The 134,717-nt window shown below is 39.6% G+C and overlaps 18 protein-coding genes and 1 long non-coding RNA gene across 20 annotated transcripts in view; 17 read left to right on the forward strand and 2 right to left on the reverse strand.

Moving 5' to 3' along the window:
* Positions 1–4,065: 4,065 nt before the first annotated feature.
* On the forward strand, positions 4,066–16,166 carry LOC144989197 (uncharacterized). The gene is made up of 33 exons (XM_078941397.1): positions 4,066–4,196; positions 4,325–4,431; positions 6,082–6,252; positions 6,330–6,532; positions 6,615–6,715; positions 6,849–6,967; positions 7,107–7,262; positions 7,512–7,726; positions 7,849–7,934; positions 8,052–8,179; positions 8,274–8,399; positions 8,502–8,692; positions 8,772–8,863; positions 9,019–9,149; positions 9,642–9,766; positions 9,887–10,013; positions 10,268–10,480; positions 10,615–10,785; positions 10,895–11,041; positions 11,182–11,231; positions 11,334–11,466; positions 11,600–11,682; positions 11,831–11,957; positions 12,069–12,259; positions 12,499–12,589; positions 12,682–12,802; positions 13,336–13,517; positions 13,673–13,828; positions 13,908–14,041; positions 14,125–14,261; positions 14,345–14,439; positions 14,756–15,017; positions 15,727–16,166. The coding sequence occupies exons 1-33, from the start codon at positions 4,115–4,117 to the stop codon at positions 15,840–15,842; spliced, it is 4,569 nt and encodes a 1,522-aa protein (XP_078797523.1). The 5' UTR covers positions 4,066–4,114; the 3' UTR covers positions 15,843–16,166.
* Positions 16,167–17,841: 1,675 nt separating this feature from the next.
* LOC144989069 (uncharacterized) lies at positions 17,842–21,658 on the reverse strand. Of its 2 annotated transcripts, XR_013653216.1 has the most exons (3): positions 20,689–20,967; positions 20,186–20,598; positions 17,842–18,586 (listed from the first exon to the last, which is right to left on the reverse strand). It is a non-coding gene; the product is annotated as an uncharacterized LOC144989069 (long non-coding RNA). The 2 variants fall into 2 exon arrangements; XR_013653215.1 differs by lacking the exon at positions 17,842–18,586 and having other exon boundaries at positions 20,072–20,598; positions 20,689–21,658.
* A 7,739-nt stretch (positions 21,659–29,397) lies between these two features.
* Positions 29,398–34,774, forward strand: LOC144989164 (uncharacterized). Its single transcript, XM_078941314.1, has 12 exons — positions 29,398–29,758; positions 29,854–29,882; positions 29,974–29,989; positions 30,087–30,114; positions 30,262–30,334; positions 30,488–30,619; positions 32,743–32,939; positions 33,364–33,467; positions 33,590–33,708; positions 33,802–33,978; positions 34,236–34,444; positions 34,540–34,774. Exons 1-12 carry the CDS (start codon positions 29,704–29,706, stop codon positions 34,679–34,681), a joined length of 1,281 nt encoding a protein of 426 aa, XP_078797440.1. The 5' UTR covers positions 29,398–29,703; the 3' UTR covers positions 34,682–34,774.
* A 936-nt stretch (positions 34,775–35,710) lies between these two features.
* Positions 35,711–38,855, forward strand: LOC144989180 (uncharacterized). Its single transcript, XM_078941358.1, has 12 exons — positions 35,711–35,743; positions 35,796–36,010; positions 36,110–36,213; positions 36,309–36,427; positions 36,519–36,686; positions 36,909–37,108; positions 37,209–37,321; positions 37,491–37,597; positions 37,724–37,900; positions 38,158–38,366; positions 38,462–38,556; positions 38,670–38,855. The coding sequence occupies exons 1-12, from the start codon at positions 35,711–35,713 to the stop codon at positions 38,717–38,719; spliced, it is 1,590 nt and encodes a 529-aa protein (XP_078797484.1). The 3' UTR covers positions 38,720–38,855.
* A 157-nt stretch (positions 38,856–39,012) lies between these two features.
* On the forward strand, positions 39,013–42,454 carry LOC144989165 (uncharacterized). Its single transcript, XM_078941315.1, has 13 exons — positions 39,013–39,144; positions 39,290–39,433; positions 39,516–39,730; positions 39,830–39,933; positions 40,029–40,147; positions 40,239–40,406; positions 40,629–40,828; positions 40,929–41,041; positions 41,211–41,317; positions 41,444–41,620; positions 41,878–42,086; positions 42,182–42,276; positions 42,390–42,454. Exons 1-13 carry the CDS (start codon positions 39,028–39,030, stop codon positions 42,437–42,439), a joined length of 1,818 nt encoding a protein of 605 aa, XP_078797441.1. The 5' UTR covers positions 39,013–39,027; the 3' UTR covers positions 42,440–42,454.
* Positions 42,455–43,178: 724 nt separating this feature from the next.
* On the forward strand, positions 43,179–46,295 carry LOC144989166 (uncharacterized). The gene is made up of 11 exons (XM_078941316.1): positions 43,179–43,450; positions 43,550–43,653; positions 43,749–43,867; positions 43,959–44,126; positions 44,349–44,548; positions 44,649–44,761; positions 44,931–45,037; positions 45,164–45,340; positions 45,598–45,806; positions 45,902–45,996; positions 46,110–46,295. The coding sequence occupies exons 2-11, from the start codon at positions 43,581–43,583 to the stop codon at positions 46,157–46,159; spliced, it is 1,311 nt and encodes a 436-aa protein (XP_078797442.1). The 5' UTR covers positions 43,179–43,450; positions 43,550–43,580; the 3' UTR covers positions 46,160–46,295.
* A 575-nt stretch (positions 46,296–46,870) lies between these two features.
* Positions 46,871–49,894, forward strand: LOC144989181 (uncharacterized). Its single transcript, XM_078941359.1, has 12 exons — positions 46,871–46,903; positions 46,956–47,170; positions 47,270–47,373; positions 47,469–47,587; positions 47,679–47,846; positions 48,069–48,268; positions 48,369–48,481; positions 48,651–48,757; positions 48,884–49,060; positions 49,318–49,526; positions 49,622–49,716; positions 49,830–49,894. The coding sequence occupies exons 1-12, from the start codon at positions 46,871–46,873 to the stop codon at positions 49,877–49,879; spliced, it is 1,590 nt and encodes a 529-aa protein (XP_078797485.1). The 3' UTR covers positions 49,880–49,894.
* Positions 49,895–50,158: 264 nt separating this feature from the next.
* LOC144989168 (uncharacterized) lies at positions 50,159–53,614 on the forward strand. Its single transcript, XM_078941317.1, has 13 exons — positions 50,159–50,304; positions 50,450–50,593; positions 50,676–50,890; positions 50,990–51,093; positions 51,189–51,307; positions 51,399–51,566; positions 51,789–51,988; positions 52,089–52,201; positions 52,371–52,477; positions 52,604–52,780; positions 53,038–53,246; positions 53,342–53,436; positions 53,550–53,614. Exons 1-13 carry the CDS (start codon positions 50,188–50,190, stop codon positions 53,597–53,599), a joined length of 1,818 nt encoding a protein of 605 aa, XP_078797443.1. The 5' UTR covers positions 50,159–50,187; the 3' UTR covers positions 53,600–53,614.
* Positions 53,615–54,310: 696 nt separating this feature from the next.
* On the forward strand, positions 54,311–57,334 carry LOC144989182 (uncharacterized). Its single transcript, XM_078941360.1, has 12 exons — positions 54,311–54,343; positions 54,396–54,610; positions 54,710–54,813; positions 54,909–55,027; positions 55,119–55,286; positions 55,509–55,708; positions 55,809–55,921; positions 56,091–56,197; positions 56,324–56,500; positions 56,758–56,966; positions 57,062–57,156; positions 57,270–57,334. Exons 1-12 carry the CDS (start codon positions 54,311–54,313, stop codon positions 57,317–57,319), a joined length of 1,590 nt encoding a protein of 529 aa, XP_078797486.1. The 3' UTR covers positions 57,320–57,334.
* Positions 57,335–58,030: 696 nt separating this feature from the next.
* On the forward strand, positions 58,031–64,889 carry LOC144989183 (uncharacterized). The gene is made up of 27 exons (XM_078941361.1): positions 58,031–58,063; positions 58,116–58,330; positions 58,430–58,533; positions 58,629–58,747; positions 58,839–59,006; positions 59,229–59,428; positions 59,529–59,641; positions 59,811–59,917; positions 60,044–60,220; positions 60,478–60,686; positions 60,782–60,876; positions 60,990–61,015; positions 61,130–61,151; positions 61,252–61,279; positions 61,380–61,464; positions 61,610–61,753; positions 61,836–62,050; positions 62,150–62,253; positions 62,349–62,467; positions 62,559–62,726; positions 62,949–63,148; positions 63,249–63,361; positions 63,531–63,637; positions 63,764–63,940; positions 64,198–64,406; positions 64,502–64,596; positions 64,710–64,889. The coding sequence occupies exons 1-27, from the start codon at positions 58,031–58,033 to the stop codon at positions 64,757–64,759; spliced, it is 3,402 nt and encodes a 1,133-aa protein (XP_078797487.1). The 3' UTR covers positions 64,760–64,889.
* Positions 64,890–65,038: 149 nt separating this feature from the next.
* LOC144989184 (uncharacterized) lies at positions 65,039–65,774 on the forward strand. Its single transcript, XM_078941362.1, has 3 exons — positions 65,039–65,184; positions 65,330–65,473; positions 65,556–65,774. The coding sequence occupies exons 1-3, from the start codon at positions 65,068–65,070 to the stop codon at positions 65,772–65,774; spliced, it is 480 nt and encodes a 159-aa protein (XP_078797488.1). The 5' UTR covers positions 65,039–65,067.
* A 69-nt stretch (positions 65,775–65,843) lies between these two features.
* Positions 65,844–68,629, forward strand: LOC144989185 (uncharacterized). Its single transcript, XM_078941363.1, has 11 exons — positions 65,844–65,973; positions 66,069–66,187; positions 66,279–66,446; positions 66,669–66,868; positions 66,969–67,081; positions 67,251–67,357; positions 67,484–67,660; positions 67,918–68,126; positions 68,222–68,316; positions 68,430–68,455; positions 68,570–68,629. The coding sequence occupies exons 1-11, from the start codon at positions 65,901–65,903 to the stop codon at positions 68,627–68,629; spliced, it is 1,347 nt and encodes a 448-aa protein (XP_078797489.1). The 5' UTR covers positions 65,844–65,900.
* LOC144989187 (uncharacterized) lies at positions 68,563–72,349 on the forward strand. Its single transcript, XM_078941364.1, has 14 exons — positions 68,563–68,904; positions 69,050–69,193; positions 69,276–69,490; positions 69,590–69,693; positions 69,789–69,907; positions 69,999–70,166; positions 70,389–70,588; positions 70,689–70,801; positions 70,971–71,077; positions 71,204–71,380; positions 71,638–71,846; positions 71,942–72,036; positions 72,150–72,175; positions 72,290–72,349. Exons 1-14 carry the CDS (start codon positions 68,677–68,679, stop codon positions 72,347–72,349), a joined length of 1,965 nt encoding a protein of 654 aa, XP_078797490.1. The 5' UTR covers positions 68,563–68,676.
* LOC144989169 (uncharacterized) lies at positions 72,281–76,055 on the forward strand. The gene is made up of 13 exons (XM_078941318.1): positions 72,281–72,624; positions 72,770–72,913; positions 72,996–73,210; positions 73,310–73,413; positions 73,509–73,627; positions 73,719–73,886; positions 74,109–74,308; positions 74,409–74,521; positions 74,691–74,797; positions 74,924–75,100; positions 75,358–75,566; positions 75,662–75,756; positions 75,870–76,055. Exons 1-13 carry the CDS (start codon positions 72,397–72,399, stop codon positions 75,917–75,919), a joined length of 1,929 nt encoding a protein of 642 aa, XP_078797444.1. The 5' UTR covers positions 72,281–72,396; the 3' UTR covers positions 75,920–76,055.
* A 172-nt stretch (positions 76,056–76,227) lies between these two features.
* On the forward strand, positions 76,228–83,498 carry LOC144989188 (uncharacterized). The gene is made up of 28 exons (XM_078941365.1): positions 76,228–76,344; positions 76,490–76,633; positions 76,716–76,930; positions 77,030–77,133; positions 77,229–77,347; positions 77,439–77,606; positions 77,829–78,028; positions 78,129–78,241; positions 78,411–78,517; positions 78,644–78,820; positions 79,078–79,286; positions 79,382–79,476; positions 79,590–79,615; positions 79,730–79,751; positions 79,852–79,879; positions 79,980–80,064; positions 80,210–80,353; positions 80,436–80,650; positions 80,750–80,853; positions 80,949–81,067; positions 81,159–81,326; positions 81,549–81,748; positions 81,849–81,961; positions 82,131–82,237; positions 82,364–82,540; positions 82,798–83,006; positions 83,102–83,196; positions 83,310–83,498. Exons 1-28 carry the CDS (start codon positions 76,228–76,230, stop codon positions 83,357–83,359), a joined length of 3,630 nt encoding a protein of 1,209 aa, XP_078797491.1. The 3' UTR covers positions 83,360–83,498.
* Positions 83,499–83,667: 169 nt separating this feature from the next.
* On the forward strand, positions 83,668–87,094 carry LOC144989189 (uncharacterized). Its single transcript, XM_078941366.1, has 13 exons — positions 83,668–83,784; positions 83,930–84,073; positions 84,156–84,370; positions 84,470–84,573; positions 84,669–84,787; positions 84,879–85,046; positions 85,269–85,468; positions 85,569–85,681; positions 85,851–85,957; positions 86,084–86,260; positions 86,518–86,726; positions 86,822–86,916; positions 87,030–87,094. Exons 1-13 carry the CDS (start codon positions 83,668–83,670, stop codon positions 87,077–87,079), a joined length of 1,818 nt encoding a protein of 605 aa, XP_078797492.1. The 3' UTR covers positions 87,080–87,094.
* A 273-nt stretch (positions 87,095–87,367) lies between these two features.
* Positions 87,368–106,680, forward strand: LOC101163544 (uncharacterized). Its single transcript, XM_023951775.2, has 55 exons — positions 87,368–87,504; positions 87,650–87,793; positions 87,876–88,090; positions 88,190–88,293; positions 88,389–88,507; positions 88,599–88,766; positions 88,989–89,188; positions 89,289–89,401; positions 89,571–89,677; positions 89,804–89,980; positions 90,238–90,446; positions 90,542–90,636; positions 90,750–90,775; positions 90,890–90,911; positions 91,012–91,039; positions 91,140–91,224; positions 91,370–91,513; positions 91,596–91,810; positions 91,910–92,013; positions 92,109–92,227; positions 92,319–92,486; positions 92,711–92,910; positions 93,010–93,122; positions 93,245–93,351; positions 93,473–93,643; positions 93,727–93,929; positions 94,029–94,129; positions 94,214–94,332; positions 94,593–94,748; positions 97,787–98,001; positions 98,158–98,243; positions 98,358–98,485; positions 98,582–98,707; positions 98,806–98,996; positions 99,077–99,168; positions 99,346–99,476; positions 99,588–99,712; positions 99,838–99,964; positions 100,187–100,399; positions 100,543–100,713; positions 100,852–100,998; positions 101,149–101,198; positions 101,311–101,443; positions 101,570–101,652; positions 101,757–101,883; positions 102,136–102,326; positions 102,528–102,618; positions 102,768–102,888; positions 103,132–103,313; positions 104,764–104,919; positions 105,011–105,144; positions 105,228–105,361; positions 105,450–105,544; positions 105,771–106,008; positions 106,322–106,680. Exons 1-55 carry the CDS (start codon positions 87,388–87,390, stop codon positions 106,423–106,425), a joined length of 7,440 nt encoding a protein of 2,479 aa, XP_023807543.2. The 5' UTR covers positions 87,368–87,387; the 3' UTR covers positions 106,426–106,680.
* Positions 106,681–106,840: 160 nt separating this feature from the next.
* On the reverse strand, positions 106,841–121,371 carry LOC101157105 (calpain-1 catalytic subunit). The gene is made up of 22 exons (XM_023951778.2): positions 121,232–121,371; positions 120,722–120,976; positions 119,370–119,439; positions 118,820–118,938; positions 118,233–118,366; positions 117,981–118,155; positions 114,718–114,792; positions 114,408–114,493; positions 113,784–113,858; positions 113,269–113,429; positions 112,971–113,137; positions 112,344–112,355; positions 112,018–112,226; positions 111,822–111,867; positions 110,595–110,663; positions 110,387–110,444; positions 110,240–110,301; positions 109,544–109,612; positions 108,579–108,657; positions 108,310–108,426; positions 107,858–107,910; positions 106,841–107,617 (listed from the first exon to the last, which is right to left on the reverse strand). The coding sequence occupies exons 2-22, from the start codon at positions 120,956–120,958 to the stop codon at positions 107,591–107,593; spliced, it is 2,100 nt and encodes a 699-aa protein (XP_023807546.1). The 5' UTR covers positions 120,959–120,976; positions 121,232–121,371; the 3' UTR covers positions 106,841–107,590.
* A 1,061-nt stretch (positions 121,372–122,432) lies between these two features.
* The window catches only part of LOC101156866 (calpain-2 catalytic subunit), a 14,150-nt gene continuing 1,865 nt past the window's right edge, over positions 122,433–134,717 (forward strand). Inside the window, exons 1-19 of the mRNA XM_011493089.3 lie at positions 122,433–122,568; positions 123,896–124,150; positions 124,399–124,468; positions 124,558–124,676; positions 126,070–126,203; positions 126,288–126,462; positions 128,286–128,360; positions 128,441–128,526; positions 128,599–128,673; positions 129,341–129,498; positions 130,536–130,693; positions 132,102–132,113; positions 132,196–132,404; positions 132,480–132,519; positions 132,603–132,671; positions 132,928–132,985; positions 133,075–133,136; positions 133,441–133,509; positions 133,633–133,711. Coding sequence (XP_011491391.1) covers positions 123,914–124,150; positions 124,399–124,468; positions 124,558–124,676; positions 126,070–126,203; positions 126,288–126,462; positions 128,286–128,360; positions 128,441–128,526; positions 128,599–128,673; positions 129,341–129,498; positions 130,536–130,693; positions 132,102–132,113; positions 132,196–132,404; positions 132,480–132,519; positions 132,603–132,671; positions 132,928–132,985; positions 133,075–133,136; positions 133,441–133,509; positions 133,633–133,711 — 1,885 coding nt within the window. The 5' untranslated portion in view covers positions 122,433–122,568; positions 123,896–123,913. The remainder of the gene's footprint in view (positions 122,569–123,895; positions 124,151–124,398; positions 124,469–124,557; positions 124,677–126,069; positions 126,204–126,287; positions 126,463–128,285; positions 128,361–128,440; positions 128,527–128,598; positions 128,674–129,340; positions 129,499–130,535; positions 130,694–132,101; positions 132,114–132,195; positions 132,405–132,479; positions 132,520–132,602; positions 132,672–132,927; positions 132,986–133,074; positions 133,137–133,440; positions 133,510–133,632; positions 133,712–134,717) is intronic.

A 134,717-nucleotide genomic window follows, 5' to 3' on the forward strand; every position in this document is an offset into this window, starting at 1 on the left:
CTGCAAAATGTGGACCAGTTCCTGACAAATCTAACGCTTACTGGAAAGGTAAGCCTTTGCTTTTTAAACTTTCAAGGTAGGATGGTGTCAGACATGTAACCAGAAGTGTACAAACTAACCTGGGCACGTTGGCCTCTTCATCAGTGCAGCATGTGTGAATTCTCCTGTTTCCTAATTTGACAGATCCCAGTATTCCAACCTGCTGTGAGAGATCGCATCATGAACAGGACCTTTATCATCATCAGTCAGCAACTGGCGCACTTTAGCACAGACGACTTTTATGTTTGGTTCAATGTCAAGCTGACTTTTATCCTCACAAGCTTCACCCCAGAAATGCTCAGGATTACAACTTCAAGCATCAATTGCATCAGCTACCGTGTGGTGTAAGTTGCCATTTGACAACGGCCACTCTTACATTAGAGCGCACTTGGCATAAGAAGCCGAGTATAAAGTTTCCTTTCCATCTTTGCAGGGTAAGCGGCCTAGCCAGTGTTTACACTGACGTGACTCGTGATAGACAGGCAGAAATTGCACAGATACTGCTGGACTACCTCAAAACATCCGCCGCCGTCATCAATACACCAGGTACGGGGACTCAACAACATAGTGTGCTGTTATCATTAAACGTGGAAACGTGCAGAAATGGGGAACAGGGAAAATTGACATGGCTGGCATTGTCACTAATTTGATAAGGTGGCTAAGTCTTGTGTGCAAATTCTAATGCCTCTCAACGTACTTCAGATTGCAGGGTGGGAATCCAAACGGATGGCGAATGGATTCAAAGAAACTTGGGTCCATTTAGTCAATACACAACGTACACTGACCTGAAAGTCTTCAACCTCTCCAGGGTATGTCAGAAGTTTCACTTTCAATCTTTCCCTCAAACATCAGCCTTGCATCCAGAATGTGTACGATACACAAGCATATAGTTGCGGACAAAGAGGAGAACTTCATCCAAACCCTTTTGCTTTGCATCACCAGGAGGCAGTTGCTACTGTTCTGTCAGCACAAGAGAAGGCTGGGCTGATCCTGGATTTAGCCAGTGCTCCTTCCGTCAATGTGACCCTCATAAAAGAGGTGCTCACTGACCTGAGCCAGTCCGGAGATGAGGGCCAGCTCAGTCAGTTCTTCCTGGCTTTGAAACAAGGCAACAACCAGGTAAAGGCTTTACACAAACTCTCCTCACGCTTCTGGACTAATGGACCAATGGGATCAGGACAGCCTTGCCATGCAGTGATGCGTCCCCAGCTTTGCTTGTAAATTCACGCGATTTCGGAACGATGACATGTCCTCTTTAACCACATCTTTGAATTCCTTGGTTTTCAGATGAACATCACCTTCATTAAAAACTCGGCTGTACGAGACACCATCTTGAACGTGACTTTGACAGCTCTTGCACCTAAATTTGCCAACTTTCAGCCTGGAAGCTTTAAGCTTTGGTTCCAAAACTACTTGGTTCCTGTAATAGCAAGCCTCAATCCAGTCAGCTTGTGGGTGATCCCCAGTAACATCAGCTGTGCATCCTATGAAGCTATGTAAGAGTCAATTTTCCAAGAGCAAAATATTTTTGGCCTTGATCACAGGAAGGAATGCATGCAACGAAACCCCTCTAATGCACTTTTTCCTCTTTTATTCTTCATTCAGACTCTCTGGTCTTCAGCAAAGTTTGAGATACCTGCCACTTGATCTTTCAATGAGCGTGAGATCGAGCATAGAGTCACTCCAGAAGACATTCACAGGTACGTGTCAGAAATACTTGCAAGATAAAGTCTTTTGTAGAAAGTCCTGCTACTGTCATAGCAAGACACATTGATTCCTATGACAAAATGTGTTTTTCCTCTCTGTAACAGCTTGCTCACTGCCAGATTCCTTTAAGGTAGGTGCCTAATAGACATGTGACTTAAAATGTACTCAAGATTCAAGCTATTCAAAGATAAAGCTGTGGCATGTCAATTGTCCAATGTTGGGTATATGAAGGTGTTGCACATTTGAGCATGCTAGATTACACTAACATATGTTGTTTAATGTTTTGCCCAGTGCAAGGAGAGCCCTGTTGACGGTAAGTCCGCCAAAGGTTACTCATTTAGACATGCTTGAAAAGTTGACACTGTCAAGCACGCGTGTGTGATGCACAACTATTGTCTGTTCACAGAGAAGCTCATCTGTGCTGGGACCTACGGGTAGGTAGTTTTGTCTTTCACCCTACGCACAGCTGGCAGGTTTGCCTTACGCCGCATGTGCAAGACAGCAATTGGTTTCTTTTTGCTTCTCTTAGACTCCCTCTTGACCAAACAGTGGACATTGGCAATTCATCTGCAGCCTTATGCAATTTCACCATCACTGAACATGCCTGTTCATCGGTAAGACTATTCTACAAAGGCAACCAACTACAAAAGGCACTAGACCCGTTTCTGACTGGTTGTCCTGAGTCGATGTTTTAATATGGCAAAGACAAAATAAATGATTTGCATATGTATTTTTCGTTTTCCCACTCCAAGGCTGAAGCTCTCACACCAAGAAATGTAGCCACACTTTTGGAGTGCTCTCTGGAAAGACAACAGACATACCCTGTAGAAGTCTGGAAGCTTTTCTTCCAAAGAATTTCTGATCTGGACCAAGCTCTGGACACGTTGTCCACCATGGTAAATCCAATAGAGCAAATTGTGTAAAGTATTTTGTATTTCTTTCCAATGGGATTTGCAAGTTCGCTCTAACCAGTAAGTTCTTGAATCGATTGTCAGAACCCCACCATCAAAAAGAGCAGCCCAACCTTGTCAAATGCTCTGGAAGCTTTGGGAGAGGTGAAAGTCAACAAGTTCAGTCAGGCAGAACTACTGAGTCAGGATTCCATCGCCAGCTGGTTCCAGAATAGGCTGCGCCTCTTCTTGGCCTCTCCCACAACAAACTTCCTCACCTGCCTGAGCTCCAACAACTTCAGCTGCGTAACGTACCAGATTGTGTAAGTCCATGGGTTTGCACGTCATCTATTGCTCTTCCTTGCAAAAATTCAACAAATGCCCCGGCATGTTTGGACAATGAAAAGCTTCTTTTGCGTTGTAGCATCAAGGCTTTTGGCACCCAAAAGGCCGTCATGGACAGTGGCAGTCAGCGAGCAGTCTTCACTCATTTCATCATACCATTCTTGTCGAGGAAAGATTCATCTGGTAAAAGAAGATATTCAGACACACTATGCCATTGCTTTGCTATCAGCTGGTGTCAACACAAAGCCAATAGCTTCGCCTACCTCATGTTTTGCAGATCCCGGCTGCATCTCCTCTGTGGGCAGTGGTGACAACTGGCTCCAGGCAAATGTGGGCGCTTTCTCTGAATTTGCAGAGCTAAAAGAATTGCTGGCAATCAATCCAAATTTCTCCAGCGTGAGTGTTTTGTCTTAGCTGTCTGCTTCAACTTTCAGAAACTGCCATATTCTAGCCAAGTCTTTGGCCATTGCTTCTCGTTGACTGGTAACTTACTCTCCCCCCCCCCCACAGCTCCAATACTTGTCCGAGCTGACTCCTTCTCAGGTGGCAACACTAGTCCTAAGGTTAGGCAGCTCAAACGACACAGACACGATTGATCAAGTCTTTGAGCGGCTTGACACTGGCAACGCCCTGCAAAATGTGGACCAGTTCCTGACAAATCTAACGCTTACTGGAAAGGTAAGCCTTTGCTTTTTAAACTTTCAAGGTAGGATGGTGTCAGACATTTAACCAGAAGTGTACAAACTAACCTGGGCACGTTGGCCTCTTCATCAGTGCAGCATGTGTGAATTCTCCTGTTTCCTAATTTGACAGATCCCAGTATTCCAACCTGCTGTGAGAGATCGCATCATGAACAGGACTTTTATCATCATCAGTCAGCAACTGGCGCACTTTAGCACAGACGACTTTTATGTTTGGTTCAATGTCAAGCTGACTTTTATCCTCACAAGCTTCACCCCAGAAATGCTCAGGATTACAACTTCAAGCATCAATTGCATCAGCTACCGTGTGGTGTAAGTTGCCATTTGACAACGGCCACTCTTACATTAGAGCGCACTTGGCATAAGAAGCCGAGTATAAAGTTTCCTTTCCATCTTTGCAGGGTAAGCGGCCTAGCCAGTGTTTACACTGACATGACTCGTGATAGACAGGCAGAAATCGCACAGATACTGCTGGACTACCTCAAAACATCCGCCGCCGTCATCAATACATCAGGTAACTTTTTCTTTAAATTCTTATTAGTTTCCCTCACTATACCTTTACATTTTTCTTCAGACACGGTATTTTAAATGCTTATAATTTATAATATTTTGCTAATTCAAATGTTTGAAAAACAATTATAGTTTGTAGACAAGGAATTCAAGGTGATTCTCAATGGATTGAAACAAACTTCGGACCATTTGCTCACCTCACAACATACTTGGATTTGAAATTCTTTAACATTTCTGAGGTAAGATATATTTTTTATATATTGGAAAATATTTAAATGATCATCTTGTAATGTTTTTTTTTAAGTTTTCCCTCTCAGAAATCTTGGAGGGTTCTAACTTTTTCATTACAGGTGCACGCACACTGTGAGAGACATAATCTAAAAAAAAATCTGGAATTGACAGTGCATGATTCTCTAAAATATTGAATTTGTGTGCTTCTGCTGCATCTTAGTATTTGCACACTTGTCCATCAGCTAGAAATCTCACCCTCAAAAACTTATTAGTCCACTTTTCAATAGTCCGCCTTTGCTCCACTTATTTTCCAAAATTAGAAGCACCTCTTTGATGTTGTTAGCTGCATAAAGACGCCTTTCCACCCCATCCAATCAGTAATACTTCAACTAGTAACATGGCCAAGACAAGAGAGCATTCCAAAGACACCCCAGACTAAATTGTAGACCTTGAAAGTTTAAAAAGGCAGCAGATTAGTGAAAAACGATCCACTGTTAGGAAATTTAAGAAAATGAACATGAATGTCAATTTCCCTTGGACTGGAGCTCCGTGCAAGATTTCACCTTGTAGGGCATCAATGATCCTAAGAAAGGTGAGGACTTAGCACAGAGGATCTAATCAATGACCTGAAAAAAGCTGGAATCCCCTTTTCCAAGGTATCTGTTGGTAATGCAATAAGCTATCATGGTCTGAAACCATACATGGCACAGAAGGTTCAATGCCTAAACCAGCTCATATCCAGGCCTGTATTAAGTTTGCCAATGACCATATGGATGATCCAGATGAGTCATGGGAGAAAGTATGTGGTTAAATGAGACCAAAGTAGAACTTTTTGATCTTAATTCCACTCGCAATGTTTAAAGGAAAAACGATGTGTACCATCCAGGAACACCATCCCTACAGCAAAGCATGGGGGTGGTAGCATCATGCTACAGAACAGTTGCACTGTATAAATCACAGGATGACCATGTATTGCTTGCAAGATTTTGGGGAACAACCTCTTTTTCTCAATTAGAGCATTGAAGATGGGTCATGGCTGTCCCAGCTGATAGGATAACCAGGAAGCGGCTCCATAAGAAGCATATCAAGATTCTGGAGTGGCCTTGCCAGTCTCCAAACCTTAATAGAAGTAGATAATCTTTGGAGATAGCTCAAATTCTGTATTTCTCATTGACAGCCCAAAAACCTTACTGATCTTTGTCTTTGTGGAAGAGTGGGCCTTTGTGGAGGAGTGGGCCTAAATCCTGCAGTGTGTGCAAACCTAGTGGGAAAACTATAGGAAACATTTGACCTGTGTAATTGCAAACAAAGCCTACTGTATCAAATAGTAACATTGATTTTCTTAGGTGTTGAAATACTCATTTGCAGCAGTGGCATACAAATAAACTTAAAAATCATACAGTCATTTCCAGATTCTTTTAAAATGATGTCTCTCACAGTTGGCATGCACCTAAAAGGTTAAATTCTTAAATTCTTCCATGATTTCAAAGTCATAGAACTTACAAAATCGCTTGATGTTCAAATATTTGTTTGCCTTACTGTAACCATATATTGTCACCAAACAAGAAAAACAGAACAAAAAAAAAAACACAGCAAATAAATCACCTTCTTTCCCTTTGACACTGCATTTGCATCTTTTTTTTTTATCACTCTTCAAGGTGGCCATATTGGACTTCATTTCCCCTGCTCAGATAGCTGTTTTACTTCTTGAACAAAAGAATCTGTCAAATGAAACTCTCGTCATACTTGCAATCACAAGACTCACCAAGTCATCTTCTGTAAACGACCTTGAGTCTTTCTTTGACAAATTTGTTAATGGCTCCACAAAAGTAAGTATTTAATTTTATTAATTTTTATCATACCTGAATAACCTGACACTAATTTCTATACATTTGTTTTGCTGCAGACTCTGGAAACACTCAGCCCCAGATTGCTTGACTTCATTCTGAACACAACATTAACATCTTTAGTTCCACAGCTGTCTGGTCTAAACGCTGAGGGCTTCAAGTTGTGGTTCCAGGTTTACTTAGCTCCTTTTCTGCCAGGTGCTAACAGTAGGACCTTTGAAATAATCTCAAGAAACATCAGTTGTAACTCCTATCGAGAAATGTAAGCAAAAATGATTCAAACCATTTAAATAATGTTATTGATTATTTTAAACAGTTTGGTAAATAAACACCTTTCCCCCTAGTGTTAAAGGGTTTGACAACATATTCCATCATCTTACTGAGGCTCAGTACCAAAGTGTTTTCAAGTTTATTTTAGAATATCTCAGAGGACAAACTTTATCAGGTGAGTTTTTCTCTTAACTTGTAATTCAGTCATTTAGACTTTTCAACATGCTGTTATATTTTAAGAATGCTGTGTTATAGCCTATTTCTTCAACAGATTTCCCTCAAAAATCATCATATTGTTTTCTTCTTAGGGTTATCATGCGTTACATCTGGAATGGATGACAGACAATGGCTAGATGATAACTTTGGACAGTTCAGATTCCTGGCCTCTTATCAAGATTTTATTTCCCTGAAAAAGAATTTCAATGCAGTGAGTAAATCTTTTAAATCCTTTAGTCACGTTTGATTTAGTCTATTTCCACTCCTTATATGGATGATGGCTTACCTAAGAATTTACAACTCAGTAAGTTGATGTTTACTTGCAATATGTTTTTCTTTTTAATTCTCAGGTTGAAGTTGCGGATCTTCTCACTGTCAGTCAGCTGGGGCAGCTTGCAGCAACACCCTCACAGCTAACAAGCAAGCAAGTTGTTGCAAAAATTATGACAGCCATCAGCCCTGCTGAATTTGACGTTTTCTTTGACATCGTTTCACCAGCTATTGAGGTAAACAGACTTCAACTTTTTTTTTTCCTAAACCAAGAACTGTCTGTTTTTTAGTCAAGTAAATACAACTAGGTAACATTAATGCACTACCAGATTGTTAGCACTCTTTTTCTGTTGGGGGGTTTCTGCCTTTCTCTTATCTTTATGGTCTTAAAACCATAAGAGTAATACACTTTTAAAACAATTCACATTTTAGAATGATCCATGGTCATTTATGATTTTACTGATACAGAGTACATTTCTTTTCAGGCACAGTCAGCCAGCTACTCTGTTGATGTGAAATCTGCCTTCATCCAAGCAGTTTTTGCCAGAGGAAATCTTTCCTCCTCAGCTGTTAATGATGAAGAGTTCCTGCACTGGCTCACAGTTAGATTAAGCCCTCTCTTTGTCAACCTGTCCTCAAACCTGGTGACCCCCTTATTCCAAATTGGAACAAGTAGAAACTGCAACGGGAGTCAAGAGTTGTGAGTATCGTTCTAGTAAAAATCTCCATGTTGGTAAACTCCATCATGGCCCCAGAAAAGTAATGTCTTAGAATTATTTAGTATTTTTTAAATACTTTTTTATTTGATTTATCTTAAATTAGGATTAAACTCCTGGACACACTAAAGATGACATTCACGACCAACACTGAAAAGGAGGTTTACAGAAACATCCTCCTGTTCCTTCAAGGTTTGGAGATAAGATAATGTGGAAATCTCATGTTCTGTGCTTTTGAATATGTAACATTACAATATTCTTTCTAGTAATTTGTTTGCATGCAAAATAATACATGTTTTTCTGTTAAAGTTCCAGTCCCCCTGAAATGTTACAAGAGTGGAAGTTTCTACACCTATTTGAAAAGTAGTTTTCTGAGCTTTGGATTTCCAAATGTGTCTACACTTGTGTCTCTTTTACCAACAACACGCAAGTCAGAGGTGAAAAATTAAACTGAAAGTTTATGTGCAAGTATTTTCTCAGATATGTGCTTACAATTAAAGAGATTGTTTTTTTTTTCAATTCCATTTTCAGCTCCTAAATACCATCAGTCCAGCAGAACTGAGTCACTTCCTTAGTCAATCCAATGTGATTGATGACCAGTTGAGTTTATGTGATGTCTTTAACAACTACAACAACTCTCCTGCTTTCCTGGAAACTGTATGTTGGACTTTTTATCTACTTATTTTTTTATTTTAATATTTTGGACTGGAATATTTTAAATCTATTTGCCTGAGTGTAATGAACTTTTTGTTTTTTTAGGAGAATGTTCCAGATGATGTGAAGACAAAGATTCTCCCCTGTTTTTGGCATACAGCCTTGGAAATTAACCAAAAAGTTGAAGTTGACTTGTGGTTGGAAGTACGGCTAAAGAACTATCTGAAATTCCTCACTAAAAATCTCATTAGTTTTACCGAAGTGAAGAACGCCTCGTGCTATGGCTTCCAAAAATTGTATGTTTTTGTCACAATGCTGCAGAGCTAACCTAATAAATAGCACAAAGTTGGATTCTCACAACTTTTCTTTCAACAGGGTGTATTACTTGGGAAACATTTTCATATATAGCAGCTCTGATTTTGGACGAGTGGATGTTTACGCGACCATCAGAAGTTACCTCAAAGCCAGTGAGCAAATTTGTAAATAATTAGTGGATCATTAACACGTGTTAAGACTTAATGGGTTATATAATTAGCCTTTTGATGGTTTTTATTAAATATAAAAAATCATTAATATTGGAGGTGTTGCTTTTTAAAGTTGACATTTTTTCATTTCTTACCAGCCTCTGGGACCAGATGTTACAATGCCAGTGACCCAAATTTAAATTCTACTGCCTGGTTTGCCAATTACATTGGCAATTTTGTCCCACTCATAACTCTGGAAGACTTTAAATCATTCGTCTCCACCTCTCAGGTATGTCAGTATTTCATGCATCCACTACACATTTAGGGGAGATTTTAAATAAAGACTGAATTGGATTAATACATCTTGGTTTTTTGTTTTGTTTTGGGTACAACTTAATAGTTCTGATAAGTGAAAGACTTCTCTATTTAAATGATAAAAAGAAATTTGGAAGAGCACAGTAAAACATAATCACATTGGTTCCAGTCTGGAACTCAAAATTGAAGCTAACTTGATTAAGACACCTCCTGATAGAATTGTCATAACAAATGTACTAGTCAGAATTTCTTAACTGAAGTGATCGCTCTGAATCACCAGTTTGCTGTGCAAATGTAGGATGTATCTCTAATGTCACCATATGCATTTGAAGGTCAGTTGGTCAGGCACAGAATTCCACAACTCATCATTAATACCTGTAATGTTGGAGGAGGACCTACCGTAAATGTAAACTAACGGTAATGCATTAAAGGACTTGTTAATGACGCCAACTGTTTTGTTTGTTAGATGAAAATGTTTTTGGGGGACAGCACCAATTTGAAGCTTTTTAGCAGCACACCAGTTTCACAAACTGTTACCAGCTACTACATCACAAAGCTGTTTGAGTTAGACCCAACCTTCAACCTACTAAAGTGAGTATTAATCTACTCAGTGAAACAACACTGTAGTTCTTCATTTTTAAGCCACGGTTGCTCTCTGTTGAGCACTTTGTTTTTAAGATATCGCAAAAAATATGTATTACTTTTTATAAGACTTCCAGACTTTTTCTTCTGCTCGTCCAACATCCCACTTTCGGCATACACTTCATTGAGTCAAGCTGAGGCCTTGGCCATCTTGGACAGATATCAGAAAGTCTGTAGTGGGACAGTTGACACTCAGGTAACAAACTGCATTTTTTACATGCAGAATTATTTTTTGTTCAATCTACTCAACAATTAATTGTGTTAGCAAACAATAGGGTTTACTTTGATTTTGCTAAACCAGGCCAGACACTTAAAGTTTTAATGAAAAAATTTAAATACTTGCTGAATTGTGTGGTTAAAAATGGACATTTACATGTTTATCATGATTAAGATTTGTCTTTATAATAAATATTACTACATAGACACAAAATGATCTGTTTTCTTACATAGGTTACAGTTGCTCTGGCATCAAACATCCAAACGGTGACTCAGCAGACGCTTGTGAATCTTGGCAATGCCTCTTCAGGATTGTCCATCAATCAGATCACCTCGATGTCATCTTCAGTGCTGATTTCCTCTTTGTCCACCCTGGGCAGTGTGACCACCTGGAGCACCACCCAGGTCACCACCATGATTCAAATCCTAACCACCTCAGATTTCAAGGTAAATACAACAAACTGCATAATTTCCTTGACAACTATGTGAAATATTTGATACTTTGATCACTTCAGTCGGTTTTGATGAGAAAAAAAATAACCTGTGGCAGATGTCTTACTAAATATGAAAATATTTTACAGTTTAACAGTTCAGCCTCCCTGCTGTCCCTTGGCACGCTTGTTGCTGGAGTTTCTTCAAGCACTATACAGAAAATTTCTGCCACTGTGCTTTTGCAAGCAACTACCAGCACCACCTTTGTCTCCAACATGTTGCTGGCTTCAACAGTTACCCAGAGGACATTCGTCCAACAGGTACACATTTATGTATTCTTGTAAAGTTCAGCCATAACCTTTTTAATCAATGAGAATAGTAATAAGTATATATATTGGAATAACAGTAACCTTCTTTTTTTTTTCTCAGATCATTTCTCTGAACACAAGTCCAGCCATGATAGTGGTAAATGTTCCTGATATCTTAGCAACAGTAATCCCACCAGCATTGCTGGTGTTTCCTCAGGGGACTGCAGACTTGAACGTGCTCAACAAAAAAATATGGACTCCTGAACAGGTCAGCTATTTGTTTCAGCTTTTCAGAACAGTACACACCAGCTAAATATTGATGGGTGTGGTATAATGTATTCATGTGTCTATGTAGTTCCTAGGAATGATGTCACAAATTATTGAAAAAGGTATACTCTTGTTTTTCAGTCGTCCTTGTTCTTTGGACTTCTTGCTAAAACAGCATTTGACATTGAGCAGTAAGTTAAAAAGTCCCCCCTTTCCCCTCTTTGTTATGACTTTTCATTTAGATGGCAAAAAGGATAACTGTCCTTGTGGTTTGTGTGTGTGTTTCAACACAGGCTATCTCCATATGTGCTGCAAGGCTTCACCTGCAGTGGAATTCAAAACATGAAAAAATCCATGATATTGCAGTTGATCCGTGCCTGCAGGCCAAGAAATAACAGACCTAAAGTTCTTCTGAAAGAATCCCAGGTAACATGTTTCATATCATTTCATGTCATATCTGACTTTTTTTCTTTTGATATGTGTAGATTACATACATCATAATGTTGTTTCCGTTGTATCAGCTGTATGTCAATTTTTATTATGACATTGTCATCTACAGCTGACTTGTATGTACAACCAATTACGTGGAAGCCTCTCCCAGAATTTCACAGAATACCCCCCAGACATGCTTCTCTACTTTGAGTAAGTTTGTTGGTTCAGCTGAAAAACTCTAGTTTGTATTTTTGGCCTAAAAACAGTAAATGGATCAATTTAATGTAATTGTTTTGTCAAAAAAAGCTTGCTTGCTGATCTTCTCTTTTCTTTTTTCTTTGCTCCTGATCCATTACAGAAGTCAAGATATCCAGAAAAACAACTGCAGGTCATACTTTTCTGAACTGGGAGCTGCAGACTTCTCTGTGGTCTCCAGTGTTCTGAACAAAGCTCCCCAACTGTTCCGTGAAGCCACAACCTGCTTGGTAAGCATCAATCATATGATATTGCTTAGTGTATGCAATTTCTAAAAATGTGTTAAATGATTTCCTTTGGTTTTTGTCTGAGTGTGTGACATTTTTTTCTGATCTGTTTAGGGTATAAACAGTAAAAGCCTGAGCAAAGAAAACGTGGAAGTTCTTGGGAACATGGTGTGCACTCTGGATGGATCATATATAGAGAACTCTGATCCTTACATTCTGGAAAAACTCAAAGCATGCAAGGACTTCTCTACCAGCCAAGTGGCTGCCATGGAGACTCTCCTGCTTTCAGGGAACACACCATATGGGTATGAACATTACATTTTAGTTCAGTATAAAAGTATAAACAAAAAGATTGGACTATAGTGTTTATACTTCTATTAAAAAAATGGGGACGTTACTAAAATCCACTTTTGAGTAATGCAGTCGACAAGAAGTTAAGACTGTTGGTTAAAAATAATTAACAACATGAAAAGCAATTTGTTTTACACGTTTACACAATTAATATTCTGTTCCTTGCCTGAAACTAATATGGTTTATTCCATAGAAACACGTTAACCTGGAACATACAAACACTAAAAGACCTTGGGATCCTGCCACTGTATTTAACAAGAAATTTTTGGAGCCAATTCACAAGTGTAAGTCTGTAAACAGATTCATCCCTTGAAATTGTGTTGCCAAAATTTTTTGAAAAAAATGAGTATCCGAACATGTTTTTCTACTTTTTCAGGATACTAAGAAACAATTCTTAAAGAGCTTTATGCAAAGTCTGAGAAAAGAAAATACGGAGAGGACTAAACTGAAGAGCCTGTTTAAACAGATAAGCTCTCTCCTGGTGAAACGAACCGCAAGTATGTGTAGTTTAAAATCATCAATTAAAATAAAGATAAAATAAATAAAAAGAGTAGTAGTTAAAAAATAGTTAGGTTGGAAAATTATGACTCATTTCTGATGTATCCAATGACTATGATGACAATTGTGGTTTAATACCCATATATTAAATTCTTCAGTGGAGCCAGTTTAGCTCGTGCTGGTTTGCGGCGCCTTCCGTCCGTGAAACCCGGGTTTGACTCCGGGCTGCTCCCTGTTCCCTTCTCTACCTCTGCCGGTTCCAAGCCCGGTTTGAGAAGGTTGCGTCTGGAAGGGCATCCGGCGTAAAACATTGCCAAATTTACCATGCGACTTGTTCGCTGTGTCGACCCCTGATGGGAGAAGCCGAAAGTGGAAGAAAAGATATTAAAGTCTTCAGTAGTTTTAACATGCTAAAATGAAACAACAAGAAAAGCATTATAACTCTTCAAAAGCTTTACATTAGAGACATTGTTTGCATATTTATATAGAATTGATAGAGAGCACTCTTAAAAGGTCACTTTATTTTTTTAAGGCTGCACGGTGGGCAAAATCACTCAAGTGACGATAAGTGACGAGTCCTTCCCATTTGGCTACGACTTGGAGCAGTTTGATTTCTGCTTGGATGTTCCCATTTTAAAGGATAACCTCGAATCTATCTGCCAAAAAGTTGATGATGAAAACTTCCAAGCTGTCATTCTGAAGAAGCTCAACCAGGTAATTTAGAAAAAGAGACTGTTTTTGATAAACTGAAATAAACGTCCATAAGGACATCATCAACAAAGTGGTTCGTTCTGTCTGTGCCCATGTAGATTTTGCGTTATTGTAACAAATCACATCATGAGATTAATGAACATACTTTGTTTTTTCAGGCATTCCCCTCAGGAATTCCTGATCAGGATGTCCAGATGCTTGGTCCAGTGTCCCGTGCTGCATCACTTGACGACATCTCTAAGTGGAACATCAGCACTATTGACACCTTGGGAGCACTCATGAAACCTGAAGATGGAACTTGGACCACAGGACAGGTAACACAAGATTGATTTAAAGTTTTAAAAACAAAAATTACAAAAATATTAACATACTTTTTTTTTTTTTTTTACTTAGAGCAAAACAATCATCACTAAGTATCTGAGCATACCCGGCAACTCCCTGGGAACCACCGAATTGAACATGATTAACTCCTACTTGTGCTCGCTAGATATAGACAAACTGAAGACCATCAATACAGAAAGTATCAGGTTGGTGTCAGCAAGTTGACTAAATGCAGACATTCATTGTGTGTATATGTAACACTGGGCTTAACTTTTGTCTTCCCTTTCAGAAATGCAAAGATACTCAATGTGACGGATTGTTCACGTGAGCAAAAGAGAGTTCTTTATGAGATCACTAACACTTCCTTCAGAACATACCGTAAAAGCTCAGCAGGCAACTTCTACGATTTAATCAAGGGCTACTTGGGTCAGAATCACATTTTGATTTAGAGGTTTATTTGCCATCAATGAGATGTACTGTCATTTACTTTTTGCTTTTACCTTTGAAAGGTGGAGCGCCTCTGGCTGATGTCAAAATACTCTCAACACAAAACATCAGCATGGATATTGACATTTTTAGGAGTCTCCAGCTTGATGTAATCAAAGTAAGGATTATAAAAAACAAAAAAAAAAGCAAAGCGGTCCTTTTTTTATTCTGTTTTTCTGAGTTTCTCTGTGTCACTGCAGCTAATGAATTTTCCTCTTTAAGTGTCAGGTTTTTTTTTAAAGTAACTATATGACCAAAATTTTTCTTAATTACCCCATCTTATCATAAAAATAATTATACATCACAATCTGTTACAAGAGTCAACAATCTACAGCAAAAATCTTACAAGTTGTTTTTATCTGCATTGATTCATTCAGTTTGAAATTTAAGAATTTCTTAACAGTTCTTTTCATTGTTCCACTTTTGAAACACAGGCTTTGACTGTGGACAATGTGCAAGGCCTCATGGGTAACAGCCTAAGTGATCTAAAGTTGTTTGAAAATGACCCCATCATTCAGACCTGGGTCAATTTACAACTACAGTCAGACCTGAACAGGCTGGGTCTGGGCCTTATCAGCAACAGGACGGAAACCACCACTGCGTCACCCAGCTCAAACGGAAATACTGCATCTAGCAATGGGCCATTAGGTACTACCACTAGTGGTAGCAGAACCAGCACTAGAACTAGCACTGAAGGTAAGACTTACTTTGTTATACTAGCATTTGAACTCGAATGACATTTCACCTTTTTGTCACACATTTCTCAGAGCATAAGAGGAGGTAGAAATTTGCTTCTTAAAAAAATTGACATTCATTCTCATTGAATTCTGTTCTCCATCTCCTTGTGGGATAAGAGAAGTTGAGCTTAAGTTATTACGTTTGTTTCTAAATATTTGTGAAAGGCAAAATACTCTTTTAAATTAATTATAAAAGTTGCCATTTACCTTTCAGGAAACTGATTTTACAGAGTTCAGAAAACTACTGTTTTTTTTCAACAGTAGTTCAAGGAAACAACATAAATACATACAAGAAACAACATAAAAATGAACTATGTCATACAAATAATGTGCATACAAAAGCGATGAACAACAATACATTTTGAAAACAATAAACATTGAGTTTTTATTGGCTGCATTTGTATACATCACTACTTCTGCATTTATTCATAAATATAACATGATATATAATGAAATGGATAGACCAGCCTGTTGACAGCAAAACTCTGAAGATTTTCTTCCTAAAAAAGGTCAAAATTGTGACAGAAGCATTTTTTTCCCTCCAGTGAGTCCGTGCTAAGGATAACAAGACAGTGTATAAACAACCACTGATAAAAAATAAAATAAGTCACTTGTGAGGTCAGAGGTCAGGTGAAATGAGTTTAAATTTAAAACTTTCTTTTTTCCAGGTCCATGCATATTTAATGGAGTCAAGCACATGAAATCATCACCATCCTTGTTCCTGGCTGCTCTGCTGATGGCTTTACAACAAATACTCCTGCAACCAGCTGAAGTCAACCCATGATCACTGAGAGCTAACAATGCTGGTTTTTCTTCTTAATGTTTTTTTCTTCTGCTTGCATCTTAAAATTTCTTTAAAGTGCATTTGTAATGTACTTTGATAACATTTAACTTTGATAATTCATTTAATCATTTTTTCTGAAACTATACTTTATTTTTATTTTTACACTACTTATTTTGAGATACTGAAAAATCTTTAAAATCATACAAAAATGACAATCTACAAAGATTCTAACAAATGAGAAAAAAATTAATTCCTCCATTTTTATGTAATTTTCTTCTAAACTGTATTTTCCCACAAATTTAATAAAAGCTCATGCAAATCCAATGTGGTTGTATTTAAAATTGTGTACATTGAAATTCAACACTTTATGTTGTGTTATAGAGCAGCTTACGTGCTAGAAGTCTTATTAAAGATTTTATCTATGTTTAAATTTTTTTGCATTCTGCAACATATTTGTTTTTATGTATATAAACATAAATATACAACAACAGCCTAAAAGAAATGGTTGAGTATTTTATAAAATTACCCATATTTTCACGTGCATGGGTGCACCGGGTTGTAATGCTAGGTCTCAGTTATGGGGGATTTCAGTGTTTGAAACATACAAAAGGCGCACCGGGTGTTAAGGCGCAGGCTTACCAGTCTCATTTTCACTGGAGGCCACATCCGCTTAGTGGTTGTCCTCAAAGGACCAGATATAATTTATACATGTAACTAAATTTAATGAAAAGTAAATGTAACCACTCCTTAATGTTAAATAACTCATTATTTATTTACAACTTTTTAAAGTGACAATTACAGTTGCATAGAAAACATATATTTGCTTGTTACTCTAGCATAAATTCTTTTACATTTGATTCTGTCAGGTTAGATTATATGGACAGTGTTTAAGTCCTAATGTATAGTTGCCCAATCCGATATTTCAAGTCAGATTCCCCCTTGATATGAACAAATACATACCAATTTTTATTTTTTATTTTAAGAAATTAAAAACTTTTATGCTCTCGTTGGCCACATAAAATGACATGCCGGGCCACATTTGGCCCGCAGACCTTGAGTTTGACACGTGTTTTAGAGCAAACATTTTTTTTTTTTATTGTTCTCCCTAACTGCTCCCGTAACTGCTGCAGGAAAAAATCTGAGTTAGTTTTGATTTATTTTTTCAGTCATAATACAGCATCTAAAAATCCATCAATCCGTGTAGCTGATAGCTGCAGTTTAAACAGGGCTAAAAAAAAAAAAAGTTTAAACAGGGCTTCAGCCATTTTGTGAACAATGTTGTGTGGGGACCTGAGGCCATGGCAACTAAGACTCATTGGAAGTGTTGATTCCCACACCATGAGTTAGGGAGCTGTGAAGAGAAGTGACTCTCATGGTGTTACAGTTATGATAACCTTGTAATGCAGCCGATAAAATGTCAGCTTCACTCTCACCATGGCGCTAAGAATTGCGCTCCAGCTGGCACATACTTTTCTCTCCCTTTCTCACGCCGTCTTCTTCTACGCCCCACAACTACACATAGGCGCACCTCCTCATAAGGTGCCCCCGACAGTTTGGAGAAAATTTAAGACTTGTAAGTGCGCCTTATAGTCGTGAAAATACGGTATGCTGAAAGATATTAACCTGGAAAGTGACTTCACAGAACTAAATCCCATCAATCTCTGAATCTGCTTTTAAAATTTTTAAGAAATGTAAAGTTTGACATTACTGGTTAAAGTAAAACTTCACTCACAATCTCTGTAGAAAGAACAGCACAGTGGGACCCAAACTTAAGCCCCCCTGTGGCTACATAGCTATGCAGTAGCACAAAAGGTCTTGCCCAAGGAGCTACATGGAGTAGTGTCTGTGTATATCTCATTTAAAAGGCATGTAAGACACGGATGATGTTTAGACATCGGGTTTATTTAAGAGCGATACAAAAACATCTGTAATCACATCTCTACATCTGGGTCCATGAGATCATTTACAGACTTTTCCAGTATGATGAGCTTAACTCCTGCGGCGGGAGCTGCATCTGAATAACGGCTGCTTTCCTGCAGTGCTTCCCTCTCTCTGTAACCCAGTTTGACAACTTGCTGTCCGGCATTAGTCCAAGATGGGGAAAAAATAAAAGAAAATAATCAGAGGGTCTTTTTTTTTTGTACAAACATGTCACAAAGTTCATCACCCCCGAGCAGCTACGGCCTACCCCATGTCGCAGCTGCTCTCCATTCTTTACCGCCAGCTGTACTCCCGGGGGCCGGCTTAGCAGGCTCGCTCACTCCAGCCCCATGGGCCCTGCTACAGACCGACGCCCTGTACAGGGTGTACCCGATCTTCGCCCAGCAGTAGCTGGGATACAGTGTCATGTTTACAGAGAACGAGAACAGACCAAGATGCTGGAACTCGGAGAGATCACGGAGACTAGTTTGGATAACAGTCACAGTTTATTGTCCTGGGGGAAACTGGTATTCAGAAGTTTGTATTCTGTGGCTGAAAGAGGAATCAGTGATGACGTCTGTGGAAGTCGGGAGAGAGCGGGTCCAAGTGAGTTCAGGTTGCAGTCCAACACGGTGAGTGGTGTAATCCACGTTTTGTTGTGATGCAAAGTCCACACGTGGAGCCAACCGGTGGTGCCTGTCCTGTGGTATGATGGTAGCGGCTTTGCATTGTGAAGTCGTGGCGTGGCTGGAGGGAGAGTCCTCGGGAAAAAATAGACAGGGTGTTGGTATGTGGACTCAGCTTGGCACAAATGGTGGTAGTTCCTGCAGACAAGGAGGTGGTCGTGAACATAAAAAAAGGAGGACGAAGATCTAGGCATAACTACATGAAATACTAGAATTACAAGAGACCAAGTACTGCACCATAGAGGGCAAACAAACTGGTGATGAATACTGGAGCAGGTACATCCTAAAACCCTTGTGCTATCCTATGGGGTCCAGATGACCCGATCCTTACATTGATGTGTTCTCCCTAGCATGACACAGGTGTATAAAGGTGGAAAGATTTCATGTAACCCATGAACTCCAGTGAAGATCACAAATCATTGAAGAGAAAAGGTTTAGTGCAGGTCCAGATGACCCCACTCCCAATGTTAAAGTGCCTAGGATAGCACAAGGGTTAGATGGGGGTCAGAGCGGTAGTGCTGATGAAGTGAGTGCCGACAGCTGAGTCCAATTAAGAATGGGGAAACCCATGGCTGGATTCTACCCGAAGAGGAAAAGAAGAGAAGGGAGGCGGGGGAAAGGAGTAGATCTTCCAAGGCAGTGTTTTTTCCTAAAAGATGAAATAAAAGTTAAGTTAGAAAATTTAGAAACTGTTTGATGTTTGTTCGTTGTGGTTTCAAGACGTTTAACAAGGACGACTCATTGTGCGCTGAGACACTGTCCCTTTAAGCCAATGCATCATGGCGTATGGCGTATACTTGTATAGCGCCTTTCTTCCTACAAGGACAAAGCGCTTTACAGTCACGGACCCATTCACCCAGTCACACACACATTCACTCACACATTCACACACTGGTGGCCGCTCCGCTGACAAACACAGGCGTCCGCCTACCACCAGAGGCAAGGTGGGGTTCAGTGTCTTGCCCAAGGACACTTCGACTCATGGGTGTGCAAGGCGGGAATTGAACCTGCAATCTTACGATCATGGTTCGACCGTCCTACCGCTGCACCACGGCCGCCCCCAAATGGGAGATGTAGTGTGAAAACTGCCGCAAAAGGGCAGAAAGACTCACGTCTCTGAGCTTCATTGTTTTGTTCACTTGTTCCACGGTCTGACACCGGATTCTGATTGGTCAGACTGATGACATGTGATTAAGCGTTCAAGAATGATTGGCAGAGACAGTTAAAGGGGCGGGACTTTTCCTAACACAGTTATAGCTGCAGCTAAATCGTGGTACCGGCATTCTTACCAAAATGTGTTTGTAAACACAAAGAAATAATAATTTTACGATCTTTTATATTCTTAACTACTCAGTGTTTTATCAGGGCCTGTTTGGATGAACACAGAGCTGATTTCCTGGAGATGGGAATTGTTAAATCAGTTAATGAGGCCAATCTCCCACGGCACACTAGTGTGCCGCGGCACACTGTTTGAAAAACACTGCTCTAAGGCACCATGACATACAGTGTGTGGCAACACGAGAAAACGGGTTGACAACGCCACCTGGGGCTGCTGAGCCCCAGGAAAATATTTTGAAGTAAGGCAGGTGCAGGTCCTGCTCTAAACCAAGGCAGAGGCTGTGGTTTTGTTTTAAAATATAATTTATTAGGATTCAGTTAAAAACAATGTTAAGAAACCTTTTAATAAAACAATCCTTGATAAAAGTCAGTTAAAAATGTTCTGGAGGAGGAGCTTACCGAGGTGGCTAAAAACAGCGTAAAGACAATGCAAACACCCTTTTGTAAACCACTGCACACGTGAGGGAAACCACACAGCACACTGGGACCCACCACCAGACACAGCAGTCCACCACCTCGGCCTCCTACCTCCTGAAACAAGAATAAAATTGGCAATATCAATAAAAGACACACAATTAAAAATAAAGATTAAAAAGATGATTAGTGTTCCGGGGCGCTGGTAAGCCGCCCAACCACCGCCGATCAGCTGGTGGGAGCCGTCCACAGTCCGGTGAGATGCCGCAGCAACGAGGTCTCCGTGAGCTGGGCGTTCGCTCCAACCGGTTCCGTCGTGGCGGGGGTGGGACCCGGACAGAGAAATCACCGCAAAAACGATAAAAGCAAAGCAGCAGCAGCGGGCTCCACCAATCACCCTGTGGAGGCAAACCAGAAAACATGCAGCAGGGCATTACCTCTGCAACCAGAGGACATGCAGGGCGAAGAGGCACACATCGCACACATACCAGTCAGTGGGGGATATCACCAGGAACCGGAGCGATGCGCTCCGTTCCCATTTCGCCTCCACCCCAGTCACAAGCCCACCGGCTGTACGACCTGGAGTGGTGACATCCACGGCACTGCACTTCCAGGTGCAGGAACCCAGGGAGGCAGTCTCAGGCAGGAATGAGCAGAAGCCAGCTCCGTCCCGCTATATAGGTGGCCTGGTGCTAATTAGCAGCACCAGGACTGGAGTGCCTACACCTGGGAGCCCAATTAACTCATCCTGCTACAAGTGGGTTAAGAAAATGGATAGATGCAAGTTCAGGACGTAAACGCTTGGATCGATGCTCCATATTAGATTGTACTCCACCCGCTGATCGCAACACGTGCCCAAAGCTGAGTCCCAGATTGGTTGACCTTGCCAAAGTTACGATATTTAAAATCTGGACACGCTGCAACACTCAAATCGCGCTACTGCCTGACCGAACGCAGCTTAAGGGTTTGTGAAATTTGTCTGTGCAACTTAGCCCGCGATTTATCTAAAGTAGATTGGTAAATGTGCAACATCAGCAAGTTTAACTTAAAAAAAAGAGAATTAAAAAAAATTTGAATCACATCACTGGTTGTTGATTTACTTTTAGTGCAGCTTTACGAATTTTTCTTTGAATCTACAGTATGTCTATAAAAGTAATACAAAATGTTTTTTCTTAAAGAGAAAGTTAAGTATTCCCTGTATTTTAAAGGGGGAAAGTGTTCTGCATCAACACACTGTGTAACAAGTGTATTCTCATAATATATAACTGAACCAATACAATGTCATGGTTATATGATAATAGAACAACATCGTTACGTTTTTGTTTGTACTGCACCTTTTAGAAAATGTTAAGAATGCAGCAGCTGAAGTACGTCATAAAGGCTTGACATTGCATGTGAATGATATCCTCTGGAAACATACCTCAGTTGATGCCTTGTGCCTTTAGCTTTCTTTTGCAAACAAGGAAGATACTTTCAAGTACTTGTATACAGCACATTAAGGTCATAGAGAAATTTAAAACAACCTGACTGATGGCAACATCAAAAAGGTCAAGAATAAGCTCAAGAAATATCAAAACAATAGTCTTAACGCTCCAATGATTGGTTATCTAGCGTGCCACCACCCTATTTCACAGAACAATAGATGGAACATGGAGGAAAATAAACACACATAAGAAAAAACAATTTTTAATTTAGCCTTATTAGTCATCTTTTACCTAGAACTTATTATGACAATAGCAGTAATATTAGTCATTGTCAGGGCTAAGAGATGAAGTAAACATTGCAAAGCTATAAAAGTGATTTAACAGTGTTCTCTGCTCTGGTTTTTCAACCTTTACTCAGGCTTCCCTGCATGTTATACGCATTTTTCTGCTCAGCGAAGCATGATTAGAATATGTGTCATTGTCTCGCTAACTGCTGTGCCAATTCTCACTAGTGACTTGGCAGAAGTCCAATTATGTATGTATACAAAACGCAAAGAGTTTCAAGAAAGAAGAAACTGAAAAATAAAAAAGAAACTTATGGAGGTTTGACAAATCAAAGTGAACATTTTCTGACTTTGATTTCGTGAATTTTGATGACAAATAAAGGAAAAAATTGATCAAACTAGTTATTGCACACCACAAACACAGAAGAAAAACATTACAAAGTTACTTTATTTGATAGTAAATCATTAATTTTGTGTTTTTTGGTTGAAAATTAACACAGATTTCACCCTGTATAAATTAGACACGTGTAATGGATAACTGCACAGACTCAAAACTTTTCTTCATAACCACTGCTCAAACCTGTGTTTAAATTTCCAACTAAAAGTTAGCAAATAAAAAAGAATTCTACTTTCTTGAATGGGTAAAAATTAGCCATGTAGCTGTTATGAACTCTGTGAGCTTATAGAGGATGGGTCTATATGACAAAAATAACTTTAGAGGGGCTACACCTCCCGAGCGTGAGAAAAAATTGAACTTCTCTGACCTCTGAACAAAAAAAATATGAAACTTACACGTTATGTGACTGCTTTCCTAACTACCAGGCTGATTACTTAACTTGTACCAATGAAGATTAATGCACGCAACGGAGTGTCTCCACTTAAAATATATTGGATGACAGCAAGAAGTAAAATGTTGTTAAGCTAGTTTGATGAATGGGTGTTGGCTGTTTAACTGAAAGAACAAAGAGGGGGAAAGACTAGATTTTACTGACTCGTTTATTTTTTTTAAAGTCTGCAATACCCTGCAGGATGGCCAACTTTTAAGGATGGGCTTGTTGAACTGCCCAAAGGCAGTCATACATATATATTTACTTTGTCATTCAGAATTACAATAAATAATGAATATGAACGATACAGTCAAAATGACAATTTCATTTTAGCAGGTTTAACCTAAAAAAATATATATATATAAACCTCAAATCCACATAAATGTGTAATAATAATATGCATACAAAATAACAAATCTAAATCTTGTGGAGCTTTGCAGTTTTTCCATTTTAAGATACATCATAACCCCCCCCCCCCCCCCCCCCCCCCCGTGCATACTCTTAAATTTGTTACACAAATGCATGTTAAACAAAAAAAAACATGGTCACCATGGTAACCAAGAAATTACCAACAGCAGTCCTACCACTATGTCTGTGAAATCCAATAAAGGAAGAAAGGCAAGCCAGCCTTTACCTGGAAAAAAAAGTAATTTTTACCTGATGAGCAGTGGCAAAACTGGCTTGTATACTCTTAGACCTTTAAGCATAGGTTGTCTCTGCACTATTTTGTTAATTCTTTCTTAGACTCTTACTCTTTCTTTTCTGTCACACATTACTTATGACACCGTCCCTCCAAGCAATGCCAAAGTGCAACACTAGTCCCACTTATCATTCCACCTTGGCCACTCTCTGCTTTAGGGCCATTCCATTCATACTACAATCACTGTTTGACCTTCTTCTCACAGCCTCATACTTTTCAACCAGTTTCCTGCTTAAATGATCCCAACATGAGGCGTAATGTTTTTGGCGGCTGTGGTGGTGGAGCGATTGACCTCTGATAGGTAGATTGCAGGTTCGGTTTCTGCTCTGCGCACCTATGTGATGAAGTAAACCCCACATAGCTCCTTGTGGGTATAGGTTGGCGCCAGTGTCTGGCAGTGGAGCCGCCATCAGTGTGTGAATGTATGTGTGAATGTGTGATAGGGGCCATGACTGTAAAGCGCTTTGGGCCTTCTTAGAAGGTAGTGAAGTGCTACTAAGTATATACCATTTAACATTCTTCTAAATCTGAAGAGGCATAATCTGTTTAAATGTACTTCTTTTTCAAACCTATAAAAGCTGAATACTCTCCAACAGATCCCCCATGAGCCTGAAACCTTTTTTTAAAGTTCTTCAGAGTTGTTTACTTCTTAAAAGTGTAATTTAAAGTTGTGTAAACAGTTTGTTTACCTTTGAAACATTTTTTTTGTGTGTTGTTAAATGACCACTTCACGCTAATGCTTATTGTTTATCTTTGTTGTCTTTCTTTGACAAATGTACATTCAGAAATACCTAACACACCTAGCCATGTATTCTTGTGTGTGTGCAATAGCACGTCTGCTCAATGAAAACTTGAAATTTGTACTTGAACTTTTTTTTAATGTTAAGCTTCTGGGTCTGCCTCTCAAACACAAATTCTTATTTAATTTCATACTAATGAAAACTTGTGGTCTTCCCAACACTTAGTTGTCCTTTCAAGCAGACAAAGATATTGTACTGGGCTATAGCTAAGAATTAATGTTTTAAAAATAGAAAAGACTAATATTTCAGTGCACATGTGTATTTATGTCTATCTGAAAGTAAACCTTGTTTGTGTAGACTCATGGAATACGCCTTTCAAAGTTATTCACAAAGCTTGAGTCACCCTATTCATACACGTCCACAGTGCTCAGATTTTAGTCCCTGCAACACGCAGCAATAGATCACAACCTTAGCTTTGTGATTCTCCCTAATGGAGCAAACTGTCAAACTTTATATGTGCAGCTGCCTAGTTCCGGAATCATCCCTAAGGTTTACATCTGATCAAGCTTTCTATGAACACTTAAAATACTTGAAATGCACTTGCAAATCTTTTCACTTGTTGACATGTTTTCTCCTGAGGCAACCATTCTTACATTGTTTATCCCTTGTGCTATCCTAGGCACTTTAACATTGGGAGTTGGGTCATCTAGACCCTCTAGACAGTGCTCTGAACCTTTTTTCTTCAATGATTTGTGATCTTCACTGGTGTCCATGGATTACATGAAATCTTTCCACCTTTATCCATCTTTGTCATGGTAGGAATAACACGTCATTGCAAGGGTGGGGTCATCTAAGATAGCACAGGGGGTTATTGGTCTTTTTTCTTAGGTGATTTAAGCTGTGGTCAGCTTGAGGAGGTGAGCCAGAATGCACTTTAGCATTCTGGCCCAGGACAGCAACTCCCCTACATTATTATGCTAATTATGAGACATTTAATTTTGTGCAGCAGCTTGATGAACACAGCTTAGCCAGAGCCACAACATGCACTAAATGGGAAACCATGTCCAGCTCCATTAGACTTTGGTTGGAACTTTTCCAACCAATACAGGCATTTGCATTACATCTTTGTCATTTTTAACCTTGCTGCAGCAGCCAGATGTATGTTTTGGGCAAAGAAGTTTGACCACATAACACCGATCTTGGTCTCTTTGAACTGGCTCCCAGTGCAATAGCTGGTTTTTATTCAAATTCTGGTCTTTACTTTGAAGTCCCTGGCAGGTACGGCACCTTCTTACCTCTCCAGTCTGCTTTTAAAATATTCCCCCCTAAAGTCCTCACGCTCTGCCGACCAGTTTGTTTTATGGTTCCCAGAACCAAAGATAAGTTTCGGGGGACCGTGTTTGCTGGGTTGGCTCCTAAACTATGGAATCAGTTGCTACCTGCAATAAGAGAGGTCATGGTCTTAGAGAGTTTTTAAAAAGAATTGTTCCTCCATTTCAGCGCTTTAGCATCAGCCTAGCCCTGTTATTATGCTGGTTTGAATATCCTTTTTTAAACTGGTTTTGTGCTTTTTATTCTTTTCTATTTATGTCTCGACAATGTTTTAATTTGGTTTTATGCTTTTTGTTCTTTTACCTTTTATATTTATACAACATTTTGTTCTCCCTGTGTGCTGCACTTTGGGCCTCCTTGGCTGGTGGTGGAAGGTGCTTTATAAATGAATGATTTTAATGATGATTTATTTTTTAAATAAAGTAACATAAGAGTAAAGAATTGTCAAGTCTACTTTGTCAACTTATTTCTAACTTGTATAATTTTGACAGAATATATTTTTATGGAGAGAAAATATAAGTTATTTAAGGTTTAAATTGATTTATTCCGGAACAATATTTTCTGTCTATTTCTATTCATAATTATGTTTAAAAAAAGTGAGTTGTATTGTGTTCAATAAATGTTTATCCTGTTTGGCCTGCGATCTTCAGGGTGTTTTGGATTTTGGCCCCTGAGCAATGCATGATAATGAGTGATATCCCACGCTAAAAAGAATTATTGGGATCCAGGCGTGGCAAATCTGTGACACATAACTAGTGGTTGTACCAGTGTTGTCAGTAAAATTGGAACGAGGCTCAGAGGCAGATCTTTGTTCTTGTTTACTGCTATGTGTGAGTCACATAAGAATAATTTCATTGCAGAAAATTGGGCATGGTAAGGGATAGGCAGCCACTTAATTTTAACTTACGGTAAGCTATTTTTAAACGTGGACCTTTTCATGGGAAATTTTTGGCCTAGTCACGATGAATATACTTGTTATCTTTATTTACCAGTTGCTAACACGTTGAACCCATTTAATTCCTGTAATAACACTGCAAATGGCTATATATAAAATCTAAACAAATGCGTTTCAAATTGAAAGAAAAGGTACTTTGTGCATAAAAAATACATGCAAAATAGTGTCAGGGATACACCTTCTTCTAAACAAATTGGTACTTGCAAAAAAAAGGATTGTTGTGCATACCTCACAGTCTGAGGACTATTTTTGGTTTTATTTAGTTTTTTTTAAATCTTACTTGAATATTGGATGCCAAAAGCTGTTTATAACCATGGCATACAAGAATAATGCTGGAAGAAGCTTCATATTTTACAAGTTCAATATATATAAATCCAAGGCTACTAAAAAACACAGCTGATGTTCAATGCTTAAACTGGTAATCTAAGCTTGTTTAGTCCACTTTGTACTTGTGGATGAAACAAAGGTTGTTGGTTCCCATGGCAACCCTTGAGCTTTATTTGGCCTCTCATTTGTCATTCATGAACTTTTTTTTTTTTTTTTTACCATTTAATATGTAAAGTTCTATGGGTCTCAACTGTAAGGGTCTTACACTATCCATTGAACCAGAACAAAATGCCCTCATGCAATTGGGTGTTTCTCTGAATATTGCTGGGTGTGTACGACGACAATACAAAAGAGGTGTTGAGATGCCATGCCCTGTCATTAATCTCCTTGTCAAAGCAATGTCAGGTCTGAGGCATTACATTGTTCTCCAATCAGAATGAAACCTAAGATCTCCATTAAGGCGTTTGAATGGGAGTTAAGTTAATCAGATCCCTGCTATATCAACATACTTGACTGGGTTAATGTTGATAGGATTTCTTAGATTTAACATAAAGAATCTGCTAATGCAGATACGTCTCAATAATAACTGCTGACCATGTAAATAATCTTATTTGTTAAATCACTGTTGCATAAGTAGACATTTTTACAGAATTGCATGCTAATGTTAATGATTTCCCAAAAAACATCAACGTAATGGAATTAAACACTTTACTTTTTAGGGATCCATCAAATGATTTACTTTACCATACAACAATTGAGTCTCTTTATCAGCCAGAATATCTTTGTTAACCCAGACTCAGTAATGTATTCTCATTTAGATTCAAGTCCAGAAATAAACAAAATTCTGGTTTAAGGTGATCTTTTACTATGACCAACATTGAAAATTATTATTTGAAAACTATATTTTTATTTGAAAACTACATGATTTGTTTCCAAAGAAAAATGAAGACACAAATAAAAATGAGTGATATGAGAAAAATCTTAATTTAAATGTACTTTTCAAAGCTGTTGGACAAAAACAGCTCCTTAAGCAGTGAGAAAACTGAGAATAAAATGCACGAATACCAGTTTTTCAAGGGAAAAAAAATTAACCTATTATGACACACAAGGTAGTCACAATGTCAAAGACAGAACTTTTTTCTGAGCTGCTTCACTAACCTAAGAGCTTTGTGCTGCATGTACAACTATTTTAAAATATATGGTACACATCCAATCTGAAAGTTTAGTAGTTACTGACTGCAGCTTACACTGCTGTCTCAAAATACAACGACATATTTGTCTAATTGTTATTCAAATGAACGTGATGCCCCTGATATGTTATGACATTTTTTAAATGGAGATTTGTTAGCCTACAACAGTTTCTCTAGTTTACTTGGAAAATTGTTTGGCCTCTTGCATGTAAAATATGGCTACATATTTCATCTACCTTTTCATCTTAATGTAGTGCCAGATATTTCTTGTCTTATGTAAACATGAAAATACAAGAAACACATTTGGTAAGATTTAATGTTATTCCACCTGTTTTTGTATTTAGTTAAGCATAAACCAGTTTCTGTAAGCATCTGAAAAAAGGAGAAGCTTGATCATTAGGATACTCTAATGCAGACTGCAGTGGTGGACAAAATTATTGGTACCCCTCAGGTAAAGAAAGAAAGTCCACAAAGCTCACTGAAATGACTTGAAACGTTCAAAAGTAAAAAAAAATTTAAAAAAAATAATGAAACTAATGAAATAGGGCTGGACAAAAATGATGGTACCCATAACTTAATATTTTGTTGCACAACCTTTTGAGGCAATCACTACAATTAAACGGTTTCTGTATTTGTCAATGAGCCTTTTGCACCTGTCCACAGGTATTTTGGCCCACTCATGAGCAAACTGCTCCAGTTGTCTCAGGTTTGATGGGTGTCTTCTCCAAATGGATGTTTCAGCTCCTTACACAGATGTTCAATGGGATTCAGATCTGGGTACATAGAAGGTCACTTCAGAATACTCCAACGCTTTTCTCTGAGCCATTCCTGGGTGTTTCTGGCTGTGTGTTGTGGATCGTTGTCCTGTTGGAAAACCCATGACCTGCGACTGAGACCAAGCTTTCTGACACTATTTCATTTTACCTCGCACAAATTCAACTTTCATGTATTGTCCACCACTGTATTCAAAGCTCCTCCTTAATATAGTTCCTACAAAGTTACTTCAATGATAATATAGTATACCATGAGAATTGTTTGTGTAAATGCATATTTTAAATTGTTATTTAATGAAATAAAAACACCAACACTTTTATTTTAGCACTTAACTACAATTTAAAATAATCATAAATCAAATCTAATCTAAATAGAATATCACATAGCATGCTGAACATTTTGCACATGCTTTTGTTTTAGCTCAGAAAGAGGTGTGGGTAGTAATTTGTTCGCTCCACCCTGCATATAAATTCCGTACCTTGGTTTAGTTGTCATTGTTCCCATCAAAGCAAAGGAGTTGCACAGGTGAGCTTAACCTGCTGAACCTCTCAACTTATATGACTATTTGACATATTGTGTTTTCTGTATAGAAATGAGTATGGAATTAATACATTTTTCTGCTGTGTATGAATTGAAAAAGAAAAGCTAATGGTTGAGTAGACATAAAGGCTTTAAGCTTTTTGATATGCTCAGTTGTGAAATTTTGCTGTTAAAACAAATTACTTTCCATACATTTTAAGCAAGCATTTTTTTGGCAAGTGCAAAGTTGCACAACAATTATACGTTTTTTTTCATAAAGACAAACATTAAAAAGCTTTGTTTATGTTAATTGCTCAATATTTGCAAAATTTCTGCTTATTTTTTCCAGTGTTTTACATTCCTTTTCAGTTTAAAATGCAGACTGGACAATCTAAGAGCCTCTGAAGTGACAGACAAATAATTTTGATACAATGGGTGGTACAAGGACATTAGCGAATGTTCTGCTTCTTCCACTGCTTCTACTCAGTAAGTGTCTATTATCTGTAAGAAGCATAATTAAATAAAGTGTTTTATTGAGATGAAAAGTACCTGTACTAAGGGTGCTTCTATTTTTTTCTTAGTTTATGCATCAATAGTGACTTCAACAACCGTAAGTTTAAATAAAAATTTTTCCCGTAGAGGTAGATTTTTTTTTTTATTAAAGTCAACCCTAAATTTTGTGACCTTTTTTTCTTTTGCAGTACAACACAACACATGGTAACAAGAACCTTTTCAACAAAAATGTATTATTTTTTTAAAAACACCTCAAAATCTAATACTTTCCTTCCTGTTTTGTTAAACTTTTCACCTTTAGGACCAGGTTTACAGACAACACAAAACAGGTCAGCATGCAGATTTATAATAAGTGCCTCCAAGCAAATTACTTAAAATTCTTTTAAAAAAAAATACAAATGTACATTTCAGCTCTGATAGAACATTTCTAGATTTTTGTCTTAACCAATGTGAAATATTTTATTTTGTTCCTAAAGCACTACTCCAGCTCCAGGCAATGGCTTGCAGGAAACCTGCCCAACAGGAAAACTGCAGGATGCCAGTCGCAGTGTAAGCATTTCAAATTAAAGTCGTTTTCAGGCAGATGTTCTTTGACCCAAATTTAATTTACAGTGTCTGTGCATTCCTAACAACAGAGAAGCTAAATGTAATCCTCTTCTGTCAAAAACACCCTTCCAAATGTACTGTTCGTTTCTTTTCTAGATATCTGCAGCTGTGGACATAATGATAGAGGAGCTGTCATGTAAAGGCAGTGAAAATGGAAGTATGACGAAGGACCTGGAGCTTAACATACGACACATTTTACAGTCAACTGTAAAAGTTGTCTTAGATCTGGTAAGGAAAATAGTATTAAAGTTTTAAGAACACACATTTGACTTCTTATAATATTAAATTGGATTTAACTTCCATTTTTTTAAAGGTTTATTTATTTATTTGCTTTTCAAAGGTCTAAAACAGTACTTTTCAATTATTTTTTACAGTGATGTACCTATTGCCTATGAAAACATTTTCAGCCAGATGTCCTCAAATGATTTTTAAATATCAAAACCAACAAACTATTTATTAAAAAATTATTTCAAAGCATCAATATAAGTTACTGGATTAGTTTATGCCTATTTGCTGCCATGCACAGTGACGTGCATGTGCAGGCACCATTTCTAAGCATTGAGTCACGTCAACAAAACCCTGTTGCTCCTGTTTAGGACAGGCAGGTATCAACAACAAAAATTGGGCTAGCTACCTCATTTATTTTCACAAAACATAGCTTGAATTAAAGCTTAAAAAATTATTGATCTCATGGTATATTTAAACATTTACCATTTTCAAAGATTAATCTGTGAATAGTGCACAAACTGCATCTTCAAGTGTTACAGATAACACATTGCTGTCAAATTAACAGCTTTCAAATATCCTGATTTTTATTTTGCCCATATGCCCGAATCTATATAACTGAGTTTGTAAATGCTTGTCACCCAAACCCAGAAAGGAGGGGATTGTTAAAGTGCAATTGCATGAATGACTGATAAGCTTGACAAAGTTAAGTAACAAAGCCCTTTTCCTGTTAAAAACACCTTGAAGTGATAAACAAAGAAAAGAAAACTTGCAAATATAACAAGGTAATCAACACCTTGTAAAAATAATAATACAAATAAATAATAGGAAAATACAACCTTTATTATTTTTGCATTAAACACAAATATCTCAAATACATCTCAATTATATTCAAAAATTACATTCAAATAGACGATTTCATAGGCCTTTGAAAATAATTGGCTTGGTGTTCTGTTGATGCTGTTTGTGCTTTTGCAGCAGTGATGTGTGTAGATGACATAGGTCATACGTGATGTTCTGCTTACAATATGATAGCCGTTACTCAATCTAAGGGTCGCTGGAGACTGTCAAAATCTCTGAGGTTTACTAACTAGAGTGGAAGCTTTTGCAAATCTTTGAGATGGAGAACTTTCCAGAAGAGTTTTTCCACATGTCTCACAAGAGACTTCTTTGCAAGGATACTTTACAATCGAACCTATGAAAATGAAATAAACACTGCAATTTACAAGACAAACTATGGCACAACTTATTCCAACTAATGCCAGAAAAATAAGCATGAAATAAGCTTTTTTTTATTTTTTTATTTTTTTCAATGACTGAAGGGACAATTCAGTTAATAGGTTATGGAAATATTGCTTCTTATGTAGTTTTATAGTATGTTTGGGCTATGATCAATCTGTAGAACATTTAAGAGACCAGGATATTGTTGTAAAATGCATTTAAATGTGTTTTAGCATAAACAACATAAACATTGGTCAATTTTGCACTCTTTAATCTTAATCACACCAAACAAATAAATTAACAATTTGCCATTAACTAGTCCAGTAACTGCTGTTTTAGGACTTTTATACAGGTGTGTAAATTACCAGCAAAATGATATTGCTTAGTTATTAGACTTAAACTTGTCTAATACATCTTCAGCTAAAAAGCCTTTTGTAAAAGTAACAAATTTTATTCCTTCACTACAACCCCAACATCTCTAGAAAACAGCAAATTTCTCAAATTATGAGGTAATAAACATAAAACATAAAACTTTGATAAAAATATACGTCGATAAACACAACCAGCATGCTTCGACCCACATCACGCTTCCCAGCCTGATTTCTCTCAAATAAAATGTGATTACAAACCTGTGAAAGGGGATTCCTCTTGATTGGATTATTTTGTTGTCATAATTTTTGCTTGCAAAACATTGCTTCTGTTTGGACCTCGCCATTACTAAACTCGATAAGACGAACAAGGCTGAATGCATAGTATTGGCGAATGTGTGTCACATATGTTACGTGACGACCAGTCCAGTAAAACATATAGATGTTTTAAAGACACTTTGCATGTTTATATCAAAACATTTATTGATAACCCTGTACTGCATTGTTTAACCTTGCACAAACTTTGTTTTATAACAGAGCACTAACGAATCTAGCTTAAATGTTCTGGAGATATTCAACGTTCTGGGAAGCCTGACTATGGGTAACTACAGTGACATTACATTCATCAGACAGTGGTTCTCAATCAGGATGGCTCCACTACTACCGCTTGTCGATAATAACTTCCTCATTCAGTTGGGCAACCTGAACTTTAGCTGCACTTCTTTCCAAGAATTGTAAGTAAATCAGATAAGTATGGTTGACAATTGATTGTAATTCCTTAAAATGTAACCTTTTTTTCCCCCTCAAAATTCAGTGCTAAAGATATATTTTTATAGCCCATCAAGGATGCAGTTGTAAAATAGCTTATCACTGAATAACTACAGATTTTGCAACAGAAGATGGTGCTGTAGCTCCACAGTGATTACAATGCAGATCTAGTTGGTTCCATTATAATTGTCCCTCAACACTGATGTAGGCTACAAAGAAAATACTTAGAATTTAAAAATGTTCTGTTTGTTAAACCCAAAGAAAACAGGTTTCACATTCTCTATTTATAAATATGCGGTAGCCATTATAACAGATGTTAGCTGTGTTGGTAACTACGTGGGGAAGTAAGGTTTACGATTTATACATTTAAAGTACTTATTTTTTTCCTAGGGTAATGTCTATGAATGAAGAACTGAACTTAACTCAAACAGTGGAAAGAAAAAGGATCTACTACAGCTTCATTAAAGAATACCTATCAAGAAAAAATCTTCAAGGTAAAAATTTTTTATTGAGAACTACCTTTTGCAACATAAAAAAAAGGCTTTGTCCGCACAATGTAAAAAAAATATTTGGTTGTTTTTAAAAAGAAATACTACAGTGTTGTTTACATTAACAGATCCTGGTTGCAAAAACAGTGTAAATGGAAGTGAAGAATGGCTGAAAAGAAACTTGGCAAGTTTCTCATTATTTGCAACACTTGAGGAACTGAAAAACATGAACGAAAAATTTTCTGCAGTAAGTAACAAAGAAATTTTATACAAACAAAACATTTTAAAAAATTGCGTCTAGTGACAAAATTGTTGTCCCAATTTTTGCTTGAAATAAAAGGAGACAGTCCTGGATTTGCTTACAACACAACAAAAGATTCAACTCATACTGGACCCAAGCAGTGGAGCTTTGGAGAACGTGACCCTCGTAAAAGGCCTGCTCACAAACTTGACGCAGTCCGGTGATGTGGGGAAGCTCACTCAGTTTTTCCAGGCTTTTGCACAGATCAACAAACAGGTAAATGTTTCTCTCAGACTTTTTATAGACCTGCAAAAACAAAATTGACAGAGCAGCCTCATCCCAAGCTCAAATACCATTGCGAAGGCAGGGATTAGTCTCCAAATGACTCTTGTTTAGACGCTTGCATTTCAACCACTTCTACCTGCCCTACAAACAATGCTTATTACACATGCGCCCCTATCTCAACTTGTTTTCCATGTCTTTTAAGAGATTTTTTTGAAAACAAAATTTCTGTTATTCTTTGTTTTCCCCAGACGAACATGACCTTCATCAAAAATGCAGCTGTGCGAGACACAATCTTGAACCTGACATTGACAGCTCTTGCTCCGGAATTCCAGACCTTTGAGCCTAAAGACTTTGAGCTGTGGTTCCAGCAGTATTTGTCTCCCGTTATAGCCAGCTTCCAACCAGACAGCTTGTTGGTGATCCCCATAAACATCAGCTGTGCATCCTATGCAGCTATGTAAGAGCCAGTTGTCAAAGAAAGAAGAAATGTCTGCTCTTTTCTGAAAGACTGTTTCCAGCAAAAATCATAAATCCCTTTCTTTTTCTCTTCAGACTTACTGGTCTGCAGCAAAGTTTGACATTCCTGCCATTGGAAGTTTCGATGGGCGTAAGAGCAAGCATACAATTGATCCAAGACACATTCCCACGTACGTGCCACAGAAGCTCTGCTGAGACGTTTTTCCCCCCAAAATAAACCTACCCCCACCTCAGTGACCAAACCTTTTGAGTCTCTGACTAACTTTCATGTCCTCCTTAACAGTTTGCTGGGAATCTGATTCCTTTGGGGTGAGTTTATCCGTTTGACATGAAATGCAATAACAAATCAAAAGGATAAAAAAAACAAGACACATAAATGTTACAAATATGATGAATAAATAAGATGAATAAAGTTTGGGCTAAAACACTAAGGGGGTTTAGTCAGACACACCTCTGATATTACAGATGATTCAAATGACCCTATTTTAAAAGTAAAAGGTCTCAACTGTTTGCTCAGCTGTTGGAAAGAAGGAGTTAAGCAAAAATTAAAAAATTAGAGACCAGATTTGTCATTTGAGGTCATCCACTTCTCCATACAATACTAACATGTGTTATTTCATTGCAGTGCACAAAGACCTATGTAGATGGTAAGTTTGCCAAATATCTTTCACTAAGAGAACATTAAACCTACAGCTCAGTAGCTTGTTGAGCAGATAAATCTAATCCATTGAAATGCTCTTTTTACAGAGAACCTCATCTGTGCTGCAATCAACCAGTGGGTGGAATTCTATTTTACTACTATATAGAGATTGCATTGTCCCACAATTTTCTATTGTGGTGACAATGGCCATGCTTTTTGTTGCTCCTTTGTATAGGTCACGCCTTCAGAAAACCCTGGAATCGGACACTTCCTTTGCAGTCCTGTGCAATTTTACCATCGCTGAATATGCCTGTTCTTCTGTAAGTTCAGTAAACTAGAGCTGGCGATGGCAGTAAAACAAAACCTATCGCAAACAGCTCATTTGTTGTACATTACAGTGTAAAACAAATCTCTAATCTTCCTAAAAGACTGTTTTTTTTCTTTTGTCTTCTTTTTCACTCTTAGGCTAAGAATGTCACACCAAGCAACTTGGCCACAATCTTGAAATGCTCACTGGAAAAACAGCAAACATACCCCGTAGAGGTGTGGAAACTTTTCTTCCAAAATAGTCCTAATCTGGAGCAGGCACTTGATGTACTGGCTGGCATGGTAAGTCTATCCACAAACTACTCAATCCAGGTTTCCAAGATGTGTAAATGAGGGTAATGACACAATACTTGCAACATTCCAGAATCTGAACGACGGCAGCAGCCCCGGCTTGTCAAATGCTCTGGAGGCTCTGGGGGAGGTGAGAATTGCCACGTTCAGCCAGGCACAACTGCAGGATGAAGGGTTCATCGACAACTGGTTCCAGAAAAAGATCCATCTCTTCTTGGCCTCTCCAACGACAAACTTCCTTACCTGCCTCAGTGCCGACAATTTCAGCTGCCCGACATACCAAGTTGTGTAAGTGCAAACTGTATCTGACCAATGCGTCAGCTTTGACAAGATCGCTGAAAAAAATGAGCATGGTTAGACACTGAACACTCTCTTTCTAAATGATAGCATTAAAGCACTCAGTAGCCAAAAGGCCTTCATGGACAGTGACACACAGCAGGCGGTCTTCACTCACTTCATTCAACCATTCCTGTCAAGAAATGACTCATCAGGTAAAAGCTTTTCATCCGGCTAATTTTTCTCACTTTTTGGTAGCATGTGCTTCTGATCTACAGCCAGCACCTTGGCAACTGTGTGTTTTTTGCAGATCCAGGATGCATTTCTTTTGTCAATGGAAGCTTAAATTGGCTAGTGGCAAACTTTGGCAACTTCTCATATTTAGCAACCCTAAAGGATTTGCTGGCCCTCAATCCAAACTTCTCCAGCGTGAGTGCCTTCTGCACCTATCTGCTTCTTTTTTCTTTTTGTTACTTTTTCACAGGTGCTTGGTCTAATACTTTTGATTTTGTCTTTACAGGTTCAGATTCTGTCACAGCTTGCTCCTTCGCAGATGGCACAGTTAATTGTGAGCACAAGCTCCTCAAATGACTCAGTCCTAATCGATCAAGTCTTCAATCAACTTGAGCAAGGCAATGCTCTGAAAAATGTGGACCAGTTCTTTGCACAGCTGAGTGCGAGTGGACAGGTAAACCGGGCTTTCAAATGCACAAAATAGGAATTACCATCAGACACAAGTCCTGACATTCAAGGGATTCTCATTGACCCCAAGAGCTTCAATGAATGGTTGTGAATTCTTTTGCAGTAACTCAGTCATCACTATCTGAAGCTCTCACATATGCTTTATAGCAAACCTGCAGCACAGACACTTTGGTGTGTGTGTGACTCCTTGCGTCTCCTAATTTGACAGGTGCCCGTATTCCAGCCTGTTGTCAGAGACCTCCTCATGAACAGGACCTTCGGGATCATCGGCCCCCAACTGAAACATTTCAACACAGAGGACTTTTACATTTGGTTCCATATCAGACTTGTATATGTCCTGGCAAGTTTCACTCCAGAGATGCTCCAGCTAACAATCCAAACAACCAATTGCACAAACTATCATGTAGTGTAAGTTAACCTTTGGTTGCAGTCGATACCTAATGGATCCAAATTCCATGTATCTGTGAGCTAATAATAGTATACGATTGTTTCGCTACGATCTTTACAGTGTGAGTGGCATGGCCATGGTGTACTCTTCTGTACCCGAGGACACACTACAAGGGCTTGCAAATGTTCTTCTGGACTACCTAAAACGTTTCGCCAGTGACATCAACACACCAGGTAAGTTGACATGCTACAAGAGTGGTCCTGTGCCATCCCTTTCAAAATGCATAGAAAAAAAAGGTAGTCATTGGACTGACATCAAGCTTCAACCTGTTTTTCCAGTAGCAATAGCATAACAAAGCTTAGAAATGTGTGCAAATTCTAACATCTCCGAACATGTCCTCAGCTTGCAGGCAGGGAATTCAGACTGATGCAGAATGGATTCAAATAAACTTGGGTCCATTTAATCAGTTCATATCATACCAAGATCTGAAAGTTTTCAACCTCTCCCAGGTAAGTCTGTCATTGCAAATCCAATCTAATTTGAACTTGGTTCATAAATGCCAACTACTCAAGCCAATAGATGTAGAGAAGCTAAAAGATGAGATATTCATTCAGGCGCTTGGTTTGCATCCCCAGGAGGCAATTGTGAGTGTCCTCTCACCTCAAGAGAAAGCACAACTCATACTGGACCCAAGCAGTGGAGCTTTGGAGAACGTGACCCTCGTAAAAGGCCTGCTCACAAACTTGACGCAGTCCGGTGATGTGGGGAAGCTCACTCAGTTTTTCCAGGCTTTTGCACAGATCAACAAACAGGTAAATGTTTCTCTCAGACTTTTTATAGACCTGCAAAAACAAAATTGACAGAGCAGCCTCATCCCAAGCTCAAATACCATTGCGAAGGCAGGGATTAGTCTCCAAATGACTCTTGTTTAGACGCTTGCATTTTAACCACTTCTACCTGCCCTAAAAACAATGCTTATTACACATGCGCCCCTATCTCAACTTGTTTTCCATGTCTTTTACGAGATTTTTTTGAAAACAAAATTTCTGTTTTTCTTTGTTTTCCCCAGACGAACATGACCTTCATCAAAAATGCAGCTGTGCGAGACACAATCTTGAACCTGACATTGACAGCTCTTGCTCCGGAATTCCAGACCTTTGAGCCTAAAGACTTTGAGCTGTGGTTCCAGCAGTATTTGTCTCCCGTTATAGCCAGCTTCCAACCAGACAGCTTGTTGGTGATCCCCATAAACATCAGCTGTGCATCCTATGCAGCTATGTAAGAGCCAGTTGTCAAAGAAAGAAGAAATGTCTGCTCTTTTCTGAAAGACTGTTTCCAGCAAAAATCATAAATCCCTTTCTTTTTCTCTTCAGACTTACTGGTCTGCAGCAAAGTTTGACATTCCTGCCATTGGACGTTTCGATGGGCGCAAGAGCAAGCATACAATTGATCCAAGACACATTCCCACGTACGTGCCACAGAAGCTCTGCTGAGACGTTTTTCCCCCCAAAATAAACCTACCCCCACCTCAGTGACCAAACCTTTTGAGTCTCTGACTAACTTTCATGTCCTCCTCAACAGGTTGCTCGGTACCTGATTCCTTTACGGTAAGTTCATCTCTAAGGCCCTAAAAGCACTAACTGAAGGCTGAAAAGACCAGATTTGTCATTTGAGGTCATCCACTTCTCCATACAATACTAACATGTGTTATTTCATTGCAGTGCACAAAGACCTATGTAGATGGTAAGTTTGCCAAATATCTTTCACTAAGAGAACATTAAACCTACAGCTCAGTAACTTGTTGAGCAGATAAATCTAATACATTGAAATGCTCTTTTTACAGAAAACCTCATCTGTGCTGCAATCAACCAGTGGGTGGAATTCTATTTTACTACTATATAGAGATTGCATTCTCCCACAATTTTCTATTGTGGTGACAATGGCCATGCTTTTTGTTGCTCCTTTGTATAGGTCACGCCTTCAGAAAACCCTGGAATCGGACACTTCCCCTGCAGTCCTGTGCAATTTTACCATCGCTGAATATGCCTGTTCTTCTGTAAGTTCAGTAAACTAGAGCTGGCGATGGCAGTAAAACAAAACCTATCGCAAACAGCTCATTTGTTGTACATTACAGTGTAAAACAAATCTCTAATCTTCCTAAAAGACTGTCTTTTTTCTTTTGTCTTCTTTTTCACTCTTAGGCTAAGAATGTCACACCAAGCAACTTGGCCACAATCTTGAAATGCTCACTGGAAAAACAGCAAACATACCCCGTAGAGGTGTGGAAACTTTTCTTCCAAAATAGTCCTAATCTGGAGCAGGCTCTTGATGTACTGGCTGGCATGGTAAGTCTATCCACAAACTACTCAATCCAGGTTTCCAAGATGTGTAAATGAGGGTAATGACACAATACTTGCAACATTCCAGAATCTGAACGACGGCAGCAGCCCCGGCTTGTCAAATGCTCTGGAGGCTCTGGGGGAGGTGAGAATTGCCACGTTCAGCCAGGCACAACTGCAGGATGAAGGGTTCATCGACAACTGGTTCCAGAAAAAGATCCATCTCTTCTTGGCCTCTCCAACGACAAACTTCCTTACCTGCCTCAGTGCCGACAATTTCAGCTGCCCGACATACCAAGTTGTGTAAGTGCAAACTGTATCTGACCAATGGGTCAGCTTTGACAAGATCGCTGAAAAAAATGAGCATGGTTAGACACTGAACACTCTCTTTCTAAATGATAGCATTAAAGCACTCAGTAGGCAAAAGGCCTTCATGGACAGTGACACACAGCAGGCGGTCTTCACTCACTTCATTCAACCATTCCTGTCAAGAAATGACTCATCAGGTAAAAGCTTTTCATCCGGCTAATTTTTCTCACTTTTTGGTAGCATGTGCTTCTGATCTACAGCCAGCACCTTGGCAACTGTGTGTTTTTTGCAGATCCAGGATGCATTTCTTTTGTCAATGGAAGCTTAAATTGGCTAGTGGCAAACTTTGGCAACTTCTCATATTTAGCAACCCTAAAGGATTTGCTGGCCCTCAATCCAAACTTCTCCAGCGTGAGTGCCTTCTGCACCTATCTGCTTCTTTTTTCTTTTTGTTACTTTTTCACAGGTGCTTGGTCTAATACTTTTGATTTTGTCTTTACAGGTTCAGATTCTGTCACAGCTTGCTCCTTCGCAGATGGCACAGTTAATTGTGAGCACAAGCTCCTCAAATGACACAGTCCTAATCGATCAAGTCTTCAATCAACTTGAGCAAGGCAATGCTCTGAAAAATGTGGACCAGTTCTTTGCACAGCTGAGTGCGAGTGGACAGGTAAACCGGGCTTTCAAATGCACAAAATAGGAATTACCATCAGACACAAGTCCTGACATTCAAGGGATTCTCATTGACCCCAAGAGCTTCAATGAATGGTTGTGAATTCTTTTGCAGTAACTCATTCATCACTATCTGAAGTTCTCACATATGCTTTATAGCAAACCTGCAGCACAGACACTTTGGTGTGTGTGTGACTCCTTGCGTCTCCTAATTTGACAGGTGCCCGTATTCCAGCCTGTTGTCAGAGACCTCCTCATGAACAGGACCTTCGGGATCATCGGCCCCCAACTGAAACATTTCAACACAGAGGACTTTTACATTTGGTTCCATATCAGACTTGTATATGTCCTGGCAAGTTTCACTCCAGAGATGCTCCAGCTAACAATCCAAACAACCAATTGCACAAACTATCATGTAGTGTAAGTTAACCTTTGGTTGCAGTCGATACCTAATGGATCCAAATTCCATGTATCTGTGAGCTAATAATAGTATACGATTGTTTCGCTACGATCTTTACAGTGTGAGTGGCATGGCCATGGTGTACTCTTCTGTACCCGAGGACACACTACAAGGGCTTGCAAATGTTCTTCTGGACTACCTAAAACGTTTCGCCAGTGACATCAACACACCAGGTAAGTTGACATGCTACAAGAGTGGTCCTGTGCCATCCCTTTCAAAATGCATAGAAAAAAAAGGTAGTCATTGGACTGACATCAAGCTTCAACCTGTTTTTCCAGTAGCAATAGCATAACAAAGCTTAGAAATGTGTGCAAATTCTAACATCTCCGAACATGTCCTCAGCTTGCAGGCAGGGAATTCAGACTGATGCAGAATGGATTCAAATAAACTTGGGTCCATTTAATCAGTTCATATCATACCAAGATCTGAAAGTCTTCAACCTCTCCCAGGTAAGTCTGTCATTGCAAATCCAATCTAATTTGAACTTGGTTCATAAATGCCAACTACTCAAGCCAATAGATGTAGAGAAGCTAAAAGATGAGATATTCATTCAGGCGCTTGGTTTGCATCCCCAGGAGGCAATTGTGAGTGTCCTCTCACCTCAAGAGAAAGCACAACTCATACTGGACCCAAGCAGTGGAGCTTTGGAGAACGTGACCCTCGTAAAAGGCCTGCTCACAAACTTGACGCAGTCCGGTGATGTGGGGAAGCTCACTCAGTTTTTCCAGGCTTTTGCACAGATCAACAAACAGGTAAATGTTTCTCTCAGACTTTTTATAGACCTGCAAAAACAAAATTGACAGAGCAGCCTCATCCCAAGCTCAAATACCATTGCGAAGGCAGGGATTAGTCTCCAAATGACTCTTGTTTAGACGCTTGGATTTCAACCACTTCTACCTGCCCTAAAAACAATGCTTATTACACATGCGCCCCTATCTCAACTTGTTTTCCATGTCTTTTACGAGATTTTTTTGAAAACGAAATTTCTGTTTTTCTTTGTTTTCCCCAGACGAACATGACCTTCATCAAAAATGCAGCTGTGCGAGACACAATCTTGAACCTGACATTGACAGCTCTTGCTCCGGAATTCCAGACCTTTGAGCCTAAAGACTTTGAGCTGTGGTTCCAGCAGTATTTGTCTCCCGTTATAGCCAGCTTCCAACCAGACAGCTTGTTGGTGATCCCCATAAACATCAGCTGTGCATCCTATGCAGCTATGTAAGAGCCAGTTGTCAAAGAAAGAAGAAATGTCTGCTCTTTTCTGAAAGACTGTTTCCAGCAAAAATCATAAATCCCTTTCTTTTTCTCTTCAGACTTACTGGTCTGCAGCAAAGTTTGACATTCCTGCCATTGGACGTTTCGATGGGCGCAAGAGCAAGCATACAATTGATCCAAGACACATTCCCACGTACGTGCCACAGAAGCTCTGCTGAGACGTTTTTCCCCCCAAAATAAACCTACCCCCACCTCAGTGACCAAACCTTTTGAGTCTCTGACTAACTTTCATGTCCTCCTCAACAGGTTGCTCGGTACCTGATTCCTTTACGGTAAGTTCATCTCTAAGGCCCTAAAAGCACTAACTGAAGGCTGAAAAGACCAGATTTGTCATTTGAGGTCATCCACTTCTCCATACAATACTAACATGTGTTATTTCATTGCAGTGCACAAAGACCTATGTAGATGGTAAGTTTGCCAAATATCTTTCACTAAGAGAAAATTAAACCTACAGCTCAGTAGCTTGTTGAGCAGATGAATCTAATCCATTTAAATGCTCTTTTTACAGAGAACCTCATCTGTGCTGCAATCAACCAGTGGGTGGAATTCTATTTTACTACTATATAGAGATTGCATTCTCCCACAATTTTCTATTGTGGTGACAATGGCCATGCTTTTTGTTGCTCCTTTGTATAGGTCACGCCTTCAAAAAACACTGGAATCGGACACTTCCCCTGCAGTCCTGTGCAATTTTACCATCGCTGAATATGCCTGTTCTTCTGTAAGTTCAGTAAACTAGAGCTGGCGATGGCAGTAAAACAAAACCTATCGCAAACAGCTCATTTGTTGTACATTACAGTGTAAAACAAATCTCTAATCTTCCTAAAAGACTGTTTTTTTTCTTTTGTCTTCTTTTTCACTCTTAGGCTAAGAATGTCACACCAAGCAACTTGGCCACAATCTTGAAATGCTCACTGGAAAAACAGCAAACATACCCCGTAGAGGTGTGGAAACTTTTCTTCCAAAATAGTCCTAATCTGGAGCAGGCACTTGATGTACTGGCTGGCATGGTAAGTCTATCCACAAACTACTCAATCCAGGTTTCCAAGATGTGTAAATGAGGGTAATGACACAATACTTGCAACATTCCAGAATCTGAACGACGGCAGCAGCCCCGGCTTGTCAAATGCTCTGGAGGCTCTGGGGGAGGTGAGAATTGCCACGTTCAGCCAGGCACAACTGCAGGATGAAAGGTTCATCGACAACTGGTTCCAGAAAAAGATCCATCTCTTCTTGGCCTCTCCAACGACAAACTTCCTTACCTGCCTCAGTGCCGACAATTTCAGCTGCCCGACATACCAAGTTGTGTAAGTGCAAACTGTATCTGACCAATGGGTCAGCTTTGACAAGATCGCTGAAAAAAATGAGCATGGTTAGACACTGAACACTCTCTTTCTAAATGATAGCATTAAAGCACTCAGTAGGCAAAAGGCCTTCATGGACAGTGACACACAGCAGGCGGTCTTCACTCACTTCATTCAACCATTCCTGTCAAGAAATGACTCATCAGGTAAAAGCTTTTCATCCGGCTAATTTTTCTCACTTTTTGGTAGCATGTGCTTCTGATCTACAGCCAGCACCTTGGCAACTGTGTGTTTTTTGCAGATCCAGGATGCATTTCTTTTGTCAATGGAAGCTTAAATTGGCTAGTGGCAAACTTTGGCAACTTCTCATATTTAGCAACCCTAAAGGATTTGCTGGCCCTCAATCCAAACTTCTCCAGCGTGAGTGCCTTCTGCACCTATCTGCTTCTTTTTTCTTTTTGTTACTTTTTCACAGCTGCTTGGTCTAATACTTTTGATTTTGTCTTTACAGGTTCAGATTCTGTCACAGCTTGCTCCTTCGCAGATGGCACAGTTAATTGTGAGCACAAGCTCCTCAAATGACACAGTCCTAATCGATCAAGTCTTCAATCAACTTGAGCAAGGCAATGCTCTGAAAAATGTGGACCAGTTCTTTGCACAGCTGAGTGCGAGTGGACAGGTAAACCGGGCTTTCAAATGCACAAAATAGGAATTACCATCAGACACAAGTCCTGACATTCAAGGGATTCTCATTGACCCCAAGAGCTTCAATGAATGGTTGTGAATTCTTTTGCAGTAACTCAGTCATCACTATCTGAAGCTCTCACATATGCTTTATAGCAAACCTGCAGCACAGACACTTTGGTGTGTGTGTGACTCCTTGCGTCTCCTAATTTGACAGGTGCCCGTATTCCAGCCTGTTGTCAGAGACCTCCTCATGAACAGGACCTTCGGGATCATCGGCCCCCAACTGAAACATTTCAACACAGAGGACTTTTACATTTGGTTCCATATCAGACTTGTATATGTCCTGGCAAGTTTCACTCCAGAGATGCTCCAGCTAACAATCCAAACAACCAATTGCACAAACTATCATGTAGTGTAAGTTAACCTTTGGTTGCAGTCGATACCTAATGGATCCAAATTCCATGTATCTGTGAGCTAATAATAGTATACGATTGTTTCGCTACGATCTTTACAGTGTGAGTGGCATGGCCATGGTGTACTCTTCTGTACCCGAGGACACACTACAAGGGCTTGCAAATGTTCTTCTGGACTACCTAAAACGTTTCGCCAGTGACATCAACACACCAGGTAAGTTGACATGCTACAAGAGTGGTCCTGTGCCATCCCTTTCAAAATGCATAGAAAAAAAAGGTAGTCATTGGACTGACATCAAGCTTCAACCTGTTCTTCCAGTAGCAATAGCATAACAAAGCTTAGAAATGTGTGCAAATTCTAACATCTCCGAACATGTCCTCAGCTTGCAGGCAGGGAATTCAGACTGATGCAGAATGGATTCAAATAAACTTGGGTCCATTTAATCAGTTCATATCATACCAAGATCTGAAAGTCTTCAACCTCTCCCAGGTAAGTCTGTCATTGCAAATCCAATCTAATTTGAACTTGGTTCATAAATGCCAACTACTCAAGCCAATAGATGTAGAGAAGCTAAAAGATGAGATATTCATTCAGGCGCTTGGTTTGCATCCCCAGGAGGCAATTGTGAGTGTCCTCTCACCTCAAGAGAAAGCACAACTCATACTGGACCCAAGCAGTGGAGCTTTGGAGAACGTGACCCTCGTAAAAGGCCTGCTCACAAACTTGACGCAGTCCGGTGATGTGGGGAAGCTCACTCAGTTTTTCCAGGCTTTTGCACAGATCAACAAACAGGTAAATGTTTCTCTCAGACTTTTTATAGACCTGCAAAAACAAAATTGACAGAGCAGCCTCATCCCAAGCTCAAATACCATTGCGAAGGCAGGGATTAGTCTCCAAATGACTCTTGTTTAGACGCTTGGATTTCAACCACTTCTACCTGCCCTAAAAACAATGCTTATTACACATGCGCCCCTATCTCAACTTGTTTTCCATGTCTTTTACGAGATTTTTTTGAAAACGAAATTTCTGTTTTTCTTTGTTTTCCCCAGACGAACATGACCTTCATCAAAAATGCAGCTGTGCGAGACACAATCTTGAACCTGACATTGACAGCTCTTGCTCCGGAATTCCAGACCTTTGAGCCTAAAGACTTTGAGCTGTGGTTCCAGCAGTATTTGTCTCCCGTTATAGCCAGCTTCCAACCAGACAGCTTGTTGGTGATCCCCATAAACATCAGCTGTGCATCCTATGCAGCTATGTAAGAGCCAGTTGTCAAAGAAAGAAGAAATGTCTGCTCTTTTCTGAAAGACTGTTTCCAGCAAAAATCATAAATCCCTTTCTTTTTCTCTTCAGACTTACTGGTCTGCAGCAAAGTTTGACATTCCTGCCATTGGACGTTTCGATGGGCGCAAGAGCAAGCATACAATTGATCCAAGACACATTCCCACGTACGTGCCACAGAAGCTCTGCTGAGACGTTTTTCCCCCCAAAATAAACCTACCCCCACCTCAGTGACCAAACCTTTTGAGTCTCTGACTAACTTTCATGTCCTCCTCAACAGGTTGCTCGGTACCTGATTCCTTTACGGTAAGTTCATCTCTAAGGCCCTAAAAGCACTAACTGAAGGCTGAAAAGACCAGATTTGTCATTTGAGGTCATCCACTTCTCCATACAATACTAACATGTGTTATTTCATTGCAGTGCACAAAGACCTATGTAGATGGTAAGTTTGCCAAATATCTTTCACTAAGAGAACATTAAACCTACAGCTCAGTAGCTTGTTGAGCAGATAAATCTAATCCATTGAAATGCTCTTTTTACAGAGAACCTCATCTGTGCTGCAATCAACCAGTGGGTGGAATTCTATTTTACTACTATATAGAGATTGCATTGTCCCACAATTTTCTATTGTGGTGACAATGGCCATGCTTTTTGTTGCTCCTTTGTATAGGTCACGCCTTCAGAAAACCCTGGAATCGGACACTTCCCCTGCAGTCCTGTGCAATTTTACCATCGCTGAATATGCCTGTTCTTCTGTAAGTTCAGTAAACTAGAGCTGGCGATGGCAGTAAAACAAAACCTATCGCAAACAGCTCATTTGTTGTACATTACAGTGTAAAACAAATCTCTAATCTTCCTAAAAGACTGTTTTTTTTCTTTTGTCTTCTTTTTCACTCTTAGGCTAAGAATGTCACACCAAGCAACTTGGCCACAATCTTGAAATGCTCACTGGAAAAACAGCAAACATACCCCGTAGAGGTGTGGAAACTTTTCTTCCAAAATAGTCCTAATCTGGAGCAGGCACTTGATGTACTGGCTGGCATGGTAAGTCTATCCACAAACTACTCAATCCAGGTTTCCAAGATGTGTAAATGAGGGTAATGACACAATACTTGCAACATTCCAGAATCTGAACGACGGCAGCAGCCCCGGCTTGTCAAATGCTCTGGAGGCTCTGGGGGAGGTGAGAATTGCCACGTTCAGCCAGGCACAACTGCAGGATGAAGGGTTCATCGACAACTGGTTCCAGAAAAAGATCCATCTCTTCTTGGCCTCTCCAACGACAAACTTCCTTACCTGCCTCAGTGCCGACAATTTCAGCTGCCCGACATACCAAGTTGTGTAAGTTCAAACTGTATCTGACCAATGCGTCAGCTTTGACAAGATCGCTGAAAAAAATGAGCATGGTTAGACACTGAACACTCTCTTTCTAAATGATAGCATTAAAGCACTCAGTAGGCAAAAGGCCTTCATGGACAGTGACACACAGCAGGCGGTCTTCACTCACTTCATTCAACCATTCCTGTCAAGAAATGACTCATCAGGTAAAAGCTTTTCATCCGGCTAATTTTTCTCACTTTTTGGTAGCATGTGCTTCTGATCTACAGCCAGCACCTTGACAACTGTGTGTTTTTTGCAGATCCAGGATGCATTTCTTTTGTCAATGGAAGCTTAAATTGGCTAGTGGCAAACTTTGGCAACTTCTCATATTTAGCAACCCTAAAGGATTTGCTGGCCCTCAATCCAAACTTCTCCAGCGTGAGTGCCTTCTGCACCTATCTGCTTCTTTTTTCTTTTTGTTACTTTTTCACAGCTGCTTGGTCTAATACTTTTGATTTTGTCTTTACAGGTTCAGATTCTGTCACAGCTTGCTCCTTCGCAGATGGCACAGTTAATTGTGAGCACAAGCTCCTCAAATGACACAGTCCTAATCGATCAAGTCTTCAATCAACTTGAGCAAGGCAATGCTCTGAAAAATGTGGACCAGTTCTTTGCACAGCTGAGTGCGAGTGGACAGGTAAACCGGGCTTTCAAATGCACAAAATAGGAATTACCATCAGACACAAGTCCTGACATTCAAGGGATTCTCATTGACCCCAAGAGCTTCAATGAATGGTTGTGAATTCTTTTGCAGTAACTCATTCATCACTATCTGAAGCTCTCACATATGCTTTATAGCAAACCTGCAGCACAGACACTTTGGTGTGTGTGTGACTCCTTGCGTCTCCTAATTTGACAGGTGCCCGTATTCCAGCCTGTTGTCAGAGACCTCCTCATGAACAGGACCTTCGGGATCATCGGCCCCCAACTGAAACATTTCAACACAGAGGACTTTTACATTTGGTTCCATATCAGACTTGTATATGTCCTGGCAAGTTTCACTCCAGAGATGCTCCAGCTAACAATCCAAACAACCAATTGCACAAACTATCATGTAGTGTAAGTTAACCTTTGGTTGCAGTCGATACCTAATGGATCCAAATTCCATGTATCTGTGAGCTAATAATAGTATACGATTGTTTCGCTACGATCTTTACAGTGTGAGTGGCATGGCCATGGTGTACTCTTCTGTACCCGAGGACACACTACAAGGGCTTGCAAATGTTCTTCTGGACTACCTAAAACGTTTCGCCAGTGACATCAACACACCAGGTAAGTTGACATGCTACAAGAGTGGTCCTGTGCCATCCCTTTCAAAATGCATAGAAAAAAAAGGTAGTCATTGGACTGACATCAAGCTTCAACCTGTTTTTCCAGTAGCAATAGCATAACAAAGCTTAGAAATGTGTGCAAATTCTAACATCTCCGAACATGTCCTCAGCTTGCAGGCAGGGAATTCAGACTGATGCAGAATGGATTCAAATAAACTTGGGTCCATTTAATCAGTTCATATCATACCAAGATCTGAAAGTCTTCAACCTCTCCCAGGTAAGTCTGTCATTGCAAATCCAATCTAATTTGAACTTGGTTCATAAATGCCAACTACTCAAGCCAATAGATGTAGAGAAGCTAAAAGATGAGATATTCATTCAGGCGCTTGGTTTGCATCCCCAGGAGGCAATTGTGAGTGTCCTCTCACCTCAAGAGAAAGCACAACTCATACTGGACCCAAGCAGTGGAGCTTTGGAGAACGTGACCCTCGTAAAAGGCCTGCTCACAAACTTGACGCAGTCCGGTGATGTGGGGAAGCTCACTCAGTTTTTCCAGGCTTTTGCACAGATCAACAAACAGGTAAATGTTTCTCTCAGACTTTTTATAGACCTGCAAAAACAAAATTGACAGAGCAGCCTCATCCCAAGCTCAAATACCATTGCGAAGGCAGGGATTAGTCTCCAAATGACTCTTGTTTAGACGCTTGGATTTCAACCACTTCTACCTGCCCTAAAAACAATGCTTATTACACATGCGCCCCTATCTCAACTTGTTTTCCATGTCTTTTACGAGATTTTTTTGAAAACGAAATTTCTGTTTTTCTTTGTTTTCCCCAGACGAACATGACCTTCATCAAAAATGCAGCTGTGCGAGACACAATCTTGAACCTGACATTGACAGCTCTTGCTCCGGAATTCCAGACCTTTGAGCCTAAAGACTTTGAGCTGTGGTTCCAGCAGTATTTGTCTCCCGTTATAGCCAGCTTCCAACCAGACAGCTTGTTGGTGATCCCCATAAACATCAGCTGTGCATCCTATGCAGCTATGTAAGAGCCAGTTGTCAAAGAAAGAAGAAATGTCTGCTCTTTTCTGAAAGACTGTTTCCAGCAAAAATCATAAATCCCTTTCTTTTTCTCTTCAGACTTACTGGTCTGCAGCAAAGTTTGACATTCCTGCCATTGGACGTTTCGATGGGCGCAAGAGCAAGCATACAATTGATCCAAGACACATTCCCACGTACGTGCCACAGAAGCTCTGCTGAGACGTTTTTCCCCCCAAAATAAACCTACCCCCACCTCAGTGACCAAACCTTTTGAGTCTCTGACTAACTTTCATGTCCTCCTCAACAGGTTGCTCGGTACCTGATTCCTTTACGGTAAGTTCATCTCTAAGGCCCTAAAAGCACTAACTGAAGGCTGAAAAGACCAGATTTGTCATTTGAGGTCATCCACTTCTCCATACAATACTAACATGTGTTATTTCATTGCAGTGCACAAAGACCTATGTAGATGGTAAGTTTGCCAAATATCTTTCACTAAGAGAAAATTAAACCTACAGCTCAGTAGCTTGTTGAGCAGATGAATCTAATCCATTTAAATGCTCTTTTTACAGAGAACCTCATCTGTGCTGCAATCAACCAGTGGGTGGAATTCTATTTTACTACTATATAGAGATTGCATTGTCCCACAATTTTCTATTGTGGTGACAATGGCCATGCTTTTTGTTGCTCCTTTGTATAGGTCACGCCTTCAAAAAACACTGGAATCGGACACTTCCCCTGCAGTCCTGTGCAATTTTACCATCGCTGAATATGCCTGTTCTTCTGTAAGTTCAGTAAACTAGAGCTGGCGATGGCAGTAAAACAAAACCTATCGCAAACAGCTCATTTGTTGTACATTACAGTGTAAAACAAATCTCTAATCTTCCTAAAAGACTGTTTTTTTTCTTTTGTCTTCTTTTTCACTCTTAGGCTAAGAATGTCACACCAAGCAACTTGGCCACAATCTTGAAATGCTCACTGGAAAAACAGCAAACATACCCCGTAGAGGTGTGGAAACTTTTCTTCCAAAATAGTCCTAATCTGGAGCAGGCTCTTGATGTACTGGCTGGCATGGTAAGTCTATCCACAAACTACTCAATCCAGGTTTCCAAGATGTGTAAATGAGGGTAATGACACAATACTTGCAACATTCCAGAATCTGAACGACGGCAGCAGCCCCGGCTTGTCAAATGCTCTGGAGGCTCTGGGGGAGGTGAGAATTGCCACGTTCAGCCAGGCACAACTGCAGGATGAAGGGTTCATCGACAACTGGTTCCAGAAAAAGATCCATCTCTTTTTGGCCTCTCCAACGACAAACTTCCTTACCTGCCTCAGTGCCGACAATTTCAGCTGCCCGACATACCAAGTTGTGTAAGTTCAAACTGTATCTGACCAATGCGTCAGCTTTGACAAGATCGCTGAAAAAAATGAGCATGGTTAGACACTGAACACTCTCTTTCTAAATGATAGCATTAAAGCACTCAGTAGCCAAAAGGCCTTCATGGACAGTGACACACAGCAGGCGGTCTTCACTCACTTCATTCAACCATTCCTGTCAAGAAATGACTCATCAGGTAAAAGCTTTTCATCCGGCTAATTTTTCTCACTTTTTGGTAGCATGTGCTTCTGATCTACAGCCAGCACCTTGACAACTGTGTGTTTTTTGCAGATCCAGGATGCATTTCTTTTGTCAATGGAAGCTTAAATTGGCTAGTGGCAAACTTTGGCAACTTCTCATATTTAGCAACCCTAAAGGATTTGCTGGCCCTCAATCCAAACTTCTCCAGCGTGAGTGCCTTCTGCACTTATCTGCTTCTTTTTTCTTTTTGTTACTTTTTCACAGGTGCTTGGTCTAATACTTTTGATTTTGTCTTTACAGGTTCAGATTCTGTCACAGCTTGCTCCTTCGCAGATGGCACAGTTAATTGTGAGCACAAGCTCCTCAAATGACACAGTCCTAATCGATCAAGTCTTCAATCAACTTGAGCAAGGCAATGCTCTGAAAAATGTGGACCAGTTCTTTGCACAGCTGAGTGCGAGTGGACAGGTAAACCGGGCTTTCAAATGCACAAAATAGGAATTACCATCAGACACAAGTCCTGACATTCAAGGGATTCTCATTGACCCCAAGAGCTTCAATGAATGGTTGTGAATTCTTTTGCAGTAACTCATTCATCACTATCTGAAGCTCTCACATATGCTTTATAGCAAACCTGCAGCACAGACACTTTGGTGTGTGTGTGACTCCTTGCGTCTCCTAATTTGACAGGTGCCCGTATTCCAGCCTGTTGTCAGAGACCTCCTCATGAACAGGACCTTCGGGATCATCGGCCCCCAACTGAAACATTTCAACACAGAGGACTTTTACATTTGGTTCCATATCAGACTTGTATATGTCCTGGCAAGTTTCACTCCAGAGATGCTCCAGCTAACAATCCAAACAACCAATTGCACAAACTATCATGTAGTGTAAGTTAACCTTTGGTTGCAGTCGATACCTAATGGATCCAAATTCCATGTATCTGTGAGCTAATAATAGTATACGATTGTTTCGCTACGATCTTTACAGTGTGAGTGGCATGGCCATGGTGTACTCTTCTGTACCCGAGGACACACTACAAGGGCTTGCAAATGTTCTTCTGGACTACCTAAAACGTTTCGCCAGTGACATCAACACACCAGGTAAGTTGACATGCTACAAGAGTGGTCCTGTGCCATCCCTTTCAAAATGCATAGAAAAAAAAGGTAGTCATTGGACTGACATCAAGCTTCAACCTGTTTTTCCAGTAGCAATAGCATAACAAAGCTTAGAAATGTGTGCAAATTCTAACATCTCCGAACATGTCCTCAGCTTGCAGGCAGGGAATTCAGACTGATGCAGAATGGATTCAAATAAACTTGGGTCCATTTAATCAGTTCATATCATACCAAGATCTGAAAGTCTTCAACCTCTCCCAGGTAAGTCTGTCATTGCAAATCCAATCTAATTTGAACTTGGTTCATAAATGCCAACTACTCAAGCCAATAGATGTAGAGAAGCTAAAAGATGAGATATTCATTCAGGCGCTTGGTTTGCATCCCCAGGAGGCAATTGTGAGTGTCCTCTCACCTCAAGAGAAAGCACAACTCATACTGGACCCAAGCAGTGGAGCTTTGGAGAACGTGACCCTCGTAAAAGGCCTGCTCACAAACTTGACGCAGTCCGGTGATGTGGGGAAGCTCACTCAGTTTTTCCAGGCTTTTGCACAGATCAACAAACAGGTAAATGTTTCTCTCAGACTTTTTATAGACCTGCAAAAACAAAATTGACAGAGCAGCCTCATCCCAAGCTCAAATACCATTGCGAAGGCAGGGATTAGTCTCCAAATGACTCTTGTTTAGACGCTTGGATTTCAACCACTTCTACCTGCCCTAAAAACAATGCTTATTACACATGCGCCCCTATCTCAACTTGTTTTCCATGTCTTTTACGAGATTTTTTTGAAAACGAAATTTCTGTTTTTCTTTGTTTTCCCCAGACGAACATGACCTTCATCAAAAATGCAGCTGTGCGAGACACAATCTTGAACCTGACATTGACAGCTCTTGCTCCGGAATTCCAGACCTTTGAGCCTAAAGACTTTGAGCTGTGGTTCCAGCAGTATTTGTCTCCCGTTATAGCCAGCTTCCAACCAGACAGCTTGTTGGTGATCCCCATAAACATCAGCTGTGCATCCTATGCAGCTATGTAAGAGCCAGTTGTCAAAGAAAGAAGAAATGTCTGCTCTTTTCTGAAAGACTGTTTCCAGCAAAAATCATAAATCCCTTTCTTTTTCTCTTCAGACTTACTGGTCTGCAGCAAAGTTTGACATTCCTGCCATTGGACGTTTCGATGGGCGCAAGAGCAAGCATACAATTGATCCAAGACACATTCCCACGTACGTGCCACAGAAGCTCTGCTGAGACGTTTTTCCCCCCAAAATAAACCTACCCCCACCTCAGTGACCAAACCTTTTGAGTCTCTGACTAACTTTCATGTCCTCCTCAACAGGTTGCTCGGTACCTGATTCCTTTACGGTAAGTTCATCTCTAAGGCCCTAAAAGCACTAACTGAAGGCTGAAAAGACCAGATTTGTCATTTGAGGTCATCCACTTCTCCATACAATACTAACATGTGTTATTTCATTGCAGTGCACAAAGACCTATGTAGATGGTAAGTTTGCCAAATATCTTTCACTAAGAGAAAATTAAACCTACAGCTCAGTAGCTTGTTGAGCAGATGAATCTAATCCATTTAAATGCTCTTTTTACAGAGAACCTCATCTGTGCTGCAATCAACCAGTGGGTGGAATTCTATTTTACTACTATATAGAGATTGCATTGTCCCACAATTTTCTATTGTGGTGACAATGGCCATGCTTTTTGTTGCTCCTTTGTATAGGTCACGCCTTCAAAAAACACTGGAATCGGACACTTCCCCTGCAGTCCTGTGCAATTTTACCATCGCTGAATATGCCTGTTCTTCTGTAAGTTCAGTAAACTAGAGCTGGCGATGGCAGTAAAACAAAACCTATCGCAAACAGCTCATTTGTTGTACATTACAGTGTAAAACAAATCTCTAATCTTCCTAAAAGACTGTTTTTTTTCTTTTGTCTTCTTTTTCACTCTTAGGCTAAGAATGTCACACCAAGCAACTTGGCCACAATCTTGAAATGCTCACTGGAAAAACAGCAAACATACCCCGTAGAGGTGTGGAAACTTTTCTTCCAAAATAGTCCTAATCTGGAGCAGGCACTTGATGTACTGGCTGGCATGGTAAGTCTATCCACAAACTACTCAATCCAGGTTTCCAAGATGTGTAAATGAGGGTAATGACACAATACTTGCAACATTCCAGAATCTGAACGACGGCAGCAGCCCCGGCTTGTCAAATGCTCTGGAGGCTCTGGGGGAGGTGAGAATTGCCACGTTCAGCCAGGCACAACTGCAGGATGAAGGGTTCATCGACAACTGGTTCCAGAAAAAGATCCATCTCTTCTTGGCCTCTCCAACGACAAACTTCCTTACCTGCCTCAGTGCCGACAATTTCAGCTGCCCGACATACCAAGTTGTGTAAGTGCAAACTGTATCTGACCAATGCGTCAGCTTTGACAAGATCGCTGAAAAAAATGAGCATGGTTAGACACTGAACACTCTCTTTCTAAATGATAGCATTAAAGCACTCAGTAGCCAAAAGGCCTTCATGGACAGTGACACACAGCAGGCGGTCTTCACTCACTTCATTCAACCATTCCTGTCAAGAAATGACTCATCAGGTAAAAGCTTTTCATCCGGCTAATTTTTCTCACTTTTTGGTAGCATGTGCTTCTGATCTACAGCCAGCACCTTGGCAACTGTGTGTTTTTTGCAGATCCAGGATGCATTTCTTTTGTCAATGGAAGCTTAAATTGGCTAGTGGCAAACTTTGGCAACTTCTCATATTTAGCAACCCTAAAGGATTTGCTGGCCCTCAATCCAAACTTCTCCAGCGTGAGTGCCTTCTGCACCTATCTGCTTCTTTTTTCTTTTTGTTACTTTTTCACAGCTGCTTGGTCTAATACTTTTGATTTTGTCTTTACAGGTTCAGATTCTGTCACAGCTTGCTCCTTCGCAGATGGCACAGTTAATTGTGAGCACAAGCTCCTCAAATGACACAGTCCTAATCGATCAAGTCTTCAATCAACTTGAGCAAGGCAATGCTCTGAAAAATGTGGACCAGTTCTTTGCACAGCTGAGTGCGAGTGGACAGGTAAACCGGGCTTTCAAATGCACAAAATAGGAATTACCATCAGACACAAGTCCTGACATTCAAGGGATTCTCATTGACCCCAAGAGCTTCAATGAATGGTTGTGAATTCTTTTGCAGTAACTCAGTCATCACTATCTGAAGCTCTCACATATGCTTTATAGCAAACCTGCAGCACAGACACTTTGGTGTGTGTGTGACTCCTTGCGTCTCCTAATTTGACAGGTGCCCGTATTCCAGCCTGTTGTCAGAGACCTCCTCATGAACAGGACCTTCGGGATCATCGGCCCCCAACTGAAACATTTCAACACAGAGGACTTTTACATTTGGTTCCATATCAGACTTGTATATGTCCTGGCAAGTTTCACTCCAGAGATGCTCCAGCTAACAATCCAAACAACCAATTGCACAAACTATCATGTAGTGTAAGTTAACCTTTGGTTGCAGTCGATACCTAATGGATCCAAATTCCATGTATCTGTGAGCTAATAATAGTATACGATTGTTTCGCTACGATCTTTACAGTGTGAGTGGCATGGCCATGGTGTACTCTTCTGTACCCGAGGACACACTACAAGGGCTTGCAAATGTTCTTCTGGACTACCTAAAACGTTTCGCCAGTGACATCAACACACCAGGTAAGTTGACATGCTACAAGAGTGGTCCTGTGCCATCCCTTTCAAAATGCATAGAAAAAAAAGGTAGTCATTGGACTGACATCAAGCTTCAACCTGTTTTTCCAGTAGCAATAGCATAACAAAGCTTAGAAATGTGTGCAAATTCTAACATCTCCGAACATGTCCTCAGCTTGCAGGCAGGGAATTCAGACTGATGCAGAATGGATTCAAATAAACTTGGGTCCATTTAATCAGTTCATATCATACCAAGATCTGAAAGTCTTCAACCTCTCCCAGGTAAGTCTGTCATTGCAAATCCAATCTAATTTGAACTTGGTTCATAAATGCCAACTACTCAAGCCAATAGATGTAGAGAAGCTAAAAGATGAGATATTCATTCAGGCGCTTGGTTTGCATCCCCAGGAGGCAATTGTGAGTGTCCTCTCACCTCAAGAGAAAGCACAACTCATACTGGACCCAAGCAGTGGAGCTTTGGAGAACGTGACCCTCGTAAAAGGCCTGCTCACAAACTTGACGCAGTCCGGTGATGTGGGGAAGCTCACTCAGTTTTTCCAGGCTTTTGCACAGATCAACAAACAGGTAAATGTTTCTCTCAGACTTTTTATAGACCTGCAAAAACAAAATTGACAGAGCAGCCTCATCCCAAGCTCAAATACCATTGCGAAGGCAGGGATTAGTCTCCAAATGACTCTTGTTTAGACGCTTGCATTTCAACCACTTCTACCTGCCCTAAAAACAATGCTTATTACACATGCGCCCCTATCTCAACTTGTTTTCCATGTCTTTTACGAGATTTTTTTGAAAACGAAATTTCTGTTTTTCTTTGTTTTCCCCAGACGAACATGACCTTCATCAAAAATGCAGCTGTGCGAGACACAATCTTGAACCTGACATTGACAGCTCTTGCTCCGGAATTCCAGACCTTTGAGCCTAAAGACTTTGAGCTGTGGTTCCAGCAGTATTTGTCTCCCGTTATAGCCAGCTTCCAACCAGACAGCTTGTTGGTGATCCCCATAAACATCAGCTGTGCATCCTATGCAGCTATGTAAGAGCCAGTTGTCAAAGAAAGAAGAAATGTCTGCTCTTTTCTGAAAGACTGTTTCCAGCAAAAATCATAAATCCCTTTCTTTTTCTCTTCAGACTTACTGGTCTGCAGCAAAGTTTGACATTCCTGCCATTGGACGTTTCGATGGGCGCAAGAGCAAGCATACAATTGATCCAAGACACATTCCCACGTACGTGCCACAGAAGCTCTGCTGAGACGTTTTTCCCCCCAAAATAAACCTACCCCCACCTCAGTGACCAAACCTTTTGAGTCTCTGACTAACTTTCATGTCCTCCTCAACAGGTTGCTCGGTACCTGATTCCTTTACGGTAAGTTCATCTCTAAGGCCCTAAAAGCACTAACTGAAGGCTGAAAAGACCAGATTTGTCATTTGAGGTCATCCACTTCTCCATACAATACTAACATGTGTTATTTCATTGCAGTGCACAAAGACCTATGTAGATGGTAAGTTTGCCAAATATCTTTCACTAAGAGAAAATTAAACCTACAGCTCAGTAGCTTGTTGAGCAGATGAATCTAATCCATTTAAATGCTCTTTTTACAGAGAACCTCATCTGTGCTGCAATCAACCAGTGGGTGGAATTCTATTTTACTACTATATAGAGATTGCATTGTCCCACAATTTTCTATTGTGGTGACAATGGCCATGCTTTTTGTTGCTCCTTTGTATAGGTCACGCCTTCAAAAAACACTGGAATCGGACACTTCCCCTGCAGTCCTGTGCAATTTTACCATCGCTGAATATGCCTGTTCTTCTGTAAGTTCAGTAAACTAGAGCTGGCGATGGCAGTAAAACAAAACCTATCGCAAACAGCTCATTTGTTGTACATTACAGTGTAAAACAAATCTCTAATCTTCCTAAAAGACTGTTTTTTTTCTTTTGTCTTCTTTTTCACTCTTAGGCTAAGAATGTCACACCAAGCAACTTGGCCACAATCTTGAAATGCTCACTGGAAAAACAGCAAACATACCCCGTAGAGGTGTGGAAACTTTTCTTCCAAAATAGTCCTAATCTGGAGCAGGCACTTGATGTACTGGCTGGCATGGTAAGTCTATCCACAAACTACTCAATCCAGGTTTCCAAGATGTGTAAATGAGGGTAATGACACAATACTTGCAACATTCCAGAATCTGAACGACGGCAGCAGCCCCGGCTTGTCAAATGCTCTGGAGGCTCTGGGGGAGGTGAGAATTGCCACGTTCAGCCAGGCACAACTGCAGGATGAAGGGTTCATCGACAACTGGTTCCAGAAAAAGATCCATCTCTTCTTGGCCTCTCCAACGACAAACTTCCTTACCTGCCTCAGTGCCGACAATTTCAGCTGCCCGACATACCAAGTTGTGTAAGTTCAAACTGTATCTGACCAATGCGTCAGCTTTGACAAGATCGCTGAAAAAAATGAGCATGGTTAGACACTGAACACTCTCTTTCTAAATGATAGCATTAAAGCACTCAGTAGCCAAAAGGCCTTCATGGACAGTGACACACAGCAGGCGGTCTTCACTCACTTCATTCAACCATTCCTGTCAAGAAATGACTCATCAGGTAAAAGCTTTTCATCCGGCTAATTTTTCTCACTTTTTGGTAGCATGTGCTTCTGATCTACAGCCAGCACCTTGGCAACTGTGTGTTTTTTGCAGATCCAGGATGCATTTCTTTTGTCAATGGAAGCTTAAATTGGCTAGTGGCAAACTTTGGCAACTTCTCATATTTAGCAACCCTAAAGGATTTGCTGGCCCTCAATCCAAACTTCTCCAGCGTGAGTGCCTTCTGCACCTATCTGCTTCTTTTTTCTTTTTGTTACTTTTTCACAGGTGCTTGGTCTAATACTTTTGATTTTGTCTTTACAGGTTCAGATTCTGTCACAGCTTGCTCCTTCGCAGATGGCACAGTTAATTGTGAGCACAAGCTCCTCAAATGACACAGTCCTAATCGATCAAGTCTTCAATCAACTTGAGCAAGGCAATGCTCTGAAAAATGTGGACCAGTTCTTTGCACAGCTGAGTGCGAGTGGACAGGTAAACCGGGCTTTCAAATGCACAAAATAGGAATTACCATCAGACACAAGTCCTGACATTCAAGGGATTCTCATTGACCCCAAGAGCTTCAATGAATGGTTGTGAATTCTTTTGCAGTAACTCAGTCATCACTATCTGAAGCTCTCACATATGCTTTATAGCAAACCTGCAGCACAGACACTTTGGTGTGTGTGTGACTCCTTGCGTCTCCTAATTTGACAGGTGCCCGTATTCCAGCCTGTTGTCAGAGACCTCCTCATGAACAGGACCTTCGGGATCATCGGCCCCCAACTGAAACATTTCAACACAGAGGACTTTTACATTTGGTTCCATATCAGACTTGTATATGTCCTGGCAAGTTTCACTCCAGAGATGCTCCAGCTAACAATCCAAACAACCAATTGCACAAACTATCATGTAGTGTAAGTTAACCTTTGGTTGCAGTCGATACCTAATGGATCCAAATTCCATGTATCTGTGAGCTAATAATAGTATACGATTGTTTCGCTACGATCTTTACAGTGTGAGTGGCATGGCCATGGTGTACTCTTCTGTACCCGAGGACACACTACAAGGGCTTGCAAATGTTCTTCTGGACTACCTAAAACGTTTCGCCAGTGACATCAACACACCAGGTAAGTTGACATGCTACAAGAGTGGTCCTGTGCCATCCCTTTCAAAATGCATAGAAAAAAAAGGTAGTCATTGGACTGACATCAAGCTTCAACCTGTTTTTCCAGTAGCAATAGCATAACAAAGCTTAGAAATGTGTGCAAATTCTAACATCTCCGAACATGTCCTCAGCTTGCAGGCAGGGAATTCAGACTGATGCAGAATGGATTCAAATAAACTTGGGTCCATTTAATCAGTTCATATCATACCAAGATCTGAAAGTCTTCAACCTCTCCCAGGTAAGTCTGTCATTGCAAATCCAATCTAATTTGAACTTGGTTCATAAATGCCAACTACTCAAGCCAATAGATGTAGAGAAGCTAAAAGATGAGATATTCATTCAGGCGCTTGGTTTGCATCCCCAGGAGGCAATTGTGAGTGTCCTCTCACCTCAAGAGAAAGCACAACTCATACTGGACCCAAGCAGTGGAGCTTTGGAGAACGTGACCCTCGTAAAAGGCCTGCTCACAAACTTGACGCAGTCCGGTGATGTGGGGAAGCTCACTCAGTTTTTCCAGGCTTTTGCACAGATCAACAAACAGGTAAATGTTTCACTCAGACTTTTTATAGACCTGCAAAAACAAAATTGACAGAGCAGCCTCATCCCAAGCTCAAATACCATTGCGAAGGCAGGGATTAGTCTCCAAATGACTCTTGTTTAGACGCTTGCATTTCAACCACTTCTACCTGCCCTACAAACAATGCTTATTACACATGCGCCCCTATCTCAACTTGTTTTCCATGTCTTTTAAGAGATTTTTTTGAAAACAAAATTTCTGTTTTTCTTTGTTTTCCCCAGACGAACATGACCTTCATCAAAAATGCAGCTGTGCGAGACACAATCTTGAACCTGACATTGACAGCTCTTGCTCCGGAATTCCAGACCTTTGAGCCTAAAGACTTTGAGCTGTGGTTCCAGCAGTATTTGTCTCCCGTTATAGCCAGCTTCCAACCAGACAGCTTGTTGGTGATCCCCATAAACATCAGCTGTGCATCCTATGCAGCTATGTAAGAGCCAGTTGTCAAAGAAAGAAGAAATGCCTGCTCTTTTCTGAAAGACTGTTTCCAGCAAAAATCATAAATCCCTTTCTTTTTCTCTTCAGACTTACTGGTCTGCAGCAAAGTTTGACATTCCTGCCATTGGACGTTTCGATGGGCGCAAGAGCAAGCATACAATTGATCCAAGACACATTCCCACGTACGTGCCACAGAAGCTCTGCTGAGACGTTTTTCCCCCCAAAATAAACCTACCCCCACCTCAGTGACCAAACCTTTTGAGTCTCTGACTAACTTTCATGTCCTCCTCAACAGGTTGCTCGGTACCTGATTCCTTTACGGTAAGTTCATCTCTAAGGCCCTAAAAGCACTAACTGAAGGCTGAAAAGACCAGATTTGTCATTTGAGGTCATCCACTTCTCCATACAATACTAACATGTGTTATTTCATTGCAGTGCACAAAGACCTATGTAGATGGTAAGTTTGCCAAATATCTTTCACTAAGAGAACATTAAACCTACAGCTCAGTAGCTTGTTGAGCAGATAAATCTAATCCATTGAAATGCTCTTTTTACAGAGAACCTCATCTGTGCTGCAATCAACCAGTGGGTGGAATTCTATTTTACTACTATATAGAGATTGCATTCTCCCACAATTTTCTATTGTGGTGACAATGGCCATGCTTTTTGTTGCTCCTTTGTATAGGTCACGCCTTCAGAAAACCCTGGAATCGGACACCACCTCTGCAGTCCTGTGCAATTTTACCATCGCTGAATATGCCTGTTCTTCTGTAAGTTCAGTAAACTAGAGCTGGCGATGGCAGTAAAACAAAACCTATCGCAAACAGCTCATTTGTTGTACATTACAGTGTAAAACAAATCTCTAATCTTCCTAAAAGACTGTTTTTTTTCTTTTGTCTTCTTTTTCACTCTTAGGCTAAGAATGTCACACCAAGCAACTTGGCCACAATCTTGAAATGCTCACTGGAAAAACAGCAAACATACCCCGTAGAGGTGTGGAAACTTTTCTTCCAAAATAGTCCTAATCTGGAGCAGGCTCTTGATGTACTGGCTGGCATGGTAAGTCTATCCACAAACTACTCAATCCAGGTTTCCAAGATGTGTAAATGAGGGTAATGACACAATACTTGCAACATTCCAGAATCTGAACGACGGCAGCAGCCCCGGCTTGTCAAATGCTCTGGAGGCTCTGGGGGAGGTGAGAATTGCCACGTTCAGCCAGGCACAACTGCAGGATGAAGGGTTCATCGACAACTGGTTCCAGAAAAAGATCCATCTCTTCTTGGCCTCTCCAACGACAAACTTCCTTACCTGCCTCAGTGCCGACAATTTCAGCTGCCCGACATACCAAGTTGTGTAAGTTCAAACTGTATCTGACCAATGCGTCAGCTTTGACAAGATCGCTGAAAAAAATGAGCATGGTTAGACACTGAACACTCTCTTTCTAAATGATAGCATTAAAGCACTCAGTAGGCAAAAGGCCTTCATGGACAGTGACACACAGCAGGCGGTCTTCACTCACTTCATTCAACCATTCCTGTCAAGAAATGACTCATCAGGTAAAAGCTTTTCATCCGGCTAATTTTTCTCACTTTTTGGTAGCATGTGCTTCTGATCTACAGCCAGCACCTTGGCAACTGTGTGTTTTTTGCAGATCCAGGATGCATTTCTTTTGTCAATGGAAGCTTAAATTGGCTAGTGGCAAACTTTGGCAACTTCTCATATTTAGCAACCCTAAAGGATTTGCTGGCCCTCAATCCAAACTTCTCCAGCGTGAGTGCCTTCTGCACCTATCTGCTTCTTTTTTCTTTTTGTTACTTTTTCACAGCTGCTTGGTCTAATACTTTTGATTTTGTCTTTACAGGTTCAGATTCTGTCACAGCTTGCTCCTTCGCAGATGGCACAGTTAATTGTGAGCACAAGCTCCTCAAATGACACAGTCCTAATCGATCAAGTCTTCAATCAACTTGAGCAAGGCAATGCTCTGAAAAATGTGGACCAGTTCTTTGCACAGCTGAGTGCGAGTGGACAGGTAAACCGGGCTTTCAAATGCACAAAATAGGAATTACCATCAGACACAAGTCCTGACATTCAAGGGATTCTCATTGACCCCAAGAGCTTCAATGAATGGTTGTGAATTCTTTTGCAGTAACTCAGTCATCAGTATCTGAAGCTCTCACATATGCTTTATAGCAAACCTGCAGCACAGACACTTTGGTGTGTGTGTGACTCCTTGCGTCTCCTAATTTGACAGGTGCCCGTATTCCAGCCTGTTGTCAGAGACCTCCTCATGAACAGGACCTTCGGGATCATCGGCCCCCAACTGAAACATTTCAACACAGAGGACTTTTACATTTGGTTCCATATCAGACTTGTATATGTCCTGGCAAGTTTCACTCCAGAGATGCTCCAGCTAACAATCCAAACAACCAATTGCACAAACTATCATGTAGTGTAAGTTAACCTTTGGTTGCAGTCGATACCTAATGGATCCAAATTCCATGTATCTGTGAGCTAATAATAGTATACGATTGTTTCGCTACGATCTTTACAGTGTGAGTGGCATGGCCATGGTGTACTCTTCTGTACCCGAGGACACACTACAAGGGCTTGCAAATGTTCTTCTGGACTACCTAAAACGTTTCGCCAGTGACATCAACACACCAGGTAAGTTGACATGCTACAAGAGTGGTCCTGTGCCATCCCTTTCAAAATGCATAGAAAAAAAAGGTAGTCATTGGACTGACATCAAGCTTCAACCTGTTCTTCCAGTAGCAATAGCATAACAAAGCTTAGAAATGTGTGCAAATTCTAACATCTCCGAACATGTCCTCAGCTTGCAGGCAGGGAATTCAGACTGATGCAGAATGGATTCAAATAAACTTGGGTCCATTTAATCAGTTCATATCATACCAAGATCTGAAAGTCTTCAACCTCTCCCAGGTAAGTCTGTCATTGCAAATCCAATCTAATTTGAACTTGGTTCATAAATGCCAACTACTCAAGCCAATAGATGTAGAGAAGCTAAAAGATGAGATATTCATTCAGGCGCTTGGTTTGCATCCCCAGGAGGCAATTGTGAGTGTCCTCTCACCTCAAGAGAAAGCACAACTCATACTGGACCCAAGCAGTGGAGCTTTGGAGAACGTGACCCTCGTAAAAGGCCTGCTCACAAACTTGACGCAGTCCGGTGATGTGGGGAAGCTCACTCAGTTTTTCCAGGCTTTTGCACAGATCAACAAACAGGTAAATGTTTCTCTCAGACTTTTTATAGACCTGCAAAAACAAAATTGACAGAGCAGCCTCATCCCAAGCTCAAATACCATTGCGAAGGCAGGGATTAGTCTCCAAATGACTCTTGTTTAGACGCTTGGATTTCAACCACTTCTACCTGCCCTAAAAACAATGCTTATTACACATGCGCCCCTATCTCAACTTGTTTTCCATGTCTTTTACGAGATTTTTTTGAAAACGAAATTTCTGTTTTTCTTTGTTTTCCCCAGACGAACATGACCTTCATCAAAAATGCAGCTGTGCGAGACACAATCTTGAACCTGACATTGACAGCTCTTGCTCCGGAATTCCAGACCTTTGAGCCTAAAGACTTTGAGCTGTGGTTCCAGCAGTATTTGTCTCCCGTTATAGCCAGCTTCCAACCAGACAGCTTGTTGGTGATCCCCATAAACATCAGCTGTGCATCCTATGCAGCTATGTAAGAGCCAGTTGTCAAAGAAAGAAGAAATGCCTACTCTTTTCTGAAAGACTGTTTCCAGCAAAAATCATAAATCCCTTTCTTTTTCTCTTCAGACTTACTGGTCTGCAGCAAAGTTTGACATTCCTGCCATTGGACGTTTCGATGGGCGCAAGAGCAAGCATACAATTGATCCAAGACACATTCCCACGTACGTGCCACAGAAGCTCTGCTGAGACGTTTTTCCCCCCAAAATAAACCTACCCCCACCTCAGTGACCAAACCTTTTGAGTCTCTGACTAACTTTCATGTCCTCCTCAACAGGTTGCTCGGTACCTGATTCCTTTACGGTAAGTTCATCTCTAAGGCCCTAAAAGCACTAACTGAAGGCTGAAAAGACCAGATTTGTCATTTGAGGTCATCCACTTCTCCATACAATACTAACATGTGTTATTTCATTGCAGTGCACAAAGACCTATGTAGATGGTAAGTTTGCCAAATATCTTTCACTAAGAGAACATTAAACCTACAGCTCAGTAGCTTGTTGAGCAGATAAATCTAATCCATTCAAATGCTCTTTTTACAGAGAACCTCATCTGTGCTGCAATCAACCAGTGGGTGGAATTCTATTTTACTACTATATAGAGATTGCATTGTCCCACAATTTTCTATTGTGGTGACAATGGCCATGCTTTTTGTTGCTCCTTTGTATAGGTCACGCCTTCAAAAAACACTGGAATCGGACACTTCCCCTGCAGTCCTGTGCAATTTTACCATCGCTGAATATGCCTGTTCTTCTGTAAGTTCAGTAAACTAGAGCTGGCGATGGCAGTAAAACAAAACCTATCGCAAACAGCTCATTTGTTGTACATTACAGTGTAAAACAAATCTCTAATCTTCCTAAAAGACTGTTTTTTTTCTTTTGTCTTCTTTTTCACTCTTAGGCTAAGAATGTCACACCAAGCAACTTGGCCACAATCTTGAAATGCTCACTGGAAAAACAGCAAACATACCCCGTAGAGGTGTGGAAACTTTTCTTCCAAAATAGTCCTAATCTGGAGCAGGCTCTTGATGTACTGGCTGGCATGGTAAGTCTATCCACAAACTACTCAATCCAGGTTTCCAAGATGTGTAAATGAGGGTAATGACACAATACTTGCAACATTCCAGAATCTGAACGACGGCAGCAGCCCCGGCTTGTCAAATGCTCTGGAGGCTCTGGGGGAGGTGAGAATTGCCACGTTCAGCCAGGCACAACTGCAGGATGAAGGGTTCATCGACAACTGGTTCCAGAAAAAGATCCATCTCTTCTTGGCCACTCCAACGACAAACTTCCTTACCTGCCTCAGTGCCGACAATTTCAGCTGCCCGACATACCAAGTTGTGTAAGTGCAAACTGTATCTGACCAATGGGTCAGCTTTGACAAGATCGCTGAAAAAAATGAGCATGGTTAGACACTGAACACTCTCTTTCTAAATGATAGCATTAAAGCACTCAGTAGGCAAAAGGCCTTCATGGACAGTGACACACAGCAGGCGGTCTTCACTCACTTCATTCAACCATTCCTGTCAAGAAATGACTCATCAGGTAAAAGCTTTTCATCCGGCTAATTTTTCTCACTTTTTGGTAGCATGTGCTTCTGATCTACAGCCAGCACCTTGGCAACTGTGTGTTTTTTGCAGATCCAGGATGCATTTCTTTTGTCAATGGAAGCTTAAATTGGCTAGTGGCAAACTTTGGCAACTTCTCATATTTAGCAACCCTAAAGGATTTGCTGGCCCTCAATCCAAACTTCTCCAGCGTGAGTGCCTTCTGCACCTATCTGCTTCTTTTTTCTTTTTGTTACTTTTTCACAGGTGCTTGGTCTAATACTTTTGATTTTGTCTTTACAGGTTCAGATTCTGTCACAGCTTGCTCCTTCGCAGATGGCACAGTTAATTGTGAGCACAAGCTCCTCAAATGACACAGTCCTAATCGATCAAGTCTTCAATCAACTTGAGCAAGGCAATGCTCTGAAAAATGTGGACCAGTTCTTTGCACAGCTGAGTGCGAGTGGACAGGTAAACCGGGCTTTCAAATGCACAAAATAGGAATTACCATCAGACACAAGTCCTGACATTCAAGGGATTCTCATTGACCCCAAGAGCTTCAATGAATGGTTGTGAATTCTTTTGCAGTAACTCAGTCATCACTATCTGAAGCTCTCACATATGCTTTATAGCAAACCTGCAGCACAGACACTTTGGTGTGTGTGTGACTCCTTGCGTCTCCTAATTTGACAGGTGCCCGTATTCCAGCCTGTTGTCAGAGACCTCCTCATGAACAGGACCTTCGGGATCATCGGCCCCCAACTGAAACATTTCAACACAGAGGACTTTTACATTTGGTTCCATATCAGACTTGTATATGTCCTGGCAAGTTTCACTCCAGAGATGCTCCAGCTAACAATCCAAACAACCAATTGCACAAACTATCATGTAGTGTAAGTTAACCTTTGGTTGCAGTCGATACCTAATGGATCCAAATTCCATGTATCTGTGAGCTAATAATAGTATACGATTGTTTCGCTACGATCTTTACAGTGTGAGTGGCATGGCCATGGTGTACTCTTCTGTACCCGAGGACACACTACAAGGGCTTGCAAATGTTCTTCTGGACTACCTAAAACGTTTCGCCAGTGACATCAACACACCAGGTAAGTTGACATGCTACAAGAGTGGTCCTGTGCCATCCCTTTCAAAATGCATAGAAAAAAAAGGTAGTCATTGGACTGACATCAAGCTTCAACCTGTTCTTCCAGTAGCAATAGCATAACAAAGCTTAGAAATGTGTGCAAATTCTAACATCTCCGAACATGTCCTCAGCTTGCAGGCAGGGAATTCAGACTGATGCAGAATGGATTCAAATAAACTTGGGTCCATTTAATCAGTTCATATCATACCAAGATCTGAAAGTCTTCAACCTCTCCCAGGTAAGTCTGTCATTGCAAATCCAATCTAATTTGAACTTGGTTCATAAATGCCAACTACTCAAGCCAATAGATGTAGAGAAGCTAAAAGATGAGATATTCATTCAGGCGCTTGGTTTGCATTCCCAGGAGGCAATTGTGAGTGTCCTCTCACCTCAAGAGAAAGCACAACTCATACTGGACCCAAGCAGTGGAGCTTTGGAGAACGTGACCCTCGTAAAAGGCCTGCTCACAAACTTGACGCAGTCCGGTGATGTGGGGAAGCTCACTCAGTTTTTCCAGGCTTTTGCACAGATCAACAAACAGGTAAATGTTTCTCTCAGACTTTTTATAGACCTGCAAAAACAAAATTGACAGAGCAGCCTCATCCCAAGCTCAAATACCATTGCGAAGGCAGGGATTAGTCTCCAAATGACTCTTGTTTAGACGCTTGCATTTCAACCACTTCTACCTGCCCTAAAAACAATGCTTATTACACATGCGCCCCTATCTCAACTTGTTTTCCATGTCTTTTACGAGATTTTTTTGAAAACGAAATTTCTGTTTTTCTTTGTTTTCCCCAGACGAACATGACCTTCATCAAAAATGCAGCTGTGCGAGACACAATCTTGAACCTGACATTGACAGCTCTTGCTCCGGAATTCCAGACCTTTGAGCCTAAAGACTTTGAGCTGTGGTTCCAGCAGTATTTGTCTCCCGTTATAGCCAGCTTCCAACCAGACAGCTTGTTGGTGATCCCCATAAACATCAGCTGTGCATCCTATGCAGCTATGTAAGAGCCAGTTGTCAAAGAAAGAAGAAATGTCTGCTCTTTTCTGAAAGACTGTTTCCAGCAAAAATCATAAATCCCTTTCTTTTTCTCTTCAGACTTACTGGTCTGCAGCAAAGTTTGACATTCCTGCCATTGGACGTTTCGATGGGCGTAAGAGCAAGCATACAATTGATCCAAGACACATTCCCACGTACGTGCCACAGAAGCTCTGCTGAGACGTTTTTCCCCCCAAAATAAACCTACCCCCACCTCAGTGACCAAACCTTTTGAGTCTCTGACTAACTTTCATGTCCTCCTCAACAGGTTGCTCGGTACCTGATTCCTTTACGGTAAGTTCATCTCTAAGGCCCTAAAAGCACTAACTAAAGGCTGAAAAGACCAGATTTGTCATTTGAGGTCATCCACTTCTCCATACAATACTAACATGTGTTATTTCATTGCAGTGCACAAAGACCTATGTAGATGGTAAGTTTGCCAAATATCTTTCACTAAGAGAACATTAAACCTACAGCTCAGTAGCTTGTTGAGCAGATAAATCTAATCCATTGAAATGCTCTTTTTACAGAGAACCTCATCTGTGCTGCAATCAACCAGTGGGTGGAATTCTATTTTACTACTATATAGAGATTGCATTGTCCCACAATTTTCTATTGTGGTGACAATGGCCATGCTTTTTGTTGCTCCTTTGTATAGGTCACGCCTTCAAAAAACACTGGAATCGGACACTTCCCCTGCAGTCCTGTGCAATTTTACCATCGCTGAATATGCCTGTTCTTCTGTAAGTTCAGTAAACTAGAGCTGGCGATGGCAGTAAAACAAAACCTATCGCAAACAGCTCATTTGTTGTACATTACAGTGTAAAACAAATCTCTAATCTTCCTAAAAGACTGTTTTTTTTCTTTTGTCTTCTTTTTCACTCTTAGGCTAAGAATGTCACACCAAGCAACTTGGCCACAATCTTGAAATGCTCACTGGAAAAACAGCAAACATACCCCGTAGAGGTGTGGAAACTTTTCTTCCAAAATAGTCCTAATCTGGAGCAGGCTCTTGATGTACTGGCTGGCATGGTAAGTCTATCCACAAACTACTCAATCCAGGTTTCCAAGATGTGTAAATGAGGGTAATGACACAATACTTGCAACATTCCAGAATCTGAACGACGGCAGCAGCCCCGGCTTGTCAAATGCTCTGGAGGCTCTGGGGGAGGTGAGAATTGCCACGTTCAGCCAGGCACAACTGCAGGATGAAGGGTTCATCGACAACTGGTTCCAGAAAAAGATCCATCTCTTCTTGGCCTCTCCAACGACAAACTTCCTTACCTGCCTCAGTGCCGACAATTTCAGCTGCCCGACATACCAAGTTGTGTAAGTGCAAACTGTATCTGACCAATGGGTCAGCTTTGACAAGATCGCTGAAAAAAATGAGCATGGTTAGACACTGAACACTCTCTTTCTAAATGATAGCATTAAAGCACTCAGTAGGCAAAAGGCCTTCATGGACAGTGACACACAGCAGGCGGTCTTCACTCACTTCATTCAACCATTCCTGTCAAGAAATGACTCATCAGGTAAAAGCTTTTCATCCGGCTAATTTTTCTCACTTTTTGGTAGCATGTGCTTCTGATCTACAGCCAGCACCTTGGCAACTGTGTGTTTTTTGCAGATCCAGGATGCATTTCTTTTGTCAATGGAAGCTTAAATTGGCTAGTGGCAAACTTTGGCAACTTCTCATATTTAGCAACCCTAAAGGATTTGCTGGCCCTCAATCCAAACTTCTCCAGCGTGAGTGCCTTCTGCACCTATCTGCTTCTTTTTTCTTTTTGTTACTTTTTCACAGCTGCTTGGTCTAATACTTTTGATTTTGTCTTTACAGGTTCAGATTCTGTCACAGCTTGCTCCTTCGCAGATGGCACAGTTAATTGTGAGCACAAGCTCCTCAAATGACACAGTCCTAATCGATCAAGTCTTCAATCAACTTGAGCAAGGCAATGCTCTGAAAAATGTGGACCAGTTCTTTGCACAGCTGAGTGCGAGTGGACAGGTAAACCGGGCTTTCAAATGCACAAAATAGGAATTACCATCAGACACAAGTCCTGACATTCAAGGGATTCTCATTGACCCCAAGAGCTTCAATGAATGGTTGTGAATTCTTTTGCAGTAACTCAGTCATCACTATCTGAAGCTCTCACATATGCTTTATAGCAAACCTGCAGCACAGACACTTTGGTGTGTGTGTGACTCCTTGCGTCTCCTAATTTGACAGGTGCCCGTATTCCAGCCTGTTGTCAGAGACCTCCTCATGAACAGGACCTTCGGGATCATCGGCCCCCAACTGAAACATTTCAACACAGAGGACTTTTACATTTGGTTCCATATCAGACTTGTATATGTCCTGGCAAGTTTCACTCCAGAGATGCTCCAGCTAACAATCCAAACAACCAATTGCACAAACTATCATGTAGTGTAAGTTAACCTTTGGTTGCAGTCGATACCTAATGGATCCAACTTCCATGTATCTGTGAGCTAATAATAGTATACGATTGTTTCGCTCCGATCTTTACAGTGTGAGTGGCATGGCCATGGTGTACTCTTCTGTACCCGAGGACACACTACAAGGGCTTGCAAATGTTCTTCTGGACTACCTAAAACGTTTCGCCAGTGACATCAACACACCAGGTAAGTTGACATGCTACAAGAGTGGTCCTGTGCCATCCCTTTCAAAATGCATAGAAAAAAAAGGTAGTCATTGGACTGACATCAAGCTTCAACCTGTTCTTCCAGTAGCAATAGCATAACAAAGCTTAGAAATGTGTGCAAATTCTAACATCTCCGAACATGTCCTCAGCTTGCAGGCAGGGAATTCAGACTGATGCAGAATGGATTCAAATAAACTTGGGTCCATTTAATCAGTTCATATCATACCAAGATCTGAAAGTCTTCAACCTCTCCCAGGTAAGTCTGTCATTGCAAATCCAATCTAATTTGAACTTGGTTCATAAATGCCAACTACTCAAGCCAATAGATGTAGAGAAGCTAAAAGATGAGATATTCATTCAGGCGCTTGGTTTGCATCCCCAGGAGGCAATTGTGAGTGTCCTCTCACCTCAAGAGAAAGCACAACTCATACTGGACCCAAGCAGTGGAGCTTTGGAGAACGTGACCCTCGTAAAAGGCCTGCTCACAAACTTGACGCAGTCCGGTGATGTGGGGAAGCTCACTCAGTTTTTCCAGGCTTTTGCACAGATCAACAAACAGGTAAATGTTTCTCTCAGACTTTTTATAGACCTGCAAAAACAAAATTGACAGAGCAGCCTCATCCCAAGCTCAAATACCATTGCGAAGGCAGGGATTAGTCTCCAAATGACTCTTGTTTAGACGCTTGCATTTCAACCACTTCTACCTGCCCTACAAACAATGCTTATTACACATGCGCCCCTATCTCAACTTGTTTTCCATGTCTTTTACGAGATTTTTTTGAAAAAGAAATTTCTGTTTTTCTTTGTTTTCCCCAGACGAACATGACCTTCATCAAAAATGCAGCTGTGCGAGACACAATCTTGAACCTGACATTGACAGCTCTTGCTCCGGAATTCCAGACCTTTGAGCCTAAAGACTTTGAGCTGTGGTTCCAGCAGTATTTGTCTCCCGTTATAGCCAGCTTCCAACCAGACAGCTTGTTGGTGATCCCCATAAACATCAGCTGTGCATCCTATGCAGCTATGTAAGAGCCAGTTGTCAAAGAAAGAAGAAATGTCTGCTTTTTTCTGAAAGACTGTTTCCAGCAAAAATCATAAATCCCTTTCTTTTTCTCTTCAGACTTACTGGTCTGCAGCAAAGTTTGACATTCCTGCCATTGGACGTTTCGATGGGCGTAAGAGCAAGCATACAATTGATCCAAGACATATTCCCACGTACGTGCCACAGAAGCTCTGCTGAGACGTTTTTCCCCCCAAAATAAACCTACCCCCACCTCAGTGACCAAACCTTTTGAGTCTCTGACTAACTTTCATGTCCTCCTCAACAGGTTGCTCGGTACCTGATTCCTTTACGGTAAGTTCATCTCTAAGGCCCTAAAAGCACTAACTAAAGGCTGAAAAGACCAGATTTGTCATTTGAGGTCATCCACTTCTCCATACAATACTAACATGTGTTATTTCATTGCAGTGCACAAAGACCTATGTAGATGGTAAGTTTGCCAAATATCTTTCACTAAGAGAACATTAAACCTACAGCTCAGTAGCTTGTTGAGCAGATAAATCTAATCCATTGAAATGCTCTTTTTACAGAGAACCTCATCTGTGCTGCAATCAACCAGTGGGTGGAATTCTATTTTACTACTATATAGAGATTGCATTGTCCCACAATTTTCTATTGTGGTGACAATGGCCATGCTTTTTGTTGCTCCTTTGTATAGGTCACGCCTTCAAAAAACACTGGAATCGGACACTTCCCCTGCAGTCCTGTGCAATTTTACCATCGCTGAATATGCCTGTTCTTCTGTAAGTTCAGTAAACTAGAGCTGGCGATGGCAGTAAAACAAAACCTATCGCAAACAGCTCATTTGTTGTACATTACAGTGTAAAACAAATCTCTAATCTTCCTAAAAGACTGTTTTTTTTCTTTTGTCTTCTTTTTCACTCTTAGGCTAAGAATGTCACACCAAGCAACTTGGCCACAATCTTGAAATGCTCACTGGAAAAACAGCAAACATACCCCGTAGAGGTGTGGAAACTTTTCTTCCAAAATAGTCCTAATCTGGAGCAGGCTCTTGATGTACTGGCTGGCATGGTAAGTCTATCCACAAACTACTCAATCCAGGTTTCCAAGATGTGTAAATGAGGGTAATGACACAATACTTGCAACATTCCAGAATCTGAACGACGGCAGCAGCCCCGGCTTGTCAAATGCTCTGGAGGCTCTGGGGGAGGTGAGAATTGCCACGTTCAGCCAGGCACAACTGCAGGATGAAGGGTTCATCGACAACTGGTTCCAGAAAAAGATCCATCTCTTCTTGGCCTCTCCAACGACAAACTTCCTTACCTGCCTCAGTGCCGACAATTTCAGCTGCCCGACATACCAAGTTGTGTAAGTGCAAACTGTATCTGACCAATGGGTCAGCTTTGACAAGATCGCTGAAAAAAATGAGCATGGTTAGACACTGAACACTCTCTTTCTAAATGATAGCATTAAAGCACTCAGTAGGCAAAAGGCCTTCATGGACAGTGACACACAGCAGGCGGTCTTCACTCACTTCATTCAACCATTCCTGTCAAGAAATGACTCATCAGGTAAAAGCTTTTCATCCGGCTAATTTTTCTCACTTTTTGGTAGCATGTGCTTCTGATCTACAGCCAGCACCTTGGCAACTGTGTGTTTTTTGCAGATCCAGGATGCATTTCTTTTGTCAATGGAAGCTTAAATTGGCTAGTGGCAAACTTTGGCAACTTCTCATATTTAGCAACCCTAAAGGATTTGCTGGCCCTCAATCCAAACTTCTCCAGCGTGAGTGCCTTCTGCACCTATCTGCTTCTTTTTTCTTTTTGTTACTTTTTCACAGCTGCTTGGTCTAATACTTTTGATTTTGTCTTTACAGGTTCAGATTCTGTCACAGCTTGCTCCTTCGCAGATGGCACAGTTAATTGTGAGCACAAGCTCCTCAAATGACACAGTCCTAATCGATCAAGTCTTCAATCAACTTGAGCAAGGCAATGCTCTGAAAAATGTGGACCAGTTCTTTGCACAGCTGAGTGCGAGTGGACAGGTAAACCGGGCTTTCAAATGCACAAAATAGGAATTACCATCAGACACAAGTCCTGACATTCAAGGGATTCTCATTGACCCCAAGAGCTTCAATGAATGGTTGTGAATTCTTTTGCAGTAACTTAGTTATCACTATCTGAAGCTCTCACATATGCTTTATAGCAAACCTGCAGCACAGACACTTTGGTGTGTGTGTGACTCCTTGCGTCTCCTAATTTGACAGGTGCCCGTATTCCAGCCTGTTGTCAGAGACCTCCTCATGAACAGGACCTTCGGGATCATCGGCCCCCAACTGAAACATTTCAACACAGAGGACTTTTACATTTGGTTCCATATCAGACTTGTATATGTCCTGGCAAGTTTCACTCCAGAGATGCTCCAGCTAACAATCCAAACAACCAATTGCACAAACTATCATGTAGTGTAAGTTAACCTTTGGTTGCAGTCGATACCTAATGGATCCAACTTCCATGTATCTGTGAGCTAATAATAGTATACGATTGTTTCGCTCCGATCTTTACAGTGTGAGTGGCATGGCCATGGTGTACTCTTCTGTACCCGAGGACACACTACAAGGGCTTGCAAATGTTCTTCTGGACTACCTAAAACGTTTCGCCAGTGACATCAACACACCAGGTAAGTTGACATGCTACAAGAGTGGTCCTGTGCCATCCCTTTCAAAATGCATAGAAAAAAAAGGTAGTCATTGGACTGACATCAAGCTTCAACCTGTTCTTCCAGTAGCAATAGCATAACAAAGCTTAGAAATGTGTGCAAATTCTAACATCTCCGAACATGTCCTCAGCTTGCAGGCAGGGAATTCAGACTGATGCAGAATGGATTCAAATAAACTTGGGTCCATTTAATCAGTTCATATCATACCAAGATCTGAAAGTCTTCAACCTCTCCCAGGTAAGTCTGTCATTGCAAATCCAATCTAATTTGAACTTGGTTCATAAATGCCAACTACTCAAGCCAATAGATGTAGAGAAGCTAAAAGATGAGATATTCATTCAGGCGCTTGGTTTGCATCCCCAGGAGGCAATTGTGAGTGTCCTCTCACCTCAAGAGAAAGCACAACTCATACTGGACCCAAGCAGTGGAGCTTTGGAGAACGTGACCCTCGTAAAAGGCCTGCTCACAAACTTGACGCAGTCCGGTGATGTGGGGAAGCTCACTCAGTTTTTCCAGGCTTTTGCACAGATCAACAAACAGGTAAATGTTTCTCTCAGACTTTTTATAGACCTGCAAAAACAAAATTGACAGAGCAGCCTCATCCCAAGCTCAAATACCATTGCGAAGGCAGGGATTAGTCTCCAAATGACTCTTGTTTAGACGCTTGGATTTCAACCACTTCTACCTGCCCTAAAAACAATGCTTATTACACATGCGCCCCTATCTCAACTTGTTTTCCATGTCTTTTACGAGATTTTTTTGAAAACGAAATTTCTGTTTTTCTTTGTTTTCCCCAGACGAACATGACCTTCATCAAAAATGCAGCTGTGCGAGACACAATCTTGAACCTGACATTGACAGCTCTTGCTCCGGAATTCCAGACCTTTGAGCCTAAAGACTTTGAGCTGTGGTTCCAGCAGTATTTGTCTCCCGTTATAGCCAGCTTCCAACCAGACAGCTTGTTGGTGATCCCCATAAACATCAGCTGTGCATCCTATGCAGCTATGTAAGAGCCAGTTGTCAAAGAAAGAAGAAATGCCTGCTCTTTTCTGAAAGACTGTTTCCAGCAAAAATCATAAATCCCTTTCTTTTTCTCTTCAGACTTACTGGTCTGCAGCAAAGTTTGACATTCCTGCCATTGGACGTTTCGATGGGCGTAAGAGCAAGCATACAATTGATCCAAGACACATTCCCACGTACGTGCCACAGAAGCTCTGCTGAGACGTTTTTCCCCCCAAAATAAACCTACCCCCACCTCAGTGACCAAACCTTTTGAGTCTCTGACTAACTTTCATGTCCTCCTCAACAGGTTGCTCGGTACCTGATTCCTTTACGGTAAGTTCATCTCTAAGGCCCTAAAAGCACTAACTGAAGGCTGAAAAGACCAGATTTGTCATTTGAGGTCATCCACTTCTCCATACAATACTAACATGTGTTATTTCATTGCAGTGCACAAAGACCTATGTAGATGGTAAGTTTGCCAAATATCTTTCACTAAGAGAACATTAAACCTACAGCTCAGTAGCTTGTTGAGCAGATAAATCTAATCCATTGAAATGCTCTTTTTACAGAGAACCTCATCTGTGCTGCAATCAACCAGTGGGTGGAATTCTATTTTACTACTATATAGAGATTGCATTGTCCCACAATTTTCTATTGTGGTGACAATGGCCATGCTTTTTGTTGCTCCTTTGTATAGGTCACGCCTTCAGAAAACCCTGGAATCGGACACTTCCCCTGCAGTCCTGTGCAATTTTACCATCGCTGAATATGCCTGTTCTTCTGTAAGTTCAGTAAACTAGAGCTGGCGATGGCAGTAAAACAAAACCTATCGCAAACAGCTCATTTGTTGTACATTACAGTGTAAAACAAATCTCTAATCTTCCTAAAAGACTGTTTTTTTTCTTTTGTCTTCTTTTTCACTCTTAGGCTAAGAATGTCACACCAAGCAACTTGGCCACAATCTTGAAATGCTCACTGGAAAAACAGCAAACATACCCCGTAGAGGTGTGGAAACTTTTCTTCCAAAATAGTCCTAATCTGGAGCAGGCTCTTGATGTACTGGCTGGCATGGTAAGTCTATCCACAAACTACTCAATCCAGGTTTCCAAGATGTGTAAATGAGGGTAATGACACAATACTTGCAACATTCCAGAATCTGAACGACGGCAGCAGCCCCGGCTTGTCAAATGCTCTGGAGGCTCTGGGGGAGGTGAGAATTGCCACGTTCAGCCAGGCACAACTGCAGGATGAAGGGTTCATCGACAACTGGTTCCAGAAAAAGATCCATCTCTTCTTGGCCTCTCCAACGACAAACTTCCTTACCTGCCTCAGTGCCGACAATTTCAGCTGCCCGACATACCAAGTTGTGTAAGTGCAAACTGTATCTGACCAATGGGTCAGCTTTGACAAGATCGCTGAAAAAAATGAGCATGGTTAGACACTGAACACTCTCTTTCTAAATGATAGCATTAAAGCACTCAGTAGGCAAAAGGCCTTCATGGACAGTGACACACAGCAGGCGGTCTTCACTCACTTCATTCAACCATTCCTGTCAAGAAATGACTCATCAGGTAAAAGCTTTTCATCCGGCTAATTTTTCTCACTTTTTGGTAGCATGTGCTTCTGATCTACAGCCAGCACCTTGGCAACTGTGTGTTTTTTGCAGATCCAGGATGCATTTCTTTTGTCAATGGAAGCTTAAATTGGCTAGTGGCAAACTTTGGCAACTTCTCATATTTAGCAACCCTAAAGGATTTGCTGGCCCTCAATCCAAACTTCTCCAGCGTGAGTGCCTTCTGCACCTATCTGCTTCTTTTTTCTTTTTGTTACTTTTTCACAGCTGCTTGGTCTAATACTTTTGATTTTGTCTTTACAGGTTCAGATTCTGTCACAGCTTGCTCCTTCGCAGATGGCACAGTTAATTGTGAGCACAAGCTCCTCAAATGACACAGTCCTAATCGATCAAGTCTTCAATCAACTTGAGCAAGGCAATGCTCTGAAAAATGTGGACCAGTTCTTTGCACAGCTGAGTGCGAGTGGACAGGTAAACCGGGCTTTCAAATGCACAAAATAGGAATTACCATCAGACACAAGTCCTGACATTCAAGGGATTCTCATTGACCCCAAGAGCTTCAATGAATGGTTGTGAATTCTTTTGCAGTAACTCAGTCATCACTATCTGAAGCTCTCACATATGCTTTATAGCAAACCTGCAGCACAGACACTTTGGTGTGTGTGTGACTCCTTGCGTCTCCTAATTTGACAGGTGCCCGTATTCCAGCCTGTTGTCAGAGACCTCCTCATGAACAGGACCTTCGGGATCATCGGCCCCCAACTGAAACATTTCAACACAGAGGACTTTTACATTTGGTTCCATATCAGACTTGTATATGTCCTGGCAAGTTTCACTCCAGAGATGCTCCAGCTAACAATCCAAACAACCAATTGCACAAACTATCATGTAGTGTAAGTTAACCTTTGGTTGCAGTCGATACCTAATGGATCCAAATTCCATGTATCTGTGAGCTAATAATAGTATACGATTGTTTCGCTACGATCTTTACAGTGTGAGTGGCATGGCCATGGTGTACTCTTCTGTACCCGAGGACACACTACAAGGGCTTGCAAATGTTCTTCTGGACTACCTAAAACGTTTCGCCAGTGACATCAACACACCAGGTAAGTTGACATGCTACAAGAGTGGTCCTGTGCCATCCCTTTCAAAATGCATAGAAAAAAAAGGTAGTCATTGGACTGACATCAAGCTTCAACCTGTTCTTCCAGTAGCAATAGCATAACAAAGCTTAGAAATGTGTGCAAATTCTAACATCTCCGAACATGTCCTCAGCTTGCAGGCAGGGAATTCAGACTGATGCAGAATGGATTCAAATAAACTTGGGTCCATTTAATCAGTTCATATCATACCAAGATCTGAAAGTCTTCAACCTCTCCCAGGTAAGTCTGTCATTGCAAATCCAATCTAATTTGAACTTGGTTCATAAATGCCAACTACTCAAGCCAATAGATGTAGAGAAGCTAAAAGATGAGATATTCATTCAGGCGCTTGGTTTGCATCCCCAGGAGGCAATTGTGAGTGTCCTCTCACCTCAAGAGAAAGCACAACTCATACTGGACCCAAGCAGTGGAGCTTTGGAGAACGTGACCCTCGTAAAAGGCCTGCTCACAAACTTGACGCAGTCCGGTGATGTGGGGAAGCTCACTCAGTTTTTCCAGGCTTTTGCACAGATCAACAAACAGGTAAATGTTTCTCTCAGACTTTTTATAGACCTGCAAAAACAAAATTGACAGAGCAGCCTCATCCCAAGCTCAAATACCATTGCGAAGGCAGGGATTAGTCTCCAAATGACTCTTGTTTAGACGCTTGCATTTCAACCACTTCTACCTGCCCTAAAAACAATGCTTATTACACATGCGCCCCTATCTCAACTTGTTTTCCATGTCTTTTACGAGATTTTTTTGAAAACAAAATTTCTGTTTTTCTTTGTTTTCCCCAGACGAACATGACCTTCATCAAAAATGCAGCTGTGCGAGACACAATCTTGAACCTGACATTGACAGCTCTTGCTCCGGAATTCCAGACCTTTGAGCCTAAAGACTTTGAGCTGTGGTTCCAGCAGTATTTGTCTCCCGTTATAGCCAGCTTCCAACCAGACAGCTTGTTGGTGATCCCCATAAACATCAGCTGTGCATCCTATGCAGCTATGTAAGAGCCAGTTGTCAAAGAAAGAAGAAATGCCTGCTCTTTTCTGAAAGACTGTTTCCAGCAAAAATCATAAATCCCTTTCTTTTTCTCTTCAGACTTACTGGTCTGCAGCAAAGTTTGACATTCCTGCCATTGGACGTTTCGATGGGCGCAAGAGCAAGCATACAATTGATCCAAGACACATTCCCACGTACGTGCCACAGAAGCTCTGCTGAGACGTTTTTCCCCCCAAAATAAACCTACCCCCACCTCAGTGACCAAACCTTTTGAGTCTCTGACTAACTTTCATGTCCTCCTCAACAGGTTGCTCGGTACCTGATTCCTTTACGGTAAGTTCATCTCTAAGGCCCTAAAAGCACTAACTGAAGGCTGAAAAGACCAGATTTGTCATTTGAGGTCATCCACTTCTCCATACAATATTAACATGTGTTATTTCATTGCAGTGCACAAAGACCTATGTAGATGGTAAGTTTGCCAAATATCTTTCACTAAGAGAACATTAAACCTACAGCTCAGTAGCTTGTTGAGCAGATAAATCTAATCCATTGAAATGCTCTTTTTACAGAGAACCTCATCTGTGCTGCAATCAACCAGTGGGTGGAATTCTATTTTACTACTATATAGAGATTGCATTGTCCCACAATTTTCTATTGTGGTGACAATGGCCATGCTTTTTGTTGCTCCTTTGTATAGGTCACGCCTTCAGAAAACCCTGGAATCGGACACTTCCCCTGCAGTCCTGTGCAATTTTACCATCGCTGAATATGCCTGTTCTTCTGTAAGTTCAGTAAACTAGAGCTGGCGATGGCAGTAAAACAAAACCTATCGCAAACAGCTCATTTGTTGTACATTACAGTGTAAAACAAATCTCTAATCTTCCTAAAAGACTGTTTTTTTTCTTTTGTCTTCTTTTTCACTCTTAGGCTAAGAATGTCACACCAAGCAACTTGGCCACAATCTTGAAATGCTCACTGGAAAAACAGCAAACATACCCCGTAGAGGTGTGGAAACTTTTCTTCCAAAATAGTCCTAATCTGGAGCAGGCTCTTGATGTACTGGCTGGCATGGTAAGTCTATCCACAAACTACTCAATCCAGGTTTCCAAGATGTGTAAATGAGGGTAATGACACAATACTTGCAACATTCCAGAATCTGAACGACGGCAGCAGCCCCGGCTTGTCAAATGCTCTGGAGGCTCTGGGGGAGGTGAGAATTGCCACGTTCAGCCAGGCACAACTGCAGGATGAAGGGTTCATCGACAACTGGTTCCAGAAAAAGATCCATCTCTTCTTGGCCTCTCCAACGACAAACTTCCTTACCTGCCTCAGTGCCGACAATTTCAGCTGCCCGACATACCAAGTTGTGTAAGTGCAAACTGTATCTGACCAATGGGTCAGCTTTGACAAGATCGCTGAAAAAAATGAGCATGGTTAGACACTGAACACTCTCTTTCTAAATGATAGCATTAAAGCACTCAGTAGGCAAAAGGCCTTCATGGACAGTGACACACAGCAGGCGGTCTTCACTCACTTCATTCAACCATTCCTGTCAAGAAATGACTCATCAGGTAAAAGCTTTTCATCCGGCTAATTTTTCTCACTTTTTGGTAGCATGTGCTTCTGATCTACAGCCAGCACCTTGGCAACTGTGTGTTTTTTGCAGATCCAGGATGCATTTCTTTTGTCAATGGAAGCTTAAATTGGCTAGTGGCAAACTTTGGCAACTTCTCATATTTAGCAACCCTAAAGGATTTGCTGGCCCTCAATCCAAACTTCTCCAGCGTGAGTGCCTTCTGCACCTATCTGCTTCTTTTTTCTTTTTGTTACTTTTTCACAGCTGCTTGGTCTAATACTTTTGATTTTGTCTTTACAGGTTCAGATTCTGTCACAGCTTGCTCCTTCGCAGATGGCACAGTTAATTGTGAGCACAAGCTCCTCAAATGACACAGTCCTAATCGATCAAGTCTTCAATCAACTTGAGCAAGGCAATGCTCTGAAGAATGTGGACCAGTTCTTTGCACAGCTGAGTGCGAGTGGACAGGTAAACCGGGCTTTCAAATGCACAAAATAGGAATTACCATCAGACACAAGTCCTGACATTCAAGGGATTCTCATTGACCCCAAGAGCTTCAATGAATGGTTGTGAATTCTTTTGCAGTAACTTAGTTATCACTATCTGAAGCTCTCACATATGCTTTATAGCAAACCTGCAGCACAGACACTTTGGTGTGTGTGTGACTCCTTGCGTCTCCTAATTTGACAGGTGCCCGTATTCCAGCCTGTTGTCAGAGACCTCCTCATGAACAGGACCTTCGGGATCATCGGCCCCCAACTGAAACATTTCAACACAGAGGACTTTTACATTTGGTTCCATATCAGACTTGTATATGTCCTGGCAAGTTTCACTCCAGAGATGCTCCAGCTAACAATCCAAACAACCAATTGCACAAACTATCATGTAGTGTAAGTTAACCTTTGGTTGCAGTCGATACCTAATGGATCCAACTTCCATGTATCTGTGAGCTAATAATAGTATACGATTGTTTCGCTCCGATCTTTACAGTGTGAGTGGCATGGCCATGGTGTACTCTTCTGTACCCGAGGACACACTACAAGGGCTTGCAAATGTTCTTCTGGACTACCTAAAACGTTTCGCCAGTGACATCAACACACCAGGTAAGTTGACATGCTACAAGAGTGGTCCTGTGCCATCCCTTTCAAAATGCATAGAAAAAAAAGGTAGTCATTGGACTGACATCAAGCTTCAACCTGTTCTTCCAGTAGCAATAGCATAACAAAGCTTAGAAATGTGTGCAAATTCTAACATCTCCGAACATGTCCTCAGCTTGCAGGCAGGGAATTCAGACTGATGCAGAATGGATTCAAATAAACTTGGGTCCATTTAATCAGTTCATATCATACCAAGATCTGAAAGTCTTCAACCTCTCCCAGGTAAGTCTGTCATTGCAAATCCAATCTAATTTGAACTTGGTTCATAAATGCCAACTACTCAAGCCAATAGATGTAGAGAAGCTAAAAGATGAGATATTCATTCAGGCGCTTGGTTTGCATCCCCAGGAGGCAATTGTGAGTGTCCTCTCACCTCAAGAGAAAGCACAACTCATACTGGACCCAAGCAGTGGAGCTTTGGAGAACGTGACCCTCGTAAAAGGCCTGCTCACAAACTTGACGCAGTCCGGTGATGTGGGGAAGCTCACTCAGTTTTTCCAGGCTTTTGCACAGATCAACAAACAGGTAAATGTTTCTCTCAGACTTTTTATAGACCTGCAAAAACAAAATTGACAGAGCAGCCTCATCCCAAGCTCAAATACCATTGCGAAGGCAGGGATTAGTCTCCAAATGACTCTTGTTTAGACGCTTGGATTTCAACCACTTCTACCTGCCCTAAAAACAATGCTTATTACACATGCGCCCCTATCTCAACTTGTTTTCCATGTCTTTTACGAGATTTTTTTGAAAACGAAATTTCTGTTTTTCTTTGTTTTCCCCAGACGAACATGACCTTCATCAAAAATGCAGCTGTGCGAGACACAATCTTGAACCTGACATTGACAGCTCTTGCTCCGGAATTCCAGACCTTTGAGCCTAAAGACTTTGAGCTGTGGTTCCAGCAGTATTTGTCTCCCGTTATAGCCAGCTTCCAACCAGACAGCTTGTTGGTGATCCCCATAAACATCAGCTGTGCATCCTATGCAGCTATGTAAGAGCCAGTTGTCAAAGAAAGAAGAAATGCCTGCTCTTTTCTGAAAGACTGTTTCCAGCAAAAATCATAAATCCCTTTCTTTTTCTCTTCAGACTTACTGGTCTGCAGCAAAGTTTGACATTCCTGCCATTGGACGTTTCGATGGGCGTAAGAGCAAGCATACAATTGATCCAAGACACATTCCCACGTACGTGCCACAGAAGCTCTGCTGAGACGTTTTTCCCCCCAAAATAAACCTACCCCCACCTCAGTGACCAAACCTTTTGAGTCTCTGACTAACTTTCATGTCCTCCTCAACAGGTTGCTCGGTACCTGATTCCTTTACGGTAAGTTCATCTCTAAGGCCCTAAAAGCACTAACTGAAGGCTGAAAAGACCAGATTTGTCATTTGAGGTCATCCACTTCTCCATACAATACTAACATGTGTTATTTCATTGCAGTGCACAAAGACCTATGTAGATGGTAAGTTTGCCAAATATCTTTCACTAAGAGAACATTAAACCTACAGCTCAGTAGCTTGTTGAGCAGATAAATCTAATCCATTGAAATGCTCTTTTTACAGAGAACCTCATCTGTGCTGCAATCAACCAGTGGGTGGAATTCTATTTTACTACTATATAGAGATTGCATTGTCCCACAATTTTCTATTGTGGTGACAATGGCCATGCTTTTTGTTGCTCCTTTGTATAGGTCACGCCTTCAGAAAACCCTGGAATCGGACACTTCCCCTGCAGTCCTGTGCAATTTTACCATCGCTGAATATGCCTGTTCTTCTGTAAGTTCAGTAAACTAGAGCTGGCGATGGCAGTAAAACAAAACCTATCGCAAACAGCTCATTTGTTGTACATTACAGTGTAAAACAAATCTCTAATCTTCCTAAAAGACTGTTTTTTTTCTTTTGTCTTCTTTTTCACTCTTAGGCTAAGAATGTCACACCAAGCAACTTGGCCACAATCTTGAAATGCTCACTGGAAAAACAGCAAACATACCCCGTAGAGGTGTGGAAACTTTTCTTCCAAAATAGTCCTAATCTGGAGCAGGCTCTTGATGTACTGGCTGGCATGGTAAGTCTATCCACAAACTACTCAATCCAGGTTTCCAAGATGTGTAAATGAGGGTAATGACACAATACTTGCAACATTCCAGAATCTGAACGACGGCAGCAGCCCCGGCTTGTCAAATGCTCTGGAGGCTCTGGGGGAGGTGAGAATTGCCACGTTCAGCCAGGCACAACTGCAGGATGAAGGGTTCATCGACAACTGGTTCCAGAAAAAGATCCATCTCTTCTTGGCCTCTCCAACGACAAACTTCCTTACCTGCCTCAGTGCCGACAATTTCAGCTGCCCGACATACCAAGTTGTGTAAGTGCAAACTGTATCTGACCAATGGGTCAGCTTTGACAAGATCGCTGAAAAAAATGAGCATGGTTAGACACTGAACACTCTCTTTCTAAATGATAGCATTAAAGCACTCAGTAGGCAAAAGGCCTTCATGGACAGTGACACACAGCAGGCGGTCTTCACTCACTTCATTCAACCATTCCTGTCAAGAAATGACTCATCAGGTAAAAGCTTTTCATCCGGCTAATTTTTCTCACTTTTTGGTAGCATGTGCTTCTGATCTACAGCCAGCACCTTGGCAACTGTGTGTTTTTTGCAGATCCAGGATGCATTTCTTTTGTCAATGGAAGCTTAAATTGGCTAGTGGCAAACTTTGGCAACTTCTCATATTTAGCAACCCTAAAGGATTTGCTGGCCCTCAATCCAAACTTCTCCAGCGTGAGTGCCTTCTGCACCTATCTGCTTCTTTTTTCTTTTTGTTACTTTTTCACAGCTGCTTGGTCTAATACTTTTGATTTTGTCTTTACAGGTTCAGATTCTGTCACAGCTTGCTCCTTCGCAGATGGCACAGTTAATTGTGAGCACAAGCTCCTCAAATGACACAGTCCTAATCGATCAAGTCTTCAATCAACTTGAGCAAGGCAATGCTCTGAAAAATGTGGACCAGTTCTTTGCACAGCTGAGTGCGAGTGGACAGGTAAACCGGGCTTTCAAATGCACAAAATAGGAATTACCATCAGACACAAGTCCTGACATTCAAGGGATTCTCATTGACCCCAAGAGCTTCAATGAATGGTTGTGAATTCTTTTGCAGTAACTCAGTCATCAGTATCTGAAGCTCTCACATATGCTTTATAGCAAACCTGCAGCACAGACACTTTGGTGTGTGTGTGACTCCTTGCGTCTCCTAATTTGACAGGTGCCCGTATTCCAGCCTGTTGTCAGAGACCTCCTCATGAACAGGACCTTCGGGATCATCGGCCCCCAACTGAAACATTTCAACACAGAGGACTTTTACATTTGGTTCCATATCAGACTTGTATATGTCCTGGCAAGTTTCACTCCAGAGATGCTCCAGCTAACAATCCAAACAACCAATTGCACAAACTATCATGTAGTGTAAGTTAACCTTTGGTTGCAGTCGATACCTAATGGATCCAAATTCCATGTATCTGTGAGCTAATAATAGTATACGATTGTTTCGCTCCGATCTTTACAGTGTGAGTGGCATGGCCATGGTGTACTCTTCTGTACCCGAGGACACACTACAAGGGCTTGCAAATGTTCTTCTGGACTACCTAAAACGTTTCGCCAGTGACATCAACACACCAGGTAAGTTGACATGCTACAAGAGTGGTCCTGTGCCATCCCTTTCAAAATACATAGAAAAAAAAGGTAGTCATTGGACTGACATCAAGCTTCAACCTGTTCTTCCAGTAGCAATAGCATAACAAAGCTTAGAAATGTGTGCAAATTCTAACATCTCCGAACATGTCCTCAGCTTGCAGGCAGGGAATTCAGACTGATGCAGAATGGATTCAAATAAACTTGGGTCCATTTAATCAGTTCATATCATACCAAGATCTGAAAGTCTTCAACCTCTCCCAGGTAAGTCTGTCATTGCAAATCCAATCTAATTTGAACTTGGTTCATAAATGCCAACTACTCAAGCCAATAGATGTAGAGAAGCTAAAAGATGAGATATTCATTCAGGCGCTTGGTTTGCATCCCCAGGAGGCAATTGTGAGTGTCCTCTCACCTCAAGAGAAAGCACAACTCATACTGGACCCAAGCAGTGGAGCTTTGGAGAACGTGACCCTCGTAAAAGGCCTGCTCACAAACTTGACGCAGTCCGGTGATGTGGGGAAGCTCACTCAGTTTTTCCAGGCTTTTGCACAGATCAACAAACAGGTAAATGTTTCTCTCAGACTTTTTATAGACCTGCAAAAACAAAATTGACAGAGCAGCCTCATCCCAAGCTCAAATACCATTGCGAAGGCAGGGATTAGTCTCCAAATGACTCTTGTTTAGACGCTTGCATTTCAACCACTTCTACCTGCCCTAAAAACAATGCTTATTACACATGCGCCCCTATCTCAACTTGTTTTTCATGTCTTTTACGAGATTTTTTTGAAAACGAAATTTCTGTTTTTCTTTGTTTTCCCCAGACGAACATGACCTTCATCAAAAATGCAGCTGTGCGAGACACAATCTTGAACCTGACATTGACAGCTCTTGCTCCGGAATTCCAGACCTTTGAGCCTAAAGACTTTGAGCTGTGGTTCCAGCAGTATTTGTCTCCCGTTATAGCCAGCTTCCAACCAGACAGCTTGTTGGTGATCCCCATAAACATCAGCTGTGCATCCTATGCAGCTATGTAAGAGCCAGTTGTCAAAGAAAGAAGAAATGCCTGCTCTTTTCTGAAAGACTGTTTCCAGCAAAAATCATAAATCCCTTTCTTTTTCTCTTCAGACTTACTGGTCTGCAGCAAAGTTTGACATTCCTGCCATTGGACGTTTCGATGGGCGCAAGAGCAAGCATACAATTGATCCAAGACACATTCCCACGTACGTGCCACAGAAGCTCTGCTGAGACGTTTTTCCCCCCAAAATAAACCTACCCCCACCTCAGTGACCAAACCTTTTGAGTCTCTGACTAACTTTCATGTCCTCCTCAACAGGTTGCTCGGTACCTGATTCCTTTACGGTAAGTTCATCTCTAAGGCCCTAAAAGCACTAACTGAAGGCTGAAAAGACCAGATTTGTCATTTGAGGTCATCCACTTCTCCATACAATACTAACATGTGTTATTTCATTGCAGTGCACAAAGACCTATGTAGATGGTAATTTTGCCAAATATCTTTCACTAAGAGAACATTAAACCTACAGCTCAGTAGCTTGTTGAGCAGATAAATCTAATCCATTGAAATGCTCTTTTTACAGAGAACCTCATCTGTGCTGCAATCAACCAGTGGGTGGAATTCTATTTTACTACTATATAGAGATTGCATTCTCCCACAATTTTCTATTGTGGTGACAATGGCCATGCTTTTTGTTGCTCCTTTGTATAGGTCACGCCTTCAGAAAACCCTGGAATCGGACACCACCTCTGCAGTCCTGTGCAATTTTACCATCGCTGAATATGCCTGTTCTTCTGTAAGTTCAGTAAACTAGAGCTGGCGATGGCAGTAAAACAAAACCTATCGCAAACAGCTCATTTGTTGTACATTACAGTGTAAAACAAATCTCTAATCTTCCTAAAAGACTGTTTTTTTTCTTTTGTCTTCTTTTTCACTCTTAGGCTAAGAATGTCACACCAAGCAACTTGGCCACAATCTTGAAATGCTCACTGGAAAAACAGCAAACATACCCCGTAGAGGTGTGGAAACTTTTCTTCCAAAATAGTCCTAATCTGGAGCAGGCTCTTGATGTACTGGCTGGCATGGTAAGTCTATCCACAAACTACTCAATCCAGGTTTCCAAGATGTGTAAATGAGGGTAATGACACAATACTTGCAACATTCCAGAATCTGAACGACGGCAGCAGCCCCGGCTTGTCAAATGCTCTGGAGGCTCTGGGGGAGGTGAGAATTGCCACGTTCAGCCAGGCACAACTGCAGGATGAAGGGTTCATCGACAACTGGTTCCAGAAAAAGATCCATCTCTTCTTGGCCTCTCCAACGACAAACTTCCTTACCTGCCTCAGTGCCGACAATTTCAGCTGCCCGACATACCAAGTTGTGTAAGTGCAAACTGTATCTGACCAATGGGTCAGCTTTGACAAGATCGCTGAAAAAAATGAGCATGGTTAGACACTGAACACTCTCTTTCTAAATGATAGCATTAAAGCACTCAGTAGGCAAAAGGCCTTCATGGACAGTGACACACAGCAGGCGGTCTTCACTCACTTCATTCAACCATTCCTGTCAAGAAATGACTCATCAGGTAAAAGCTTTTCATCCGGCTAATTTTTCTCACTTTTTGGTAGCATGTGCTTCTGATCTACAGCCAGCACCTTGGCAACTGTGTGTTTTTTGCAGATCCAGGATGCATTTCTTTTGTCAATGGAAGCTTAAATTGGCTAGTGGCAAACTTTGGCAACTTCTCATATTTAGCAACCCTAAAGGATTTGCTGGCCCTCAATCCAAACTTCTCCAGCGTGAGTGCCTTCTGCACCTATCTGCTTCTTTTTTCTTTTTGTTACTTTTTCACAGGTGCTTGGTCTAATACTTTTGATTTTGTCTTTACAGGTTCAGATTCTGTCACAGCTTGCTCCTTCGCAGATGGCACAGTTAATTGTGAGCACAAGCTCCTCAAATGACACAGTCCTAATCGATCAAGTCTTCAATCAACTTGAGCAAGGCAATGCTCTGAAAAATGTGGACCAGTTCTTTGCACAGCTGAGTGCGAGTGGACAGGTAAACCGGGCTTTCAAATGCACAAAATAGGAATTACCATCAGACACAAGTCCTGACATTCAAGGGATTCTCATTGACCCCAAGAGCTTCAATGAATGGTTGTGAATTCTTTTGCAGTAACTCAGTCATCAGTATCTGAAGCTCTCACATATGCTTTATAGCAAACCTGCAGCACAGACACTTTGGTGTGTGTGTGACTCCTTGCGTCTCCTAATTTGACAGGTGCCCGTATTCCAGCCTGTTGTCAGAGACCTCCTCATGAACAGGACCTTCGGGATCATCGGCCCCCAACTGAAACATTTCAACACAGAGGACTTTTACATTTGGTTCCATATCAGACTTGTATATGTCCTGGCAAGTTTCACTCCAGAGATGCTCCAGCTAACAATCCAAACAACCAATTGCACAAACTATCATGTAGTGTAAGTTAACCTTTGGTTGCAGTCGATACCTAATGGATCCAAATTCCATGTATCTGTGAGCTAATAATAGTATACGATTGTTTCGCTACGATCTTTACAGTGTGAGTGGCATGGCCATGGTGTACTCTTCTGTACCCGAGGACACACTACAAGGGCTTGCAAATGTTCTTCTGGACTACCTAAAACGTTTCGCCAGTGACATCAACACACCAGGTAAGTTGACATGCTACAAGAGTGGTCCTGTGCCATCCCTTTCAAAATGCATAGAAAAAAAAGGTAGTCATTGGACTGACATCAAGCTTCAACCTGTTCTTCCAGTAGCAATAGCATAACAAAGCTTAGAAATGTGTGCAAATTCTAACATCTCCGAACATGTCCTCAGCTTGCAGGCAGGGAATTCAGACTGATGCAGAATGGATTCAAATAAACTTGGGTCCATTTAATCAGTTCATATCATACCAAGATCTGAAAGTCTTCAACCTCTCCCAGGTAAGTCTGTCATTGCAAATCCAATCTAATTTGAACTTGGTTCATAAATGCCAACTACTCAAGCCAATAGATGTAGAGAAGCTAAAAGATGAGATATTCATTCAGGCGCTTGGTTTGCATCCCCAGGAGGCAATTGTGAGTGTCCTCTCACCTCAAGAGAAAGCACAACTCATACTGGACCCAAGCAGTGGAGCTTTGGAGAACGTGACCCTCGTAAAAGGCCTGCTCACAAACTTGACGCAGTCCGGTGATGTGGGGAAGCTCACTCAGTTTTTCCAGGCTTTTGCACAGATCAACAAACAGGTAAATGTTTCTCTCAGACTTTTTATAGACCTGCAAAAACAAAATTGACAGAGCAGCCTCATCCCAAGCTCAAATACCATTGCGAAGGCAGGGATTAGTCTCCAAATGACTCTTGTTTAGACGCTTGCATTTCAACCACTTCTACCTGCCCTACAAACAATGCTTATTACACATGCGCCCCTATCTCAACTTGTTTTCCATGTCTTTTACGAGATTTTTTTGAAAAAGAAATTTCTGTTTTTCTTTGTTTTCCCCAGACGAACATGACCTTCATCAAAAATGCAGCTGTGCGAGACACAATCTTGAACCTGACATTGACAGCTCTTGCTCCGGAATTCCAGACCTTTGAGCCTAAAGACTTTGAGCTGTGGTTCCAGCAGTATTTGTCTCCCGTTATAGCCAGCTTCCAACCAGACAGCTTGTTGGTGATCCCCATAAACATCAGCTGTGCATCCTATGCAGCTATGTAAGAGCCAGTTGTCAAAGAAAGAAGAAATGCCTGCTCTTTTCTGAAAGACTGTTTCCATTAAAAATCATAAATCCCTTTCTTTTTCTCTTCAGACTTACTGGTCTGCAGCAAAGTTTGACATTCCTGCCATTGGACGTTTCGATGGGCGCAAGAGCAAGCATACAATTGATCCAAGACACATTCCCACGTACGTGCCACAGAAGCTCTGCTGAGACGTTTTTCCCCCCAAAATAAACCTACCCCCACCTCAGTGACCAAACCTTTTGAGTCTCTGACTAACTTTCATGTCCTCCTCAACAGGTTGCTCGGTACCTGATTCCTTTACGGTAAGTTCATCTCTAAGGCCCTAAAAGCACTAACTGAAGGCTGAAAAGACCAGATTTGTCATTTGAGGTCATCCACTTCTCCATACAATACTAACATGTGTTATTTCATTGCAGTGCACAAAGACCTATGTAGATGGTAAGTTTGCCAAATATCTTTCACTAAGAGAACATTAAACCTACAGCTCAGTAGCTTGTTGAGCAGATAAATCTAATCTATTGAAATGCTCTTTTTACAGAGAACCTCATCTGTGCTGCAATCAACCAGTGGGTGGAATTCTATTTTACTACTATATAGAGATTGCATTGTCCCACAATTTTCTATTGTGGTGACAATGGCCATGCTTTTTGTTGCTCCTTTGTATAGGTCACGCCTTCAGAAAACCCTGGAATCGGACACCACCTCTGCAGTCCTGTGCAATTTTACCATCGCTGAATATGCCTGTTCTTCTGTAAGTTCAGTAAACTAGAGCTGGCGATGGCAGTAAAACAAAACCTATCGCAAACAGCTCATTTGTTGTACATTACAGTGTAAAACAAATCTCTAATCTTCCTAAAAGACTGTTTTTTTTCTTTTGTCTTCTTTTTCACTCTTAGGCTAAGAATGTCACACCAAGCAACTTGGCCACAATCTTGAAATGCTCACTGGAAAAACAGCAAACATACCCCGTAGAGGTGTGGAAACTTTTCTTCCAAAATAGTCCTAATCTGGAGCAGGCTCTTGATGTACTGGCTGGCATGGTAAGTCTATCCACAAACTACTCAATCCAGGTTTCCAAGATGTGTAAATGAGGGTAATGACACAATACTTGCAACATTCCAGAATCTGAACGACGGCAGCAGCCCCGGCTTGTCAAATGCTCTGGAGGCTCTGGGGGAGGTGAGAATTGCCACGTTCAGCCAGGCACAACTGCAGGATGAAGGGTTCATCGACAACTGGTTCCAGAAAAAGATCCATCTCTTCTTGGCCTCTCCAACGACAAACTTCCTTACCTGCCTCAGTGCCGACAATTTCAGCTGCCCGACATACCAAGTTGTGTAAGTGCAAACTGTATCTGACCAATGGGTCAGCTTTGACAAGATCGCTGAAAAAAATGAGCATGGTTAGACACTGAACACTCTCTTTCTAAATGATAGCATTAAAGCACTCAGTAGGCAAAAGGCCTTCATGGACAGTGACACACAGCAGGCGGTCTTCACTCACTTCATTCAACCATTCCTGTCAAGAAATGACTCATCAGGTAAAAGCTTTTCATCCGGCTAATTTTTCTCACTTTTTGGTAGCATGTGCTTCTGATCTACAGCCAGCACCTTGGCAACTGTGTGTTTTTTGCAGATCCAGGATGCATTTCTTTTGTCAATGGAAGCTTAAATTGGCTAGTGGCAAACTTTGGCAACTTCTCATATTTAGCAACCCTAAAGGATTTGCTGGCCCTCAATCCAAACTTCTCCAGCGTGAGTGCCTTCTGCACCTATCTGCTTCTTTTTTCTTTTTGTTACTTTTTCACAGGTGCTTGGTCTAATACTTTTGATTTTGTCTTTACAGGTTCAGATTCTGTCACAGCTTGCTCCTTCGCAGATGGCACAGTTAATTGTGAGCACAAGCTCCTCAAATGACACAGTCCTAATCGATCAAGTCTTCAATCAACTTGAGCAAGGCAATGCTCTGAAAAATGTGGACCAGTTCTTTGCACAGCTGAGTGCGAGTGGACAGGTAAACCGGGCTTTCAAATGCACAAAATAGGAATTACCATCAGACACAAGTCCTGACATTCAAGGGATTCTCATTGACCCCAAGAGCTTCAATGAATGGTTGTGAATTCTTTTGCAGTAACTCAGTCATCACTATCTGAAGCTCTCACATATGCTTTATAGCAAACCTGCAGCACAGACACTTTGGTGTGTGTGTGTGACTCCTTGCGTCTCCTAATTTGACAGGTGCCCGTATTCCAGCCTGTTGTCAGAGACCTCCTCATGAACAGGACCTTCGGGATCATCGGCCCCCAACTGAAACATTTCAACACAGAGGACTTTTACATTTGGTTCCATATCAGACTTGTATATGTCCTGGCAAGTTTCACTCCAGAGATGCTCCAGCTAACAATCCAAACAACCAATTGCACAAACTATCATGTAGTGTAAGTTAACCTTTGGTTGCAGTCGATACCTAATGAGCCAACTTCCATGTATCTGTGAGCTAATAATAATATTCGATTGTTTTGCTACAATCTTTACAGTGTGAGTGGCATGGCCATGGTGTACTCTTCCGTACCCAAGGATAGATCACAAGGGCTTGCAAATGTTCTTCTGGACTACCTAAAACGTTTCGCCAGTGACATCAACACACCAGGTAAGTTTGCATTTTTCAAGAGTGATTATACTTTTGTTTTTAATCATGTACATGTCAGCCTTTTTATATTCACCTTTTTCTTTATCATGTGCTTTTTTAAATTCCCTGACTTTTTTGTGCAGCTTGCAGACTTGGAATTCAGAGTGATGCACAGTTTATTGAAACAAACTTGGGTCCCTTTTCAGTCTATACAACTTATTCAGACCTTGAAGCCCTTAACCTTTCTCTGGTTTGTTTTGAATTGATATATTTAATATTTTTTGTTTGGACTATTTTAATGCTTATCAAAATTATTTATATAGTAAGTAAAAGTTGTTTTAGTTCATTGTTGTTTTTCATTTCTCTTTTAGGTCACTGTAGTAGACTTTCTTTCCCCAGCACAGAAAGCCGCTTTTCTTCTCCAATCACAGAATCTGTCCAATGAAACACTGGTTATACTTGTATTCACAAAACTCACCAACTCATCTTCTATAAATGACCTTGAGTCTTTCTTTGAGAAATTTGTCAATAGCTCAGCAGAGGTAAAAGTTTTTTCTTTTGCTTTGATATTTTTTAGCCAGAATTATGTGACGCTTACAACTTTCTATTTCTTCGTTCTCAACAGACTCTAAGCACTATTACCCCTCGAGGGCGTGACGCCATTTTAAATCTAACGTTGACTGCTTTAGGCCCACAACTATCTGTTCTAAATGCTGAGGGCTTCAAGCTGTGGTTCCAGGTGTATCTGACACCTTTCCTGCCAGGAGCTAAAAATAGTACCTTTGAAATTATTCCGTTAAACATCACCTGTAACTCCTACCAGCAGATGTGAGTTCTAATTAAATTTTCTCCTTTTAACATATTCTAGACAAAAGTATAAACCAGTTTTTTTGGACTTTGTTAAACATTCATTCTTTTTTCCCTTAGTATAAAAGGTTTTGGAAGCGTCTTGCCTCAGCTTTCTGTTAGTCAAAGCCAAGAGGTTTTCAAGTTTGAGTTACACTATCTTAGAGGACAGACTTTATCAGGTAAGATTAATTTTTGTTGCGCAAATGCCAGCGTATATGAGGAACAATGCACTCGGTCTAAAAATAAATTAACTTTAATTTTAGGTCTATCATGCGTTCAGTCTGGAATGGATGACAGCCTGTGGCTAGAGGTTAACTTTGGACAGTTCCTCTCTGAAGCCTCCTTCCAGGACTTTTTGTCTTTGAAAAACAACTTCAGAGGAGTGAGTGAAGCGCTTAAATCTTTCAGTGAAATCATACATGTACACAAACCTACATAGTCTTATGACTAAATTAAAACCACATCATTTTTGCTGGTAAAATAATGTTTTTGTAATTTCAGCAAATCGTTAGCTTTTGTTTTTGTTAAAAGCATTTCCTTTTTAAAACGTGAAGCTAGTTGCAACTCAAAGAATACATTTATATTGACGATTAGCTTACTCCGTCAATGTTCACTTTGCTAATTAATATATTTTACTTTAAGGTCGACGTTGCAAATCTTCTCACTGTTGGTCAATTAAGCCAACTTGCAGCAATCCCCTCACAACTAACAAGCCAGGAAGATGTGGCAAAAGTCATGACAGCTATTAATCCTGCTGAGTTTGGTGCCTTCTTTGATGCAGTGTCTCCAGCCATTGAGGTGAGAATATTTTACAAGAGTATTGTTTTTTTAAGTAAGCCATCTCAGAAAACATTTAAAATTAGCTGTTATATAGGAAAATCTATGCTTATTTGTTGTTGTGTTTTCGAAGCACAGATACAAAAGTGATTTAATTTGAAATTATTGAATATTTATTTAATATTGTTGGTTTGTGGTGATATTGTTTAAACTAAAACAAAATCATCTAGGAAATTGTATTGTTAAATCTTTAGCTTTTTGTATTTTCAATAAATGTAATTTTGACATTCCTCCTAACATATAAGTTTTAATATTAGCTATAACACATACATGCAGTTTTAATTTTAGTATGTACATGTGAAAAAAAAATCCTATTAGGTGCCGTTTGTAATGCGACACAATCAAATATAAACAGCAATATTTTTTGGTTATTTAGCATGTTTTGGGATAAAAAACAGGTTTCATTTTTTATAATGCAGATTTTCACCTTTTTTCATATATTTTTATAAATTTTACATTTGCTACATTTAATTTAAAGTTCATTGTTTTATATGATTCTATATTTAGTTTGCAAACGAAATGCTTAGTTTGTAAACTAAACACTACATGTTTAGTTAATATTTATCTTCCAAACTAAATATTATAGTACCAGAGCCAGTGATAAATTACAGTGACTAAAAACGTTTGTTTTGGTTAAAAAATAAATAAAACTAACCCGTAACCTTTAACTGGCTAACCCATAAAACAAAATTTTGCTTAATGTTATGAACAGACTTTTGGCCACCCTCCATGGGTGGTTTCTCACCCAAGTTCGGGTCCTCTACCAGAGGTCTGGGAGCTTGAAGGTCCTGCGCAGTATCTTAGCTGTTCCTAGTACTGTGCTTTTCTGACTGAAATGTCTAAGTTCTTTCCAGGTATCTGTTGTAGCCACTCCTCCACCTTGGGAGTTACTCTCCCGAGTGCTCCAAATACCACTGGCACCACTGTCACCTTCACTTTCGATACTTCCTCCAGTTCTTTTCTGAATCCCTGGTGTTTCTCCCGTTTCTCATGTTCCTTTTTTCTGTTGTTTCCGTCACTTGGTACTGCCACATCCACCATAATGGCTTTCTTCTGTTCTTTATCCACCACTACAATGTCTGGTTGGTTAGCCATTACCATCCTATCAGTCTGGATCTGGAAATCCTATAGCAGGGGTGCTCATTAAGTCGATCGCTATTGACCGGTCGATCTTCAAGGACAAGAGGGTAGATCGCGGGCCAGAAAATATTTTTTTTTTAAAAAGTACTTCTTAAAAATCCACCAGCCAATCAAAATCCTCACCGATAAGTACAGGACTTGATTGACACGTAGAATGGACAATCGGACATCTTCTGAAACATATGTCACTCCACATGCGTGTTTAAATTCACTGAGCGCAAATTCTGTCATCAGAAAGTCTGTGTCTGTCCCACGGCACGTCAAATCCGCGGCAGAAGACCACTGCGGACAACCGGAGAGTTTATTGAAGCCGCCCCGCTTGTGTCCTCCTGCTATCGCCTCTGCAGTTCTCGCCCGATAAATACGAGCTCATTAGGGAAGCTGTTTTTTGAACACCTTTGAAATGCCATGCTCCCCCCCATTGCACGGTTTACAACAGAGCATGACATACGATGGTTGCTGCTTTCTGTCTTTGTACTAAAACGCTTCATCTGTTAATACAAAAGTATCTTTGTGTACTCTCACTGTGTAGTTTTTAATCATCAGTACATAAACAATAATGTTTAAATATACGTGTAACTACTAAACATAACTAACAAACATTTACTAATAGTATTTTGCATATATATATATATATATATATATATATATATATATATATATATATATATATATATATATATGCATATACATATATATATACTTATTCATGCATTTGACTCCAGTAGGTTTAATTACTATAACAGCCTGCTCACTGGCCTCCCCAAACAAGCTGTAAAACAGCTTAAGCATGCCTAGAATGCTGCTGCTAGAGTCCTGACTAGAACCAGGAGCTACCATCACATCAGTCTTGTGCTCAGGTCTCTGCACTGGCTTCCTGTAGCTCAAAGAATAGCCTTTAAAGCAGTTCTTCTTGTTTACAAGTCTCTTCTCGGCCTTGCACCAAAGTGCGTCTTTGACATGTTAGCGTCATATGAACCATCTCAGACTTTAAAGGCCTAAAAGACGGGCCTCCTGCGGGTGCACAGAGTCTGGACTAAACAAGAGGAATCAGCGTTTGAATTTTATGCAGCTACAAGCTGGAACAGTCTCCCTGAGGTTGTGAGACAGGCCTCTACTGTGTTAAGGTTCAAATCCAGACTCAAAACATTCCTGTTTATCCATGTGTATAACTGAAGGGTCCTTATCGCAACTCTTTTCATTTTCTTTTCTCTTTCCTTTCTTTAAAGTAAATTTTATAACGATTATGTCTGTTTATAATCTTTGCACTTTAAGGTGTTGTGATTTTAATGCATTTTTCCTGTTTTGTGAAGCACTTTGAATTACTTTCAGTACGAATTGTGCAATACAAATAAGCTTCCCTTGCCTTATTCAGGTCAGTTGATGCCTCGCTCAGCGTATCTGTAGTTATTGAGGCTGTGTTCCTAAGACCAGGGCGGTAGTTTGGTTTCTATTTGTGGATGTTTGAACATTGAGCTACTAGTTGCTTGGCAGTTAGCCTTGACTGTGGCTTTTGAAACATGGGTTATGAGGTAGGCAGTAGCGTTACCCAAGGGCCCTCACCGGATTATGTCAACAGCTCCCCATTGTTATGGTAATTGCGCCATTAATAGTTCATTCCGCCCCTGGGAATTGAACCCCCGTTTTAAGTTACCTTACCAACTAGCTATCCAGCAATATGTGTGTACATAAAAAAATACAAATAAAAATACACCCATTTCACCCTCCACTGGTGGTTTCTCACCCAAGGGTCCTCTACCAGAAGCCTGGGAGCTTGAGGGTACTGTGCAGTATCTTAGCTGTTCCTATGTTACTGTTTACTTTATAATGTTTACTGACATTCACATCTATTTTTTTAGGCACAATCAGCCAACTACTCCACTGAGGTGAAATCAGCCTTCATCCTGGCAGTTTTTGCCAGAGGAAATCTTTCTTCCTCCGCTGTTACTGATGAGGACTTCCTGCACTGGCTTACAGTGAGATTGAGGCCTTTGTTTGTTAACCTCTCCCCAAGCCTGGTCACCCCCTTATTCCAAATTGGGATACACAGAAACTGTAACAGCAGCAAAGAGATGTAAGTATTTCATAATGCAACTTAATATTTTCATAGAGTTAAAAAACAAGGCATGTTTGATGTATCCCAAGAACCCCACTCCTTGATTGATTGTATAAGTTACACTTGTGTGTCTGTGTGTGTTTTATTTATTTATTTTGATTACTCCTACATCAGAGTTAATCTTCTTGACACACTGCGGTTGACATTCAGCAACAACACAGAAGAGGAAATTTACAATAACATTGTAATCTCCCTTCAAGGTAAAAGTCACTGAAAAATTGCAGTTATGACTCTTGCATTTTTTTACAACACGAGTAAAAGTCAAACCATTTCCCCACAAAATACATTTGCAAATAATGTTCTTTGTAAAACAGGCCCAACAGCACTGAAATGTTACAAGAGTGGGAGCTTTTATACTTATTTGAAAAGTAGTTTTCTGGGCTTTGGATTTCCAAATGTGTCTACATTCGTATCTCTTTTATCAACAACACCCAAGTCAGAGGTGAGGAAAAAATACAAACCTGAGTGCAAGTTTGATTAGATGTATCACTGGATCATTTTAGTCAGTCTAAATACTGTTTATTTGTTCATCTTTCAGCTCCTAAATACCATCAGTCCAGCAGATTTGGGCAATTTCCTCAGCCAACCCAATGTGATCAATGTCCAGTCAAGTTTATGTGACATCTTTAACAATTACAACAACACTCTTGCTTTCCTGGAAACTGTATGTTAGACTTCTCATTTACTGATAATCTGTTTTTTTTTTTTTACTGCAATACTTTTAAACACATTTCCTGAAGTCATGGACTTTTTTTTATGTAGGAGGATGTTCCAGATGATGTGAAGAAACAGATCCTCCCTTGTGTCTGGCCTACAGCCCTGAAAATCACCCAAAAAATTGAAGTTGACGTGTGGTTTGAAAAAGGGTTAAAGAACTATCTGAAATTCCTCAGCAAGAATCTGATTAGTTTCACCGAAGTGAAGAATGCCTCGTGCTATGCATTCCAGAAACTGTACGTCTCGTGTCACAGCACAGCAGAGTTAACTGTATGTGTTGCATGTAGCTCATCTTCCATTGTTTTTTTTGTAACAGGGTGTATTACATGGGAAATAACTTCACATACAATACCTCTAATTTTGGAGAAGCAGATGTTTACGACACAATAAGAAGTTACTTAACAGCTGGTAAGCAAATGTGTGAACTACAGACAATGTTATGTTTTATAGAAGTCAGTTTTATTCATACAGCAAAACTTTTTTATTTATAATTTTTTAATAAAAAGGGATCTACTTTCTTTCTCCAAGAAGCGCCATACAAAAATAATATCTTCAATTTGGTCTTCTTTGTTTCCTTATTAAAAGGGCCTGAGCCCAGATGTTACAATGCCAGTGACCCCTACTTAAACTCCACCGCCTGGTTTGCCAATTCCATTGGCAACTTTGTGAAATTTCTCACTCTGGGTGACCTCACATCCTTTGTTTCTGCCACTCAGGTATGTTGTACTTGTGCATTTGTTTGTTTACATGCTTTCATTTCATTTTTATTTCTATACCCTTTAGAATGCAACCAATTGTAAATATCTGTCTGTACTTTTTTTTTTAAGATCCAGATATTCTTGACAAACACCATCAATTTGGAGCTCTTCAGCAGCTCGACAGTTTTACAAACTGTGTCCAATTACTACATTACACAACTTTTTCAGTTCAACCCTACCTTCAACCCTATTAAGTGAGTATTTATTTGGTTAACACAATGTTCCATTGCTGTTTTACATAGGTAACTTTGGATTACTCTCAACTACAGCCCATCTTCTTTGATTTTTAGAAAGGCTGAATTTTATGTCTCTGTTTCAGTCTTCCAGGCTCTTTCTTGTGCTCTTCTAACATCCCAGTTCTGGCTTACTCTTCAATAAGTGAAGCTGATGCACTGAGTGTTTTGGGCAGACGTCAGAAACTCTGTAATGGAACCGATGACCCTGAGGTAACTAAGCCTTATACAAAATTAGTATTTCCTGTTCTTGCTGTTGATAGATTGAAGTAAGATTAACATTTGATTTTCAGCTGAGCCCAAATGATTTAGATTGTTACTTGGGAACATGTTAAAACAGATTTTTTTGTATTGTTGGTTATAAAATCGAGGATATATTACCAGAATTGTGAAAAAACAATTAGATAAAAATGTCTATTGAATTGTGTCACATAGATATCAGCTGCTCTGGCATCAAACATCAAAACAGTGACTCAGCAGACGCTGGTGGATCTCGGCAGCGCCTCTTCAGGCCTGAGCATCAGTCAGATCACATCAGTGTCTTCTTCTGTGTTGGTTTCCTCTTTGTCCACCCTGGGCACAGTCACTACCTGGAGCCAGAGCCAGGTCACCACCATCATTCAAAGCATCACCACATCAGGTTTCCAGGTAAATTCCTTAATAAGTCTGCATAATATCACTAATACTCATGTTGTCCATGTAAAAGTGCTATGATCACCTATGCAAGTGAACTAAAGATAATTTTCATTTTTAACAATCAATGTTTAAATGAATGTGAAAATAATTCACAGATCAACAGTGCAGCCTCCCTGCTGTCCCTCGGCACGCTTGTTAGTGGAGTTCCTTCAAAGACCATAGGAAAAATCCCAGCAACAGAGCTTCTGCAAGCATCTGCCAACACAAACTTTATCTCCAACTTGTTGACGGCTCCAACGGTTATCCAGGAAATAGTCGTTCAAAAGGTGCATACAACTCCATACAATTCCGCTATTACTTCTCTGTTGTTTGCAACAACGTATGAATGTTTAATACACCTCAGTAAAAACCAGGTGTCAGCATCCAGATTCAGCAGGTAAAGGGTTCATTATTTGTCGTTTCAGATCATTTCTCTGAACTCAAGTCCAGCCATGATGGTGGTAAATGTTCCTGATGCCTTAGCAACAGCAATCCCACCTGCCATGCTGGTGTTTCCTCAGGGGACTGCAGATATAAATGTGCTCAACAAAAAAACATGGACACCAGATCAGGTCAGTTACTGGTTCCAACTTTATAAAAACTAAACATTTAAATATTAGTGTTTAAACTATCAGGTGACTAAAAGATATTACACATCACAATTTGTGTAAAAATCTTTTTCATAAGAGTTAGTTGATAACAGTCATTTCTTGTTCTTTCAGTCTTCCATGTTCTTTTCAAGTCTAGCTGAAACAACCTTTGACATTGAGCAGTAAGTGAAAAAAAGTCCCTCATCTCTTTTTAAAAAATATATTTATAAAATAAAACTGGGAACACTGACTCTTTTGTGGTCATCTAACTTCTTACTGTTCCTTCCCATACAGGCTGTCTCCATATGTGCTGCAAGGCTTCACCTGCACGGTTGTCCAGAAGATGAAAATGTCCAAGATAAAACAGTTGATTCAGGCCTGCAGGCCAAGAAATAAAAGAGCAAAGGTTTTACTGACAGAATCACAGGTAACATAACTGAACTCTGAACTCTGTCATGCTTGTGATGGTAATGCATCACGATGGTGTCACAAGATTTTTCAGTCGCAACATTAACTTGCCTAACATTCTGTGTTATCACCTTGTCAACGGCAGCTGACTTGCATGTACAACTTGTTGGGTGGAAGCCTCTCTCAAAACTTCACTGACTATCCAGCAGACATGCTGGTTTACTTCAGGTAAAGACTTAGCCCAACTCGTTGCTGACAATGTCAATTGTTCCATCTAACAGAGGTGAAACATTTGCTGATCTATAGATGTTTTTTTTGTTGATCTGCTACAGCAGCCAGAATATCCAGAAAAACAACTGCAGGTCATATTTGTCTGCACTGGGTGCTGCAGACTTCTCAGTGGTCTCCAGCGTTTTGAACAAGGCTTCACAGCTGTTCGGTGAAGCCAGAACCTGCTTGGTAAGCGTCATTCACAGTTGATTATTTATGGCACTGCTTTAAAGGCACAGGAAATAGTGGATGAAAAAGAGACCCTCAAAACATGTAAAAATGCATCTGTGTCTCATGAAGGCTTAAAAAAAACAACCTATGATGAGCAGTCATCATATTGCAAACTTATTCACTTGAACTTTATATTCCACATCATATTTGAATTATTATCAGTTGTTTTCCTTCCTAAATGCATGTCTCTATGGACTCTTTATTGTTTAGGGTATAAACAGTAGAAGCCTGAGCAAAGACACAGTGGAGGTCCTCGGGAACATGGTGTGCACTCTGGATGGATCATATGTAGAGAACTCTGATCCTGTTATTCTGGAAAAACTGAAAACGTGCAAGGACTTCTCTGCCAGCCAAGTGGCTGCCATGGAGACTCTCCTGCTTTCAGGGAACACATCATATGGGTACGAATCACATAATTTAGTTTGTTGTTAAAAACATCTCACTAATGTTAATGATATCATCCCTTTGAACTCAAACAAATGTAACAAAAGAAATTATCCTTTAAAACACAATATTAATAGTTTGCATAGCTATTTTACTTGCTCCCAGGTTTTATAGTCTTTCTCAGAAAGGTGGCTTTTTAAAATGTTTCTTCTCTGCAGAATCCCCTCGACATGGACCAGTCAAACACTGGTGGACCTTGGAATCCTCCCTCTGTATTTGACGAAAAACTTCTGGGGACATTTCTCAAAAGTATGTTTGTAAATGGATCATGATTCTATGAGTAAATAAATAAAATGCATTCATAAAATGAATAAAATGCAACTGCAGAGCTTTATACAAAAAGAAAAGACAATCATTGCATTCACTTACTAACTACAACTATGTTTCTGCCTTTGCAGGGAACAAAGAGGCAATTCCTGAAGAGCTTTATGCCCTCTCTAAGGGCAGCAAAGACAAAGAAAACTACACTGAAGAGCTTTTTCAACCAGGTTAACACTATAGTGGTAAAACGAGCTGCAGGTAAGCCAATTAGCAGTTTACTTCAGTCAAGATGGCTGAAGATATGGTCATTGTCAGTTGTGCAACAGAGATATTATATACCCCCAAGTTTACTTACCATGATCAGTCATAATGTTTATGCATGTTTTTTACTAAATAGATTTGTTTTTTCAAAAGAAAAATCTTTGTCATCGTTTGCAAAATGATTCATTTTTTGAAATGCTGCTTTAGAACGTGCTCTAATCAGATCTCTTATTTTCAAAGGCTGCACAGTGGGCAACATCACACAGGTGATTTTAAGTGACGAGTCCTTCCCGTTTGGCTACGACCTGGCGCAGTTTGATCTCTGCCTGGATGTTCCGGTTCTCAAGGACAACCTTGAGTCTATCTGCCAGAAAGTTGATGATGATAACTTCCAAAAAGTCATCCTAAACAAGCTCAACCAGGTAGTTAAAGAACCGGCCTAACTTCATTATTTTCATCTGGTTATCAGTGTGTCCGGATGATTCAAACAAACATTATAGTACACAATTATAAAAATTAAATAAAAAAAAACCCAAATGGAGATTGGAAAAACTTAAAACTCATAAAACTAATAAGAACTGATCATGAATCAATTAAAATGTTACCATTTCAAAAGGTTAACCCTTGTACTATCTTAGATGACCCCACCCTTACATTGACGTGTTCTCCCTACCATGACAAAGGTGGATAAAGGTGGACAGATTTCATGTTATCCATGGACACCAGTGAAGATCACAAATCATTGAAGAAAAAAGGTTCAGAGCACTGTCTAGTGCAGGGGTGGGCAATTCCAGGCCTCGAGGGCCGGTGTGTCTGCATGATTTCCAGATAGTCTTGCCCTACTCATGGCTGATTACCTGGTTCAGGTGTGTCCAGCCAATTAGAACATGCCAGAGCAGGGTATGCTGGAAAACATGCAGGAATGCGGCCCTCAGTGCCCACCTCTGGTCTAGTGGGTCTAGATGACCCCACTCCCAATGTTAAAGTGCCTAGGATAGCACAAGGGTTACACAGAATCAATTTTAGAAAACAAAATAATTTCACGGGTCTGCACCTCAGTGTGCCAGAAAATTTTAACAGTAATTAGACCACAGGAACAATCCTAATGTGTGTCCTTGTGTTAGAATAATGATAAGACATGAGACCGAACCGAAACTTTGTTAAATCACATCAGCTTTGTGTTCCCAAACACAAACATGAAGCACATCGAGAATAGAAGACTGTAGTTAATGTGAAACATGGAAAATACTCAATTGTGTTTTGAAGCTGTTTAGCTGCATCTTGCACAAATGCAAGATGCCCATCTGTGCAAATACAACAAAATATCAACGCTATCTAAGCATTTTACAGTGAAATGGTTTTATTCATCTTCTAACAGTACTGACCCAAAGTAGTGACTAAAGTAGTGAACTGAGCCATTAAATATTCATGGATGCGGTTGGAAGAAGCTCTCTGGAGAAGATATGGCAGTTTGCTAGATGGCAATGGTTCAAAATACCTGGTTCACTGGCAGTTACAAAAATGGTCTGATTATATCTGATTTCCTTTAAACATTTAGCAACAAACCCTTAAGTTAAACCTTCCATTTTTTGTGTTCAGGTCTGTTTTGTTAGTTTGTTTTTTAAACTAAAACTGATTCTGTTGTACAGCAATTATTAACAGTTATGAGTTATTTCCATAATTACTATTTTGTCTACCTTATTAATATTAACTATTGTGTTTTGTTTTGTTTTTTTGGAAGGGGGGTATTTAGAGGTGGGATTATAACAGTCTTGTCCATATATGTCCTGTACATTTGCATGTAGATTTTGTCTTACAGTAATAAATTGAATTTTTTTGGTTTTGTTCACAAACACTCTTTTCTTCTTACAGGCATTCCCATTAGGAATTCCTGATCAGGATGTCCAGATGCTTGGTCCAGTGTCTCGTGCTGCATCGCTTGATGACATCTCGAAGTGGAACATCAGCACCATTGACACCTTGGGAGCACTCATGAAACCTGAAGATGGAACTTGGACCACAGAACAGGTACCAGTAGACAAGCTCTGAAAAAGTTCAATTCAAAAGAAACACTTAAGAATAATATCCTCACCTCACTGCTTCCTTTGTCGTTGCTAAGAGCAAAGCAATCATCACCAAGTATCTGAGCATACCCGGCAACTCCCTGGGAACCACCGAATTGAACGTCATTAATGCCTATGTGTGCTCACTAGATGCAAATACACTAAAGACTATCTCTACAGAAAGTATCAGGTTGGTGTCAGCAGCTTGACTAAATGCAGACAGTCATTGTGTGCATGTGTAACACTCTACAAAACCTTCTTCTTTGTCTCCAGAAATACCCAACTTCTCAATGTCTCATCCTGTTCAGCTGAGCAGAAGATGATTCTGTATGAGCTCAGTAACTCTTCCTTTAGCACATACCGCAACAGCTTCAGCGACTTTTACACTTTAATTAAAGCCTACCTGGGTAGGAATACACAAAATTGAATAGAGATTTTTTTATATGAGCCACTGGTGAGTCGTTGAAATTTACTGTTTGTTGTCACCTCTGATAGGTGGAGCTCCTCTGGCTGACATCAAAGGACTGTCAACACAGAACATCAGCATGGCTATTGACACATTTAAGAGTCTGCAGCTTGATGTCATACAAGTAAGAGTAACCACTGAAATATATATATATATATATATGTTTAAATCATCTTGTTGTTTATGTCAATAAAGCTATTTTTTAAATCGGGCCACAGCTGCATAAGTGACCTTACAGCTGTTGAATCTTTCTAATGTTTTTTTAAATGAGATTTAAAACAATTTATTTTATCTGAAACAATAAAAAACCTACAAGTGTTCCTCACATGCTGCTCTTTTTAAACACTCAGGCTTTGACTGTAAATGATGTGCGAGCTCTCATGGGCAGCACCCTACCCAATCTGAAGTTGTTTGAAAATGACACCATCGTTCAGACCTGGATCAACCGCCAACTGCAGTCGGATCTGGACACCCTGGGACTGGGCCTCGTCAGCAGCAGAGTTGAAGTTATTACTCCATCGCCTACCTCCAATGGAAATGTTTCATTGACCAGTGCTACAAGTGCTAAAGTCACCTCAACAACACAAGGTAAAAATAATACTTTGAAAGAGGAGTTTGAGATGAAATGACTAACAGCAAAGGATAATGTGTAACATTGATGCTGTTCCTGTTTTCCCGCTTATTTCTGAGGTGTAAAAATTGTTCCATTATAAACATCTTCAAGCTAGAAAACTGTCACTAACTCAGAGATATATTTTTTAGTCTTAATGCTTGTGCGTCAGACTATATGCTTTATGATTCATAATCAAGGTGTCATACTTTTGCATTTGATGCATTTCTTTAACAGGTACAAGAAAGACAAAATATCTCATAACACCTTTTTTTTCTTGTTTTATTCCAGCTTCAAGTATATTTAATGGAGTCGAGCTTATGAAACCCTCACCTTTCCTGTTCTTGGCTGCTCTGCTGACAGCTCTACAACAAATGTTACAACGACCAGTTTAAATGTATCCCTCATTCAATCTCATTCAAACATTTAACTTTTGATTCAGTAATGTGATTATTTTGAAACAATATTTTACATAATGTTTAATTACTCTCATATCTTTATTTCTGTCTAACATTCCTTTTTTGTTGTAAAAGCATGCAGACTGAGTTGTAATGTGCACTGACCCTACAATTTCATATTCTCTGTAGGATATGGGAAAAGGGTAATCTAAGAATAAGTAAACAATAAGCATTAAAAGTTACTCAACCACCTAGAGTGTACTGTATTTTCTACAGATCCAATAGTTTTTACAGCACCTCATACTTTTTTATCTCAACTTGGTTTTGAAAGAATGAATGAAAAATATTTATGTATATAATTTGACAAAAACAAGAAAATGCGCCCATGGAGGAAATAAAGTGACAACCTATGTTTATATGCCAAATGTTACAACATGCTTTATTTGTAAAAGTTAAAAAACAAAGAGAGAATTAAGTTGCGCTTTCAACAAAATAACATTATTGGTGTGTTAAAAAACACTGGAAGCTGTTGGTATGTTGGTTACTTTCACAGTTTAAATATGGTCATCTTAAACGTACAAAAGCCTTAGAAAGACACAGATTGAACATCTGACAGAACCAGTGACATCTCAGGCTCAGCAAGGATACAAGTGCATTAAATCAAATTGTATATTAGGAATATGTATGCTGAGAAAAAAATACGATGGCCAAAATACAAAACTTCTTATCCCAAAAAAAAATCTTTTTTTCAGAAAACAAGAAAAATGTCTAAAATATTCCAGTCAATGCCAATTGAAGGTTTCTGTCTTGTGACCTTTATTTCATAAAAAAGGCAGGATTTCTTTTGGAGATTCACTTAAAATGTGGAGTTATCCTTGTTCTCACCAATTTTTGTAAAAACTCAAAGTCAAAAATGTGCAGATTTGAGTTTTGGCCATCTGAAATTTGTTGTAATGAAGTTAAAAAGGTAAAGATATTTCGACACACCGCCTTTCTGTAATGCTTAAAATAATATTTTCAGTTTTAAGCTCTCTTGTTCCCAAGTATTTGATTCTGCTGTTATTTGTAAATACTAATGCTGATTATATACAATGCTCATGCTTTTGAATGACTTGAGCTTAGTTGAGCTCCACCTTGTTCCATGTTTTTGTCCTCTGTGAGATTATGTGTACATTGATATGTACATCCACTGAAAAAGGAAAAATATAGGCTTAATAACATTTCATGTGTATAATAACAGTCAAAACATAACCACAGAAAATCAGCTGGCACTAAAAGCACAACTTAATTTTTAGATCAAAATCTAATCTTAAGGACATATCACCTCATGGGACCGTGCAGGAATATTTGTGCAACAAATTTTAATGGCTAATCTTAGTCTTTAACATGTTTAAAATTAGCATTGTGTAAAATATGACTATCCAATCACCTCTGGTTCGCGAAGAGTCATGATGTTTCCATTTGACAGCTGCTTGTAGATTTCTATTGATAAAAAATAAAAGCAGAAATGGAAAATTGAAACAAAATTTGAAACTGAGAATAAAATCTGTAAATCAGCAGGTTCTGGAGGTTGGGCCAGTATACAGTTGGGCAAACTTATTAATAATCCATTTCCTTAAGGCAGTTGTATCATTGTAGATGGAGGGGAAAAAGACATATGTTTTGTTTTATGGAGGGTTTAATTGCAATAGCAATAGGGAGCAACATGTATAACTGATTTAAAAAAAAACAAAAAACAGAACATTTGATGCCCTATAAATATTAGGGAGAAAGTGACAGTAACTGTTATATCACCTTTCAGTTTGGGTTCTGTGAGCCCTTTCGACAATTGCAATACTATCAAACCATAATTCGTAAAATGATTGTCCAGCCTGCACTTACGGGCCATGCAGTCAAAGCGAAGGATGAGACTAATGAAGTTCTCCAGTGTAATATGTCCAGAGGAGGCACCATAACGCAGAGCAATCACATTGAGAATGTCATCACTGATCCCTCTTCCTGCAGGACAAGTAGCATTTGGGATCAATGGGTTTTTATATTAACTCCTTTGTGTGACACATTGAAACATTTCAGACAATAATTTCATAATGCTTGTGACCTAACTCCCTTGTATGAAACTGTTAAAACAAACTAATACTATTGAAATATACCAGCAGCTATGATTGCATTTCTCAGCTCCTTGAGTGACAGGGTCCCCGTTTGTGAAACGTCACACTTGTAGAAAATATCCTGTGGAAAAAGACGACATTTAGTTGTGAGATCAATACAGTTTAGTTTTACTGATTTTATTAGAGCTAATTTGTAGAGCTGAGTCTTTTTGATTGGCAGGTGAATGATCACATCAGGCCATAGTTTGCCTCAAACTTTACTTTACTTATATTTCATCTTCATTATATAGAGCCTTATGGGACAGTGCCTGGCTGCTGCCCAATTGCAGTTTAAAAGGGACGTGGCCACTCGTTAACAGAATAAATTAGATATGAGGATACATCCAGCATTAGAATACATTGGAATGCATAAAATTACAGAATCTGAGACAAGATGGATTATTATATTTGCATACGTGCATGTTTTATTTTAACAAAGACACAAATGCTCTAAGGAATATACAGGAAGTTGTTTATACCTATCAGACTTTTATGTGATTAGCAGCAGTTAGACCTGATTGTACAGGCATTTAAAAGCAATGATAAATGGAATTTTACTCTTGAACAAGTGATGTAGCTCTAAAATTTACAAAGTACAATGAAACTAAGTTGTGAGGTTAAAAGAAACTTTCATTTGGTCCATAAGAACATACAGCAAATCTGTATCTGAAGATTTAACAGCAGCCGACTGAAAAATCAATCATCAACAGCTATTAAAGGAAATCCTTGACGGTTGATTTTTCTGTCCTAAACAAATATTTAACAAAGTCTATATGGAATTATAAAGGAACATTTTTAAAATAGTTTAATGAATGATTTTTAAACAAGAACCTGTTCTTAAACATTTCAAGCTGGATCAATAAAAGTACTACTACTACATGTTTTTCTTTCTTTAATCAGTTAGCTTTATATTCAGGAAGTAGAGCAGAAACACAAAAGACTGACAATAATTCTTCTTATTTTCTTACCTTGTATTTGCCAACCTTCTTCCACAGTCGGACAAACTCCTCACTATTCAGTTTCCCAGTGACTGAGGTCTGTTTAAGCCTCTGTTAAGGTACAGGTTTTGTGCAAAAATGTCCCCAAATTTGCAACATTTGGGATGCAGGTCCATTTTTCTCAGACTGGGATTCAGGTGGGCCTACTAATAAAACAAAACCCTTAAAATAGGCCATATGAAGACTTGCTTTCCATACAAGTCCAGGAGATTTCAGTTACATGAACTCCAGGAGCATTTCTTTTGTTCTCTGATTGTAAAACATGATAGCAGTATAAATCAAATGGTATATTTAAAATTTAAAGATGACACCGCAGCAAAAAATTGACAAAAGATCAATCTTAACAATTACAGCCATCATTTCACTAAATCCTGACTGTTGGAACTTTTGTTTGGAATCTATTTTTATTCATAGTATGAAAAGTACTGTTACGGTTCTATTTGCAATCTTTGTCTCCGTGCTTTTACTATGTTGACTATGTACTATGTTTTTTGGTTTGAGGCTGTTTACTGACCTTGTGTATTAATTGTGAGGCAAAATTTTTGTCTTTAATGTTGTACTGAAAGAGTTAAATGTTTTCAGAGAAAAATTCTAAAGACATTTAACTCTATTATAATGGTTGAAACTTACGTTTTACAGGGCTGAAATAGAACATTCAAAGGATACATCCATAAGAGCCACCATGCTGCGACAGGCATCCGTGCTAAAACCTCCAGATTTAAGGTCTCCTACAAAAAACAAACAAGAAAAATAACTAAAAACTAAAAAATAGGCTAAAAAAACATGCAACGGTTATTTCGCTGAAGGCCAAACCTTTCAGAATGGTGTCATTAAGAATCATTTGAAGTTTCTCTGCATCCACTTCCTCATACTGAAAAAAAATTAAATGTAACACTAAATGTTTCATTCAGAACAAAAGTTTTCTTAACGGTATTTTGTTCTATACATATCCTTTTGAGTTCATATTACATATTTATCTTAGCAAATGCATTTTGCGATGAAAGACTGACACACAAATTACCTTGTCAGAGAACTGGCGGAACAGAGTTATCTTTTTTTCTTCATCTTTGCTGTCTTTTTCTGGTCTGGGCTGTAAATGAAAGAATTTAGTTCTAATGTGCTCCTTCCATTTTACCACCGATAATGTAGAATTTAGTTAACTCAGTAATCAAATATTCACATTTGAAATCCCAGACAGTCTGGACAGGTGGGAAAGTATCTTTCTTTTCTTCGTAAGTTCATAACTATGATGAATGGTGAAAATGATGTTTGCCGATGACATTGTGATTTATAGTGAAACTTGGGAGCAGGTTAAAACTAACTGAAAAAGACGATAAAGACAGCAATGAGCAGTCTCGGCTTTCAGTACATGTAAGGATCTCTCCAAGCCCTCAGTGTCAGCTTGCTGTGTAAATAAGTTCTCAATGTTTATGTTCCTCTAGGTATGTCTTACTATACTACTACTTTGCTATATCTTCACTTGAGGTTCTTTACGTATCTGGGTTTCAACGTGCTTGTCTGATTGTGACAGCTACACAACAGAGAGCCAGGAGTTAGTAAAGCTGAAGTTGGGAGGAAGTGTATTAAACAGACCCTTGTTGCCTATGTTTGGGAGTACAGTGTTGCATTTTTAATTTTTTTCTGGTAATTCTTTCAGCAAACAATGTAATAGTGTAGTGGAACAGTAAAACCTATTATTTAAACTTGCACAAGCAGTTAACATGCATCTGGTGTTTAAGATGGCTCTATTATACATTTCATCACATGCTAAGCCAGAAGAAACATTTGAACTGAATTTTATTTGTCATTTATTTATTTCTTAAGGTGTTTTTTCTAGATTATTTGACTTAATTTTGCAAACTTTACATTGTAGAGTTTCCTACCCTATTCAGGAATATTCTAGAAGCTTAGTGCAGTTGAAACAGGCACAAGACTCTCATCTGAAGAAGTTTTAAGCCTGGAATTTCAACTGGGCCACCATAGTGCTGTGAAGATGGTAAAGTGTGGTAATGGGAAATACAGCAACTGTCCATAAAACGGTATGATCATTAGACCACTGCTCTTTCTTTGTTTTTAACTCTATAGGTAGACTTGTAACTGGAAGTGATGGTGTGAGAAAAGAGGACGGGTGAAGAGAGAAGCCAAATTAAGGAAAAGTCTGTGAAATATAATTTTTAAACTTCCTCATTGCTGTATCATATATTGCCTATGTCTTACAAAATCGAATGCACTGCCCAACTGTGTTTACCTTTTTTTTTTGCTTTGATTCCTGGGGATAGACACCAGAACTCTCACTGAGAACAAACACAAGAAACACCACTGAGTAACATTTTCAGCAATTGTTGCAGAACAGCGAACGTTCTCTAAAAAGTCAGAAAAATTAAGATATCACTGAATGTTTTAAAGCTTTTAAAGGTTAACTGTAGCGTTGGCATTTGGCTCACTGGACATGGGTTTCCGCCTTGGAAATGATAGTCAGGAGGAAAGAGGCTGTCTCATTGGGGTTGTAGGTGGATGGCACAATCAGGTATTCTCCAGGCTTCAGTGTCACGAACTCCATCACCTCACGAGCATTTAGGAAGGTTTTACTTTGAGCAACAGGTTTGTTTCTCTTGAAGAAAAGGGCAGGGAATTTTCCCCTCTGCGCCTTGTTCTGAAAAGACCGTAAAGAAACAAAAAAATATATATACATCTCCATCCTAAGCATCAGACACTGACATGTGAATAATGTCAACAATGTAAGTTAAAAGAAAATGAAAAAATAACTTACTTCACCAGTCACCTGAAGGAAATCAGAAAAAAAGGATTGTGTTAGAAAACAATAGTTTTAAATCAAGTCTAAATAATACCTGCGTGGCCCGTTTACAGACCAAAAGTTTGGACACACCTTCTCATTCAAATGAATGGGAAGGTCTGTACTGTAGGTTTGTCATTTTTTAAACCTGCAGACAGGCCATATAGCTGTAAGAGGAAATCTGACTAAGGCCTAAGATATGGGAAGGAGTATTGGAATCTAGACTAAAGTCAGAAGTGAGCATTGTGCAGAACATGGATGAGAACTGTAAGACAATGGTTTGATGTGCTGTAGATGTAAAGGAGGAGTTCACAGTGGATGTGGTACTGCACTATTAATCAACTTCAAGCGCCTTTTTGTTTGCTGTTGTCATTGACAGACTGACTCTCTCAGACCAACAGCTCTTTAGAATATCTAGATTACAAGCTTTAGTTGAATAATTTCTTTGACCCCATGCAGATGATTCTAAAAGGTTGTACAACCTGGGACACAAGCAACCCAGGATGTTCTGGTTATAAAAATGGGGACCAAAGGCTCCCTGTGAGCTTGTCTCCTTGAACTCAGCCTATGTGGGTGGAAGAAACGATTCAACGCATTATTTACCTCAAATATCGAGAATCCAATGTGTAAGTTTTGTACCAGTCTTCTGTTCCTCTTGTCTGGCTTTTGCATAAGCGACACCAACATGTTTTTTTCTCCCTGGTTTACGGCGCATTTGCTGTTTAATTTTTCAACCTGGACCCGATACTGGGGATTGGTCCAGAAGCTTTCTGCAAGACAGATTTATCTTTTTAGGATTAAACAAACCGGATCCTTTTTAAAGACATTTGTATTCTGAAATAAATAAAAGTGTCAGAAGTGAAATGTGTAAAAACAACCGGTTCTCATTTTCTTAAATTACCAAGATTATTCATGCAGCCTCCAGCTGTGGTTCCAGCAACCCATCGACCCTCATAGAAGGAAGTCTTCCAGTTACAAGCGGAGCCTTCCTCAAGGAAGTCTGGGTTTGATGAGCAAATATCAAGGTCTGAGTAGTTCTTGCAGAAGTCTTTCAATGTCATCCTTGAAAGAAGACATTTATTTTGTTAGCACTGGATATTCTACTGGATTTAATTAGGTTGTAGTGATGAAGATGAGTGTCTGCAAAAGTAAATTAAGCAAAAAGGAGTTTCAAAGCCGGATGACAGTTTCTGAAAGTTAGATAATAGTGGAAAATTAGATTTAAAAATATAAAAATTAAACAAGAAATGTCAAAGGGGCAAAACTGTGGCAGTATTTTGGCTGTATGACACTTCATGTCTTCAATTTCTTTTTTTACATAAGGGCGTTCAAACAATCTTTTTTTTTAAGGATATTTCGTGGTTTGTGTTTGAAGTATTATAGTATAGAAATGGACCGCCACAGTATACAGCTCACCAAAACTCTCCATCGTCACAGACTGAAAGGCATACTTCTCGATCCTCAGTACTCACAGTCTTCCACAGAGGAGACCTTTGACAACCAAAAAAGAAAAGATCAGAAAATATAAAATGAACTCAGCCTTGTTAGGAAGATGAAGAGCATTTAAGGTGCTCCTCTTGTTACGTGTTTTTTTAAGCACACATTAGAAAAGGACACATGCTTTACTTGCAAACAGTTCCCTGCCAAGAATTTCACTAAAGGTTTCATACCATTTACATATTTAATAACTTAATTAAACCTTAATAAAAGTATGAAGGTTTCACTGATTTCGCTGATACTGATTTCACTGATTCTTGGGATTATGAAAGTTATCATTTAATTTTTTTCCCTTCTACGGTATATATATAAAAAACATCCTTAAAATCTCAGTGAATTCATTATCCCTTTAAGTTCTTAAATAAAACTTTCTGTTGACTGTTACAATGAGTGGGAATGTAATTCATTGCTGTCAGTAAATCTAAAGGTACAGGTACAAATAGTGGACTACAAAACCAAATTCAGTTGCTTGTTTAGAAACAGTTTTTGCTTTTTAGTTAGTTTAGTAGTTTTATTTTTTTTATTTTTTTTAATCCTCCTCACTCGTCACTCCAGTCTCCGTTCCACTCCCTCTTGCCCCAGGGGTTCCACAAACGCACCAGTTGCACTGTTTCTCCTCGGCTTTTCATCTGTGCACCAATTAGAGACAGGGCCAAAAGAAAAGTTACCAAAAGTGCCTTTCTGAATGTGATAAAGATTACAGTTGGTGCAAATGTAAAACTTTTTTACATTAAAGACAATACTGTAGACTAAATCCTTTTGGGAGTTAGGAGAGAGAATAACACTTGATGATCATTTCAATTTTAGAAATTTGAGGATAAATGTGATGCAGTGGATAAATATGTTTACTCACGTGTTTGACACCTGTGACAGTGTAGGCGTGGCCTTGGACCAGACCATTTGGTAACACGGTGTTGGCATCAGTCTCCTAAAAAAAAATGGGAAAAAAACATTCCATTTTGATTTGATTTGAATTGAAATGGTTTATTTCAAGCAATCAAATAAGAATAGTACACAAAAACATTACAATCATCAGTTATACATTCATACAATGACATATCAAACTTGGGATGGTTTATTCTGGACTTAAACAAGTAAAAAGATGTTTACATTTAGGTGACAAAAAACAAATGTATGTAACCCTTGTGCTGTCCTAGGCACTTTAACATTGGGAGTTGGGTCATCTAGGCCCACTAGACCAGGGTTCACCAACCTTTTTGAGACCGAGGGCTATTTCATGGGCACCAAGTGGTATGAAGGGCGCCACTAAAAACCTCCTAGCCCCCCCCCCCCCCCCCCAAAAAAAAAAAAAACAACAACAAAAAAACAACACAATTTGAGGACTTCCTTTTGCGTGCCCTATTTTTATTTGCTCATTTTACACACAAAAACATGCATGAATTTTCTAGACTCGTATTACAGGGGGGGGGGGAGGGGGGGGGGGGTCAAACTCAGTTGCAGAGGGAGCCTAATTTCAAAACAGACTTTAGGTTGCAGCCGAACAAGATAAATATTTATTGAACACACTAAAGCTAAACTTTTAAACTTTTAAAACTTTAACTTAATTTTAACTTTTTAAACATAAAAGTAAATAAAAACAGACAGGAATATTAATCCTCACATTAATGGATTACTCAACCACCTCAACCTATTCCCAAAATCTTTACATTACATGAATCATAAGAATGTCCAGAAATTGTGTAATTTATTTGATCTATTTAAACTTTTGTAATAGACCCTTACTTTTAGTGATTATTTTTTAAGTTATATTTGTTTACATATTTGGGTTTTCTTTGTCTACCTTTATCTCAGAATTGATATTGTTGTCATTGACAGACATGCCGTGGTTGTTTGTTGAATATTTGCTTCAATAAAAAAAAAAAAAAAAAAAAAAAAAATCTTTTGGGTGCATTCCCTGCGGGCGCCACAAGGGGTGCTCGCGGGCGCACTGGCGCCCGCGGGCACAGGGTTGGTGACCCCTGCACTAGACAGTGCTCTGAACCTTTTGTCTTCAATGATTTGTGATCTTCACTGGTGTCCATGGATTACATGAAATCTTTCCACCTTTGTCATAGTAGGGAGAACACATCAATGTAAGGGGGGGGTCATCTAAGATAGCACAAGGGTTAAAACAATTAAATTCTCTATTGTTTTCATTTAGACTGTATGAAACTAGCTCGTGAAAATGTTCAGTGTGGTCATGACTGTCAACATTTCCTCAGCTTTGAGCACATCTTTAGCATAGTTGTTAAAAACATTGTTATTTTATAGCTCATTGAACATTATTGGATTATTCTTAAACATCACATTTTTTCAAGATGTTCAGCTGGTTAAAATCAGTAGTAAAGCATCTAAAATATTAGGACATTTCAAAAGATAAAATACATTTTATTCAAAAACAGGCAAATAAATATCCTGAAATGTGGCTTATAAAAGCAGTTTCTGAAATATAGGCTTGTAATAGGATTTAAGATCCAATTTCCTTAATTCCATCTTCATGTTTTATTAATATAATTAATTAAAATGCCAACTGAACAAAGCCTGTATTTAAATGCTGCACTTCCATGATTTACCACTAGATGGAGCTACCATTCTAAACACTAAACTAAAGTTTAAACTAAACACAAAAAAAATAATCAAAAAGATTTTTTAACAAGTGTAATAAAATATTATTTAAAAATCCACTGCAGTTTGGAATGAAAGTGCTGTCAATCAAACAGTTGAATTTGTTTTGAAACAAAATATAACTCTTGCAACATATATTTCTAATCTGATACAAATTTTAGCATATAAATATTTCTAAATAATCTGATTAAGCAAACACATTTAACAACAGAAGTTTGTAGTTGGTTTCCCTTTTGTCTCTCATAGGTGAGAATTTTGACTAAAGTATAAACCTTTTTACATGTATCCGCTGCGTTTTGCATCAGTAATTAGATGTCAATCAGATTTTGCTGTTTTCTGAAACTTGATGCAGATCATTCTGGTTTATCGGTGTGAGAGTTTTGACTGCATGCACCCTGAATGAGATTCAGACCTCTGTCCTTTCTGTCCTATAGTCAGTTTGCTAAGCTAAATGCTGAAAGTGTTTTTTATTATTATTATTATTAAAAAAGTTTTTAATGTTTTTGTTTTAATATCTTGGTTGTTGTTTTTTCTGCTCTCCAGTCCCCACTTGATCTCCTGAGAAAAATAAAATGATCATGTAACTGATACCATCAGTTTACCTTATCTAGAAAGTAACGGAACAATTTTCAACCTGTTTTTAGGGACATACTGCCAGCAGTTACTGCACTGGTTTACCAATCTTTGTCAAATGCCAAGAATGTGTTGAAATATCAACTGTGAACAAAAAGATAGATTAAATGTGTAGCCATTGATGGTTTGAATTGAGCTGTTTTGCAGACAGTTTATCAGTTTTGTTGTTGCAACCCAGCATTTAACATTTGGCTATGGACAAGATAAAGGAACCAACAGATGCAAAAAATAAAATATAGTCATGGGACACATTCAGACATACCAGACAAAAAATGTTTACCCCTGTAAGAGACTTAAAATGTTAGACTGAGGTGAAGAAAGTCTGACTTTCTTTTGTAAAAAGCCACCTAGTGGTAAGTTTGTAAACTGCTCTGACTCAAGTTACTTTTGTTTATAAATTTTATTAAATCAGAGGTCAAGCTGTTCCTCTTGGAGCTTTGGAGAAACCATATTTTGGCATGTTTTATTAGGTGCAATAACTTTTTTAAGGGTCATTAGACCTTAATCAACAAAAGTAGTAAAACAAGTTTCTACGATAGCTTCATTGTTTTCAGTGGATCCAGCCTGCCCATCCTTGTGCAGTCTCACAACCCTGAAACCCTTGTGCTATCCTAGGCACTTTAACATTAGTAGTTTGGTCATCTAGACCCACTAGACAGTGCGCTGAACCTTTTTTCTTCAATGATTTGTGATTTTCACTGGTGTCCGTGGATGACGTGAAAACTTTCCACCTTTATCCACCTTTGACATGGTAGGGAGAACACGTCAATGTAAGGGTGGGGTCATCTAAGATAGCAATAGGGTTAAGGAATTCACATATGCGTTCATAATAAAAAATAATATTGAAGTTGTGCTCACCCCTTGTGGGGTGCCACAGCTCATCAGTGACCTTGATCGTCCAGCTCTGCACATCAGCTCCCACAGGTCTGCAGGTGGATCGGAGAGCTGCACGCACATGTGCACCCCGCCTGTGAAGTCCACCAAAGCCTCTGCAGGAGTTCCAGCATTCATGTCCGCGTACGAGCCACAAACCCTGGCATAGAGGACTTGAATTGGTTTAAACAAACTAAACGGTAGAAGCAGTGTGTTTCTTAGATTGGGGGCGCATACTTGGCATAGGCTTTCTCCATCAAAGCAGGCCAGAACTCTGTTGGGTCTTTGGAGCGGACGAAGATCAACTTGCCATTGATTGTTGGGAGCTTGTCATCAATGATGACGTCAATCCATCTCCCAAATCTCCAGAACTAAAGTCAGAATATTATTTGCTTCCATGGGATAAATTCAAAGTTTTTCTCTCACATACATATACATTCAATTTGTAGTAAAATGCCCAACTGTCCAACAGAATACAAGACCTAAGAGCAGTAAGCATAAAAGTACCAAAAGTTTAATGGTTGTCGTGAGGCCGACATTTTAATGCAGATCATTGATACACCATTGTTTATGTGTACCTGTAAATGTTATGTGTTTTAAGTACCTATGCGTGTGTTCAATAGTCTTCTACACTTGTCACATAGTGCCTTTTGATGCCCTAACAGTCATGTAAAAAACTTTAAAGAATCCATCTACATCTATCATTTTCTGAACTGCCATATCCCTTTCGGCGTCCCGTGGTCATTTGTTCTATCAAAAACACGAGGGATTCTCTAATGATGAAACGGTCCCGTGTGTATCCAAGACGTTTGTTACTGATTTACCCTGAAATGGAACAGTCCGCAGTACTCGTCATCGAACGTTTGCTCGAGAGGAACAACTTGATTCAGAATGTTGGTTTGGAAAGTCAGAGATCCAATTGAAGCGAGAAACCAGCAGTTTCCTGTTTGGGAACATGAATGTAGGTTGTTAGAACAGTAGAAATTTTATTGACGAGTTTACAGCTTTGCAAAACCTATACAAGATTCACTTAGACAGCCATGAAAAAGCTTCCCTCAGGGAAAACTTCCAGCTTAAAAACAGTCTGACATTTAAAACTGAAAACAATTGCTTTCTGATTAGCTGGTGCCTTCAAACCTAAACCTAAGTTTTAATTTTAAATGGTAAAAGTGTCTCCCAAACTATTTTCTTTACACCGACAGATCTTTTGAATTTCTCACTAGCATGATTATATTATGTAAGTACCCACACAACACTTTCAACGGCTCTTCTAATTTAAGCTCTCAACATCTTGTCCAAACATGCACTAGAGATAGAGATACAAACACTCTGCTATGAATGAAGGGATTATAAGGGAAGAAGTGATTTTCTTACCAACCAATCCTTGGCCAAAGTCAAACCGTGACACTCCATCCACGACAAACGAGGCATTAGGAACAATTTTCTGAAATAGCAGAACCGGTTCTGAGGACATGATTCTCACAACTCACACACCTTACAGACCCTTTATTCACTGTTAAACAGTTACTGTTAAAAATCCTTTGTGTTTGTTTCATGCAGTATGTGTGTCTTGCAGTATGTGTGTCTTGATGTATAAACGTTGGTAGTTGCAACAAAGAACTTCTTTTCTTCTTTCTTTTTGCTGCTACTTAGACTGTTCTAAATCTTTGTTTGTGAGATGTATGTTTTGGATTTCAATGTCCCGAATGACAAAATGTTTTGAAATTTGGAATTTTGTCAAAGAAAAAATATACAAGTTCAACAACTTAAGAATAGGAAAGAACTCACAACATGTTTTCTAAAAATCTATCATCAAAACAAGAAACACGGACATTATTAAACTAATAAAAGTCATTCTTAGAAAATAAAACTTTTTTTTATTCAAAGAAAAAAATATACAATTTTTGCAAAAGAGGACATATTTCAAATGAACAAAAAGCGGAGACGTTTTTAAAGGTCTTCCTAGAATTTACGTATAGGATGAGACAAAATGTGCATTATCAGAAATTAATGCACTCTGTGGAAGCCTGAACCATCCGACCCGACCGCGATGTGCCTTAATTTCTGACAATGCTCACTTCGAAGGCCATTTACCCACTTATACCATGGTCACTTACAAAAAAAAATTCAATATTTGTTCTTGTTATTTTTTCGGTTTAGATCGCTTTTTACTTAAAAAGCGGACTACTTGTTGCTTGGTGCAACGCGCTGAGTCGGCAGTGACCTCGACTGCAGCGGCAAAGGAAAGCGATACATAGGCTGGTCGTCAGAGTTTGCCTCTTACCACTTGTTTTTGTCCAGATGATGAAGCAAAAGTTTGTTTTAAAGAACAGTGATATAGAACATTTAATCTATGTGACCGGAACTATCTTTTGTAGAAGTCCATTATCACTGTGGATTATTACTTATTAATCCAAACCCAGCAGCCAATCAGAATCGAGTTTTCACCCAGACCAAGGTATAAAATCTTACATGATGTTCAACAAAAGTCTTAGATTATTTTAGCAATTCTGTTTTCTGTGTTAAGTTTAGTACAATTTTCACCAAAGTTTAATGTCATCCATAGTTTTTTCAATAACTTGTAATTTGCTGGTTAAAATGTAATCAATCAAAAACAGTTGTAAATTTTCATCTCCAATCTGTGGTCAAAAGAGAATGTATCAATCTGTTTTGCTGTGAAATAATCAGAACTCCATAGACTTGGTGCTTTGAAACATAGGACTCACCCACGGTCTCAGCCACTTCACTTGGGCCATGTTAGAAGGGCTCAGGAGCCCCTGGCCGATGGAGCGGCTGTCAGGTGGAAACATGTCATCGATGTACCTCATCCCACTGATGAGACAGAAATCTTTCAGCTGCTTGTAGTCTTGGTTGAGAAACTTCTCAGGATTGTTGGGGGTCCCGCAGCCATCCTTTCTGTGCCGTTGACTGATGATGTTCATGCACACTCCCGGAGCAGGCATCGCTGCAGTTTGTTAGAGCTGCCATGAAACGAATTATAGTTTTTAACCTGTTGTGGTCCACTGTAGCCTTCCATTCTCAAAGGAGTGTCAGGGGTTTTTTTTTTCTCAAAAAGCACCACATAGACGAGCAAACATTTCATCACATTATCAAACTTAAAAAAATCTATACTTGTAAACTTTGCTTTACAGTTTGCATTGTTGCACAATTTACCTGTGCAAAAGGATAAACTGTAAAAAGTTATAGTTTAAAGTTAAAAATTACCCATAACTCACCTTCCAAGGCTAAATTGTGCTCCGAGAAAGTCTGAAGTCTATCAGAACTGTTTGCTCACTCTGAAACCCTTTGGTGCTTTTATAGTACCTGTGAGTGCCCCAGGCGTTTTGTGTCACCGTGTGTTGTTTCTAGGGAAGTCCTTCACAGGCTGAGTCTTTCTCAACTGCATCTGCCTAAAAAGAGGATGGGGAAAAAGTAAGTGCTGTTCAGACTTGTGTAATACCCCTGTCAGCATAAAAAAACATGTATGAACATGCAAGCCAGGAGCTGCCCATAATAATAAAAAAGAAGTTAAAATGTCACGACTATTCAAGACACATTTTTCAGAAAGGAACCAATAATTTTTGTGCATGCATGTGTTTGTATTTTCGTATCGCTACGCATGTCCTACCTTGTTAGAACCTTTATAGCACAATCATTTGATGAGGTCCTTTATGAGAAAAAATGCAGTTTTTGGCTCCTGGTTAGTCATAGAGGCAGTGGTGTTGGAGGCAGAAAAGATCAAATTAAGTTAATAAATATGTAAAAGGAATGAATTATTTTTGCTGTTTTCAAAACATATTTATGTTTTAAAGGAATATTGTACATTTTGACAAAAGCTAAAAACTAATATTATTTTGATCAATAGCCACAGTTGCTGATCAAAATTAAAATCCATCCATTGTTTATAATGGATCTAGAGTGGGGTTGCTGGGAGAAAAGTCCAAGCAGAGATGCCCCCACCGCCTTCTCTTCAGATACTTCCTCCAGTTCTGCAGGGGGGACCCCAAGGTGCTAGCAGGATCCCTGGATCTTCCCCCAGGCCCATGGTGGGCCTCAGGGAGTATCCCAGGAGTGCATCCATAAAAGATGCCTGACTGTCATCTTAATGCAGAGGAGCAGCGGCTCTACTCTGAGCTCCTCCTGGGTGACTAAGCTCCTCACCTTATCGCTAATGGAGTGCCCCCACCTCCCACCCCGGGAGAAACACATTGTAGATAAAATTTTAACAGACAAAGCATATCAAGGCTTAGATAAAATAAAGAGTCCTCTACTTTTAGTGTAACTCAATGAAACAGATGCCACAGAAGCCTACAAGGATGTGATCATACAATAGAGAAACACACAACTGGTTGTAAAAAACGTCAGTTTCTCTGTTGTTCTCTGCGTTTAACAGAAGCAGGAAGTGGGAGGATTGGGCTGCTGATAAACACAGGTGAACTTTGTTCAACTGTTTTACATGTTTGTGGATAGCAAATACAGGTACATAACACCAGGTGACCAAGCCTTCTCTTTATTTTGCCTCCACCATTCAGCCCATATACTCGTTCTCTGCACTCCTCTGTGAATCCAAAAGGTAAGACCGTTCTTTCTTAATCCGATAAAGACTAAAACCTTTAGGTCGGCATTATGGGGCAGCGACAGAAATTCATACTGCTCTTTGACTGTTTATGGCAAGCACAGTGTTCATAATACTGAATAACTTTCTTTTTTTTTATTGTGTTTTTCAGCAAACAATTCAGACAGTACAATATCAAAATAACAACATAAAAGGGCAACAGAAAAAAGAAAAGAGAAAAGAAAAAACCCTGCTTATTTTACTATTAAGTGTTTAAGTAGAGGTTGACTTGTCTATATACCATTGAAATAATCAAGAAATGGTTGCCATGTTTCATTAATCTTTTCTAAATTTAAGTATTGCATTATGTTTCTTACCAAATGAAGATGTGTTGGGGCGGAAATTTGCTTTTCCAATTAAGTAGGGTTAGACGTCTAGCCAATAGGGTAACATAATTTAAGACATTTTTTCGTTTACTGTCAAACAAATTCCAGTAGTTGGCACTCCAAATAATCCTGCTATAGGGTCCAATGGGAGTTTAACCTTAAATATTAGAGACAATATTTCAAATATTTTTGTCCAATAAGGAATGATTTTGTGGCAGTCCCAAAATGTGTGGGACAGTGAGGCAGAAGCATGTCCAAAACGTTCACATGAAGGGTCCACTCCTGAGAACATTCTTGATCATTTTTCCTGGACAAGTGCAATCTGTGAAGGATTTTGAACTGGATTAAACCATGTCTGCTGCACACTGATGAGGAATCAACCTGTTGCTGAGCCTTTATCCACTGTTTTTCCGTAATTGTTGTTGTTAAGTCCAAACTCCAGGCTTCTTTCAGATGATCCAATGTAGCGGTACATTCAATATTTAAAAGATTATGATGTGTTGTAGAAATTGAGCTCTTTTTCAATGGATCTTTGAGTAAAATCACATCCATAAAATCTTCTTCTGGTTGACTGGGAAAGGAGGAAAAATGACCCTTATAAGGTCGCGAATCTGGAAATATTTGAAAAAGAATAACTTTCATTTTAAGAGAAGTTTAAAGGAAAACAAATTCAAGTTCAAGCTTTTTGGGTATCCTGTCATTTATTGGAATGATGACAAAAAACATTTATCTCAGTTCTATTTTCACAGTTTCATATCTTTGTTGCTGTGCATACATAAGAGTTAATGTAAAACCATTTCACAGAAAATTACAACAAGCCTTTTCTATATACTGCAATTTAAAAAAGAGAATTAAATACGTAATAGGTCTTTTCGAAGAAACCCTAAACTAAGGTTTGGTTTTGTGAACCCAGAAAAGTCTGTTAAAAAGATTTTTCTCATTTATTTTTGTCTAATCAGAACCGGAAAATCGCAGCGATGCCTCCCCCCGGCGTGTGTCTGAACATCATGGAAGCTCGTCACAAACAAGATGGTTATGGAAGCCTGAAAACCCCTTACAGAGTGTTTGACCAAGACTTCCAGCAGCTGGCAAAGTACTGCCTCTCTCAAAGAGTAAAGTTCCTTGATGAAACGTTCCCACCTGAAAGAAGCTCCATCGGTGAGGGGGTTCTGAGCCCCTCCGACCTGGCCAAAGTGGAATGGCTGAGACCAGCAGTAAGTGGTGCTGAGATTTGTATTCAGTATTTTAGAAGTAAGTATGAAGTATTGTTAGGATAGATCATGAATTAAATGGAATTTACATGTTTGTATACTTTAAAGGATCCACATCGATACATTGTACTTTTCAACCAAAACAGACTACAATCCTGATATCATTGCAAAATAAAATAAATGTCTGATTTATTCCCTAAAGATAAAAAAAAAAAAAATGTTTTACATTGACAGCTTTTTTTCTGTTCCAGAAAATTGCTGCTAATCCTTCCTTTGTCCTTCGCGGGGTCTCTAGGTTTGACTTTGGTCAAGGAACTGTTGGTGAAAAATCTTATTTTGTTTTAATTATATCTTTATGAAGTGCCTACTATTTGATTTACAGACATTTCTTCTGTTCTGATATTTACCAGGAAACTGCTGGTTTCTCGCATCGATTGGAGCTCTGACCTTCCAAAAAGAAATTTTCAACCAGGTGGTTCCTCTTGAGCAAACATTTGACCAGAACTACTGCGGATTGTTTCACTTCCGGGTAAATATTGGTAGCAAAAAACTTTTTTAGACTCTAAACCACTTTTTACATTTTTTTTTATTTTGTGTTTCAGTTTGATCCTAGAATAGAACAGATGAGCTAATTATAATCTTTACAAACATTTTCTTACAGAACAAATCCATAGGAGTTTTTAAAAAAAATTAATGAAAAAGTGTTGTCAGTGATAGAAGTTAGTAAATTAGTTAATCTACTGCTTATGCAACTAAATAAATAACTGCATTAGTCTTTTAACTTACCGTAGTCTTCGGGTAAAACTGATAAGAAGCCAAGACAAGTTTAGATATTGTAAACCAAGAAAAGAGCCTCAAACTGTATCCAGAAGCTAATGTGTAAGCATTAGTGTAAAGCTACCCAACCCTCGCGCTCCAGATCTACCCCTCAACCTGAGGAAACACCTGAGTCAGCAGAGAAGAGGAGAATGGAGAGGGAGAACACAGGCAGAGTGGTAGATCTCGAGGGTTGCTGCATTAAAATATCTCTGCAACCTGAAAGTGATAACAACACATGTCAGTGTCATGTCTTTAATGGGTGGAAAGGGGCTTTGCATGATGACAGGAAACACCTCATCCACCCACCCCACCCAACACCCTCCCACTCACACCCCACTTATCAGTCAGTGCAGATTAGCCTAAAGGGCAAGTTGGGTCAGGTGTCACTCATCTGGTGACCCAACTCAGGGGTAATTTCCCACCAGAAAGGAAGCAAACCAGCTAGTTATGCTAGTGATACTGTATAAGAAACTTCTACATCATTGTATGCCCTCACCCGAAAAATTAAATTTACAAATGATGCAGTTTCAGCCTTTTCTTTTTTTTCTTACCTTTTTTTAATATTTTTCTGAATTTAGATTCTATTTTCCTCTTTTTTATATGTATTTTTAATTTTTTCTAGTAAAAGAAATGCTTGACTTGAAATCTATCCTTATTTTGCAGTGTTGTTGAATCTTTTGGCCTGTTTTAAGTTAAGCTTTCCTAATTTGTGAATTTAGAACAAACTAAAAAAAACAAACATATTTTCTTGGAGCAGAAAAACATTTTTTGTGTGCTACATTGTTTTTAAAAATCTAAAACTACAGAGTTAGAAAATCTTATGCAAAAACAACAAAATGTGTAAATTATGCCAAAAAATGTTATATTAACAACAGGGACAAATTTGAGACATTTTTATTAACATGCAAGGGTTAATGTTATTTCCTATATGTAGACAGTGGGAGATTAGCTAGAACTAAAACTTTACTACTTTACTAAAATAATGTGTTTTCCAAAAAGTATTTAAGTTGATCCCTTTTTAGCTTTGATGAACCTTTTTACTCTTCAGTTTGTTCAAAGTTGTAACTTTAATTCTCTTTATTGTCATCTCTTTATACTTTCAGTTTTGGAGGTTTGGGAAATGGGTGGATGTGGTCATTGATGATAAGCTGCCCACCCTAAACGGCAGATTAATCTTTGTGCGGTCACAAAGTCAGAATGAATTCTGGCCTGCTCTGCTGGAGAAAGCCTATGCCAAGTAAGGACTGTGTTGGCTTCATAAAGAACTTTTTCTCTTTCTCCGGTGATGTCAACAAAAAACAAACACATGCGCCTGTTTTAGGGTTTGTGGTTCCTACACTGACATGACAGCTGGAACGCCTTCTGAGGCCATGATGGACTTCACAGGTGGCGTCCACATTTACATCCAGCTATCTGAGCCTCCTCAGAATCTGTGGGAGCTGATGTGCAGAGCTGGAAAATCTGGAGTACTGATGTGCTGCGGTACAGATCAAGGGGTGAGTAAAACTAATCAGTCTGTTCATCAAGAAATGTTTAAGATTCTTTGACATTTTGATCCAACCACCTCCTTAAAAGCCTCAGAAAATTATTTCCAATAAACACTTTGGTCCTCATAAACACATGCCAACCTTAAGGCCACAACTTTTTTTTTTTCAAACTTGTTAAAACGTGTTTGTGATGTGCCTGCAAATCAAGGTTGGACAAGCTGGAATTTCCTGTTTTCTGTTTGCTGCTATAAGCCTGTCCTGTTGTTTATTTATTTCTAAAGTTGCTTAAGTAGAATAATTTTTTGTTTGCTTACAGCTCTCCGTGACTTCTTGGTTTTGTGCAGTCATTGACTTCTATTTGAAAAGTGTAATGCTTTTTTTCTAGTATACAGGGTATTTGAAAGTCTAATCAGCCGCTACAAAAAAAACAAAACAAGCCCGAACTATTACCTCCATGCTGGGCAACTAATTATACCAATGTTTGATGTTTCCATGGTTATAATAAAAAATAATGCCAAATAGCTAAATTTGCTATACAGTTTAGTTTTTTATATAGTCCATAACTGAGGTCATTTCATGATGCCACACAAAAAGCAAAAGCATTAGCATCCATCTTAAATAACAATTGTTATAATCCAGTTCAGTCCAGATTTTTTCAATATTGCCAGGTTGTCCTAATTGTATCTCACATGTATGTTCCTTTCAACCACTTAGGGTTTAGAAAAGCTTTGGCCAGATCAGAGTTATTTGCAGATGAATCAAATTCCTTTATGTCCCTGAAATGTTTTAACTGTTTACATCAGGTAAAAACAGTCAAAAGTCATTTTAAAAAATGGACAACGACCGTTTAGTAATTTGATGCATGAACTCAACAACAGCATTTGGGTTTCAAGCTTTGGGAATTTTTTTAATTAAAAATTCAACCACATTTTTTCCTGTATTCAGGGATTTTTAAACACATGGTCATTGATTTCTGTTATTTTCTGATGCAAATTCCTAAGCCGGACATTCCAAAATGCACACTGTAATAAAGTGAAATCATCTGTCCGATTCTTAAATACCTCAACCTTCTTTTAGTTGCTGGAAAAATTGAACTTTCTCACTTTGGTCAAACACTGGCTTCCGTGTAAATTATACTGTATGTTTTGGGAATTTTGTGGTCATTTTTTTTTTTTTTTTTTAGCCTTTATTTGCAGAAAAAGACCCATTGAGATCTTTATCAAGGAAGACCTAACCAAGAGGTCAGCAGTATGCGTCATAAACCTAAACAGACAATAGAAGGAAGAGAAGTAAAAACACAAAACCATTAGAAAAAAAACATACATAAAACATGCATTTGACAGTACAATGGCAACAAAAAACAACAAAACAGATTAACATGTCAGGAGGCCTAGGCAATGTTTTTTATAAGATTATAAAAAGTTGTTGATGTCTTGGCTTATGCCTTCAGGGGGTTGCCACAACAAATCAGATTCTAGTATGAGGGGTCTTGCTAGGGGGCCCTGACTGGATGAGCCTCATCGTTCCTCCTGAAAAAAAAATTCAGACTATAAGACCTTTTCACCAGCGCAGCACTGGCACCAATATGGCTTTAAGTGCACAGTCAGCGCTGATCTGGGTCAAGATTGTTCTCCTGGTTGATAATTCTCTGTTTGCAGAAGCTGTAGTTTCTTAAAGAAGCTGCAAAAATCTTCCATTCTTCGCTTTTTTCCCCTCACATTTTCATGAAAAGATCCAGTTTTTACCACTCTGTTTCCAGCACGTTTGTCTTAAAAGACATCCAGTTTTTATAGTTTTCAGAATTTGCTGATGTTATTTGTGTGTTGATTAAGGAGACTTCATCTAACACATTGTCACCAAATGGGCTGGTGCTGGGACATGCCTATACTGTGACTGGTGTCATACAGGTACTGAATCCAACTGAGAAATAAGAATTTAATAAATTTTACCCAAGTTTGTAATATTTTACCTAATACTTGCTGGTCAGTTGGTGAGTCGGGGGAAACCTGTGAACCTGGTGCGTTTGTGGAACCCCTGGCGCACAGGAGAGTGGAGAGGAGACTGGTGCGATCGGTGAGTAGAGTGCCTTCACAATTTGGCTGTGGTTTTGGTAAAAATTCTCAAGTGTGACACTGTCCCACATAGGTCCCCTTTGTGGCAAACTGTGAGCCCTAAGGATCGGGAAAAGTGCCATGCTGTTGACGATGATGGAGAGTTCTGGTAAGTATTTAAGCCAAGTGGCAAATGTGAGCATAACTTTCCTTTGTACTCAAATATGTTGGTCATTCTAACACAGGGGTGTCAAACCTCTTTTTACTGAGGGCCACATCAGCCTAGTGGTTATCCTCAAAGGGCCAGATATAAGTTATACATGTAACTAAATGTAATGAAAAATAAATGTTACTACTCCTTAATGCTAAACAACTCAATATTTATTGATTATAACGTTTAAAGTGACAATTACAGCTGCATAGAAAACATATGTTTGCTTGTTACTCTAGCATAAATCGTACACATTTAAATTTTGTCTGCTCATCAAAACCCACATAACCCACATAAATGAAGGATCAAATTGTCCAAGTGAATAAAGAAAAATTACATAGAACTGAGCTAGAAAGAACATGTATTACACGTGTAACATTTTACAAAAAAAGGCTGCACACAGCCTTGCATCCAACTGATGACAACAATTTGTCTGCATACACACATAAGACCTGCAAACATTGAATAATTACAACAGCAGCTACATATAAATAATATGAAATCAACTAAAGAAAAACATTTATTTTAAGAGAATTATTACTCTTATGCTCTCGCGAGCCACATAAATTAACATGGCAGGCCACATTTGGACCCCGGACCTTGAGTTTGACACGTGTTGTAACAGGATGACACTGGAGGACTTCTGTAAGCTGTACAGTGATCTTGACATCTGCGGCATGGATCCAAACTTCCTCGATGAGACGCCATGCCAGTGGAAGACATCCGTGCACGAAGGCCGCTGGGTTCCAGGAACAACTGCTGGAGGCTGCATGAACAACAAAGGTATGCAGATGAATGGACACGGCCCATCCACTGCCATGCCATGCTGTATGGATAAGGTAACATATTAAATATGTCTGTGAATCGCAACAATAATTTGTTTTAGTGTATTTTTATTGCTGGCAGATTTACATGGACTCTATGAACTGCAAGGGGTTACTTCGAAATACAGATAGTTTTACTGTTTCCTTTTAAACAGCACAAAGCACAAAGATTGTTTGTAAAGTTATCTTATATGCACAAAATATGCAGTACATGCGTAATACAATTTAATGGTATCATGTTGGATCAACATGATTGAAATTAGTAACTATTAAATTTATTAATTTTACCTGCATTCAACATGATTCATTCACATATGATTAACAAAAATACAATTTTCTGGTAGGTAACAAGTTTACAAATAACAAGTTTAAGGAGCCCATGTCCTGACATTAAAAAATTAAAATATATATCTCGTTCCCACAGATGAATATCTTGTTCCCACGAATTATTATCTTGTTCCCACAAATTATTATCTTGTTTGCATGAAATACTATGCTACGGCTGGTAATTTACTTTTTTTGAGTGTAGGAAAATAACAGAAAAAAATGGGAAAACTGGAATGTAACAATGCAGCGCTGCTAAATTTCATTATTAGGTGCTGTAAAGCATACTTTTTTCTTATTCTTTTTCAGTCGATATGTGATGACATGAATTATTTTTATAGTTTATGCCACATTTTCCAACTATTTCCAAGATTTTTGACTCCAAACTTAGTTCTAATAAATTAGTTTTAATAACTAGTTTTACGTGAAGAGTATTCACATAAAACTGCTTTGTCTTGTTCTTCATGCACTAAAGTTGTTCAAGTATTTGCACAAGTTGTGGTCACTCGCACACCAGTTCTGACACTTACTGGACAGAAATATACAGAAGTAAATATGCTGAACCAGCTCGTCTGTAAGTGTTGAGGATGAATAGATTTCTTTCCCGGCAGTGATTTCTGGTATTTTGCCTTTGATCGTTGAAAATAAATTCTGTCTTTGTGTGTCTTGTAGAAACTTTCTGGACAAATCCTCAATTTAGAGTCCAAATTTCTGGAGAATTTTCAGAGAAGGTTGATGGCAAAAACACGTTTGTGTCTTTGATTCAAAAACCTGACAAGAGGAAGAGACATCTGGTGAAAAATCAGCACATCGGATTTTCCATCTTTGAGGTAACGGTTATTCTGAAATCTGAAATTGTAACATTTCAGACAGACTGGCGACCTGCCCAGGATGTCCCTGCCTTTGACTACAGCCAGGATAGGCTCCGGCAGCCCAGTGACCCTGAAAGGGACAAATCAGAAGAAGATGAATGAATGAAATTGTAAAAGACATTTTCAAATTCCCCAACTAAAAAGCAAAATGAATTATCAATTGAGACTCAAATTGCTTTGGGAGTATTTGATAAGGAACAACATGGATCTGCTGTTGACAAGTCACTTTCAATACAGAATAAAAACTTTGTTTTTTTTAAATTACTTTATCGGAAAAAAGATTGAATATAACCATAATTTTGCAAATTATTTTCAACTCATCTGCTGATTTCTTGGCACCATTAAGTCCTTTAGCACTCTTAGCCCATCTTAACTGTTCTGATCAAAATGTTCAGCAAGTCATGATTTTCCTTCTGGCACTCCTGGTTTTACCAACTCTGTGGTTTAGTTGTTTTTTGCTAAAAGAAAACTTCAAATTCTTTTTGCTCTTTGAGACTCTGAACGACTTTCAGCTTTAACGATCATATACATTTTTAATCTTTCAGTATTGACGTACATTAATAGTTTAAAATCAGACATTATAACTATGGTTTTTGAAACCACTCTTTGATTTCTTTGACATTGTATGGATGTTTGGAGCTTTTCTTTTGCATATTTATTGATGACAGATTTGTTTTGTTTTGTTAAGATGATGTTTTGCACATCTTAAAACTGATTAAGTCAGTTTAGCCAAACAGTTTTTAGCAGTTTGGGTGATAGTTTGTTTGTAGAATCATTTACCATTATCAATATTTCTGTTTTGACAATTTAGACTTTAATACTTTACTTGAGTCTTTTGAAATGTTCCTTAAGAGTTTTAGCACTTATGCCAATAGTAAATGAATCTTTAACTTATTTGTTGCATACAATTTCATCCGAAAGGAGGAGACAGGTTACCTTGAACTGAAAATGTAGCAAAATATAAAATAAAACAGTTTCCTGCATCTTTTCAAAAGCTCCAATAAAAAACCTTCACCAGGCAACAAATGTTGCCAGATGAACGTCTGAGAGCCAAAGCACTGTGTCAATATCTCTTTCTGAACGTTTTAATGAGGTGCAGGAATCCTGTGTCTTTTTTTATACACTTTGTTACATAAAAGTTTCTTTTAGTATTAGTAATCAATACTGCAGTGAGCTGCTTGAGCTTTCTGCTAAATTTGTATTTTGCCGGAAACGCAAGTTTTAAAGTTTGCTGTTAATTTACAAATAAAAAGTGTCGTGATTTTATTTTATTTAGATATATATAGAAAAAAATGAAAATGACTTAAACGGTTTTTAACTTTGTTCTTCTTTGACTCCAACATAACCACATTGGACCTCCTTCAAGGTGACTCAACAAGTAAGAAAATGTTTCTTTTTTTTTTTTCTTTTTCCACTTTTTAAATCATTTTTCAAAGCAATGTGTTGGTTTGGTTCTTCAGTACAAAGCTCAGATTGGAAAGTTCCCAGCCTCGTTTTTCAGCACGCAGCGACCTGTAGCCCAGACGAAAACCTTCATGAACGCCCGCGAAGTGATGGAATTCATCAGGCTGAAGCCCGGAGAGTACCTGATCGTTCCGTCCACCTTCAAACCCAATGAGAGCGCCTCTTTCCTCCTGACCATCCACTCCAAGATCGAGACCCACGGCTTGTATGCTCACACTTTCAACCCTCCTGAGACGAGAGAAAAGTGAATTAAGACCTGCATTAATATCTTTATCTGCAGTGAAAATTCTGGAGACTACAACAGCCAAATGTTTGAAAAGGTGCACAATGCTTTTGTTTTAATGAGAAAGACTTTAACTTTCCGTTTTTTCAATTGGGTTATTTTCTATTTTTCTATTTGCAGACCGAAAGAGTCAAAAATCCAGAGGAGGATGAAAAAAAGAAACGTTTTTTCAGGCAACACTCTAACAAGGTAATCTGCCAACCTAAAGACTTGAGATGGAACATAAACATAAAATGAGATACATGGTAGAACATAAAATTAGATTCAGGCAGCTGAGATTTATTATTGGATACAGATGCACTTATAAAAATGTATACTTTTTTCACTTTTTCATATCCCAAAAGACACTATTTAAAATTAGCGGGAAAGTTTGGACATTGGTTCTGATGAAAGATGTCAAAGGAAACTTTAATTTTGGTTCTTCTTTTTTGTTCTTTCTTTCCAGTATGAGGAAGTGGATGCTGAGCAGCTCCAGAAGATCCTGAATGACCAAATTCTGAAAGGTTAGAGTTCAGAGTTCTCTGTTTCTAGATCCCTAAGCAGCACTTTTTGAACTTATTTTCCTCTTTTTTTTTTTTTTTTTTTTTTACAGGAGACTTAAAATCTGGAGGATTCAGCATCGATGCCTGTCGCAGCATGGTTGCCCTGATGGATGTATCCCTTTAAAAAAAAAGTTTTCTTCTGACAAAGAACAACTCTGTCACCCTAATTTAAAGTCATGAAAACTAATACAAAAGTTTAAAAATTGGTTTTAAAAATGAGTCTTTGATTTTTCTTTTTCAAATATTTTTCATGCAGGTCAGACCAGCTTCAAACCTGTAGGTTTCTGCATCAGCCACTTGAAACTTTTTGTTATTGCATTTGACCCATGCGTCTGAGAAATTTACATGATTCGAGTCTTGATCTGTCTCCGTTCACTGCATAATTCTTGTTTACACTTTTCCTTCATATTTGTCAGTCATCAATAACAGGCAGCCTGAACAGCAAGGAGTTTGTGCGACTGTGGAACAAAGTTATTGCATTCAAGGTAAAGAAAGCTCGTCCAGTTTAATCATTTTTAAAAAAAGTAGAATGTAAAACACTTATCAAATTGCTGCTTTTTCCTTAAACCTAACATGTAACGTTGTTGATATGAGTGTGTTTTGTGCAGGACATTTTCTTTCAGACAGATGTTTCACGGACAGGAACTCTTTCGCTCAGTGAGCTAAGAAATGCTATTATAGCTTCAGGTATGCTGTATACTAACATTTTTCCTTTTTTTAATTTGGATTCTTCTGTGCACCACACCTGTTCTTAGTTGGAGTTATGACCTTTACTTCATAATGCCACAAAAGTGTGTCAACCAAGATATCCCAGGGCTGTTATATGATCTGAATGGGTCAAAGTGAAATTCCTCCTCTGCAGGAACCTGCAGCCTCTGAAAACTTTAATCAAATGTAATTAGAACTAGAAGTAAAGAGATGAAAACAGTTGTTAAAATTTATAAAAACCTAACTTATATTGTTCTATAGTTTAACCCTGGAGAACCAACGGGTCAAGTTTGGCTGCTGTTTTAAATTATTTAGACTTTACGTTTTTTATTAATTATGACTATTTATATAATTATAAAATTAAAACGTATAATTGTTATCATACTTTTTACATGGTTAAAAAATTTTCATTGTATACATTTTTTCGATTTATGCATGTATGTATGTTTTTATTTATTTATTTATTTATGTCTGCTGTTAATTTCTGCCACCCGAAATAATACAAACATACAAACTTTCAAATTAACTTTAAAAGTCCAGAAATAAATGGTTCTTGGGTTCTCCTGGGTTTAACGGAATTTCCATTTAAAGAACACATCTAAGATGGGATTTATTCACACTGTGCCATTTGGTCTGGACCAGAGTTTCTATACTGCTATGGTCAATTTATTTTGGCCATCTAATAGTCATTAACCCAGGTTAGTGATTACTGTAGTACAGTTTTCTTCTTGTTGGTAATTTAAAACTAAAACAAATATCTTTTAAACGTATGATAACCCTGCCCTAGAATATGTTGTAAGTCATGAGAGGAGCCTACCTAATCACGGTGCCAATCACAACAGTAGTTAGTACAATAATTTCAGTTCAAACTTTGCCTGAAAAATGAAAGGGAAAATGCACAAATGTTTATCTGAGAACCTTTCATCTGCCTTTGATGAGTTCACCTAAATTGATCCTAATTTGCATGAAATAAACTAGATGATAA

Source organism: Oryzias latipes, chromosome 22, assembly GCF_053564925.1.
Source record: "Oryzias latipes strain Hd-rR chromosome 22, Olatipes_Hd-rR_3.1".
Taxonomy (NCBI): Eukaryota; Metazoa; Chordata; class Actinopteri; order Beloniformes; family Adrianichthyidae; genus Oryzias; species Oryzias latipes.

Coding starts and splice junctions, on each gene's coding strand:
- LOC144989197 (XM_078941397.1), top strand. CDS start 4,115: ATGACTCGTGATAGACAGGCAGAAATCGCACAGATACTGCTGGACTAC. Junction 6,533..6,614: donor TGTAACTCCTATCGAGAAAT/GTAAGCAAAAAT, acceptor CTTTCCCCCTAG/TGTTAAAGGGTTTGACAACA. Junction 8,693..8,771: donor TGCTATGGCTTCCAAAAATT/GTATGTTTTTGT, acceptor TTCTTTCAACAG/GGTGTATTACTTGGGAAACA.
- LOC144989164 (XM_078941314.1), top strand. CDS start 29,704: ATGGGTGGTACAAGGACATTAGCGAATGTTCTGCTTCTTCCACTGCTT. Junction 33,979..34,235: donor TTGCACAGATCAACAAACAG/GTAAATGTTTCT, acceptor TGTTTTCCCCAG/ACGAACATGACCTTCATCAA. Junction 34,445..34,539: donor TGTGCATCCTATGCAGCTAT/GTAAGAGCCAGT, acceptor TTTTCTCTTCAG/ACTTACTGGTCTGCAGCAAA.
- LOC144989180 (XM_078941358.1), top strand. CDS start 35,711: ATGGTAAGTCTATCCACAAACTACTCAATCCAG. Junction 37,322..37,490: donor CAGTGACATCAACACACCAG/GTAAGTTGACAT, acceptor ACATGTCCTCAG/CTTGCAGGCAGGGAATTCAG. Junction 38,367..38,461: donor TGTGCATCCTATGCAGCTAT/GTAAGAGCCAGT, acceptor TTTTCTCTTCAG/ACTTACTGGTCTGCAGCAAA.
- LOC144989165 (XM_078941315.1), top strand. CDS start 39,028: ATGGCCATGCTTTTTGTTGCTCCTTTGTATAGGTCACGCCTTCAGAAA. Junction 39,731..39,829: donor TGCCCGACATACCAAGTTGT/GTAAGTGCAAAC, acceptor TCTAAATGATAG/CATTAAAGCACTCAGTAGGC. Junction 41,042..41,210: donor CAGTGACATCAACACACCAG/GTAAGTTGACAT, acceptor ACATGTCCTCAG/CTTGCAGGCAGGGAATTCAG.
- LOC144989166 (XM_078941316.1), top strand. CDS start 43,581: ATGGACAGTGACACACAGCAGGCGGTCTTCACTCACTTCATTCAACCA. Junction 44,127..44,348: donor AGCTGAGTGCGAGTGGACAG/GTAAACCGGGCT, acceptor CTAATTTGACAG/GTGCCCGTATTCCAGCCTGT. Junction 45,341..45,597: donor TTGCACAGATCAACAAACAG/GTAAATGTTTCT, acceptor TGTTTTCCCCAG/ACGAACATGACCTTCATCAA.
- LOC144989181 (XM_078941359.1), top strand. CDS start 46,871: ATGGTAAGTCTATCCACAAACTACTCAATCCAG. Junction 48,758..48,883: donor AAGTCTTCAACCTCTCCCAG/GTAAGTCTGTCA, acceptor TTGCATCCCCAG/GAGGCAATTGTGAGTGTCCT. Junction 49,061..49,317: donor TTGCACAGATCAACAAACAG/GTAAATGTTTCT, acceptor TGTTTTCCCCAG/ACGAACATGACCTTCATCAA.
- LOC144989168 (XM_078941317.1), top strand. CDS start 50,188: ATGGCCATGCTTTTTGTTGCTCCTTTGTATAGGTCACGCCTTCAAAAA. Junction 52,202..52,370: donor CAGTGACATCAACACACCAG/GTAAGTTGACAT, acceptor ACATGTCCTCAG/CTTGCAGGCAGGGAATTCAG. Junction 52,478..52,603: donor AAGTCTTCAACCTCTCCCAG/GTAAGTCTGTCA, acceptor TTGCATCCCCAG/GAGGCAATTGTGAGTGTCCT.
- LOC144989182 (XM_078941360.1), top strand. CDS start 54,311: ATGGTAAGTCTATCCACAAACTACTCAATCCAG. Junction 54,611..54,709: donor TGCCCGACATACCAAGTTGT/GTAAGTGCAAAC, acceptor TCTAAATGATAG/CATTAAAGCACTCAGTAGCC. Junction 56,967..57,061: donor TGTGCATCCTATGCAGCTAT/GTAAGAGCCAGT, acceptor TTTTCTCTTCAG/ACTTACTGGTCTGCAGCAAA.
- LOC144989183 (XM_078941361.1), top strand. CDS start 58,031: ATGGTAAGTCTATCCACAAACTACTCAATCCAG. Junction 59,429..59,528: donor TGCACAAACTATCATGTAGT/GTAAGTTAACCT, acceptor CGATCTTTACAG/TGTGAGTGGCATGGCCATGG. Junction 61,465..61,609: donor CTGAATATGCCTGTTCTTCT/GTAAGTTCAGTA, acceptor TTTCACTCTTAG/GCTAAGAATGTCACACCAAG.
- LOC144989184 (XM_078941362.1), top strand. CDS start 65,068: ATGGCCATGCTTTTTGTTGCTCCTTTGTATAGGTCACGCCTTCAAAAA. Junction 65,185..65,329: donor CTGAATATGCCTGTTCTTCT/GTAAGTTCAGTA, acceptor TTTCACTCTTAG/GCTAAGAATGTCACACCAAG. Junction 65,474..65,555: donor TTGATGTACTGGCTGGCATG/GTAAGTCTATCC, acceptor GCAACATTCCAG/AATCTGAACGACGGCAGCAG.
- LOC144989185 (XM_078941363.1), top strand. CDS start 65,901: ATGGACAGTGACACACAGCAGGCGGTCTTCACTCACTTCATTCAACCA. Junction 68,127..68,221: donor TGTGCATCCTATGCAGCTAT/GTAAGAGCCAGT, acceptor TTTTCTCTTCAG/ACTTACTGGTCTGCAGCAAA. Junction 68,317..68,429: donor GATCCAAGACACATTCCCAC/GTACGTGCCACA, acceptor CCTCCTCAACAG/GTTGCTCGGTACCTGATTCC.
- LOC144989187 (XM_078941364.1), top strand. CDS start 68,677: ATGCTCTTTTTACAGAGAACCTCATCTGTGCTGCAATCAACCAGTGGG. Junction 69,908..69,998: donor TCAATCCAAACTTCTCCAGC/GTGAGTGCCTTC, acceptor TTGTCTTTACAG/GTTCAGATTCTGTCACAGCT. Junction 71,381..71,637: donor TTGCACAGATCAACAAACAG/GTAAATGTTTCT, acceptor TGTTTTCCCCAG/ACGAACATGACCTTCATCAA.
- LOC144989169 (XM_078941318.1), top strand. CDS start 72,397: ATGCTCTTTTTACAGAGAACCTCATCTGTGCTGCAATCAACCAGTGGG. Junction 72,914..72,995: donor TTGATGTACTGGCTGGCATG/GTAAGTCTATCC, acceptor GCAACATTCCAG/AATCTGAACGACGGCAGCAG. Junction 75,567..75,661: donor TGTGCATCCTATGCAGCTAT/GTAAGAGCCAGT, acceptor TTTTCTCTTCAG/ACTTACTGGTCTGCAGCAAA.
- LOC144989188 (XM_078941365.1), top strand. CDS start 76,228: ATGGCCATGCTTTTTGTTGCTCCTTTGTATAGGTCACGCCTTCAGAAA. Junction 77,607..77,828: donor AGCTGAGTGCGAGTGGACAG/GTAAACCGGGCT, acceptor CTAATTTGACAG/GTGCCCGTATTCCAGCCTGT. Junction 83,007..83,101: donor TGTGCATCCTATGCAGCTAT/GTAAGAGCCAGT, acceptor TTTTCTCTTCAG/ACTTACTGGTCTGCAGCAAA.
- LOC144989189 (XM_078941366.1), top strand. CDS start 83,668: ATGGCCATGCTTTTTGTTGCTCCTTTGTATAGGTCACGCCTTCAGAAA. Junction 84,371..84,469: donor TGCCCGACATACCAAGTTGT/GTAAGTGCAAAC, acceptor TCTAAATGATAG/CATTAAAGCACTCAGTAGGC. Junction 85,682..85,850: donor CAGTGACATCAACACACCAG/GTAAGTTGACAT, acceptor ACATGTCCTCAG/CTTGCAGGCAGGGAATTCAG.
- LOC101163544 (XM_023951775.2), top strand. CDS start 87,388: ATGGCCATGCTTTTTGTTGCTCCTTTGTATAGGTCACGCCTTCAGAAA. Junction 94,130..94,213: donor TAGAGGACAGACTTTATCAG/GTAAGATTAATT, acceptor CTTTAATTTTAG/GTCTATCATGCGTTCAGTCT. Junction 101,884..102,135: donor GTGAAGCCAGAACCTGCTTG/GTAAGCGTCATT, acceptor TTTATTGTTTAG/GGTATAAACAGTAGAAGCCT.
- LOC101157105 (XM_023951778.2), bottom strand. CDS start 120,958: ATGCCTGCTCCGGGAGTGTGCATGAACATCATCAGTCAACGGCACAGA. Junction 118,939..119,369: donor CTTTGGCCAAGGATTGGTTG/GTAAGAAAATCA, acceptor GTTCCCAAACAG/GAAACTGCTGGTTTCTCGCT. Junction 110,445..110,594: donor TCCGCCAGTTCTCTGACAAG/GTAATTTGTGTG, acceptor ATTTTTTTTCAG/TATGAGGAAGTGGATGCAGA.